At 35.5% G+C, this 144,179-nt stretch overlaps 1 long non-coding RNA gene across 2 annotated transcripts; it reads left to right on the top strand.

The window, feature by feature from the left end:
* Positions 1 to 24,466: 24,466 nt before the first annotated feature.
* LOC118743123 lies at positions 24,467 to 129,282 on the top strand. 2 transcript variants are annotated; one of them, XR_004993429.1, is made up of 4 exons: positions 24,467 to 24,814; positions 25,518 to 25,716; positions 44,313 to 45,177; positions 129,218 to 129,282. It is a non-coding gene; the product is annotated as an uncharacterized LOC118743123 (long non-coding RNA). The 2 variants fall into 2 exon arrangements; XR_004993427.1 differs by lacking the exon at positions 129,218 to 129,282 and adding an exon at positions 80,031 to 80,061.
* The last annotated feature ends 14,897 nt before the right edge of the window (positions 129,283 to 144,179 follow it).

Genomic DNA, 144,179 nt, shown 5'->3' with positions numbered 1-144,179 from the left:
GCAAGCTGAATGGCTGCCTGGCTGGCCGACAGAATGTGTCGTGCCAAAGGAGAAAAGGCTACGCATCTCATTCAGCTTGGCGTGCAGAGGTCACGCCGCGCCGTCGTTTGTGGATATTTGCAATATTTTGCCATTTTGCTAGCTTCAGCTCGATATGCAGTTGACCAGCTGAGCGGCATGAACGACAATCCATATACGTGTGTAAGTATATACATTAGGGTGGTCCAAAATAAGTGAAGTCGGAATTTTAAAGGCTCTCACCCCCTAGGATTGTTCTATATCGAAAATATATTTCCTTATTTTTTTATTTTGAAATTAAAAAATATTTAGAGATCGCTCAAAGCGCTCAAAATTTGATGTGTATTTCATAGGGGGGAAAACAAAAATTTTTTTCAGAAGTGGTATAGGATTCTTGAATCCAATATTTTTCGTTTGAAAAACTCTGTTTCTCTTCAGAAGGCTTCCACTTACAATACTCAATTATTATTTAACAATTTTTTACCACTAAATATTTTTTATTTATCCCCCTATTGCATTTTCTGGGGTTTGGCAGACCTATAAAATACTAGACCGCCATCACCCGCTTCGCTGAGTGTATGAAATTTCTGCGTGCTAAATTAGGTGTTATTTATTTCAATAAATCTCAACATACTTAAACTATGTAAAAACAGGAGATTTTAATTTTTTAACTATCTTCAAAACAAATATTTTCAAACTAAAACTTCTTGAATATAGTTCTAGGTGGTAACCCTCTTCAAATACCTCAGAAGATTCTACATGTTCAAGCTGAACATCTCTGATACTTTAATTTAAGTATAATTACTTTAAATTCGACTTTTAAAACAGGTGGCAACCCTCTCCAGAATATTTTCCAACTAAAATCTTATTGAACCCCTTTGCTCTGACATACATATTGTGATACATATTCCAATTATCTAATTCCCTTAGTTCAAGTAGGTAGAATTTGATTTTTCCAACAGGTGGCAGCCGTCCTTCATGTAGTTTAGAACTTTAACCCTTTTCAAAAAACATTTCGATTGACACCCATATTGCAGCTACTCATTTAAATTAATTTAAGTTAATTTTTAATCGGATGGTAACCCTAGTAAAACACCTCAATAATATTCTTAATGTTCAATCTGTAGGCTTCTTAACAAGCATTCGATTGACACCCATATTTTAATTTTTCAGAAAGCTTGCGAATAATTAATTTAAATTTGACTTTTGAAACGAGTGGCAACCCCTTTCAAAATATTTTCAAATTACAACTTTTTAGGCCTCTTGACACCCATTTTTTAATATAATTTCCGAAAAACTAATTCTCTTAATTCAAGTTGAAATTTATTTTTTAAACAGGTGGCAGCCCTCCCTCATGAGTGTGGAATTAGTTTAATTAATATCTCCATACCTGTGTAGGTGAGTACAGGAACTGGACTCTATCACAAATACGTAGTATGAAATATTCCGTTTGTATGGGAGGTGCCACGCCCCCTTGTATAATCGAGATTATATCGGATTTTTAAGGATAGTTACCAAGAGAATTTTTTTAAAAATTCTATACCATTTCTACGAGAAGTTGTTTTTTTTCATATAAAATATGTGGCAAATTTTGAGCGCCTTGAGCGAGCTCTGAATATTTTTTTTGTTTTCAAAATAAAAAATAGGGGTATATTTTTTTGGTATAGAACAATCCTAGGGGTGAGAGCATACAAATTCCGACTTTACTTTTTCACATGCATTTTTTGACCACCCTAATATATGTACATGGCTGAAATAAGAGTACTAGGCTGAGTAGCATACATCCGTACATACATACATATGTATGTCTGTATTTTTGTGTGCATCAGATTTACCAAATGCACGCCGGTATGCTTCCCATACAAACTGTTGCCACTTGGCTATACATACTCATATGATGCACACATATGAAGGACAAACATATGACAGGCAGCATTTTATGAAATATTCACCAATTTCCAGGTGCTGCATAACATGCTTTTCCCTCTTCGCGCCAGCAATCTGTATTTGCTTCCACATTTCCTGATATCTTTCGCCTTACGCCTTTGGCCACGCTTGTCGTGTCGCTAAAGCTACTTGCAACAAATGGCGTCGATCATAAATCAGCGCTTAAAATGACTGCCAGCTGAATTTGCATGTCTGAATATGTTGCCAACTAACACATACATGGAATTGCATAAAAGTAAAAGAGTGAGTGCACACAGTTGAATATATTTAAATGTTAAAATTAAGACTAAAACTCTTCCTTCGGCAAAAAAAAGAGCTGAGCAGTCTGAAAGTAGTTTATGTTAGTTAGTTAATTTCCACTTTACTTGGCTGCTGAATTGCTTACATAGCTTGTTTTCTACATCTTTCCCCCGTTAATAACTGGCCAAACCTTACCCAAGATCAAACCTTCGCGACCTGTCTCCATCTATTCATCTTTAGCGCTTACATGTCTTCTTTCAGCTCATCAGCCAATATTGATCTTCGTCTGCCCATTGATTTAAGACTTCTCTTTCGAAAATTTGCAGCTTTGTTTTATCCTTCTACCCATTGTCTATGACTCGGATCCCTAGCAAAAGACAGGTCGGACGACGATTTTAGAAAAATGCTTTCTTGCATTGCCTGTTGAAAAGCTTCGATTTGAAGAGTTTCATTAGAGACGCACATGTGCTATTGTGGACATAATTCCCCTCGTCGATTGTGGAGCTTATATTTTACCTGAAGAGATGATGAGAAGATTTGTCTTCCAATGTCTGAGAACGTATTTAACAAGGCTGTTCGCATATGCGAATATTTATTAACAGGGATCTTCACATCGAGCTTGATACATCGAGCGGTAACTCAGTGTTCGTTAATTTTTCAACATGTATTTTATTTGTGTAAAATTATTTTATTATCATAGTGGCAAGCTTGATAATTTTTCTCGAGGTTGGTAAACCGATCTGCTTAAGTCAATATATATCAAATTATAAATCCTCCCGCTGCTGAAAGCCATAATGCGGTAGCTCAATTAGCGCTTAATTGACTCATTTAAATTTCTATCAGAACTTAATATATATAAGTACATCGATTTCATACATAAAAACACTTAAAAATTTTTCAACACCTTTTGTCCTTAACAACAAGGCCTTCACCACATTCTCTTGCTCTTCTAATGGCCTTGACTGCGTGCCTGCATATTCATAAGCTGTCGTCTAACCGACAAATTGTGTTGCAAGTAATCATGCACTTATGAATTTAAGTTTATACGAATTGAAAACTACCAGCTATGAACTACAATACTACCAGCTATGCTATGCTGTCCAACTAAAGCATGAAGCGTTATACTCGTATCTATGCATAAGTGCACATGTAGTATGTGCTTATATGCTTACAAGTAATCCACTTAATTAGTTCGATTTTAAATGGGCTTTCTACCAAGCTCTGAATTATGATCGCATTGCATCGCACTTAAAATGCTGGCTTTAACTAATAGCTGATATTTAGGATAAAAAGTACAAACATACATTACAATATTTCTGTCTATTAGTTTTGCATAGGGCCGCCCAATTTTTTTTCATTTCCCACATGGGCAACAACAATACTTGGCCCAAATTTTCACGCCACTTAATTTTAACTTAATGCATTTCCATGTACACTCGTATCTGATTGGTGGTGTTTGCTTTCAGCATTTGTGCAATGCACATACTTAAAAACGTACTCGAATTCATTAGTAAGTACTTTTCGAAATGTTGTTTTGAGTGCAATACATGTTTTTCAAATGTCGATTGAATATGTGGAATACAAGAATGCTAGTATGATAAATTTAGATCCGTTTTACTTTTTGTTGAATTTACATAAATAAATGGATTTGTACTCAGCATCACCAAAATCTCAATCGCTTTCAGGGTACATCTAAAAAGTTGTGAATTTTACAAATGGTTTTAAATTGAATAGCCAGAGCTTTTTGAGCTTTCAACACGCTTTCGCATAACGTACTGAAGAATATTCTAAGATCAAAAATCGTTTGTCAGCCACTGAGATAAGGTACTCGTACTTTACTCTAACAAAACAATCTATGTGGAGTGAAATATTTGAAACTTGCAATTAATTGCAAAGGCTGGGGGATAGTGGAGAAAGTAAATCGAACAAAGGGATTTTAGAGAATTTCAAAGGACGTACATGCATCTTTAATGTATGCTTCATTTTCATAGAATAGACAAGAAGATCAACATTACTGGACCAATACGGAAGGTAACATACAGGCAAACTCGTTCACGCCGGATATATCAACAAGGTGACCGAAGAACTTCTTCACCTCTGTAGGCATGAAGTAAGAATTGTTACAGGCTTTTTTACTGGCCTCTGTTAAGTAATGAAACAATTGTCAAACATAGGAGTTGTTAGCACGGACCAGAGTAGGTTGTGCAGCGAAGAATAGGAAAGAGCAGAGCATATTATGTGCCACTGTGAAGCCATCACCAAGACCAGACTTCATTTTCTAGGATCACCATATCTAGAAGCACACACTTAAATGGCATTCAGCCAAAGGACCTCGCGAGGTTTCTTAGCAATGAATGCAGTTGAATAGAGGTTTATTACAACAGAACGTCTCGGTCGCGGTAACTAGGTGACCTGCTTCTTCCTCTAAATCTAATTTTACCTAAGGACGGATATTTCTAAGAAAATTTCCATACACTGAGATACGTCTACTCAGCAATTCAAGTACGGCGGCGAGGAGCTGATAAGGTGCACGCATCAATTGTTATGCAGAATATGGTGAGATGCCCGACGACTGGAATTGAAGTGTGCTCTGCCCAATCCCCAAGAAAGGCAACCCCGCCATTCGCGCCAACTACCACGATATTAGCCTTCTAAGCATAGATTACAAGGTCTTATCGATCGTATTGTGCGAAAGACTGACGCTCACCGTCAATGAGCTGATTGATCAGTGTGGTTTTAGGCCTGGCAAATCCACCATAGACCAGGTATTCACAATACGCCCAATCTTGGAAAAGACCCGCGGGAAAAGAATCGACACTCACCATGTATTTGTCGATCTCAAAGCCGCTTTCGACAGCACTAAAAGAAGTTGTCTATATGCCGCTATGTCTGCATTTGATATATCCGCGAACTTGATACGGCGCTGTTTAAAATGGTGTTGAGCAATACTACTGGATTCTTCAGAATTCAGAAAGACCTCTCCGAGCCGTTTTCCACCACACCAGTGTCGGAGAAAATAATAAGAGCTACTTCTTTGTAAAATTTTACAGGCAACAAAATTGTGGTGATAAAATTCAAGTATCTTCCGGAACTCAAGCTTACCAAATATTTAGGTGATTCTTTCGGCCTTAATGCGATTAAAGTTATTCATCTCTTTTGAAAACGGTAATATTAATTTGACGCAAATTTTACGTCATTAGTGACAGCGACAATATCTAGATCTAGAGGATCATAAGATGAGTGCAGAGAAAGATTGGTAAAAATGTAAATGCATTCCCCAGTAGCGAAAATAGTCACCGGTGACATCGTCACTAATGAGGATTCAGTGACATCGTCACACTTGCTGTGAATCCTAAACGACATATAGCTGACAATGACACTGGTGACAATGTCATGCAGATGTACAGTATATTTTGCTTAGCTGCACATCCTTCTTTGCACGAAGAACTTGTGCACTTAACCGAAAAAGGCACTTAAGCTAATTTTCTTTACTACTTCAATGAGGAAGGTATCCAAATCCCTATGAAACCAAATAATTGAGAAGCACTTACCACGTAGAAATTACTGCAAGTGAACAGTATATAATTATCTATATAACTACATAAATTTATAGCCATTTTCGTTGTTCTGCGAGATGAACAAAATCAATAAAAAGTTGTAAAATTAGGTAATTGTAGGGCCAGTGCAGGTAAACGTTATACTTTCTTTGATAATTGATACTAGTCGCACAATTTTTAAGGCAGGTATCGCCAATATGCAGGTATGCTAAATGCATCTATCGGAGCAGTTTCCTTATAAATGTTAAAAATAATGCCTCTGATGCGCATTTTGGGGTAGGTATCTTAAATGTCCACTTAAGCATAGAGGCAGCAAAGCAAAATATACTGTACTCCTATCAAAAACTTATAACAGACAATGTCTTGCTGCGGTCACTTATAAAAAGTCTATTGCAGGACATTGTCGCTTGAATGTCATTAATGATCACTGCATGTCCAAGTCATGCAGATGACATCAACGACAAAATTACCATTTATATGAAAAAGTCATGAACGACTTTCATACAAACGGAGCCCAAAGTCATTTAAGACGTAACTTTTCCGTGCAAGACTCTTAAGTGACTAATGCATGACATTCGCTACGGGGTCATTGCGTGTGTATGTGTATATATATGTGTGTATGTAGAGTTTCTATGGATGTGTATATGTTTCTTTGTTTTTATAATTACATAAGCGAGCGGAAATGAGAGCAGATGTTAAGGATTTTCTGCGTAAATACACGAATATGATTGTGCATCCTTGTTGCCTAGCAATAAAACATTTTTTACAACCGAATAAACAACGAATCAATGATGAAAAACTAAGACCAAGTAAGCAGAAAATTCAGGAATCGAAATGTATGCAAGAACTGCGATGTAAACCATGATAATTGAACGCTTTATGGGTTAAATTAGTTTAGGAAAGGCTGGTTGGAATACTCCTTGAAGCAGGACCAGTTTGCCCCACTATAAGGGCTCTAAAACCAAGCCATTTAAACCTAAAAGAAGATGTTGTCTCGAGGATGCAGAGATATCCATATCTGTATATCCATAGGTTTCATGTCGGCTCAGTCTTATTAAATATTCGAGTTCGATTTTTCCAGCGAGCGGCAATGCCCCGATCGACATTTTCCAACTTCTGTTCGGCTTTGCATCTACGAAAAATGTAATTTGCTATGTAACCCATTTTCAAGTGCAGTAGAGCTTGAATGGATTTCTCGTCGTCGGCCAGATCTGCAGTTGTTCGACCGGTTTTCGCTAGTTCATTGAGCATTGATTTAAGTCGCAGCAGGATAGTTCCGTTCCCGCTGTATGCTATGTTTAGCAGTTATCAGCGGTCATACCTTCGAAGAAGTACTATTGCACTGTGGAGATCTGCAGTGGAATTCTGAAATTCACTACCGTAAATTTTTGTAGCCCAAATTCTCTAAATTAAAAGCAGTGGGCCCAAAAGTATACAACATAAAAAATAACATATGGGCATTTCCAACGGTCGTGCACAGTAAATTCGTAGCTTTTGAAGTTCAAAAAACAAGGAAAACATTAATTTTTTTTCGTGCAAAAGGGATGATCTTTCGATTTTTATATGTATGAATAATGGAAATTGCTTTTGGCAGCAAATTGAAAAATGCGAGATACTGCGAAATGGAACAAGATATTATAAAGCGATTCATTTTATACCAAAATGAAATAAAATAACTTTCTCCTAACTAACTGCGCGTTGAAATATCTCAAATATTTTTTTCGTTTACAAGCTTAAGTACCGGTTGCGAACGTACGATTTTTCCATATTTTTTTTTATACCTTTCATGAACTAAAATGGTATTATAAATTTCAAGTGCCAGTAGAAGAAGATATTTGCCAAATGTTTACACATTCAGACGTTAGATGATCCAAGAACTCAAAGTTTTTTTATATAGAAAAAAATTGGAAAAATTTCAGAAACAATAGTAAGTAATTACTACCGATTTAAAGTGGTTACCGCCCAATACTTGTGAAATGCTTGTGAAAGATTAAAGTATGTACGTTTTTCAATAGGCTGAAGTTCAAGAGCTTAAATACAAGTGGATGGTAGTGATCTTGTCACTAGCTGGTCTCAATTCGCCCTTAGACCATTTAAATTACTCCAAACTGAAATTATTTTCACTTGGATTACGGTATGGCCGAAATTTGCGGAAACCGTGACGCGTAAACCAAGACAAATTCAGAAGTAATACAAATTGCCAAGGAAAACAAATCTAATCAGCTGTTCTAGCAACATTGCTGGTTGATATAGTTTTCGCGATTAGTCCACGGTCATTTTGGAGCTGTTTGGGCTAGTTTGAGACTGGATCGGGACTAGGTGGGGACTCTTTTGAGATCATTTCAAGACTAGTTCAAGATTTTTTCGGCTCCAGGACACAAACGTTTACACATCGAATTTACAGTAAATTGTTGCATCGATTTTTGTTTCAATTCGACCACGCTAACAGGACTATTCCGAATGTTACCAAATATTTTGTAATTGAAAAAATTATAATAATTATTGAAACTAGTTTATCGGTTACAAAATGTTTAATACCAGTCAGAAAAGACCAGTTGGAGTATGTTTTTTATGATGTCACTTTAAAGCTACTTTTTTAGTTTTATGTCCGAAGAAATTTAGTAGCCCTCTGTGTGAACTTGCTGCTGCTCCAATAACTCCTAAAAAGTGCAGGAAAGTCTATTGTACTCCAACGAGGCGCTGCATTATAAACTTCATTCCCAAATTCTTTACTGGGTACGTTGTATACGTACTTGCAAATATACTCTTCATATGTAAATATGCACCTACATATGTATGTATCTGCAAAAGGAAATAAATAAATATGTATCTTTTCTGATTACCGACGCTGATGCATTGACGAATCAACACTGTACATATGTACATATATACAAAGGTGCATATATGCGTGTTTGTCTGGGCAGGTTGGCTTATATGCACATATGTATGTATGTATGTACATGTGTATACACTCGCACGAAGCGTAAGTGTTTCAACATTGTGGCAAAACTCTCGAGAGGAAACAACCGCAAATTGGGGATTGGTGCAATCTTATCAGGAAGAAAACACCAACTCCAACTGTCATGGCAACGTGAATGCCAAAGGTTTGATAATGACGTACATACATACACATCAGCGCGTATTTAGTAGATTGTGTATTTATGTACTTATGCTATGTTGATACACCAATACCGTTAGCTTGCAGCAAGTATTCGAGCGGTTCTGAATTTTCTTGTGCAAATTTGCTCGCCGTGGACTAGTAGAAAGCGCTGGGATAAGCTACACATTGAGATGCTTTCTCGCAGTTGAAATGCGCTCTGCCGATTAGAAAAAAAAAAATCGTTTTTATTCAACAAGAAATTTCAGCTAAAACTCTGCCGCGCGCAGCGCCCGAACATATAGATTTCTGCTTGAAACCATCTCTTGGAATGAAATCCAACACCATTTGTAACAATGGCTGCAGCTTAAATTTTACGACATCCACTGAGAGAAAACTATCACCTCTGTCAGTTATTCAAGCTGTGAGTCCATCTAAACCAACTTGAGCCAGGTATACTCAACTTCCAAATATCTGGGATATCAGGAAAGCCAACCCACTCATAATCTGCCTTTACAACTTAATCAACGAAAACCTTTCTCTCATCCAGTATACGGAGTCTAAGCAGCTACTTTTGTTTAATCTACCTTTTGTTAATCTTGACCACAACGACTAAAAAATTGGCTAAACATTTGCTGGACTAAAAGGAATAAAAGGTCGACTGCCTTATATGAAAAAGGCGTAAGTATTTGAATCAAGATTTCCGAGTTCACAGAGTGCTGACTTTAGGGAGACACTCAGCCAATCAACGGTTATCTCTTGCCGCTCTGAGCCTATGTTCAAATTAAAGATGGGCGCCGGATGTCGGTATTGATTTCAAATTGGCCGGGATGGGCGATATCGGGAAGTTATGTGAAAATTTCGCGGGCGGAAGGGGACCAAAATATTTTACCGACACTCCCGATAAAACCACAACCTTCGCAAATTTAGAAAATCTTCCTTAAAATCGAGGTGTGAAATATTCTCTTTTTTATGTTCTTTTGAAACGAAAACGAACAGCAAAGGAAAACAAAATAATCGGAAGATGCCAGATCTTTATGTTTTTATTATTGAAAATGAATTTTAAAGACATGTGAATTTTTCTGAGTGATTGATTTCGGCACCCACTAGAACCGCAGGAAAATTCTGAAAAAAACTTCGGGATGGACGGTTTCGGGACTTAAAAATAAAATTTTCGGATAGGCGGGATCGGGATTAAATATTTAGTCCCGTGCTCATTTCTAGTTCAAATTCTCACATGCGTGTTTTTTTTAATGTAACCAAAAAAGTGGAACTACACTCTGTGAATAAATGCCAATTATAATATGTAAGTTCTCAAGTGGCCAAAAGATTTAGTTTTGATTTAATATTACTAAAAATTTTTGTCTATATTTCCAATGTCCGAAAAATTATGTCCACATTTCAAACGGCCAAAAATGAGATCTTGCTGTTTAATTACCATATTTTTAAATGCCAAATAATTTATGTTAAATTTTTAAAGGCCCGAAAAATTTATTATTAATTAATGCCGTTTTTAAGTTCAAATAATGTCCACTTCTTAACACGCCAACAATTTTTGTCCAATTCTTAAATATATTTTCTTTATATATGCACACATATAGCTTTTGGCATGCCAAAAACTTATATCCAGTTCACAAATGGCTAAAAATTGATGTACAGTTTTAAAACCGAGAAACATCAATTTATTTATCCAGTTTTCAAAGGACCAAAAATTATTGCCCAGTTTGTAAATTACTCTGTTTTAAGTTACTAAAATGTATGTCCCAGTTAGACATTCACCGCCGTACTCCTCAGATTTAGTACTGGCTTTTTGTAAATCGCAAACCCCACTTAAGTCGTACCAATGGGGTACAAGTGGATTTCCACGATTTCCCTACAGGCATTTTACCGAAACAGCTTTGTGACTATCCAGCAGTACCATAAACTTATCGCATGTTACCCGCTTGCTGCCGCTGCAAATTGGCACTGGTATGCAATCGTTGGTAGTAGCTTTCTAATTGCTGTTGCAGTTTGAGCAGTAATTTTTGCAGCTCATACGCTGGAATGTAGTACAGGATACCCAGCCAGCAGCAGTAATAGTAAAACGATGGCAACAACAACTATGTAGTACCATTACCACGAGAATTGCGTGTGATGATTGCAGACGCGTATACATACATACATACAAACTATAATTTTTAACTGTTATATTTGTATACGCGTAGTATAGTAAGTAGTTGAAAAGTTTGCAATTCACTGAAAGTAACAACCGCAAACAAGCTGACACACAAGCACAAGTTGTTGTCATATATATGTATATATGAACCAGGGATTAAAACTCTATCAATAAAAATTCCTCCTAAATCTTAAAAAAGATCCCCTATTTCAATTGGTTTTCCTCCTAATTTAAGAGGGGATAAAAAAACTTATTCCTTGTTATACAAGGCTTGCAATACATATTGAGTAAGAAAAAATTTCCAACAAAAAACTTTTAGAACAAAATTGTATTACATACATTTCTTCTGCGATTCAACTATAAAGCTCGCAAAGTTCGTCACTTCGTCGTTGTTCATGGACGGAAAATTCAATTTTCAAATTGTACCTAATTTGCTAAGAAAGTTTTACCTTAAAAGCAGACAAATGTATCTTAAGAATTAATAAGTGTTTTTAAACATTGTACAGGTCATAAAATCTGCTTGACCGTGCAAAAATACGAAAGTAGTCTGCCTTTGCAGAGCCAGGTCTAATTTTAGGATTCACATTAAACTAATGCGGCTACGTTGAACTCTGTTCAAATATGTAGAAAGAACCCTTCGAGACCAAAAAAAAAAGTTTTTTACAACGGTATTCATTATCGTACTCCACTTATGTCTTAGGTGTATCACTCACGCTAACTGGGAGCCCTATTGGCGATGCTTTTGCGTATATGGCTAGGTAAAAACCTACAATCGGTATAGTGAATTCGGTGGTGTTTAACATAGTGAACACTGGCTTTTACTCAAGCTTTGAGAAAGAGCAGATTGGATTAGCGTTGTACGAGAAAAAGTCAAACTTCCTCCTAGCAACAAACAACCTTGCTTATTGCGAGAGCACAAGACTGTTGGCATATTTATTTCGAATTTTTAAAGAAGTCAATATAAACATCACTACTACTGTTAGTTTGGGATCGACCGAAGCATAACTCCTTCCAACAAGTTTTTATTTTGACTTATTGGAGAGCAGAGGCCTTCGAGGTCTTTAAATAGAACAAAAATCTACCTTTACAGTTCTCTAATTTGAACAATGTCTGATAAAGAAGAGACATATTTCGGTATTTTCCAGAGAATCCGGCCAATCTCTGGTTTTGGTATAACTGACCGAACTTTTTATGGGGAAAAAAGTCCTGAGAAATTCAATGCGCTCATTGTTAATGTACCGAAAATGGTGTATTTGTACCAAAAATATCTTCAAATTAAAACAAAAGGCTGAAAAAAGTATGATTGTACTTACTTTTCCATCACTGTATGCGTATGGGATGGGCCACGCCCCTTTGATTTATCAAAATTATTTTCGGTCTATGACCATCCTTGGGAAGTCTGATCGAATGAGTCAAAAGTCTGAGTCGAGTTCCCCCAAGACTTTGAGATCATTAGCCAATTCCCTCTCAAAGTTCGAATTCCGCCAAAATGGGGGAAACGTCACCCAGTTGGCATCCCTGATATGAACCCAAAATGTAGACCGCCTGAATTGATGGGTGAGATTATTTGCACTGTCTGCAAACACACACATGTGTATGTACACATATTTGTATGTAAAATGTGGCTGTTGTTGTTGCAGTTTTTAATTACGATGTAGAGCACAGTAATTACTACTCCAATTGAGGTTTATTCTGATGTACGTATGTATGTACTTACATATGTATATATGTATACATTATTATGACACTATTGAATTAAATGAGCGATACGTATGTAAAACTTTAGCCACGTAGACGCACTGCCTCTTTTGACAACTCCATTCCTGCGCTCATCTGCAGTATTATTTTCATAAACTCTCCTCCCTTTTTTAACCGACTTTTCACAAACTTCGTAGTAAACTTCATTGTGTTGGCATTCTTGATCAACCGAATTTCCGGTAAATGAAGAGCAATAAATTATAAGTTCGTCAATTGTCTGCAAGCATACTTGGCCATTGTAAGGAGGAACAAAAGGCTGGCAACTAGTACATACTTACATGGCTGTAACTGCTTGTTTTAGCCTGACTTCAGTTTAACCGTTGATCATAACAAAGAGAGCCTCGTAAATTACAACAGCACAGCAGTCACAGGAAGAGCATTCAGTAAACGAAGTTTGAACTCCACTTTAATTAGTGGTATAAGTTGTTCCCTTGAAAGCTGATACTCGTGTATGATATTCATGTAGTATGAGATAGAAAAAAAACGTTTTAGTCGACTTAGTTAAGGTAAAAATTATTTTTATAAAACCCGTAAAAATATTGAAACTGCCGGCAACCTTTTCATATTTGTTTGAAATTTTTAGTGTTGCTGGTCTTGGAAGATGTTATAGTTTACAGGAAATTAAACCTGTTACGTTATGTAAAATTTAATCCGAATCCGAATATGAAGTCAAAATATAAAAAAATATCTGTTTTAGAGATATAGGCAAATTTTTGAGACCTGAAAAAAAATGCAACCCCTTTTCAAATGCCCATACCCCGAATATGGAAAAAATTTAAATTTTTCACTTTGTTGGTTTTTATAATAATTTCTTTAAAAAATGTTGCTTAACAAACAATTCTAACACCCTGGAAGCTCATGCTTACTTTGAGAATTTTTTCAAAGAAATACTAAACAAATAATGTCAGGTACGGGTATGTTGGTCCAAATAACGAGACCCGTTTTTTTGCTCGAAAAAAAATATTGGCCGACTTTATAAGTCTATTTGTTTTTTTTTTTAGATAAAAATCGATATCTGGAGAATATTTTTTTTTCAAATGCCCATAACTTTGTGTAAAAATGGATGGATTTTAACCATTTTTTCACTCAAATGTTAGTAATTGTTGCCACTTTAAGATATAATGGTAAAATTACCGATTTTTATTTTTATACATTTATTTTTATGAAATTAAAAAAAAAAATTGCAAAAACCTTATATATATTTTTTCATACTTTTTCGCAAGAAAATAGGTACTTTGAACTACAATCGAGCTCAATCCCTAGTAGATAGATTTTTTTCGGAGATGTGATTTTTTTTTGTAAAAATATTTTTTTTAGGGACAATCTAGTCAATAATTTTGACACGAAAGATTCTTATTTATTATTAACTATTAGTTTTCGAGTGGGTACTGATTAGTTAGGGAGATAGATAAATTGGTCCCATACACCTCGCACAATTACATTGTAATATGTACCTCAGAAATGTATTTTTTTAATTATATCTCTGAAAAAAAAATTTAGCTGCTACGGATTCAGCTCGATTGTAGTTCAAAATTGCCTACTTTCTTTTTTCTAAAAGTATGAAAGAAAAAAATTTAGTGTTGCTTCCTTGCAAGTTTCACTTTAACCATCGTTAGTTTCACCACTTTAGACGCCATTCTTGCTGCATCCATCTCAAATAACGGTCTCCGGAGCGTACAGGTTAATTAATAATTTTGCAAATTCAATAAACGTAATTAAGGAGAGCCTCAGATGACAATAGCCAATACGAACAACACAAACAACAACAGCCAAAACAGCCACTCCACACGAACATGATGCTTTAACTACAACCACAACAACAAAGCCTGCACAAACCGCTAAAGGACTGACGAGGCCAGGAGAGACTACGCGCTCGTTGGTCGATTGTTGACCTTCGCCTAACGAATAATTGCACAATTTGTTATTGTAGCTGTTTATTTGTAAAGTTTGTTGCTGCCAAAATTTAGCTATACAAATGAAATGTGTTGCAAATTTGCTGGCAGTTAGGCCCTACAGCGCCTAAAAGCAGACCACGGTTAGAGGCTTATCTGTTTAATAAACTGCTAAAAGAGTAAAATAGCAAATAATTAAGAATATAAATACTAAATACATGGGCCCGATGAAATATTAGATAGTGATACATGGTTTATGGGCCACAAAAACAACGACAACGACAACAACATAAACATCGACCAAAACAATAGCAATGGCGGCGGTAGTGGTAGGAGCATAATGGCGCGGCATTCTAGTAATGTTGCATACAACCAAGCTATGTAAGGCACAACAAGCCGAAATTGCAGCAGCACTGACTAATTAAAACGAAGCAACAAGCAATTTTGTAAGCGAAGCAAAACGATGGCAAATGCCGCTCTAATACATAGCAGCTAAAACGCAATCCCATTCATGGCTTCATTCCCGCTGTAGTGCGTTGGTAAGTCCAATTTTTTTTTTCAAGTAAATCTGATGCTAATTTCGCTTACATCACTTTGATTAGGCAGCAGCGGTTTTGTGTAACTGTTAACTCTACGTTTTGCCACCCAGTGCCGAATTTGGCTCCTTCATTTTCACATACATATACATATGTACATCTATGCTTACATATGTACGGTTAATGACGGCAGGAGGTTTAGGGGGTTTGCTATATAGTATTTATAGAGAACTTTAATAATCATTTATTCTGGTTTTGTAAACAAGCATTTTATTTGGTGTAATGGACTTTATTACCGAAGCTGGAGCTTTCTCTTTTGCATTTTTTCTGTCTATACTAAAAGTGTAATGACTTCTCTACTCCGTTAATCCTATTATATAATTAATAAATGTGAAAGTTTGTGAGTGAGTGTGTTTGGTGCTTCTTCGAGCTAGAGGTATTTCAATAAAATTTTACGCACACAGATTAATTAAAACGTGGGTTATGTTACATATAGCTACGGTGACCAGTTTTTTGTGGACCAAAATTGGGACACTTCTAAAGTATGGAATCCGAATATACAATATAGTTTTTAGAAGAAGAGACATAAAATCTTTTAATACAGTTTTATTTAAGACAAAACAAAGTGAAAAAAACTTGAATAGTGATCTCAAAAATATACACACACAATATATACGGTGGCAAATAAAACGTGGAAGAAACTGCTGCGATCCTTAGGAGACGTCATGTCATTCAGTTTGTTGAAACAGTTGTCAATTATTAAGTCGAGACGAATTAAAATGTTTTTATTGCCGCTGTTCACGAATATAGCATCGCAATTTCGATATTTGAAATGGTGGAACCAATATGGCGGACATTTTTTTTTTAAATGCATCGCATTATCAGCCCACGGGAAACGAATTTTACGAATATGAAGTCAGATTTGAAAAATTCAAAATGGCGGCCCCAATATGGCGAATAAAAAAATTTCAATCAATTGGATTTGCTTAAAACTTTACAATTGGGATTCTTAAGTTGCTCATTATGAGTCTGAAATGAGATTTTAAAAATTCAAAATGGCGGATCCGTATTTGATCTGCCATTTATCACGGAAAATTTAAATCGAACATACGAACGTGTGTGGCGTATGAGTTACCCCGACGAGACGAGAATGTTACTCATACGCCTTGTACGTACGTTTGACATAAAACGACCCATATACATACACGCGCGCATACATACATGTATAAGAAAATCCATCTGATCTTTCAGTTGCTGTCGTTGGGGTCGAACCATAGGAAAAGAGCTGTTAGTTGAGAGGATTTTAGGGGTCTGTGAAGAGGTGGTTAGTGGTCTAAGGCTAACCTTCACTTGCGGAACATAAGTCAATACGTTGGGTACAAGTTTTAATAGTTACGACTTCAAGCTGTTGGTTGCCGAGAGAGGGTTATTTAAAAAACAATTTTTCCGACCCAGTCTAATGTACATATTTTGTTCTGGCATATTTCCCTCATTATTTGGCCTTAAACTCTTCTGAATTTGCTATTAGTTTCTTAAGCACAAACCAACACATACAAAAATGAGTAATAACTGTATACAAATAATGAATTTGTTGTTGGCACAATGGACTCAGCTGCTGAATTGAATTATGCTTAATGAGTTTTAAAATGTATTTACACACATTCACTCGCAAATATCTATATAATCACATTTATGCATCCACCCAACACACATATGTAAATATGTATGTATGTATGTATGTACCTACTCAGATATAAATGGCATTACCATACATTACTTAATTTGCATACAAAATATATAAAAATTTAATGCAGTTCATTTAATGAGTGCAATTAAGAGCGGCAAATGCAAACAAAAACTAGAAAAGTTGAGAATGAATGAAAAGCGATGGGTGAGGCAAAGTGAGTAGGGCAAACGTAGTACATATATTTATTTAGTTATGTGCGCTCATTAAAAAGTGATAAATTAGCTATGGCACATAAAGGCTAAAAATTAAGCAATAAAATCGGTTACTAAATAACAACAATAACATGCGCGACACAATAAGTAAACATAAAATGCATTAATGACAAAAGTTGCATAGATTCACCAAATATTTATGCACAAACATATACATATGTATGTATTTATGTACCTCCATAATTGCATGCTTGCAACTTAAATGTTTAGTGCTACATACATACATTTGTACATACGTTTTTCTACATACATACGTACATATTTGTGACTGGGCTACAAAAGCCGCTTACGTACCTATTTTGAATGCTCATTTGATTTTATGGCATATGGAAATGTTTATTAGTATGTGCTTGTTTGTTTTGAGGGAATATTGCCGAAATGCGCATTTAATGACTTGCAAGTAGAAATATGTATATTGTATCCGTAGATATTCGGTTGTCCAATTACTCGCTTTTTTTCGAAAACCGGTTTTCGACTTATTCAAAAAATGTTAATTAAAAAAAAAAAAAACGGTACGCCACTTTCAGATTAAGAAAAGACCGGTTAAACCGGTACTAATTTACATATTTCTTGTATTGTAAAGTTACAATATTTTACAGCTAAAAATAGGTAGATATGGCTTTAATTTATAGATCATTAAGGCAAAATAAGTTCAAAGTATTTTGGATTATAAGTTAAATAGAGTGAAAAATTCACATTTTACAGTTTATTTTCGACCCGCCCTAATGTGTATACATTGCATATATGTAATTTAGTGAAAATTGTCAGTCATTAATTTGCTATTAAATTTATACAATTTTGTGTATCTTTTCAAAATAATGAGGTTAATTAGTTGATTGGCTGATTTATTGACTCAGTAATTTTTGACGGCTGACTTCCTAATGAAACCATGCTGCTTTCCTGACAATCCCATTGATGAAGTCACAATTCACGGTGAAAATTCACATTCACTGTCTTGCATAAAAGAGAAAACTCTTTCAATATTAAATTTCAATAAACGAGTTATGTTTTCACTTAATTAAAATGGTAAATAAACTTATGCAAATTCCACGTATTTATGTATACATTCCTGATCGCTTCTCCGCCATTAACCAAAACCTAACTTATATACATAGTCGTATGTATGAACAAACACGCATAGGATAAGTCTGCCTATTGACTAACTAATCGCTTGAGTGGTCAACTGATTTAATGACTTTCTAACCAACAAATCGACAGAAGCACACACTCGCCAACGTGCACAATTTGTATTGCATATACTAGCAGTGTTGCCAGTTTTGATATTTTGTAGCTAGATTTAGCTATTATTTGCGTTTAGCTATTAGATTCCTTTTTTTCAATCGAGTTAGCTATTTTAGCTATTTTCTTTTATAATTTTGCCATTTTTAGACAGAGTTTACCATTTTAATGAATATAAAACAGTACCAAAATCAGTATTCTGGCACGCTTAATCCCTTTTTGTTATATCGATATATTCGATATATTTACGAAACTATTGTAAAATTGCCTTTGTAGTTTTTCTCTCTTACGTCAGTTTTTTTTCAAAGGACCTTGTAATTTCGAAGATATGATTACCTCCAAAAATTATTAAAAAAATTTAGTGCAATGTAAAATAATAATATGGGTACCAAATGAAAGAGCAATTTCTGTGGATTTAAAAAAATATTTTTTTTTTTTTTACGAGGACGAGTATTGAAATTGCCTGTTTAACTAATTTTATTTTTTAAATTTGAGGATGTGGCCGAGTGTATATTAGTGCTTAATATCTACATTTTCAATACCTATTTATCCCTAAACACCATCTGCCGTAGTTCTATAGATTTTTCCCTTTAATTTTTATACCCGAGCGCACTTGTGCACAAGGGTATATTAATTTTGTTCACATAACGGTTGTTTGTAACAGCCAAAACGAATCGAGATAGATATAGACAAATGTATACATAAATGATCAGGATGAAAAAAGAAATCGATTAAGCCATGTCTGTCTGTCTGTCTGTCCGTCCGTCTGTCCGTCTGTCCGTGTACACGATAACTCGAGCAAAAATTGAGATATCTCAACGAAATTTGGTATGTAGGTTTCCCTTAATCCAAGGTAGGTGGTATTGAAAATGGGCGAAATCGGACTTTAACCACGCCCACTTCCCATATAACGGTAATTTCCAGAAATACGAAAACTGCGATATTTTAGTAACTACTGAAGATAATTCACTCAAAATTGATATTTACAATAATTTTTAGACGAAAAATAAGAATATTATAAATTTTTGGAAAATGGGCGTAGCCACGCCCACTTATGGTTACATGTGTATACCGCTGCACCAATTTCATCCAAACTTGGCACAGTTGTTGGCCTTCGTACAGCATAAAAAACCGCCGAAACTTTTTAAAATCGGACAATAACCACGCCCACATCCCATATAACGGTAATTTAGAGAAATACAAAATCTTCGATAAATCAGTAAATATTGAAGCTAATTTATTCAAAATTGATGCTTGCAACAATTCTTTACCAAGAAATACGTTTATGGTAAAATTTTGGAAAATGGGCGTGGCACCGCCCACTTATGATCACATATAAGTATATCGGTAACCGTTCTACCAATTTGTACCAAACTCGGTGTGGTTATTGTGCTTGCCACATGTAAGAAAAATGTTAAAAATTATTGAAATCGGACTAAAATAACGGCCGCTTTTCATATAACGGTAAATTTCAGAAATGCTTGAAACTTCAATATTTCGAAATTGAAGGACGCTAATTTACTCAAAATTAATACACCTCGGCTTACCATCTAGCGGAAGGTTTCGGAAGAGTGAAAAAACATATATTTAATACTTGCGCCGGGTATTTAATGTTCGGCTCCGCCCGAACTTAGACTTTCTTACTTGTTTCCTTTACATTGCAATGAGTTTTTTAAATAATTTTTTGAAATAATCAAATGCAATTTTCAAAGTATTTTAAAAAATTCTGACGTTAAAGAGAAAAACTGACGTTATTTAGCTATTTTGAATAAAAATATTTTTAGCTATTTTATTTGGCTATGAAACAAATTTTTTACATATTTTTTCGAAGAATTTAGTTATAAGCCTCAAAATTTTCTGGCAACACTGTATATTAGATTTATATGGTTGCATAGAAATAGCTTCGAAATTTAATCATGCGTTAATATATATATTTTTGAATGAACTAAATGAAGAATTATGATTACTTGCTCACCGCTCCTCTCTGGCTAACAACTTATTATTATTTGCTATATTGAGGATAAATTATAATCTCACTTTATTTTAAAATTGATACAGATTTTGTTACTTCCAAAATTGGGAACTTCTTGAGGATCGTTAGAACAGTTCGCGTGCGATTTTTCTTTGTAAAGATAGATCAAGTCATAATCCAACACATTCTTAATTTCTGTGTCGAGTTCGTCTTCTTCTTAATTTTCTCATTGCCACTTTCTATAAAAATTATTCAATATTTATTTCTTCCTTGTACAATAACTTAGAGGCGTTATCGATTTCACAATCCCGCTGAGTAGTTTGTTTTCCTAACGCAGCCATTATAGCCTTTTAAACTGAAAACCAACAGTTCATTCAACATTAACAACAATAACAAGTGGTGTTAATCAATATGTGGGTAATATTTTTTGAAGTCTCTTGAAGAGAAACAGAGTCTTCCGATCGAAAAATACTCATTTTCAAGAATTCCATACCATTTCTACGAAAAGTTGTTTCTTCCTCATATAAAATACTTTGAGCGCTTTGAGCGACCTTTAATTATTTTTTGATTTCAACATAAAAAATATAGGTATATTTTTTTCGATGGAGAACAATCCTAGGGGGTCGCAGTATTAAAATTCCGACTTTTCTTTTTTTTTGGACCACCCTAAAGCACATACAAGAGATTTGCATTTGCAAATTTACGTCAACTACTCCATGCAAATTTTAATTTCAGTGACAAATATATTTGAACAGGTATCATAATTTTTTATTTTATTGCAACTGCATACGTAGTAAAGGATAGGAATGTTATTTTAGCAGAAATTGTGTTTTTTTACACCAAAAATGCCAAATATGTATGTAACTAACTTCTTTCCCCGACTTGGCTTGATATATCGTACAAATATCAATAGGCTGTAGACCACGCCCAGACAATTTTTTTTTGTAATTCCTTTATTATTTTAGGCAAAACAGTCGTTAGTAAAATATTAATCAAAATAAAATTCTTGATAAGAAACTGATTTGGAACTCGCACTTAGGCAAAACTCTTCGTAAAACCACATCAACCATGTGGACCTATAGACGTATGGATATAGCGCTGTCGCCTACTTAGCAGCCATCAGACGCTTCTGCAAAATGATTGTTCACTCCAAGCTTGTGTATTCATACTCTTCAGCTCTTGAAAGCGAAGAAGAACTTAACACTAAGCTGAGTTCCAGGGTCATGTGGTTTCGATGGGAGCGAATTCGCCAACGAACTGGAAAAAGCACGATCACCGCATTCGTCTGCACACAGAGACAGATTTCCGTGCTTGCTTTAAGGACGGTCTTCGTCGGAACACACCAAGTGCAAATTTACGCTGTTTGGCGGACAAAAATTAGTGAACTCTTATTCAATAAAATTTTCGCCTAAGTAGAAGAAATTCGTTTGTGATTAGGGCAGCTATATCTCCTAGAAATTAGACCCGGATTAAACTCTTTATTGGTTGATTAGCCTTCGATTCAGCCGTTATGCGTTTAAGTTAGTTTCACAAAAAGGAGATCACGAGTAGTATTAGTTGCTAATCATCTTAGTCATCTTAGACTCATCGAAGTCATCTTAGAAAAGTCGAATTTTTTTTTAAAGGTAAGAGGTAAAATTTCACCCAAGACTTCAAAACTAGGTCAGAAAAGGTAATAATAAAATTATTCAAGAAAATAAATCACCTAGAAAATGAAAGCCCTAAAAAATTTAGTACGAACAGGAAGAAATTATAAATGGAAATTTTAAAATAGTAATTGGTAGATGTAATACAACAACAAAAACAACAATTGATCAAATCGACCAACTAAACCAATAAAAGAGAATCAATAAATAACTGAAGAGTCATAAAAGTGAAAAGCGCTATGAAAATTCAAGAAAGTATGTCGGATTATACAAACACAAAAACAAAAAAAGAGAATAGAAAGCAAACAACTTAAAGTGTTGCATGTGTGGGGCATGATATAAAAAAAAAAAAATATCTTTAAAATTGAAAGCGGCTTAAATGCTGGGCGCACGCAACAGTCAACACTTAAGCGAACAACAAAGTAGCAATTAAATAACACACAGAGGGGGAGTTTTAAAGCGAAAAGATGTGTGCCATATAGCCACGAAGTGAAGCGGCGGAGGAGCCCAGCATGCCATGAAAGAAAGGTGTGTTGATTAAGCGAGCAATGCCTTCAAATAAAACAGCCATTAAAAGCTGACAATGAGTGAACAAGAACACTAAGGAAAAAAAGAAGAAAAAAAATCAGCCGCACGAACACACTTATCTGGGAAGTTGATAATTTAATTTTAATATTGAGTGATGAAATAAATATTTGGGATATAGGCGATTATAGGCTGCTGGAGGCATGAACACACATAAAAGTGGCAAGATGAATAGTTTAATAATGAAGCGAAACATTTATGTATAATGAAGAGTAAAAGAATGCTGTGTGAAAAATATTGAACAGAAATTAACAGAGAAAAGGTTTTTGAGAACTTTTTAAATATTTAAATGACCAGAGAAGGTAGTATTCGATCGATAATTTAAAAAAGCATATTATTTTAAATTGCAATTCCGAAATTACTGAAAAAAATATTGAAAAAATTAAATAAAACTTCATTGTTTTAGCATATTTAAAAGCATATTTTTGCAAATTTATTTTTATGGCGTTTATTTTAATTTTTTTTTGGGATATTTTAGGCCGCGGGTTTTTTTCACCCTTTTTAAGATTTCTAACAATTTTTTTTTTTCGAAACCGCTCAAAATTTTTCGGAATACATTGTGTCCTACTTTTCGGAGTATTTTCGAAATTTTTTCAAAATTTTTTGGGATACCTCGTGTTTTATTTTTAGGAATCTTTCGAGATTCTGCCTAGGATTAAAACAAAATTGTGCATTTTATTCTTCGGGAGTTTTCTAGACTTTTTTTGTGACTTGGGCGCGACTTTTGTGGATTTTTCGGGACTTTTCAGGATTTTTTCCCCATTTTGTTATTTGAAGTTTTCGGTGATAATCGGGATTTTTACGACATTTTTCGAGGGTTTCTCGGAGTTTGTCAAAACGTTTCGGGTTTTGGGATTCGTTCGCTATTTTCCGGGACTTAACAAAATTTCGGGGACTTTCTGGGATTTTACCGAATCTTTCAGGTCTATATGCCTGAGAAATAAAAAGGAAAAAAACAGGTTAGAAAAATATTTTTCTAACTTAGTACTTTTTTTGTTATGAAAATAAAAGGCAAAAAACATAGTAATATCAGCTATATAAACAACAACAACAACAACAACAACAACCGCACGCAGATAAACACCAAATAGCAAGCATTTAAATATCAACAACCAAATCTAAAAGGTTTACAAAAGAATACAAAAAAGTAAGTCAATTATAAGAAAGAAAAAGCTCGCAGTAAAAAGAAAACAACAACAATGATCGGCAGAAGACAACAAAAACTTCCGTGCCAGCGCCAACAACTTGACAGCATTTAAATATCAATGCATTGACAACAACAACAACAGCTACAAACCACATTAGTGGAAGTTGCAGCACAACCAGTTCTTATTTTAGAGCAACAACACTCTTCAACAAACATCCAAAATGGCATGCAAGACATAAAACAACAAAAAACAACTGCATGGAGTGATAGCAACAATTGCACTCTTAGACAAGTACACACACACACACACATACATAAGAGCATGCAAGCAACTCCAACGCATGTCGTCCGATGCTCGTATGAAGAGGTGTGCATATTACGTGCCCCCACTAAGCGCCCTCGAAGGTATCACTACATACTATGCTTGCAACATCTTCGCGCAACATGTATGGTGGGCAACATGTTGCGAGTCATTGACTATAGCTTGTGTGCGTGTAATTGTTGTTCAAATCGGCTCGACAGCGCAGGGCAACGATGGCCCCACACATCGCCGTGGAGCCTAGCCATGGCAACCAGGTGGAGTAAATGTGGGACGTTAACGCTGCCGTCGACGCTGACGCTGACGTTGGAGGCGCTCGGTGCTGTGTTGTGTTGACTTGGCTGACTGGTCGGTTGGCTGGCTGTTGCTTCCACAGGCAGTTGGCGTTGCTTTCAGTTTGTTTTTGACCGGTCGCGGTGACGTTGTGTTTTTATAGTATCTCTCGAGTGTTAATCGCGCGTTTCATCGTCGTGCTGAATACTAGTATCTGGCGTTGTATATCCACATTATCGTAGGTGGAAATTTGATTTTGTGAATGCGGAAAAGTGGATTTGGCGACTAAATTTTTATATACATGTGTGCATCTAGAGCTGTGCATACGCGAGTGGAAATTATCTATTTCTAATTTGAATTGGTGAAATGGAAATGTGAAAAAATCTCGGAATTCATACTCACATGTCAGTGATTGCTCATTGCATATTTTGGTCGGCTGGTGTATTGCGTTTGTATTGCTGAGTGCGGTTGTAGGTGTGTTTGGAGAAGAGTGCGCCTGTAGTTGACAAGCGTGACAAGCGTAACCACGCGACAGTGGTGTTCAATGTGTGAACTCTAACTGTTGCTATTTATAGAAAAAAGAAGCGATGATGATGATTTAATATCAGCCTATTTCATGAAGTTCTAAAAGGAAAATTGATTGAATACAATTAGGGAATTATTCAAAAATTGAGCAAAGAAATTAATATTAATAAAAAAACATTAAGAACAAATGTTATACACATACCTAATCTAAGAAAATTCTTATAAAAATCTATAAGAAATTTGAACTTGTAATTTTTTACAAAGTAAAAATATTATTACAAAATACAGCGCGCAAAAGCTCCGGTAAAAGCATTAATAAATTAAAAAAAAAAATTCTTTAAAAAAATTAAGAAATAAATTATAAAATTATTGGTGTGTGTAGAATAAATAAATACAAAAACAAAAAGTATAAGGAAGTGTTTTAAATAATAATTTGCAGAAAAAAATATTTTATTGAAAAATCCTTTTATGCGGTGAAAACCAAAAATATAATGCAAAATATATCCCTGTTTGAAATGTAAAAGTGTACATATGTACAGATAACACTTAAAAATAATTTAATGAAATAAATTGTCTTGAAACTGTTAATTTCAATGCGCAAGATAATTATAAAAAATAAAAATAAAAAAGATAAGTTTTTAACAATTTGAAGTGAAAACGCAGTTAATTAAAAGACATTCTGAAAACGTTTGTGCAAAAAAATAAAAAATAATAAATCAAAATCAGAAAAAGTTTTACAAAATTGGCAAAATCGTAACTTACAAAAAAAAATATTATAAATAAAAACCACTGATTCGATAACAAAGCAGTTACACCATCGCCAACACTTACATATTTTATTCGCTCAGAAGGTAAGCATCGACCAGCAAAACTTTGATACATACCAAATTCAAGTTTGGCTCAAAGCCAGTCTATACGTTAAGAGAGTGTGTGTATGTGGCATAGGCGCATGCAAGGTGTGGTTTTAGGGTTAGAAACCCCACTAAAATGTCTTGAAGGTACAGTTTCTTTTCAATATATGTCTTTTGAGGTCTGAAGTGTCTGTGAAACAATATTTGTTAGATCTCTAACTTATACTTGATCAATTTCCTTTTAATATTAAAAAAAACTGCTAAATCTCTTCCACTCTTTTTTCGCAATATACATTTTAAAACAATATTATGAGCAACACTGTATTATATAATTAATTGCGAATATGCTTTACGGTATTTTTGAAGTTTTTCTTACTATACTCAATATTTTTAATCATTATATTTGCACTCCTGTGCTTTCCAGCACCTTTCGATTTGATTGGGGTCGCATGAACTAATAGGGAGTTTCCACGACGCAAAAGTTGCGCAATGTCTACTCCAATCTCCATTTCGGCTGGAATTGCTTATACAAAAAACTGTCACCCAAAATTGCGTATGAATCTTAATTTCATTGAAATTGAGACAAAATTACCTCAACTTAGTGAATACAACCCTGAAAGTTACTTATTGTGAAGGATTAATAAACAAAGAAAATAAAAAATAAACGTCAATGACAAGCACACTGAACAAAACAACAAAAACAAAACAAGTCATCGAAATAGAAAATAACATTGAGAAGGTCGTGTTAAGAGCTACAATTTCAAAATGAAGTTGCGCAATTTGTGAGTCGTGTAAACACTCTATAAAGCTAGCTTTTGGTTTCATTTACTAACCGACTTCAAAAAAGATGGAAAGTGATCAATTCACTGGAATTTTGTATGTATGTTACCCGATAACTTTGAACTACGTGAACTGTTTCCGATTATTTTTTTTATCGGAAAAGTGGCACCTCAAGTGTGGTCTCGCACTAAGGAACTATTCAAGCAATGTGTAACCACCAATAGGATTATTTTTGATGGCAAGGTGCGGGGGAAGGATCTGAATGATGATTACGCGAGTAGTATTTATCTATTTCCCTTCGTATTTTTTTAAAGATTCCAATTTTAACTAATCAAATTTATGTTCCCACTCACACTGATTCCATGAAAAACTAATAAATAAAAATTTATTAATTGAAAGGCGTGTAGAAACAGGTCAATACAATGTAAAGAGTTACGAAGGAAGTTGAAAGAATACAAAAGTAAACAATATAAATAGATAAAGATAAAGATAAAAGACATAAACGCAGCAAAACATCAACAGTTACAGGAAAAGAACTTCATTTAACTGCGATAAATAAACAGTAGCAATGATATTTATCAGAACAACAAAAAATCATGTCGGCACGCTATGAAAGAAAGAAAAAAAAAATAAACTGAAAAAAGGCAGTAAGACTAAGCAAACGCAAGAATAAGGATAGATAAGGAAAATATCAACAAAGTAACAGCACCGCCGTGTACATTAGGGTGGTAAAAAAAAAGGTTAAGTCGTTAATGCTCTCACCCCTAGTATTCTATACTGAAAAATTTACAACCGTTTTTTTTTTTTGAAATCGAAAAATATTTAGAGATCGATCCCAGCGCCCAAAATTTGCCACGTAATGTGTCGGCATTTTCCGATCAAAAATATTGATTTCCATTTATTCCTTCTTTATTTATTTAAAATTAGTACAATAATACTAAGTATTTTGAAGTACAACAGCAATATAACTAAACAGATTTAGAGGTATGGTAAAATTTCACCAATCCATCAATCAAGAATTCTATACCACTTTCTACGAAAAACAGTTTTTTCCCCATATGAAATACATGGAAAACTTTGAACGCTTTGAGCAACCCCTAAATATTCTTTCGAAATACAAAATAGGGGTATAGTTTTTCGATATAGAACGGTCCCAGCATGCGGAGCATTAAAATTCGGACTTTCCCTTTTTCGAATTTCGGGACCACCCTAATGCACAGCCAAACATATCTATGTATGTAGCAACATAGGTGAAAAGATTTGATATTTTCATATATTTTAAAGAAATATTTACTAAGCAAATATGAACTATTTATTTTATCAATTACAACAATCAACGGATAACAGCAAACATTTTGGAGCCAACGCTACCAATCTGCTTACAGTCTGTGCCGTTGTTGTTACTTACTGCGCTTCAAGCTACGCTTTATTGTGTACATTAATATGTATACATGCACATACATATAGTATGTATTGGCCAGTGCTATTGGAAACTGGTTTTCTGATTTTTGTGATTGCGAAATTCTGGTCTAAACATGCGGCCAAGTTGAGTCGTTTATGCTTGCATGCATCCATAAATATACGTGTATCCATATGTGCATATACTTACTATACCATATAAACTCAAATATAAAGCCACACTTGTAATACACAGCACACAAACCAACAAATTGTACGTAAGCACATACCAAGGGCGCACTCTAAAAATTCTTTTTAAGGGGGTTTTGTATATGAATCAGAAATCGGAATTTACAAGGTACACCCCCGGATTAGTCTCGGAATTTAGATATTCATTACTTTTCAACAAGTTAAATCGAAAAAATTGCTTCAATATTGTTTGAGAAGCTCTCCTACCATAAAATAAATAATAAATGAATGTGTTTGAAACCTACTTTTTATTTAAAGTGTCGTTTTTATTTTTTCTCTCTGACGTCAAGACTTATTTGAAAGGACTTTGTAATTACAAAGATATAATTAATTCCAAAAATTATTTAAAAATTTCAATGGAATGTAGAATAAAAATATGGATAACAAATGCAAGAGGAAATTTCTTTAGAAGTAAAAAAAATATTTTTTTGGATTCACAAGGACGAATTTTTTAAGCTGATAAAGTTAGAAGAACGAAATTCGAGGATGTTATCGAGTTTTTATAAGTCCTTAACATATAATTTTTCCAAAAGCTAATATGTATTGCAAAATTTCAAAGATGAAATTTTAATAGGAAATTTTAATTACTTACCGGTCCTTCGGTACGAAAAGCTTGAATCTGTTTAAATTCTGCAGGATCTTCTCTTTAATTTGATACCGATACGTCATCTCGAAGCACATTTCTCTGACGTCAGAGTAAAAAACTAAAAACCCAATTTTCTATATTTGGCCCATGATTTCGCGAATATACTGATATTATATTTGTGTTTAAAATTGACTATCGCGCGGTGTTATATGTACAACGAGCTAGACATTTGTAAAAAAATATTAATTATTAAATAAAAGAAATAAATATAGCCAACTGGTCAAGATATAATTTCCATCAGTGCAAATTACTGATCCTGAAAATCCCGGGATTATTTGCTAAAACCTTAAAAAAGCCGGGATACCGCGATTAACATTGCTAGTGTCCTTTCAAGTAACCAATGCGAGTTCTAAGACCACCACGGCTAAGTTCAAACGGGCTTAAAACTTGATTTACAACAGACTGAGCAACGATTTGCTTTTATCTCTTTTTGCACTGATTGTCAGTTAGTTGAATTCTGTATAATGTTTTATCAAGACAAGTAATATTTTATTTTCACTAATTATTCGAATAACATAAAATAATTTATCCGTAAATCAAATAATTTTTCTTTGCTTAAATTAAATTATTTTTATTAACGAAAACTAAAATTTTTTTATTTGTTATTCGTCATTCCAATAAATTTTTCCCAACTCTGTATCTAAATGGTCTTAATTTCTACTTGCATTGTTTATAATTTAATAAAGTTTCTTTCTTTGGTTTAAGTAAAAGGGTTCAATGACAGATACATATGTATGTATGCATATGTAACATGGTGGAAGGTTCTTTGCCATCAAGTTTCGTTTTGCGAATCCTATATGTACATACACTTATTAAATATCGCGTTCCTCGTTTATAGTTGTCAGCTATTCCAGCTGTTGGCTTTTGCGGTTAACATTGTAAGGTTTAATCGACAGCATTCGGTTAATTTATACACGTTTGTGACAACGTGCATCTGTAGGTATACTGGGTAGCCATAGACAGCACTTAAGGTGTGGTTCAATGAAGCGCAGCGGGCCACTTTCCGCCAAACGCTAAATAAATAAATATAGAAATGCGCTCTTCACTTACCGTAGGCGTTAGATTTCTATTGAAACCCTACAGAAATGCAGGTTAGCACTCGCTCAGCTCTTTGGTTCGAAATTTTCGTTTGCTAGTTTTTATATACTCTGTATGTAGAAAGTAAAGGGTGATGAGCTCTTTGCGATTTTTCTGTTTGAAAATGGGCAAAATTTTTGGAAAAAATTAAACGAATTTTTTGTTAGGATAATAATAACACTTTGGTTTATGTGGATAAAAGCGATAATGCTGTATCATTATTTACTATAAAAGATAGACCCCGTCTGGAAAAAACCAGTATAACTTGGTCCATATACAAATTTAGAATATTCAGCAGCAGACCTTTAAATTTAAAAGTCTATTTCCGAAACCTTTTTTAATAATGGTTTTAAGAAAAAAATCAGCTGAATAAGCGAACTTAGAATTAAGCTCGAAACATATCTTGCGGGTACTGTGGCCAGATAATGATGTATAGACATCAAAAATGGCCACTGAAGCATTTTTCCTGAATTGATAACTGAGAGTAGAGAGTAATAAGATCCAAATAAAGATCCGCAGGCAGCTGATTGCGCCTCGGAAGTGTTACTCAAAATACGATCCAAGACGTTGAAAGCTTAGCAAAACGAAAGTAGGTTAGCTGAGAAGAAAGTTCTGAAATGATTCCTCCCCATCGTCTTTCAAGCAGAGTTTCCATTAGATAGTGACCTATCAAAAGTCCTGTCAACATGAAGAGTTAGCGCTTGGTGAGGTTAAGAAGCTTCTTTTGCAATCTACGGTTCACCACTGACCAGATGTACCTTGTATTTAATTTTGTATGTCGTGGTTTTCGCTCAAGGCTCGCTGACCCAACTAAATGCCCATTTGTCCAGGAATTGAACGCAGGTTATCAATTCCTCTTTCCTATACCCTCCCTGTAAGGCAGAGAAGCTGTCTTGTCTATGCAAAGTACCAGCTTTGCTGTAAAGATATCCGCCGGGGCCCTAAATTCAGTCTAACTCGGAAGTATCTCGTTTCGACCTAGAGGAAGTTCAGCCATTCTTTGACCAATTTCGATTGTACTATAGGCCATCCAAGAGCCTTGACTGCTGCTTCGTTGGTAGGTTAAAGTTTGCAGTTCTGGTGCGCTGTCTCATTCATATCGTCCACCTATGCTTGAAAAACGCTGCAAAAATTTGTGAGAACACCTCATCTACATTTTTCGATCAATTACGACCGATCTATGTATGAAAATGTTTACTAACAGGACCTCTACTCCGGAAGCTTTATCTCACACACTTACTCCTTGCCTGCATCCATATGCCTCATTAAATTTTTTCAGATATGGGTTAAAGGAGAACCCAGTGCTCCCTTAGCCTCATGGCGGAGTAGACTGCGGCAGTCTTGCCTGAAAAATACTTCCGCTACCTACTCTGCTACTTATGCTTCTCCTTTTAATGACCACAATATGTACTTATATCAACGAAGTTAATTCAGATTTTATAATTTTCATATATTTTTTATCTTCTTTCCTTATGCTGCTTATTTGACTCTTTTTTAATTTCTTTGCCATGAAATATGTACATACATACGTATGTCTGCATATATGTATATATGCACTTTCGTGCTGTTAATAATACCCATTCATTATCCATATTTCTCCGCTTACGTTTTACATCTTTTGTGGCCAATATTAAATTACAATTACAACAAAAGCATCTCAACGCTCTTGACTTGCCAGTTATATGTATGTATGTATGTACATAAACCTTGGCTTAAAAGATCACCAACGTCATTCACTGTTACAATTATAATTCCTCGCGGGACAACTACAACAATAATAGAGAATGTGTGGCACATCAGCGCGAATCGCGGAAACTGCTACTTAACGTAATTGAATTCTACATTAACCGCTACTCTGCAAAAGCGTCCAATGAAATGTTGGAAGCATAAAAAATTGCGAAAATTTTGTAAGCGAAAATTTTTGTAAAAATGTTTTAAAGCTAAAATAAAGGTTGTAAATTGTGGATAATGTAATGAAAATCACAGAGAGAGAGAGAGATTAAGTCAACTTTTTAAGGATTTTATATTACATATGTACGTACTTTCTAGGAAAAAAGTTTGTCTGTGGCAACACTGGTTCGTACATACAAAAAGCCGAGCAGCGCCGAACCAAGCAAGGCAAAGCAAAGGAAAGCTGTTGGTGTTCATACTGAACGAAGCAAAGCGGAGCTTTTTGTAAAGATATCACAAAACTTATCTTCAATGAAAAGCGGCTAAAATATTTGTTCAATTTGCTGCAGTTGCCTTCTCCAAAAATACATTCAAGGGCTGAAAAATCGAAAACAAAATTAAAATTTTTTATTTTTTAAATTGCAAAGTTGCATCTAAATTTTCAACTTTTTAATCAGATTTTTGTAATTTTTCTGATTATGCAGTTTTATAGGCGATTAAGTTCTAGTAAAGTAAAGTGCAAGCTTTAAGTTGCTAAAAAATGGCTTTGATTTTTAATAATTTTTTCCTAATTGTGGTGCATTTTTCCCATACAAAAAACTTGTCGAATATACTTTATATGGAAGGAAACGCATTAAAAAATGGTCAAAAATCAACGCAGTTTTGTAAAAACTTAAAATTTTAACTTTATTTTACTAGAATTTATAGAGCTACAAAACTGCATACTCGAAAAAATTCATAAAAATCTGATTAAAAAGTTGAAAATTTAGATGCAACTTTGCAATTTAAAAAGTGAGCATCTTAAAGATTTTTTAAGTCAACCTTTGACAACAAATTTGAATTCATCGGTTCAAAATCTATAAGAAAAGTGCATAAAACCAAAAACCAAATTTTTTGGACCTAGCCAGCAAATTATACATTCTATTTTCGAAAGTTTATTTTTCAACGAATTTTTTTGGGGGTTGAATATAATGTTTATATAATGGCACTGTTTTTCCCTTATAGGCCATTATGTCAGCTTTCGAACACATGTTTTTTCATAGTTATCTTATTCCTATCGAGAGATTTACGATTTCGTCCATCGACACTCAAAATGGTACACTGTGCGCCGCTCAGTTTTTGAGTGTGTATGTATGTGCACACACTTTATTTTACATATGCAAATACATATTTGTGAGTAATTTTTAAATTAGCAAAAATTTATGTCCAATTTTTAATGATAACAATGTTCATCGATTTTCTTATGACCAATAATTTCTCTTTAAATATTTAGTGGCCAAAAATATATGTAGATTTTAAAGGACATAAAAACTCATGGCCAATTTTCTCGAAACTCCAAAAAATAACGACCAGCTTTACATTTTTAAACTGCCTAAAAGTTTTGCCCCGCTTTTAAATGACAATAATTTGACTTAATGTTTTGGTTCTGTTTGCAGAACCAAAAATTAGCGCCCTGTTTTATGTCCAACTTTTAAATGGCCTAAAATGTATGTACAGTTTTTGAATGACCAAAATATTTTGACTTGTTTTTGAATGACCAAAAATTTATATCCGGCTTTAAAATTACCAAAAATATATCTATGTTAAAATTTTTAGTGGCCAAAAATTTTATGTCTAACTTATGTTCTAACTAAAGAACAAAAAAACGTATGGCCAATTTTTTCGAAACACCAAAAATTAGCTCCTAGTTTTATGTCCACTTTTTAAATGGGATAAAATTTATGTCCATTTTTTAAATCACTAAAATATTTTTCCTAGTTTTTGATTGACCAAAAAACTTATATCCAGCGTTGAAATTATCAAAACTGTATTTTAAAATGTTTAGTGGCCAAAAATTTATGTCTAACTTTTAAGTTTTTTCGAAACACCAAAATTGCCGCCCAGATTTATGTCCAGTTTTTAAGGGGCCTAAAATTTATGTCCATTCTTTAAATGACTAAAATATTTTGCCTAGGTTTTGAATGACCAAAAATGTATTACTAAAAATTTTTGTTAAATGTTTAATGGCCAAAAATTTATATCTAACTTTTGAGGAGCAAAAAAACTTATGGCCAGTTTTATCGAAACATTAAAAAATTTGTGCACAATTTTATGCCCAGTTTTTTAATGGCCTAAAATTTACATAAATTTTTTATTTTACTAAAATATTTTGCTTAGTTTTTGAATGGCCTATAATTTATATCCAGCGTTTATATTACCAAAAATTTATGTTAATATTTATAGTGGAAAAAAATGTATGCCTAACTTTTAAGGAACAAAAAAAAAAACTTATGGCCAGGTTTTTCGAAATACTAAAAATTTATGTCCAGTTTTTAAATGACAAGATGTTAGCTTAAAGTTTTAAAAATTTCGCTACTACATAAACCTTTAGCTTCCCTAATAGACTCATGCATATGCATGTATGCACGTATAAACATGCTTTATATTGTGTATTTAACACACATTTAAAATGCACGAAAATGGGTAGAAAATGAGCCTAAAACAGCGCATAGCATGAAGATTAAATGTACAAAGTAAATGTACATATTTAATGTTAATATGAATAAAGAAGTGTTGTTATAGCGATTTTTGTCACACATAAAAGTGTCTGGATTATGCATGCTTTTGGGCATATGTTCGTACATACAAAAGCACATAAGTAGATATGTATGCTCATATGTGGGCGTGTATAAAATATGCGACATGTTCCAATATGCCCAACAAATCTTCCTGGACCATTCATATTCATTTATGTACAACCATACACACATATGTACCTATGTATGTATGTATGAATATTTATGTATTTACAGAATAGTTTGAATTTTTGCATTTTAGCCAACATATTTCTTTCTCCTACGAGCATTGCTTGCTTCCACCGACCGGCTAACCACAAAAGTAAGGCGTCTGTCTACACGCTGAGATTCTTGTGAATCGTCTGCACTTTTCGCGCCACGCCCACAGTCTCCACCAATTGACCTTATCTGTATGCCCGCGCAGTGAGCTCAAACTCTTTGTTTCCGAGTCTGGTTATTCGTTAAACTGTCATTTCGCATATTTTCAGCTATAAGCCAATATTTTTTCGCCATATTTTTAGTAATGTTTTTTTTTTTTTTTAATTTATTTCGTATCATTCTTTAGCCACACATTCCTTTTACGCTGTCAGTTTGTTTGGTTGAGGGCGATACAGTCAATGTACGACGAGAAAACACCGGTAACAACAAGTTATACATTTACATTAGGGTGCATCACTCTCCTCAAAAAAAAAAATAATAATCGGTACGGGTTTCCCATCGGAATTATAAAAACTGTTATATTTTGTAACTTACGCCAAAATATTTTGGAAAAATATTAAGATTTACGTGAGCGAGACCCAAGTTGTTTTATTAATAAAATTAGTTTTTAAAGTATCTTTTCTAAAAATCTCCTCAGATGATAGAGGAGTGTAAGTACAAATTTTTAAAAACGAGAACGAAAAATGACACTGAAGATGGCACAATGCCGAAACCGGTTTGTCTGCAAACCAAACTTGACAAGGGATGACGGAAATTCGTTCCAAAATAAATAAATTTTTAAAAACTTTATCAAAATAATGAGATTTTTGCAAATATTTTCCAATCGGTCTAGCTCACGAAAATTTTAATATTTTTCCGAAATAATTTCGCGGAAGCCTTAAAATATAAAAAAATTTATAATTCCGGTGGATAAGCTGCAACTTTTGTATAGTGATGGGTGGTCCGAAAATCCAAAAAAAAAAAAAAAACTTTTTGAAATTGGTATAAAATCGTTAAAAAGCTTTGAAATGTTATTGTTTGAGGACTGCTGAAAAGTAATATTTTTTTTGTTACCAAAAAATATTTGTTTTTAGCGATTTTATAGCAGTTCTACAAAAACTCTATTTTTCCCGTGTAAAATTTAAAGAAAACTTCAAAGCTCCGACGGCACGGTTACAGACTCGTGATGATATTCTTCAGTTCTAGGGGTTCACCCGGATGGCTGGAAAAAAAATGTTGACCACCCTAATGCACATATGTACGTATAACGCGTCTGCATACATATGTATAATTGTACATAAATAGATTCCTAAATGGAGATGAGCAATGAGTAAAAAAATACGAAACAAAATCTGTGACTCAGCAAAGTTGCCAAAAACAAAGAGCCAAAAATTAGTCAGCGATAAGCGAGCGAAGAACTTAATACCCATATACACATGTATCTATGTACATATGTATGCATTTTTATATATAATAAAACTATATAGTATGCACATTAGGACGGGTAAATTTGTATGGGGGATTTTTCCGACTATGCGCATATAGGACAGAAGATAGTATTTCAATTATTGAGAGTGGAAATAATAGTTTTCTTTATAGTAAAAATCGAGTCCGATACGTCAAACGTGCTGGAATGACAGTTAAAATCTTGACATAAACCACGGAATGATTCGAAGCAAATTCTAAAAAAATCTTAAGTCTCAAATGAATTTGGAGTTTGCCAAATTGCGAAAATAGGTTTCTTACATTTTGCTGTGGTGTCGTAAAGGATTGCTTAAATTTTCCATGAAAACATTCTATAAGGGATTTTTTGTCCGGGGAACCCATTTCTGCACTTATCGTTTCCTTTAACCTTCCTTAATTTGCTTAGAACTACAATTAGAATCCTCCTATGCTATACGCGCATAGTCAAAATAAAAATAAAAATTGGCACGCCCTAATGTACTTCCATATGTGCATATCCATTAATATACATATGTACATGAAACTGAAATATGCGCCAGCCAGAAGACCTGAAGTGAAACTGAAAAAATTACGCGGAGGCATAAGGCCCTACCACGCACGGTTCTCTAATTTTTTCCTGACGAGAATAAATGACTAAAATGAATGAAAAAGTAATAGCGGAAAAAGTTCAAATTATTATAACAAAAAAAGAAACCAAATTAAAGAAAAATATGCATTTACAAATTTGAATGATAAAAAATTTGACGTTGATGTACAGCAGGCATGTTGACAGCGAGCAACAAATTACATTCGTTAAATAAAGGGAATACAATCATAAATCCACTCATTGCTCACGGAAGCGTGTTTTTAACGCAAATTTTATGAACGCTTATTGCCACTCGTAAAAATGTGATTTTTTGTTGGCTTTTATTTTTATGACTTTGTTAAACAAACCCGCTGGCTTGTGAGAGTATTCGGTTTGTCAACAAATGAAATTTACATAAAATTACATCGAAATATTTAGGTGCAATGTGTCTGGATATTTGTGTATATAAAGCAAAATAAAAATTTGGTCCGCGAATTTTTTATTAGCATTTGGCTTCTTTTGTACATACCTCTGGACTTTGTCACACAAAACGAGACACCAGCAACAGTTTTACGTGGTCTCCGAGCAGCAATGGGTTTTAAGAATAGCTTTTTAATGGCAGAAGTACACTGAGAAAAAAACCATCCTAAAATTTGTTAATATTACAAAATTCATACTTGAAAATGTATCAACGAGATTTTTGGTTAATATTAATAATATCTTAGTTATTATTTTTAACGATGATTTGGTAATATTAACCATAACCATCATTTTATTTACATTAACCAAAATTTTTGTTGGCTTTTTTTGCAGATGCTTTTTTCATAATTTGGAGATACAAACCCAAAATGTTACTAATCATTTTAACACGTTGCCTCTGGCGGGATGTGAAAGTTAGCAAATAACAGCAAGCAACTCTGCACACTCGGCTACAATCGTTTTATACATTTGTCTTCAAATGTTCCAATTAAATAAACTTTCTTCGTCGTTTGAGTTGGCTCTGCACTTCACAGAAGCTTTTTCGTAATTAAGAAAAAAACAAAAACAGAAAAAAAATAAAATTATGCCTTGCCACTGTCGGCATTCGTGCTCGAACCAGCTGGAAGCCAACAGAACTTGAACACACTTCTTACAATCTGTGTATTAACCATGAAAAAGACCAAACAATAACTTGATTGAAAACCTATTGCACTTTTGGCTCAGTGTATGTAGACTCGAAATTTACTGTTATAAAGAAAATTGTCTGTAATTTTCGACTTTTCGTGCTCAAAGATCGAATCGGAGATGAAATCTCTAACTACCCGCTAGACACATATGGGCATTTTATTTTGGAATAATGTTAGCTGTAGAAGTGATGGCTTGGTTATATAGGATACTGGTTTTGAAAAATCATAATAATTTTAAATTTTAACTGATAGCCAGAAGATTATACGCTTAGACACTTTTTACCATGAAAAATATTTGCAAAGTACAATATTTTAGATGGTACTACTTAGCATGGATTGGGGTTAAAGCAGCAAAATGCCGTTACATACTCACAGAAAGAGCTCTCGATCCGAATCTTAACATTCATATTTACTTATTTTAAAAGTCTATGGAGCAGACTATCATGTTGTTATGTTTGGTGATCAGACTATTCGTGTCTCGTTTGTCACTCCTCTTAGTCAATACTTTACGAACTATTTTGCCAGAATTGAAGTTATGGTCAATCCAGCTGTTTTACGGAGATTCTTTTAAATTTTTTTTTAAATTTCGGATTCTATTATTCCAAACTAGTTTATCTTGACTCAAACTAAGTAACGTTAAGTTAGATGAGCAGCTCCAGTCCACAGTACATTATGCGGCGACAAAAATTTATTCCTTTACTTGAAACTAACAAGAGCTTTCTGGCAATCTAGATGGCACCACACTTAAGATGCCCACATTAAGAAGTTTTTAATATTTTAATTATCTCTCATATTCACAGCTTCCACATATGCCAATAGTTTACCGCACTCCGAACCTCACGTCCGTTAAAAGCTTTATGTATGGTTTACAAAGCCTCAGTAAACTTTCGCTCATATACAGATATGTAGACCATCTGCCGCAATACTCTGCTCTTCTTATACTACCTGATTCCCCAAATCTTGCCTCTCGTACGTTTCTGCTTCCTAATGTTAAGAAACACCACTATATTCCGGGATCCCGTATAGATTTACTGCGCTCTTCATACTCGTAAAAGATGGACGGAATGTTAGACTGCCATCTGAAATGCTTAGGTCAAAGTTATACTGTGTATAACGAAGGCGATTTTTGAAGGTTCTTCATGGTTATCCACTTTGTCACCAGCGAATTGCAAAAAGATATGGCGTGAAAAAATACTCCGCTGGTCTGGAAGTCTGTAAACGTACCTCAGAGAAAGTTGCACTTCGAAGATATCACATCCTGCTCCGATACATATTTCGAAGACCTGCATACCCCTCAAGGAAGCTACTGGGAAATAAAGGAAAATTAAAAATTAAACTTCAGTGCCTATTGAAATGTTTAACTAACCAGTGGCTTAGGACCTCCCTGGGACCTAGGAACGTAGAGGTAGCGCCTTGTTACAATAAGCATTTTGTATTTGCCTTAGTGTTCAGCCCAGTACTAATATATTTTTGGATCTAAAAGTATTTAGGGTGGCAAAGAAATCGTATTCCATTTTGACATAGTTATATGCATACATATGTGGGACTCAAGATACTACCTGCCATAAATGTTAATAGCAGGGGTCCCTGCTTGAAAAACGGTGGGATGTCTTTTTTGAAGTTCGACCCAAAATCACGAACACCAGTGCAATGGTTTTCTTTCAATGCGTTTATTAGTGGGCGTGCATCCTCCATTTTGAAATTATCCTGGTCTGGAAATAAACCCATCAGGAACTATTTTCAATTTAAATTCTGGCAGGGGATACGTTTTGGGCTTGACTGCTTTGAGCCCCTTGGCAGAGCAGGCAGCCATCAAAGGAATTCTTTATAGCACCATGTTGTTGCAGAATGGCATTTGTGAATTTTTTTTAGCTCCGCTTTAGGTTAGGTGTTGCCGGATAGCTTTGCTTGAGTATACTAAGCTTCACTGCCCTCAATACTTTCTTGAAAGGTGCCGGAGTGGTGTCAATATTACCATCACAATATGACGAGCCAGGGTTGTCGAGGCTGGAAACTTAGCCTAGCTCAGACTTCAGGGTTCAGCACGTTCTTCTGAGTAGAGCAGATTAAGCTCTTCGAACACTTGCTTATCACATTTTGTATATCTGAAACAAAGCTCACAGTATCATTACCAAAAACACGGATAACACTCAGGGTTACGGGTTTTATCGAGTTGGATTCTTTTTTGACGTAGAATACGTCTTACCTTAAGGTATGGGGGCTATGTTCAAATGTTGTAGTTGTAATTTTTAGAGCTTCACAAAAACGCTTATTGCACGAGAACTAATAAAGCGATTTCAAAGAAAAGTGTGGCGTTTCAAAGATAAAATTCCAAACCTGTCGACAGATTCATTTTTGTAAATAACCAATTCGGTTTCTGTCGTAAAAACAACGGTAAACATTGCCTTATTTTGGGGTCAATTTTGAGCCTTTAAAGTGCTCTAGCAACTTATTGTTAACATATATAACTTTCATTTTCGGGATATAGGTTCTTTGGAGCAGTAGAAATATTATCGGGTACAAATTTTATATAAATTTAACAAATATTGAGCATTTTAAGGCAAAAAATTTTTGAAAAAATTTGCAAATTTTTTTCATTACCAAAATGCTCGAAAACCGCTCGAATGATTTTGTTTTTGTTTTCTTTAATCAAAAATTCAAGAGTTTTCCTTTCGTTTGGTATATGAGAAGTATTGGTTGATATCTTCTATATATGTTTATTTTATTCAAATATATGGGCATAAATGATTTTCCATACAAAATCACCTCGTCATCATTTTGCAAACACGTGCATATGTTGGAAGTGTGGGAAGGGGACAAAAAGTATGTATGCGTATGTAATGCGGCTTTTGATAAACAGAGGCGCGCTATTTATAACCTAATCGCAACGTGTGTACATATGTAAATACATAGATACGTACATATGTTGATTGCAGTTAATGTGGATCTGTTTCTATTTTTAGTAATCTATGTATGTCTATACATACATATGTACATACATATTATATATGTACATACATATATGAACACATGTATGCATAATACGCGAAGACTTTTCGAAGTGAAACAACATTTAGAAAAAGTCCAATCCAAGAATAAAAGTAAAGGCGAGGACGTACATAGATAAAGAAAAGGATAAAGGCCAAGGTAAAAATAAACACAAAAACAAAGTTGAGTAAAGATAAAGGCAAACATGAAGACCAAGGTAAATTTAAACACTTTACTTATATGTATAAGTGCAAAGGTGAAGGGGAATATGTATATGAAGAATATGATAAACATAAAAATAAAAACAAAGATAAATATAAAGAAAAAGATGCGGATGAGGATACCGATAAAAGTATAGATGAAGATAGAGGAAGAAAGATTAAAATAAAGGTAATTGTAGAGAAAAGGATATAGATAAAGGCACAGAGACTCAATCTCGGAACTATTTCGGGATTTTAGGGATTCTCGGGACTTATCGATATAATCGATATTTTGTTGGTTTTTTTATCGATTTTGTTATCGAAATTTTTATCGATATTGTTATTGATTTTTCTATCGATATTTTTGGAACTTATCGATATAATGATCGATATTTTTATCGATTTTGTTATCTCTTTATTATCGATTTTGTTATCGATTTTATTATCGATTTTGTTATCGATATTTTTATCGATTTTGTTATCGATATTTTTATTGGTTTTGTTATCGATATTTTTATCGATTTTGTTATCGATTTTGCTAACGATTTTGTTATCGATATTTTTATAGATTTTGTTATCGATATTTTCAGAACTTATCGATATAATGATCGGTTTTGTTATTTATTTTGCTATCGATATTTTCACTTATCGATATAATGATCGATATTTTTATCGATTTTGTTATCGACGTTTTAATCGATTTTGTCATCGGTTTTGTTATCGATATTTTTATCGATTTTGTTATCGATACTTTCGGAACTTATCGATATAATGATCGATTTTGTTATTTATTTTTCTATCGATATTTTCCGTTTCTTATCGATATAATGATCGATATTTTTATCGATTTTGTTATCGACACTTTAATCGATTTTGTTATCGATTTTATTATAGATTATTCATCGATTTTGTTATCGATATTTTTATCGATTTTGATATCGATATTTTTATCGGTTTTGTTATCGATATTTTTATCGATATTTTTATTGGTTTTGTTACCAATATTTTTATCGATTTTTCTATTGATATTGTTATCAATAACCATACCACGTATTCTACGTTTAAATATAGCGGCTGTATCTCCGATACAGCCTGCAGACCAAGACGAAGGCGCTGGACTGTTCCTTTTTTTTATTTAGTAAAAATTAATAGTATCTAATGCAGAAGGTTAATCTTTTAAATGGTTTACTGAATTCACGGGTGGTAGCTTAGGGGCCCGATGTAATGATATATGGAGCTATCAGTATAGTCTATTTGAAATGGCTTCTTTAGCATACAAACCTTTTTGTAACCGCTGTAAGTTTTGCTAAAATTCTTAAATATTGGTACAAAATCCCTGCAAGTTATTGAAAGAATTGTTTGGCAAGCGTGCGTGTTCTTCTTCCACTTCAATCGGGTCAGTGGCATAAAATGTTTGGAAATCTTCTTTTTCTATGATACTTAAATCACGACATTGATCCGGTGTGTCCATTCGTAATCTCATGGCGTGTAAGCAAAACAGGCAAAGGCCCATAAGAGTACTTATAGGAAGGATCTTTATCTGCTTTTATAGAAAGGGAAATGTTGTTTCAGCGTTCAGCGGCTGTCAGAGTGGTGTGATGTCTAAAAAACTTAAAAGCTTAAAAGTCCTTTCTCGATAGAATGTGACTGGTCGTAACCTTCCTAGCCAATTTGTCGGCTTTTAAATAATCCTGAATATCCCGTTATCCTGGTCCCCAAAGAAGTTGATTTTCTTAATAATGAGCATTTAGCAAAGTATTTCGTGTCTCTATCTGAATCTAAATATTTCTCGGCTATCTGAAGATGAAGACTTGTTTCATCACAGTAGGTCTTTGAGCAAGGCTCCATGCTGGGTTAACGATATTAGAAACCTTGAAAGGGAATTCGGCTTGCTGACAACGAAGCCGCCTTGATTTCGGCACTGCAAATTGATTTAGGTGAGAGCGCTTTAATTAGCCCAGCTTACAAAACTTTTCTTTAGCTGAAGGAACATGGGAGTAATTGTCATGAATTGTAGATTTTTTTTTGAATTTTTTTCTAACAAAAAAAATATTTTAGCGCTCGCTGGATCACTGTGCAGCAATGCCATGCGGCATTGTGTTAAAACACGCCTTGTCTACGCCAAACGTGACACAACAAAAACCAGTTTATCCTTGATCTATGCGCACCTCTGCAACGCAGTGAGTGCATAGGATTATCTCAATACAAACATAAATACGTACGTAACATACATACATACATATGCAGCAGCACGATTGTGGCTTTTTTAGCCCCATACATAGGCGTGCTATCAACAGCACTAAATTCATTGGCTATACGCTTTTTATGTAGCTGTGTATTTTTTGTTTCTATGTGTGTATGTATGCATCAGGGTAGCCAACTCGTGGTGAATTACGCGATTTGCGAGGGATTTGAGTTTGATTGGGGAATCGGGAGATGAACTGCTTTGTTTTGCTTGACTGATTTCATAATGAGGTAAAAAAGTCGAATAAGAAATGCAACTGTAACTAAAAGCACTGATTATGCATTCCTGCAAATTATACAAATTACCATTGAGTAGATTTTTTTGTTGACGCATTTGCGTTCATATAACTAAAAAAAAAAAAATTTGTATGTGAAAGAAAACCGCAACACATTCGGAAAAAAAAATGTTTACGAAAATTTTTAGCCTTATGAAACTTGCACTTACTAGAATTTTGTGTGATACAAAACTGCTTACTTAAAATCTTTCTAGAAAATCTAATTAAAAAGCTCGATATTTTTACGAAGGTTTGTCGAATTTTTTTATTTTAATATTACGCCAAGTTTTAAACTTGGATTCATACGGTTTTTGTTAAAGAATTAACCATACACATTTTTATAAAAAAAAAAAATAAATCAATTTGATAGCAAAAAAAAAATATTTAACTGTGAAAACTTTTTGGACCACTGTATGTGTGTAAACATTATATGTAAATTTTTTTCTTTATTTGTTAACTAACTTTATAAAAGTTTGGTTTGGTCTATGAACACATTATAGCTGAATTACATAAAAAAAAGCAGATAGTCAAAATGCAAAAATTTTTTTTTTTTTTTTGTAAATAAGGAGATATCCATGAGTGGGGAATTTTACGAAATTTCCGGCAAAATCGGGTAATTTCACTGTCGGAATCGGGGAATTCTCAAAAATTAGTTGGCTACCCTGGTTATATCCATACCATATATGTATATCGCGAATGTGTGAGCATGAGTTTTGCATTTTGCGATGCTGCAACATGTCGCTGCGAATGCAATCGTTGCAAAACCATACAACTAACGAGCAAATAGGTGACTAGGCGCGCATGTTGCATGCAACCTTAGAATGCATTGAGAAAAAAGTGCAAACAGAACTTTTTGACTCAATTTTTTATGAGACATTTTCATTCTGCTCTTTCGTTTTAGCCTTTCAGTGATGCTGTAGTGAAAATATAAATAGCAAACAGATATATATGCACCAACCTACACCACAACAACAACAACAGCAAACAAAAAAAAAACGCAGAAAAAACCGCCTGTGGGAAGAACAGGACAGACACCAAACAAAAAAGGGGTTTCATTATCTGGGCAGCGTGTTGAGGCGTAATACAAGTTTCGGTGACGCGACGCGAAATTTTGCGACACACAGCACAGCTACAGCTACAGCTATAGCAACAACAACAACAGCAGCAATAAAAAGCGCATAAACTCAGCTTAAGTTGCAAGTACTCGTACTCACCTGCTTGTGCCGTTGCACGTCTCGCCACTTGAACCCACTTCGCGGCAGACTTTGCGGCGTAGACAAAAGTAATTTGCGTTGCTCGGCCAGTTCTCGTCGCGGTTAAAGAACCCACAGCAATACATACCACCTATACGAGTACTTCAACGCCAGACACGATTTGGTAAGTTGCAAGTTAGTGAAGAATAAAGTGCAATCGCTGTGGTAAAAGACGAAGAAGGCGAAGAGCGTAGTTTAACGCTGGTAAGCTGATAGTCGAGGCTTGAACTAGACAAGTTGCTTTGGTCGCCGCTGGCGTTGCTAGACGACAGGCTGGTAGACAAACAAGCTGATAGGCAGCCAGTAAAGGCGAGTGTAATCGTACTTTGTTTTCAAGCGGTTGGCGTCGCAAACTTGTTGTCCACGGACGCGTAGGTAGGTATCACTACGTGCCGCTGGAGTAATAATATAAAACAGCGACAGCAACAGCGCAACCACAATAATAACAGCCGCAGCTGAAGGAGCAACAAAACAGCAGGAAATTACAGCGTAATTGGTGTACGTGTCGAAGAGGTGAGTTTTATTCAATCTTACTCGTATAGAGTCTTGGCTCTTCTCTGTCGATTGGGCAAAAGTAAATATTCAAACATAATGTGGCATGCTGGTAGGCAAATGCATACATATGCATGTAGAAATGTGTGTACATTGAATAGCAATATTTTTGCTAATGCAAACCCCTGCATAAATACTAGAGATGCCATTTTTAAATCGATTAAATCAAGATCGATTATTCCAGTCCTTTGGATTACGTTTTTGGTAGATTTTTTTTAGTTCCAATTCGCTTCGTCCAACAATTAAAAAAGTCGCAAATCGACATTCGATATTTCCACATTTGATGCTTCAGACAGTATATATAAAATTTTAAGGAAATTGCCATTTGAGGCTTCCCACCCACCTCAATTTGAGAGAGCAAAGACCAAAGAATTCAATGACCGGCTCTCTTACTCCTCCGACTACAAAGCTGCTGAGGGAAGTCTCCTGAAAATAACTCCATATAAAATTATGGGTGTTACTACAACAAAAACTCCAAAAATTGGAGTTCTACACTTTGTGCAAAGTTTCATTAAAATTTTGCAAGCCTTTAATTACTCTTTTAAATAAAAATGTGTGTGCAGTGCAAGTTTCAAATTTCTTTGACTTACTTAAGCAACAACTCAAGCAAACATTCAAGCAAAAACAACAATTCAAGCAAAAAAAAAAAAAACAAAAAAAAGTAAGAAAAAAATGTAATGGGCCACACTGCGTACTAAAATAGTTTCTAAAAAGTGAAATTTAGGCGTGAAATATAGAGTTAGCGAAAACAAAAAAATAGAAAAAAATTTACATATTGCAAAAATAATCTGTGTAGGTAAGCTTTATTGTATTTGCCTATATATAACACATTTTTTTAAATAGCGGTCAATATTGAGGCAAAACATAAAATTTTTTGCTTCTTGATAATTTTTTTATTTTTTTTAATTAACTGTATTCTTAAAAGGGGCTCGAATTTGTGAACCCATATACCATATCTAACATTTTTTTTTTGCAAAAGTTATTACGAACTGTTACATTATGAACAGTGTATATTTTCAAAATTACTTACAATAAATGTTTATGATTTCAGTGTTGGTCAGATGGCATTGTTTTGTTTCTTTGTTAAAATTAAGTAAAATTTATTATTTGACCAAATATACGAATCGATCTTGGGATAGCGATTTATTTTCTTGACAATTTCTTCCTGCATCGATCATTTTTATTTCGATTCGAATCACTTAAAATATCGATTTTTTTTATTTCTATCTGGCATCTCTAATGCATTCATCGTATGGGCGAATACATATAGGATACATATCGTCGCCTGGGTAAAAGATTGTCGTAAGCGCCATTGTGACGATTTTTAGTTCTAGATGCAGTTATATATTTTGAAATAAGGTCTCTCGATTGGGGTTATCAGTTTTTAGATATCTCCTTTAGTTTCCGAGATAATGACTACAAATTTTTCGATAATTTAGTAAAAATTTAGTTGGTGATGCAGTCATATTAAACTAATCAATGTCTTAAAAATGGCATTCTCCATGTTTGGATATCTCCTTTAGCTTCCGAGATATTGAGTAAAAAGCGTCGTTAATTTGGTAGAAATTTTGATCACATTTTTTCGTATTTCATTCAAAGTGACTGCCAAATTGCGGACAGACATGGCATAATCGAATTCTCTATTCATTCTGAACATTTATGTACTATACATTTGTCTATATCTATTTCGTTTCTTTTTGGCTGTTACAAACAACCGTTATGTGAATAAAGTTATAATACCCTTGTGCAAAAGTGCGCTCGGTTATAAAAAATAAAAAATATAAAAAATAAATGGTGATAGCTATTAAACCAGTTTAAGAAAGAATCAGTGTAAACTGAAGAAAAAGGTTTCCAATGCTCAAGTCTGAATCTAAATTTTAAATTATTCATGAGAATCGCAGAGAACAACAAATTGGAAAAAATATTTTCTCAATTAAGCAGCTTTTAATTAAAGCACACAAAATTCTTAGATACAATTATTCTCTGCTATGAAACACTTCTTCCTTTCTTAATGAATTTTTATGAAGCCTTCTACAATTGCAAAACACGTTGCGAAGTAATGAACCGCCATTTCATTTCACAGAAGTGTAAACTACGTATTTTTGACGACGTTTTGTGGGTGACTTTTGTGCTACGAAACTTTCTAGCCAAAAGTGCGTATGAGTGTGTCTTTCACATACGAGCGAGTAGTTGTGTTACTCACACACTTCAGTGAGTTTGGCAACAAACACGTATGAAAACAGGGCAAAGTATATTGCAAACAGTCAAAATGGTAAAGTGGCAAGCAAGTTGAACAGCCAGCTATTCTCTCGCAACTCGAAATTACCAAATTCTCCACCCATTTTCACCATTCAGACACATTGCCAACCCACTGCGAATCTTCGTCTCCAACTTGTTACAGGATAATTGAAAATTTTCGTAAGTGAATGGAAATGTTTGCAACAATTGAATATTGTCGTGTGTTCTCTAAATGCACTTCTGATATTGTATATATATGTATATGTATGTATGTATGTGTGCATGGGTGTGCTGGTGAGTGCATGCAATTGCATATTTTCGAGCTGTTGTTTGCGAAGTGCATGCGAAAACATGAACACATAAATATGTGGACGTGGAGGTGTCAAGGAATGTATGTAGGTATTTGTAATTTCCTTTTTTACATACATATATGCAAATACTTGCGTACGTTACATATGTATGGACCCTGTGGGGAAAATCTCTAGATCTAGAAGGTCGTAAAAAGTTAAAATATTAACAAAAATTTTAGTTTTGTATTACCAAATTATGAAAACGCAACTGCGAAGTGCAGACTGAAAGCGTATTTGAACGAAAAACTAGCCAAGCAAAAATCTACTTAAAGCAAACAAGCAACCCCCCCCCCCCCTGAATCCCTTTTTCGGTAGTTCCGAACTAGTTCTAAATTCGTTATTATAGATATAGATTTCTGGAAATAAAATTGTTTTTAAAATGTACCACATCTCGCTACTTTTGAACTGGTGGCGATCTAGTTACTATCGGACTGGTTCGTTTTTGGCGATAAAGAGCCAGTACGGAACTATAAATTTGGTTCACCAGTTCGGAGTTTCACTACAGGGAAGATGGGAGCTTCTTTATGCAACGTTTATAGACATATGTATGTATGTATGTGTACAGAGTGCATGTGTATGTGTAAATTGGTTGTCCACACAGTGACACTGTAAATATTTTAAATCTCTTATTTTGTCGCAAGCCAGCTGGACAAATGTCCGGGCATGAAAAGAGCAATGCATGTTGTTCCCACTTGTACTACATAATTTGGCCCGCATTACGATGTGTGAAATAAAACTAATGACAAAATATTCTAATCAATTTTTAACTTTAGCCAAAAGAGTATATTTGGAATGTGAAATTTTTTGCTTTCGGCAAGTCGTCAAAAAAAAAGGTGTTTCTCATAAATCTTTTATATGAATACTAAATTGTTCAATGAGACAACAAACTTTTTTCATCGGGCTACGTTCAGTGAGATAACGGTGGTTGTGTAAGATAAGGGATGTACTTGGACATCTAAGAGATTATCCTTTGTGATACGACGTAAATCTAAAACGGCGAGCACTACTCACAAAGTAATTCTGGCTAAAATATTTACAAGCCTTTTGTAAGTCAATTGAAATGCAGTAGACAAGAAACGTTTGAAAGATTTTGTTTGTCTAAAAAAGATCCTTTGCCAACTTTCAGGGTGAAGAGGTCTTTTGCCAGAAAGCTCTTGAGTATGTTCCAAATGGAGATGTGTATCACTTTGCCCGCGCTTTGCAGCGGCATTTTTTAAGTAAAATTTTTGCTTAATTTTTAGATATTATTATTTTTAAAAGAAAATTATGTTTTTCAATTTTTAGAAACTTTTTATGGAGTTTTTCTTTGGTTTGATTTAAATTTTTTTAAATTTAATTTACTTTGAATTTTTGGAATGTATTGTTTAAAAAAAAAAATATTTTTTATTTTCATTAAATTTTTAGATATTTATTTTTTAAATTTTTTAAATTTAATTTTCTTTTAATTTTTAGATTGTAGGGTTTTAAAATGAAAAAAAAAATATATAAAAAAATATCTCATTTAATGTTAAAAACTTATTTACTGTTTTCTTTTCTATTTTTTTTTTTAATTTTTAGATTTTTTTGTTTTGTTTGTTTTATCTAATTTTTAGAAACATATTGTATTTAGTTTTTTTAATTAATTTTGTATTTTATTTAATTTTCTTCTAATTCTTAGATCTTATGGTTTTAAAGAGCAAAAATTATTTTTGCTTTATTTAATTTATTGCTTAGAAAAGTTGTTGCCAAACAAAATATCGCTAAGACCTCCTCGTTAGCAGATTTTTCAATAAGTCTTTCGAAAGACAGAAAATAGCTTTAAAGATAGTTGCCAGAATAGGCAGTTGTCTTACGAAAGGCTTAGCCTTTGGAAAGACTGTGGTGAGTTAAAAGCCCGTTGCCAGAATTTTCCTGCTATTTGACGAACCACCGCAAGCCGATAACAAAATTACGAATGTGGCTAATTTCAATGACTGATAGCTCCTCAGGGCTAGTCAAGAAATGCGAATCAAACTTTTTTAACCTTAGCGTCACAAAGGCTGGGTAGCCTTATAGCAAGTACTGAAGTTTGTACACCTCATCTTCTTCCGGCAACTGCAACGGGAACGATCAGGTAATATTCCCATCCTTACCGCTTCTGAATACCAATGCGACAGTGGCCTGCCAGAACATCCACCACCAGCGGGAGCTATGGCGTTTCAACGAGAAGAGCTCTCTCGACCACCTCCTATCCACCCACGGCCAGACAAATTTTGGAATCACACATACCCGAGTTTTCACCAAGATCTCGCTGAGCTCACATAAGTCCCTTTCGTCAAAGAGTGAACTACGGGAGGACGATATGCAGCCAGATAAAGATTATATGTGATAAAAAAGTACTACCTCGCAGTTGAAAAGGAGTTCAGTTATTCAATTGGCCACTTCCGAGTGGTCCCTAATGGCGTCACACTTTTCAGCAGTGTGTCTTCTCTTCTATTTTCTCTTGAGGCGCTGTAACCGTGTAAGCGAGTCTGGCCAAGTCCAATAAAGCATGCCAGTCATTCACTTTTGTGTCAACTATCGCCAATTCGAAATGCCAAGTGATGCCAAGTCCTTTTACACCTTCTTCTCCATCTGTTACCAGCATCATGATCTGCGTGGTACACTTTCAGAGCTGAAGCGTTTGTGTTCATTCGTAGGTTATGGTCGTCGCAATCTGACACATTTGTCTATTCAAATCCTACAAGCCTTTCTAATCGGAATGCTTTCATTTTGATTATTTGTTTCTCGGCCTTCCAATAGTCCACATGCGATACGCCACCTTATGGGGCCGTTGTTCAACCTTGAATGGTCCTTATCAGTAAAATGCATTGCGCTACAGAGGAAAAGCCCTCCATTCCGTTGCGGCTTGTACAGCAACGCCAAATCGCTTGTCGGGAAGGCCCTTATGGATCGCTGTTTTATTGCACCTGGCTTCTTTCGGCGTATCTCTTATGATTAGAGAGCGCTTTCTCAAATGGTCATGCATCTAACTTATACCGCTTTTTCCGGCTATGGCCGCCAGATTTAGTTACATAGATTGCAGAATCAGCATCCACGTTTAGGCCGGTATACGAAAACCTCCCAATAGAATATATCCTCTAACAGGTTTTATTTATTGCCTTTGTTCTACATATTGACCTTTGCGAAACTCGCAGGGAACGTCCGGCATTCAAATTTTCGGAATAACTACTAGATTTCGAATGCGTCGGACATACTCACTCACTCTCCCATAACCGATGTAAACAATCCAATCCTTACTTCAAACTGCCCCTTTATACCAAGTATGCCTTTGCGGGTTTGCCTTCTGCTGGCAGTTCCTCTCTTGTAACTCCAAACTTCGCATCACAACTACCAAATCTGGGTCTTCGCGGTGACATTTCCACAATTCTTGCTGCAAACTAATCCCAAAACGATTCTAAAGCAGTCCCGAAGTGGTTCTGAAACCGACGTAAACTTGCCCGAAAGGCTCTTGAACAAGTTTTGAAATGGTACCCTTACCATTCCCAAAATTATTCCAAACGAGTACCGAAATTTTCCTAAAATAGTTCTCAACTATTACTCAGAACAAATCCCAAAATGATCCCGAACTAGGCCCGAAATGATCCCAAACAAATCCCGTAATGGTCGTGAAGAGGTCACGAAATAATCCTGAACTAGTCGTGGAATAGCCTTGATTTACAGATCTTTCTCTGGGTTACACGATAAACCACCTTCATGCGAGGATGTGTCGTGAATTCATAGAACTTCAACTTTTCTAAACTTTCCCTATGGCATTTTATTTAACAATTCTACTTCTGTTCCCACTTCTGACCAAATAGCGACCGTCATAATTGGCTAATAATTTGCCAGCCTTATGATACTTATATCTTCAATTCCCACGCTCACCCTAAATACCACCATTGGGTTGAATTATTATCAGAGTTCAATGCCGTAACAGATTTCCCAATCTGTGATAAATTAATTAGTTCTTATTTTATTTTATTATTTTCAAGCCAATCATAACATTTATAGAAAAAAAACAGCACATTCCAACACATACATAGACGATTATTGTACAGCAAAATGAGAAAATTACTGAAAAGCATCGATAACGAAAATTACTAAAACACACACATATACGCACACATCCCACACCCACACATTCATTCACTCGCATTCCGTAACATACGAAATTCCTACAATTCCCTATTTGTATTTAGCTTTAAAAGGAAATCTCATTTGCAGTACCAAATTGCTGTTGGCCCACCCATGTTACATTTTTCTTTTCCTCTCTTGCTGCTTAAGGGCGGAGGGGCAACGCCTGCACACACATGCATGCATATGTACATACATATGTACACATGTATCTTTCCTGGCCGGCCACATGTATGGGAGGTGCGTCCGAATATTCATTCATTCGGATTTAGCCGTCAAAATTCCCATTACTCAACTCAAGAGTCGACTGTACTGTCTTACATGCAGGCAGGGACGGTCCTGATTTTGGGGGGCAAAGAGGATTCGATAGACTTAAGGTAGTCGATTTTTTTTTTGAAATTTAAAGTCTTCTCTTAATATTTTAATGAGGGGGCTGATTCTAGCTAAAGAAAGCTCCAACTCCCAATGGGAAGCTGGAAGCTTTTTCTGGTCGGCGATACTCCGTCGACGTTAAGTAGACCTCTAAACCTACCAAAGAATCAATTATTTCTAATTTCACAACGAAAAAGTTAGAATAGCCACAGAAACTAAGCCAGGATAGATACAATACAGGATATGCACTGCGACTTGAGCTGTACTGTGCCTCACAAATGAATAGTATCTCAACAAAAGTTGATATTGCCCCAATACATTATTTATGGGAAGAGCAACAAAAAACGGAAATATGAAAATCCGACGAAATTATGTGATTGGAAATATAATAGGGGGATCCTCGAAAAAATCTTATTTGTTTTTTTTTTTTTTAATAACTTTGGGAAGTTTTCAAATAGAATGTTCATTTTAGAGGTAATGGACGTTGGCATCAAATAAAACATATCGGTGAATTTTCAAGAGTGTGCCACCAAATTAAAAAAAAATTGCAGCATGCAGAATATGTGTTTCAGCTATTTTGTATTTTTTTTTAATTTTACAGTTTGTTTATTTACAATAATTTAAGCTATGATAGTTTTTATTTATTATGCTCGAGGCGGAGCAAATGTATAAGACTTCAGTTTTAGTTTTATTAATTTTTATTGTCGATATTTCGACTTTAATGTGTTCGGTCGACACAATTAAGAGTTCCTGAGAATGACATCAGATTGTGGTCGAAGTATCGACAGTAAAAATTAATAAGTAACAACACTAGTGTGTCACCAAATGAAAAAAAAAAATACATTGATTAAAAGACGGCCATGATTTGAGAAACTAAGATTCCATTTTTAAAATTTTTATTGGCACACTCGAAATTCATTCTAAAATTGTTATATACAAGAAAAGAGTGATATATATGTGCATAAAGAATACTGTGTCAAAATCTTCCATGTACTTTTAATAAATATGACTTGTAAGTTAAGGCGTGACTGTGTATGTTATAGCAAAACCGGGCTTTACATCGAGAGTATCCCCCTAATCAATTGTTTGATTAGTGATAAAAAATATATTAAATATGTGTACGAACAACACTTTTGGGAACATTTCTAAGAAAACCAAAATAGGAATAAAAGTCTCCGGAACGTTTTGGCAAAGAACGAGACGGAAACAAAAGTCTAAGCAACTTTCTGTCGAACAAAAATATGGAAACTAAAGTCCCAGGAACTTTCTAACAGAGAACGGAACGGGAAGACATCTTCTTCGAACTTTTTGCGAAAAATAGTAGTGAGAAAAAAAAAATTTCTCATAGCATACCATTAGTTTGAAATGTTTAAATTTTAAAATTAATCAAAAAAGTACTGAAATATAATTATGTAAACAAGGAACTTTTCTTGCACAGAGAATGTAAAATTGTTCCATAAATGGACAGTTCACCCTAATGATAAACGATCTGGAAGTTGAAGCGATCTAGCTTTCCTCTGGCTTAGAACTAAAAGTTGTGGTTCTCACTGAAACGATTTTTCATCCCAACACGCCCTTCTCATCCTGATCGTTATGTTCTCAAAACGTTCATCAGACATTTGCTCTTATTTGATCCTCCTTAAAAACGTTCTCGACACTTTCGTTCTCATTGGAAACGTTCCTGAAAGTTTCGTTCTATTCTGTTCTTCTGAAAAACGTTCCCGAGAGTTTTGTTGGCATTTGGTTCCCATTTTGTTTCCGTTCAAACTGTTCTCAATACTTTTGTTCCCGTTTTGATCTCGTGAAGAACTAAACCAAAACTGGAACACGTTCTCGGTCCCTGAGCTTAGCTAATGACAGGCTTAAAAAACTTGCTGTTTCTAAATGGTCGGAGAGGTTTAGGTAAAGGGCGCTTGTGAGTAGTGAAAGATTTAGATTTTTATGAAATTCAGATCGTTATTGTGCCAGAATAACGCAGGTGAAGCTATTTCCTCGCAATACGTAGTGGGAATGTGGTTGACGGACGGTCTGCACAGTCTCCGGACAAGTGGCTGATGTACGTTGCCTCGGAGCTCGTCCTTAAGTTCAAAGCATCTAACAAGTGCCTGTTCAGGTGATTGCGTCGACAGCTGTCGGCCAAGAACTACTTGCTAAGCATAACGCTGTGCTCCCCTTACTAGTGCTTGGGGAAGGTTCGATATGTAAACATTAATTTTATTTTATTTTTTATTTTAATATCAAGACGCATACCATAAATGGTAGAAGAGGTTTGGCTAACCACTTCTCAAAAATGGGAGCTCATATATTTCTTAACTATTTTAACCCTCCTACAATAAGTTTCTGCAAAAATCAGTGTACCCACTTAAACTGAAGCACACATAAGAGCACACTCAAATGTATATGGCAGTAGCAAATAAGGATTCATATGTACATACATATATTTGTATTGGTATATGTACATTAGACCGCTCCAAAAAAAAAAAAACTTCGCCTTGAGTCTAAAGAATTTTTGGAAGGCAATTTCGGAAAGGAAACTTTTTCGACCAAACCTACGGAACGAATTTTCACATTTTTCGTTTTATGCTCACAGTGGGAGCTTAAAGTTTGATGGATTGACTTTCTTAGCTCGAGGAGACAATTTTTTTATGTTGCGAAGTTCCTACCCCCCAGATCTCAGTTTTTATTACCTTAACGTACCACCCTAATTTCAGTAAATTAAAGCTCACCAAAAATTACTAAACTTTTCCAAGGAAGTAATTGTATTATTCTAGTAGAACTATTAAAAACAAAAAATATTTTTTTGCTGCGGTCTAATGTACATCCATACCTACATACATTTACGATGGTTATAAACACTTCATCCACTTCAACGTCGCTGACCAGTACCCAAGCAGCTCAGCCAGCCAAAGGTGGCTTCTTGCAACACACACGCGCACAGCCACACTTATGTACTGGTAAAGCAAAAACAGCAGCCAAAGTTTTTCGAGCCAACAACCAGTTTACTGACCAGTGGCCACTCTACAATCCACATACATTTTTTCGTTTGCTTCCTTTTCTCCACTTACATATGTCTGATTTCTTGCTTTTTTATTTTATTATTCTGTAGTCGTCTTATTTTATTGTTATTTTCCTTGGTTTATTGTTATTTTTTTTTTGCCAGCATTATCTGCGAAGATTGATTTCATCTTATAAGTAAATTGTTTATTTGTTTATTTTTTTATTCTTTCGCTTTTGTTTTTTGCTATCTTCGCAAGCGTACTTGGTGTGCATTTCTGCAGCTATGTTACGGCTTTCGCATATCCTCGCTTTTACTCCCTGCTGCCCTGCCGCCCTGCCGCCCTCAGGTGGTGGGTATCCTTGCCCAATTCTTCATTACCTTTCTTCGCATAACGAGCCATTCTTGCACTTGATTGATCTCAGTTTCAGTAGTTTTTTGTCTCGCTTTAGCTATTCTTTTATATCTTCTTATACTTTCCTGCTTCAATATCAAATCCCTCTTGACAAAGTGGTTTAATAAACGAACAAAAAAAAAAAATCCAAACTAAAAACCAAATATGTTAGTCGCTGTTAACTTGCCCAAATAAAGCTAGGCTGGCTTGTGCGGTGGACACGGTTGTTGGTGGTCCGCAAATATTTTCTTGAAATTAATTAATTGCGTTTTTCAGTTGGCAATTTTTTTTTTTCATTTTCTTTTTGCGTGGCCACACTGTACTGTACCGTTTTTTTTCTCTGGCGGTGTATTAGTTCATTTCATTCTTTAACTTTTTTGCTTGGCACATTTTTTGTAGTCACCACCAGTGTGCGAAATGAAATATCACCTTAATGAAATCGGAATGAGGAACTTGTTTGGCGACCGTTAGATAATTATTTAATTTTATTTTTTTTTGTTGATGCACAACAGTTTTTTAATTGAACGTTTCGGCGAAGAGAAGAGCAACCAGAGCACCCAAACATGTCTACCAGACTGTGCAATAAGGAGAAGGTTTGCCCATAAGGGATTTGAGTAACGAAACGCAAGAGTAGTACTTATTTTGGCTAGACAATTTCAACTGGGCGAAACGACTAAAATGGACATTATTAGAGTATCCGAAGAACATATAGCGATGAACCCAGAAACTAGTGGAGGAGCGAAAGCGCTGATTGTTTTCTTGATAACAGGAGGTTTTTATTTGTTTTTGTTTGCAAATATTTTGAAAAGGGTTGCCACCTGTTTGAAATGTCCTTTTATTTGAAAAGCTAAATGAATTCTTAAACTATGGGTATCTGTAGAAATGGGTTTGAAAAGGCTATATTTTCGCTGTTTGAAGAGGGTTGCCACCTGTTTAAAAATGCTTTTTTATTTAAAAAGCTAAATGAATTCTTAAACTATTGGTATCTGTAGAAAGTGGTTTGAAAAGGCTTTATTTCTGAACCATATTTACGGCGTTGCCGCATGTTTAAAAAATCAAATTCAACTTATTTCATCAGTTAATTGAAATATTATCACAATGTTAGTCGAAAGGGATTTAAGAAGATTTTAGTTTGAAAATACTTTTTAAAAGGATTCCCACCGGTTTAAAAAGTCGAATTTAGTTAACTTATACACAAGTTCTATGAAATCTTAAAATATGAGTGTCAATCTGAAGAGATTTATGAAATCCTTAGTTTGAAGATATCTTTGATTAGGCTTGCCACCTTTTCGAAAAGTCATATCGATCTTACTAAGTATACATACATATATATTATTCGAGAAGGTATTTTGTGTGATGGTCATTAGATTTGCACCGTTATTTGGTTGTAGATTTGCGATGTACATTTGTGAACCGATTTTATTTTTTGATGGTAGATTTTTTTTGATCGGTACATGGCGATTTGAAATTTGATGTTATTAAAAACCAACACTGTGCTGTTCTTTGGACTTTTCTCAGGAGTTTTAGGTAACTTGTCTTTTGAGTTGATGGCCACCATACAAGTGTTCCATACAATAGTATATGTAACGGTGGCCTTCTGTCCTCTATATTAGGTTTCCACGTAAGCTCCTAACCTAACCCAATATAATGCTGCAACCTATGTTTGTATCTATATCACGATTGTCTACACTCTATATCCATTTTGGTGCAAAAGCCTTCCAAAAACTCCTCTACAATTTTCCAAGCGCACCCACGCTGTCTGCATTGCTATTAGCTCTTCCTCTTTACTGCAATATTTACTTGAATTTTGTGCGTTCACAATTAAATAGAATTTTCTGCAAGTTGGACTTGTAAATTCTACTTTTGTATTTGTTCTTACATAGTACTATGTTTATGAAGCTAAAAATGTTGTTAACATCCGTGCTACTACATATACTGCATATGTATATATGTATGTATGGACAAGGGATTGTTGTCAATGGATGCGATAATTGTGGCTACCGTTTTTCGTTTTTCGTTTTCCTTCAGTTAAGTGCTGTTTGCGGCTATTTTCACTAGCTCACAGCTCGAGTTGCTACAAAACACTAGGTTCGTTCGCGTAGCTGTTAATTGTTCATGTTTAACCAAAACTTACAAGTTTTTGCGTTCGCATACGCAAAAAACTTGCAAAGTAGGGGAAATTGAGAGAGCAAAGTGACATTTCATTTTGAGGGGAAGCTGTTAGTTTCTGTTGGAAAAATTTTTGCCAACAGCAATTTGCCAACAGGGAAACAGCTGATCAAAAACAGCTGGTTGGCATTTACGCAAATCACAAAATTTAATTTGATGATTTGGAAGATAAAAATTACAAAATGCGACTAATTAAACTTGTAAGAAATAAGTAGTTATTTGTTTAATCAATAAACTGTGTCAGTATAACACTTTGCGATGACTTTTCGTACGTTTTAAATTTTACACTTTTGTATGTAAACAAAAATTATATCAGCTGTTCGTCTAACTTGCAAGTTTCTGCAAATTTTCTGTTCGCGTACTATTTTGGATATTTATCTCTTGTGAGCGAACAGATGACATTTCGCCGGAATTTGGCAGTTGGTTGGTTTCTGTTGGAGATTTTAAACGAACGCACCTATTGTTGTTATAGTTGCAGTGTTGATTTTAAACTTAGTATTTGCTATTTTTTTTTTTTGGTTTTTCTTCGTTGCTACAATTGGCACAGTGGCTGCTAGGCGAAGTCACCAGCTTCATTTATTCACAACAGTCTGTTTGTCTATTTGTTTGTTTGTTCGGTTTATTTATTTACCGTTTTACCATTTTCAATATTTACGCTTTTGTTCAGCGCAAAAGTAAAGTTAGCGTACATGGAATTGTATCAAAAATACTTGAAATTCCTGTTGTAGGATTACATACAGATAAATAAAAAAGTACTCGTAGCTGCATTGCTAAATGCGTGGTCCTCGCAACAGAAACTGAGAGCGTATGGAATAAGAAGAAGAACGCGCTGAGTAGTAAATTTATAAATCGTCTGCAGCTTAACTCAACTGTATTGTGACTTTAATGGACGCAAAAGGATATGACAAGAACACCGAAGCACCTCTGACTCCCATTTTTTGAGGCAATGCGACTCCCTACACACCTAGGCTGCTGCTGCTCACTGCTCTGCTGTTGCTTCAATTTTTTTGCGCTAGTGCGCTTAGCAACTTGACGAGAGTCAACAAATTTATATACGTACGTGTTAAGCGTTGTAGAGAGTGTGGCCGTTATTTGGCATTTCCTACCAAATTTCGTAGGATTTTTTCCTCTTGGCAGGCTGGTACATAGTTTAAAAGGAAATTTGGACGCCATTTAGAATTTTAAAAATTTGAGTTCACATTCGTAATCAACGACCTCAAAAGGTCCTATATACTCGGTCTTATATAAATATATATTTTTTTTTTTATGCGACAGCCATATTGGATCCGCCGTTTTGGATTTTGAAAATGTAATATAAAATTCGTTTTCACTGACTTCAAGTCAAAAAACTTTGTATACCCACATTAAAGTAAGTTCGTCTATATCTAAAAAATTTTGACGTGATGGGGCCAAACGGGCACACATATAAAACACGTGGACTGAACAAAAGAAGCTTTGATCGATTTTTTTTGCAATTTTTTGAAAAAAAAAAACATTGATTGGTGTCAATGGATGGAGAGGAATCAAACATCGATGCATTCTAGGTGGCAGACCGTTTTATTTTTAGATTATTGCCAAACCGTTACTTTTTAATTTTTTCGTTTGATAAAGAGTAATCCTTAAATTTTTATTTTAAATTTGTTATTTTAAATTTTAATCGTTATTTTGTGATTTTTTTTGTTCGATAAAAATTAACCGTTATCAATATATTACCGTTACTTTTTGATTTTGTCGTTTGATAAAGTAATCTTTAAAATTTTTATTTAAAACTGCGTTTTTATGACCGTTTTAAATCTTCTTTGATCTAAAATATTAAATATGAAAATAATGATTATTCTTGATCGAAAAAATCATAAAATAACTATTAGATTTTGTCAGAAAATAAAAACTCTACAACCACAAATTGTTTACGAAGCCATTTTAACGCACAGGGTGAAAGTGCATACCATCGATATAAAGTAGTAAGGATTCCTTTAGTAGGTCTTAAAGATTGGACATGTATTAGACGAGGATTAGAGACAGGGTTTTGTTCTTGTTGAATTTGCAGAGCACCATACGAAACTTTACTTCTGATAGGTTTTGAAGTATTTTGGTAGAAAAAATACATGTCCGAGTGGCAACACTGGTTGTAGTTGCCTTAGCAGCTTGTCAGCATTGGTTCAACAATCTGCTCAGCACAACACTTAGCCGTACATGCATACATACATCCATGTAAACTATTTTCGTGTGTGTGTTTCTTTGTAAATTTACTATGTTTTTGTTAGAATTTGTGGCAATTTAGCTGTTTTTGTTATCCCACAGTGAGTTAGAAAAATGCTAGACTAACATTGTTAACATTGTTAAGCGGACATTGCGCTGCAAACATCCATACAAATACATACATACATATATGCATTTATATACCTACTGTTGGTATATTTGTTCAACGTAAAAGCTTCCATGAAATATTTCGTATATTCCGCTTTCCTGTTTCAACAATTTTCAATTAATTGCTGAAAAACACTTAAAGTAAACAGCGGAAATCCAGTTTACCGACTGAGCTGCGAGCAATTTAAGGGAATGTGAGACACACATACATATATATATGTATAGTGTACACACGCACCACATAGCGAAAATTCATAGATTTGAAGTAGAACTTCATATCTCTTTAAGACTACTAGTTTCGGTTGCGTTAAAAGCGAAGAAAGATTTAAGTCTCAGTTAAGGTACTAAGTATGTATAGTTGAATATCTTTTAGAAGCAACTTTTTATAGCGCTCTTACACGATATGTATTTGCATATGTAAATCCTACTTTATTACAGCAAAAGTCAGATCAAAAACTTTTAGAATTATTGTCTGTTTTCACCCGTGTATTGCTAGAGGTCTAACTTAAATTATACAAAGAAAAAAATTTCAGAGTTGCCACCTGTTTGAAAATTGCAGTTTAAGTAAATTGATAAGATGAAGTGAATATTGTAATATGGATGTCAAAAGAAAGAGGCTGAAGAAGGCTTACAACCGAACATATTTTTGCTGAAGGTTGCCACCTTTTTGAAAATTTTAATTTAATTTATTTGATACGGTAAATTGAATATTTCAATATGGATATCAAACTGAAGAGGTTTTGGAAAATTTACTGCCCAAAACATTTTTTGAGGAGGCTTGCCACCTGTTTGGAAAATTGTATCAAATATCGCACAAATTCGTTTAAGACGCAGTGAAACACGGCGGTCATTTGCTAGTAGATAAATAAATATATGACATAAAGTCGGGATTTATCGAATTAATTTACAAATTTTCTAAATTTCTTCAGATCTAGCTAGCTCTTACTAAGAAAACCCTGAACTAAAAGCAACAAATGTTGACCAATTTCTTTGTTGCATTTTTATTTCTCTTCACTCCCAAAGTTCTGGTACAAACCAACTATGGAAGCATAATTAAAAGTATGTATTTCAAGGTTTTTGCATTCATTAAGCAGCACTTCAGGCAAAATTTCAGCAAATCGTCTCCTTTATTTCCTCTTTAATGCAAAACTCTCTTTATGTTTGAATATCTTGTTAGCTAATAGCTTGTCGTGGTGAAAGCAGATTATACGACCACATAAAAGCTACCTAAGTCGCTAGGAAAGTCACGCTGCTGCTGACAGCACTCTCCACGGGAAAATATTCTCCATCACGCCTTGGAAAGCAGATGAGATGTTTCAACACAAATCGATAGTAGCGCATTTCCCCCCTTGTTTTTTTTTGAGCCACTTCAGCTACTGTTGAAAGAAAACCAAAAAGATGTGAAAAGTAAGCAAATTATGAATAAAAGTGCCGGAAAAGAGATAAGATAGCAAAATCAAAAAAAAAAAATGAAAATTGCAACCTTTTGTGCCAAAATGCTTCACCTTCAAACACTCGCAAGCAGATTGCTTTTAAACAATCGTTTAGCATATTTTTCATGAACTTCAACCCAAAAAGTCAACGAGGTGGAGAAACAGATTCATTTAACGGCTGATTCGTACTTCAACTCAAAATATATGTAGGTATTTTTTATGGCATTTTCCTTTCATTCATTTTGCCAAACTTTTAGCATAAAATAGCTGCTTCGGCGAGTAAATTTGTCCCAAGCGGCGATTTGCTTAGTTGAGAATTGTTTAAGAAGCAATGCGCCATGAATCAAGTTGGGAAGTCAGGAAGGAAGGTGAAAGGAGTTGGTGAATTTGAAGTCATAACTTTCGAGCAGATTTCTTGCCTCCAAAAGCAACGGAAGCAAAATGTGCTTCACGTTTCCGGTGTCCTGAACATGCGCGCACACGCACACACTTGCACACACATGCATGCAATGATAGACGCCTTCCGTCTTCCGCTCACTCAAGCGAGGCAAATGAACTTCCCGCAATGGCATTGGTGTCTCCTTCAGCGGTCTCCACTTCAGTGGTGAGGCTTTTGAATAACCCATCAATGACCTTAACGCAAAGGTTACCCATTTCTTTAAATTTTATTCGAAGCAGAAGAAAAAAAAATTTAGTCCGGAAGCCCATTTGCCCAAGCGCAATGCCAACCGCAAATTTTGCTCATTCACTCAGTGCATTTGGCAGAAATCAGAATTTCTTTTCACATTTGTGGTCGGACACACACAAAAGGCAGACAAATATTGGCTTGTTACTACACGCAAAACTTTGCATCAGCGAAATATTACAAAAAAAAATATGGCAGAGAGAAAAAGTAGCGGTAGGAGGGCGTTACTCGAGTCATGTAAATGGCATCAGTGAAGCAGTTATTTAAGGCCAACATTGAAATATGGTTTATAGGCGGTCAATGCGAAAAACGATAAAGTTGTCGAACACGATGCGCGCACACACACACACACACACACACACACACACAGACGCGTACGCCTACGATATATGTAGAAGATACCGCTGCAGTGGCATGGCGAAGATAAGGCAAAAGAAAAAAATAGAAACTTTAAAGCTAAAAATCGAGTAAAAAAAAATAAAACGAAGGGCATGTAGAGGAAAAAAGAAGTAAAAAAAGCAAATAAAAAAAATTCCAAAAAAGATATATAAAATTGTTTGAAGCACAAAACTGCCAATGCAATCACCGAAAAGGAATCTCTGCCGGCGAAATATTTAGTACAAAGCAACGTAGAACAAATGTACGGCGAACCGCTTCAGCGCCAACAAAGTAAATAATAAGTATGCCAAGCTGCATGGTTTGGTTTAATAAATTTGCAGCGCAAAAGTTCTTAAAATTTCAAATCTTAAGTTTTAACTTTATATTTTTCAAAAAAAAAATTCAGTTTGCATAAGTTTTTAGTCGCAAAAATCGAAAAGTACCCGAATCGTTTTTGCGACCCGCCGGCGAAGTGTGAACGTCGTTACGAAGTCGTTTGGCAAATTCAGGATGAATTCAAGTGTTTCGGTATAACTCTGTCAACGCTGGGCAAGCACACAGAATGCCATCTGTAGATGGTTATCACGCGCTATATACCCTAAGGCCAATCTGATATAGGCGCTATTCATAAGATGTACATATACGTATGTCCTATCCAGCGAGCGGATGACTGTCTATTTAAAAAATTACGCAAAATTGTTCTGGTCTCACAAGAACAAAATATTTGTCTTCCCTTAGCCAGTTCGTCGGCGTCCTTGTTTCTTGCGAAGCTGGAGTGACTTCGTACGTAAAATGGTGTCATCTTGTTTATCGCTTTCAAGAGTTTAAGAACGTCAAAACACTACCCGACTAACTTGGAGCGGATCATCCTTGTGGAAATGGGCCTGTTGGTTGCTTGGCTGCCTGAAAACAAAACTAAAAATATGCCCTTCGGACCCTTTTCAATGCCTTATCTGACATATTTAGTAATAACCCACTCATATATTGGATCAAAGTGCAGGGATCCGTTTGTTCAGATCTTTCGGTGTGATAGTTTGGTATGGAATTTTATAGCAAAACAGAGTCAGGGATATCCGCATTTTCCCAGGCACCTAAAATACTCCTCTTTCTCTCTCGACGCTGCTGGTGCTCGAATAAAAAATAGAGTGGAGTTGATACCAAAAGCAACTCTAGGGCCGCGGTTGAACAAGTCCTGATGGATCTAACGATCGAGGGTGAATACAATTTTTTAAATATCATTTTTCTTAATAGTTTAGCCACTAGATCACAGAAATAACACAGAGTCGGAAACAACGATTGGACGGGTTATCGTATGGTACAGCCAATCGACTAACTTAGAGTTTAGACCCATGTTCAACCACAAAGTGCAAACCGGGCAAAGTGTAAGGTAGTTGGAAGTCTAAGCTTGTTCTAATGTCAAAGGTTTACCAACCTTTGAACCGGCTCAAGATGAAGGAACTTAAACCAATAGGCCTAGATGATGCTGTTGAGTCAGAGAATTGATTGTCCGGTATAGGAATGAACAAGACAGATATCTTTACGGTGACTATCCGTTCTATTTTTTGCAGGACCGTACTGTTATTTAAAGGTCTGTCCTGCGTAGTTTTTCAAAACAGAAAACCCCCAAAATGTACTAATTTTTTCCAAGTGTCCTGCCTTTGTCCCGCATTTTCTTCGATCCTTTAAAAAAAAACCTATCCTAATCGAAATAAAAGCAGTGTCGATAACTAATTGATAACTACATAAGGGTAAGCTGGTTTTGAAGGTTCAACTAGTCAATGCGTTCTAAATATTGTACGGTTATGGACAATGGATGACGAGAAATTGAAGACCAGCATCAAATATATCGATAACACTGTTCTACAAATTTTGTGGTGATCGCTTAAGAAAAAAATATTCTCCAAGCCAATTTTCCTTTCAAACAAGCGTTTCCGTGTTTTTGGTACATTTCGAACCTATTCGTCAATATCTCATGAAAAAATTATTCAATCAACATAAGCGACCTACAGTCCTCTTACAAAAATATATTCTTTGCCGATTTCGATGAAAATTATTAGTGTTACAAGCGACCAAAATCTAAAAGTTAAAATTTCAATCATTTTCTTTTTACAGTAAACAAAAATCTGATGAGAAATGTAGATGTTACGGAACACAATCTGCACAAAAAATATATATTTTTGCAAAGAGCCCATCAATACCTTTCGAACCGTTGGTCGTTTAATGAGATATTGAGGAATAACTGAAAAAGTACTAAAAATAGGTTTTTCGAACAAATCTCGAAAACACTTCTTTGAAACCATGGGTATTTTTTTCGTGTTCAACGACCCAAAGTTTGCCTAAAAAAATTGCTTTACAGAGGTTCATATTTCGTGTAAAGTAATATGCCTTATTATAATTTTGTAAATTTTCATTACTAAAAGATTAATACCAATGAAGCATATGTGATATATGTTTAAAGTTTAAAATTGCATTAATAATTAAGAAATATACACTCCTCATTATTTGAAAGCGCACCCTTTTAATACTTACTAGTCACAGTTTTCCTTTTGTTTGTTTAATATTCATTAACTTTTTATAAAAATATAGCATATTCTACGTCTACATCCCATCTTAAAAATTTTTGAAAATTAAAAAAAAATAAACATATGGCCGACAATTTTTTTTGTTCACGGTGCTGCGCAATTTCTTCCATTTAAAAATTTTGTCGAGCATACTTTATATGGTAGAAAATCAAAAAAAGGGCGCGCTATTCAAATGACGAGGAATGTATATATGTAGTATATTTTTGTTATTTTTAAACTACGCAATTATATGTAGGTAAATTTTTTGAAAAATTGTCCTGCATTTTCAATATATATTTATGGTCACCGTAGATATCTTCCTAAAAGTACACCGTATATATTCCCAAATAAAATTAGTCTTATCATAAATTTATCTCTTAATAAGAATATCACCAACTGCAGCTTTGCATGGTGCAGAGGCCTCTACCGCCCACCAACCCCTGTCCTTGTCAAAGGTTTAGCCAGATCTGATCTGATGTCTCACTAAGGGGAGCAAATTGTCCACGTAGACAGGAAGAGAAACCGTTCTTGTTTCAACGAAGAACCCGAAGAATGCTCTTGCAGCATGTAAATTGTAATAAAAATTTGTTTAGAGAAAATTTGTTTTTGAAAAGTTAGAACTTTAATTGACTTGGGCGGACTTAAGATTATTGACCGCAAATTTTAACTTTTCGTACAGATTTTTTTTTTTTTTTAGTATTATGAACCTTTTTGCTATTACCAATGAAAAGTCTAAAAAATCGGATTTTCGGCTCACCCGAATGTACATACTTATTTAAGAGTCTCACAGTTGATTTTATTTAAGGTGACATCTTACGTGATTGGGCATCTTATTCCATTCTCAAGACTTCTTCTATAGAATTTTAAGCGGACGGGAGGCACCAGGCAGAGTTTCTATAGACTCAAATTAGTGCGACCTCTATTCTCACTCAGGGCATCTAAAAAATTTATTGTAGAACGACTCTCTCCCTTTATAATTAACTCATCATAATTTCCAAGCGCCGTCATGGAAAATCTTCGTTCTGTAAGTGTAGTAGTCAAGGTGAAATTAAAAGAAAATCTCAAAGGGCAGGATTCTTTAACTTTAATTTAAAAACTCTATGAGAAACCCAAATATTCAACCCATTACGCTACATAATTACAACCTGTATTCAAGCAGTGTTAAAGTAATATTAGCTATGGGACAAATGCAAATGCTATTGCCAAAAACAAGCGAAATATGTATGTAGGTACTTACATAACATAATAATAATAACAATAACATCAATTATTCCATTATGCAAATTACAAGCAAATTGTATGCCAACACTCGATTGTGTGTCTAAATATGCTTAAACTGTGACCATTACATATAATTTATGTAAATATGTATGTAAATAATGCAAGAGTGCTTAAATTAAGCTTTTACCTAAAGTTGGTTTACTGCGTAGGTGTGTTGTGGACTCTGGCGTAAGTAGTTAGTATTACTCTGCGGGATTCCAAATGAACGGAGCCTTACATTTTCAAATTTTATTCATTTGCTTATTAAGTACGAGCACCGCTTGCTTATTTTCTTATAAAAAACTTAAGGGCAAAGCTGCTGCAGCATACGATGCAGCTGGGCTAAGTGGTGTGGGCTTTAAATTCACTTCCAGATATGGGCTCTCCGGGGAGTTATGAGTCCAAGTGTGCCCTTCTACACCCATACTCCCTCCAGAGAGAATCGGGCGGAGTTTAGTATCTAGAACCCTATCATGCCCTCTTGAATATTTCAGATGGCTCAAATCTGGGTGAAAAGGTGTGTGCAGGTATATTCTGCTACGAACTCTCCATGAACCTCAAACTTAAGCTCCCGGATCACTGCACTGTTTTCAAATTGGGGGGAGCAGCAATAAAGCAACCAGCGAAATGGTTATTTACAAATCCATATAATACCTTTTAGCGAGGTAATTGTATATTCTGATAACCAGGCGGCAATCGGGGCCTTTAGCTTAGTGATGCGATCGACTATTTCGCTATGCAGCTTTTTTGGGTTCTAGGCCATCGATTTCGCAGGCATGGCTAACGAACTGAAAAGAAAGGGCACTTTTTAAGAGCTGTCCCCGTGTAAATAAATGGCAGGAAGTCCATGTGATCCGCTTCGGGAAAGAAGGGTTAATAGTCAGCTCAGCGAACGCTAAACGAAAATTTGGAATGCAAGGTGGCTAGGTTCTTTGGGCCTCGTGTTGACTGGTGACTGTGAGCTCTTAAAATCCAACAAGTCTCCTCTCTCTTTGCTTTTGGAAGGTCGTACAGATCGTTGTCCTATCGGAATTCATCTCAAGCTCCTAACTGCATCAGCTGTATGTTGATGGATGATGAGTGGGAATCACTTCAATTTCTGCCAATCAGCTGTCGCATCATCCGCGAGCTTTATTTCTCACTTCTCTATCAACCCCCGAGGAGCTTTTGAAATAAAGATAAGCCGCATGCGGAACCAAGATAGCTGTCTTGATCACCCACGGTTGACTATCGGCTGAAAGGACTTTAAAACTTTGCATATCGGTTGTCATAGAAACTACTCTTCGTCAGAAAACGGAGCAGTTAGCTATATTCTTCGAAGCGACCATCTTTGCTTAAAAACTTCTCCTTGCGATGTAACTGATTAAGAGATTTTGACGAGTTCAACAAGGTAAGCCAGTTGTTCGTCTTTTTCACTAGCTGTAAGCAATTAGAAACACCAAGTGAATCTAAGTACCTCTCTGCCTGATTTTTCCCACGCAGGCCATTAACGGAGTGTTTCTGTAAGAGCATCCCTCCCTCAACCCCGCCATCCGTCTTCTAACCGTCCGTCCATCTTCTAACAGCTGACAAACAGCTTCATTCATGTTAAGACTGCTTGAAGTAGAATAAATATGATGCGGGCTTCGATAAAGACGCTAAAAGGCATCTGAAATTTTGCCAAAGGCAAAGCAGTGTTCATTAACATTAGCGCTTTCCCTATCCGGCATGATGTTAGGTGTTGGGTTTCCACTGGATTGGTAACAACATGGACATATTCGAGCTATGTGATGCCTCTCAATGCTGTCAGCTTGAAAGTATCGAGGGCTTATATTCAATACGCTCTATCTGCACTTTTCACTTTCAAAAATGAGATTCTGATATAAAAATCCACCTAAGATTTAATTGGCATCGGTTATATTACTGCTGATCTTGTATAGTGCTTGACAAAAGAATTTACAATAAAATTGCAAAGTCAGAATTAACATCAGTAATGGCAGGTAAGTCCCAGATGGGTTCCAACATCACAAAGTAGTTTTTGTGAAAATGGCGGATAGAGGGTGTTGAATACACCGTGCGACCAAAAAAAAAAATTTCAGAAAACTTGAAGCAATCAATATAGTCACGACACCGTGGGCCAAATATAGTAAAACTGCGCTTTAAGTTTTTCTCTCTGACGTCACGATTTTTTTAAAAGGACTTTGTAGTTTCAAAGATATTTATGATTAATTCCAAAAATTATCTAAAAAAAATCATTCCACTGTAGAAAAACAATATGGGTACCAAATGAAATAGAAAATTCTATGGAATTAAAAACCATTAAAGTCTTTTGGTTCACAAGGACGAATAGGTATGTAGTTTTTTTTTAAGCGAAGAAAATTAGAGGACGAAATTTGAGAATGTGGTCGAGTGTATATTAGTCCTTAACATATAATTTTTTTGAAAATAATTTTAGGAAAATTTCAAGGATATTTAATGATAAAATGTTAAAAGTACATTTTCAATACCTAATCGTCCTTATGCAACACAAAATTTAATCGTAGTGATAGTCGTACTGTTTTTCTACATTGCACTGAATTATTAAATATTTTTTTTTAAGTAGATAATTATATTATATTTTTAAAATCTCAAAGTCGTTTAAAAAAGTCCTGAAATCAGAGTGAAAAACTAAAAACGTAGTTTTACTATATTTGGCCCATGGTTTCGCGAATATATAAAATTTTTTGAGTGAATAATTTACTGTCGCAGGGTGATATAAGCCCCCTGTAAGCAACTTACATGAGAGCCTCCAAAAGTTCTAAAGTATTTCACTGCTGCAATATTTTAAAGTTACATATTTAATTATGGAAGACATACATCAAATTTCCCATCAGAATTCAGAGAATATGAAAAGTAATTAAATTAACCGTTCCAGCTAATGGACCACGTAGCACAAACACGCCTATGTTAAAGTTAATATTTAAACCGTAATATATTTTGAAAATTTAATTGCATATGGCAGCGCTTAGCACACACCCACACACATAAATAATTTTCCACCTTTGCCCTTGCAAGCGTGTACACTACTGTACAGTGGCGTGCGTTGACAAGGCCGCACGCTAAATTCACTCAAAGGCAAACATGAACGCATTTCTACATACATACATACTAACATAAACAGTCAACCGTGCATATCCTTGTGTGTACGCGACCACACTTTAACGCAGATTCATTTAAATATTTAATATTTGTATCTTGTGAGTGAAGTGTGAATGTTTGGGGGATTTTTATTTGAATTAAATTTCATGCCGCAACACATCACGCAATGAGGCCCCGAGTAGCTCTCTCAGTTTCGTAGACCACATTGACACGCACATACATACATAGGTCAATTCACACCCCCATACTCATGGAAATTCTCGCAAACCTTCATCGCTTAAACATATTTGTGGCAATAGAATTTACTGTGCGGTACGACCCAAAAGGTATTAGTATCATCAAGAAAAACATGAGCATATTCGCATGCAGAGAATATACGTTCATGCACATACATACATATGTACAAACCTGGTATGTATGTATGTATGTACGTATCTAGTAGTTATGAGTTTCCATTTTGGTTTGGAAATATTTCCCATTCGTCTAGGGAAAATGCATATTTTTGATACTGTTGGAAGACCTAATATTCTGATGAAACACACAATCTCGCACACAGAGATTCAAACGAAATTGGAGTTTATTAAGTTGCATAGGAACTACTGAAAAATGTGGAAAACAAATTTTTGAATACAAGAACCTCAGTTTCTTGATTAAACTAACAATCGCATAGTTTTGGATGAAATTTTACGTTGTTATGTTTGTTGCTCTTCCACGCTAAAATGGTTGAAACTATTTCAGTAAAAGTTGCCACACTGATAGGCTATAACCTGGATATTGTTAGACGAGAGGTGCCACCTTTTTTTCAAAGGTTAATATCAATTAGTTAATAAGTTCATTAAAATATTACAATAGCGTAGATGTCAAACGAAAGGGGTTACAAAACGATTTATTTCTAAAATATTTGTAAGGCTGCCACCTGCTTAACAAGATAAAATATCTTAATTATTAAGTCAAATAGAGCATATCAAAAAAAAGCAGCTCAAAACCCATTTATTTCGATTTTTTTTTAAAGGGTTTCCACCTGTTCAAAAAATTAACATAAATTTTATCAGCAAGTTAAACTAAATATCTTTATATGGGCAGCAAGCGAAAAAGGTTAAAGACAGCTTTATTTCAAAAATATTATTAAAGGGAGATGCCATATGTTTGGAAATCCATACAAAAATTTTTTAATTAATAAGTTTTAAGTTGAATCAAATATTTTAATGTCGGTATCTAACGAGAGAGGTTTCACGAAAGTTGTATATATTTTGAAAATATTTTTGACGAGTGTTGCCACTAGTTTAGAAGTTTAAATGACAAGCTAACTGCAATGCTACTAATATTATAAATGGCAAAGTTTGTAAGTGAGTGTGTGAGTATGCTTTACGGTCTTTCCTTGTAAACAATTTGACACACAGATAGCGTAAGACCTTGAGTGAGGTAAAGCATATTTTTTTTTAAGGGATGCCACCTGCTTACAAACCTGAATTCTCTTTTAGACCATAAGTTCATCGACATTTTACAATATGGATGCCAAACGAACGGAATTTAAAAAACTTTATTACGAAATCATTTTTAAGAAGATTGCCACCCATTTAAAAAATGTTATTCAATATTATTAATAAGTTGAGTGAAATATTACAGTGGGAGTGGCAAACGAATATGGTTTAAGTTGGCTTTATTTTGAAAGTATTTTGAAGAGAGTTGCCACCTGTTTAGAAGCCAAATCACATAAGTTCAATAAGGTATTAAAATATTGTTTTGAAAATATTTTTTAATAGGATTGCCACCTGCTAAAAAGTCAAATTAGATGTACCTAATCAATAAGTAAAATGAAATATTAAAAAAAAATATCAAACCCAAACAAGAGAAGAAGGCCTTATTTCGAAAATATTTTTAAAAGTGGTTTCCACCTTTTTGTAAAGTCTAAAGAAATTCAATCAATTAGTTTAATGCAATATTACGATATGGATGTCAAACGAAACAAGATAAAAAAGCCTCATTACAGTTTTATAGAGGGTATCTTCCGGTTTAAAAAGTCAAATTCAATTAAAATTTTTTTTTAACATTTGCAAAAAGTATGTTCTTTCTCTTACTCTAAATTGGGACATAAAAAAATAGCTAGAGCTTTTCTCTTTAACAAGGTGAGAAATGTTGTTAGCTAAGGGGATATTTACAGACAACATTATTTGAGAGAGGCTCGAAGAACAACAACTACAACCACTACAAAGACTTTTGTAAAAGCGGTCTTGATGAAGAAAAGCCTGAAGCTTATGTATCTATTGTGAATATCCTTTATTAAAAAGAAGCTGGCAAAAATAACTGCTCAGATTTTTTGACTCCACGAACTGTTTGAGAGAGGATTAGGGGTTTCGAGATATCTATGGGACCACAATGGGCCCAATTGCAGACCTGTGGCTGCAGATAGCTACATATATCAGCGGCCACTTCAATCCAAACTATCGCTGAGTATTCAGTGGAACCACTGCCGATTGTTCGCACTTTTTCACTTAGTACAATGCTTATTAAAACGTCCGTAAATTCGCTGGGCACGTACGCCGTTCACTAGGTAGTTAACTGGATATGACATCAAAACTTTAACGTTTCGGAAGATAATTGTTCACAAGTATAATCAAAGTTTTGTTTGGTTTAAATCATTAAACATTGTAATCGACCTAGGATTCTTCGAACTTTTTTTAAACAAAAAATTCTATATTGGCTTCGGAGTTAGCTAAGCTAGTAGGATGGATGAAATTGATTCAGGAATAGAGATACTGGTATTCAAAAAAGAGATGATTACATTCTTAGCTATACCTGAAATGTCCAGAGGCAAGACGAATGTCATGAGCTGTCTCTTTGAGCAAACATGTACATATCTACATACATATATATGTATGCAGTCAGTACACAAACTCATAAACACTTTACGAGTATGAGTTACAGACATACCACCACACACAGAAATGTAAGCTCTGAACAATGTACTTCACTTGGCACAGTCAACAGCCATATACGACAGCAAACATGTCTCACGAACGGATATGCCACAGCAAAAACGTCGTTGGTGAGCCAACAAATAAGAGAACAAACCCGGCCAAGCTATGAAGCTGCTAAATAGCGTGACACTCGGTTGGCGCTGCACATAAGGCGTACAGGGTGATACAGCGAAAGGAACAAGCATATGCACCATACCCGGCATACTTGAGGACAATGCCCACTCTTGAGGGGCCTTAAGGTCTATTTGTCGGAGATGATAAGCACTATTTACGTCGGGTTTTGCTAGCTAGGTCCACTTCTCACAAAATTTTGAGATAAAGCTGACAAAAGACTTAGCTGCAGCTGTATGATCTAGGAGTAAGTAAAGAACTTATTTTCATGGCAAAAAAATATTTGAACATTAGGTGTCCCGGCTTTAGGCCTCAGAGCAGTTTAGACTCAGAACGTATGGTCACAGTAGAAAGTATAGCCGGCATACTTAACTTAGCAAATAGACTACAAGATCCGGCGTCTTAGTTTCGAAAAGGTCTCTAGAAGCTACAACAGAGGTTGCACATTTACACAGATGGTTCTTAAATGGTCGACAGCGTAGGAGCTGCAGTATATTGCATCGGACCGGAAATTTATTGATTGCAGTATCCTTCAAGCCGAGCAATAGAGAAAGAAGCTGATAACTACATTAAATCAACCAGACAAGTGAGCAGATAAACATTTAGGTACATAGATAGTAAGTCGGCCACTAAGTCTTCACTGTACTATAATACTAATTCGATCACCGTCTCTGACTGTAAGGAGGCTACGATAAGGCTAGCTGTGGCTAAAACCGTCCACCTATATTGGGTCCCGGGAGACAAGCGTGTGTAAGCCAATTAATGAGCTGACAAGCTAGCAAGTATCTGATGATATACCGCCAGACGGGTAAAGTTTGGAAAACAATTCAGGGCTGTAGACATGCAAAGATTATGTGGAGCTCCCACGAGCGATTTTCTACTATCAACTAAAAGGACAGACTCGAGACTTCTAGTAAGGTTGCTAACAGGGCATGGTTCGCTAGCAGCACATGCGTTTAACGGTAGCAGTCCCCTCGTTGCTCTAGGCGGCGTTAGATACACTCCTGGCAGAAATTTCCCACAGAAGAATCTGGGCATATGACAAAGTTTCAAGCATCGACGAGACGAGATTAAAATCGCCACAAATAGATCCGAAATAAACATAAGAAAGTGGTTTGACTTATAGACTTCCAAAATATTCAAAACTCATCTTTGCTATAGGCAGTCAGGCCTATTTTAGACAACAGAACGTCACTCTTTACCAAGCCCACAGCATAGAGGTGCTTTAGGAAACCAAGAAGCGGACGAATGATTCCTTATCTCAATCCGAGTAGCAACCCAAACTATAAACGAAGAGAAGTTAGTCGAAGCTAGGCACATGCAGAATCACGATCGCTCTGACAATTACTCGTTGAGACGAACACCGGCCTATTGGCAACATAATTGTTATGTATCATAGAGCGATTTGTGTAGAATCTGTAAAGGAAAAGATATGATACCAGGTATCGTATGTACATAAAGAAAGTTTTTAAACCTCTTTCTTTCGACAGCCATACTGCAATTTTTACTTTTTCTTATCAATTTACTTAAACTGTAGTTTTCAAACAGGTGGCAACTCTATAATTTTCTATTTTTTTTTCTCTATTTTTTTTATTACATATATTTGTATAGCCGGTTTGGTTCAGCAGGCAGTGTATTCTCATTCCAAAGATATTCGGTTCCTACAGGCCCGAGTTTTCCCCGACAAAGGATTTTTGCCTTAGTGATCAAAACTTACTAAGATCGGTAACTCCCATTAAGTGCGAATTTTCATGCAGTCATATTTTAATTTTGGTTTTCAGTTCTGAGTGACTGAAAAATCCGGCTTTTTTTCTCAACTTGAAAATAAGCAACCATTTATTTTTTTTCAAATTGCCATTTCCCGATTAACCCGTCGAAAACCGGTTTTCAGAAAAAGAGACGTGGGAATAACACGAAGAGTACAACTAAAAAAATTTCCAACAAAAAATCGCCTTCATATTCTGAGATAATATGCGCACAGCTTTCACGACACCCTGTTTCACATAAATACATAGTATGCTTTGGCCTTTGGGCTCACGTAATTCCGATTCGCCGCTGCCAGCTCATTTAGCATGCAAGTCATATACAAAAACGACATTTGAATATGCGTCGACAGCAATGGCTTACATAGTTCGCCAACCAGCTAAGTATTCTCTTCTCCTGGCCACCCCTCAACGACCAAGCACCTAATAATTGTGCTATGAAGAACCTCACCGTCAGCCTACACCTACAGCTTTGCCAACTTCATTCCGTGCAGTACAGTTTCATTTTCCACTGCTCAATTATTCAGTAATCATTCAGTGCCATGCATAGCAAAGTTTTCGCAAGTAAACTAAATATATGAAAAGAAGAAAAAAAAAAAACAAAAAAAAAAAGAAGAGGCAAAGGAGTTTAGAACCTAACTGCCTGTCAGGTTTGGTTAACAGTTACAACTTTCCCATTCAATTGGAGAGTATGCTCAGTGGCCCAGTACCCCGTAACTTCTTTTGTCTACACAACTTCTAATAGTCATAGTATTTTTCATCTAGAAGCGGTCGAAAAATATTACAAGTATTTTTATTGTCTTTTTGTGTCGCTTCATCCTTATTTGGCAAACGCGTGCGTGCTTTTTGCCAAAAATTTTTTTTCACACGAAAATTCCTTCAATTTACTCACTCTCCAACATCCGCTTTTACGTGTCAGACTAATTTCATAGCTGTCATTTGTGGCGAAAACTTTTAGTGTCTGCCTAGAAAGAATGCTTTTGTAATGTGTAGAAGAAAGTTGATGAGTTGTGGTGACAATGAGAAATTGGCAGACTGCTACATACAAAAAAATGTTTAGTGTTCCTTTGGGTTCGTTGTTTTATTTTTATTTTATTTTTTTTTCTTTTTTGCAAGATTGATTGTGTGGCATGTTGATAATTAAGTATCTTTTAGACATTATTAATTGCCTAGCCTTGCATGAACATATATCAACGTTGAGTGGCTAAACCACAAAAATTCTTTAATAGCTTTTTTTTTACTTGCTTTACATAATATTGCGTAAAGCTTTCAAATGCTAGATGAAGCGCTTAAAGTGAAAAATAATACTCCATCAAAATTATACATCAATTTCCCTTTCTCTAGTCTCTTTTTATGTACTACTAAGTACTCACATTAATGAAGATGATCCATATTCTTTTCGTTTTGTTACCGGGATTCGGCCATTATTAGACACTAACAGGTCTATTCTGCGCTGGTAATAAAAAGTTTGTAACCGGTAAATAAGTTTCCTGTCAATTTTTAAACCCATTTCGCATTCTGTGTACTCTTGTAACCGGTAAATTTTGTTACCATCTCGTAAGCTGGTAACAAATTATTGCCCTGTGAAATATGCAATGCCAGGATTTTCACAATTCTTTATAGCTGAATTGCTGAATATTTTAACTGCATTACCAGCGTACCTAGAATCGCGGTGACAATAACTGGTAACATTTTTTGGTAATGCAATTTTCCGGTTACAAAATCTTTGGTAACGTGCAGAATAGACCTGTAAGTAAAAAAGTGCTGAAAGATATAGGCACAAGAACGCATGTGAAGAAGTTTAGCGCTAAGTGCCAGTTATTCTTACCTCTCATGTTGCAAGATCCTCGGACGAGAGTCCATTTGTTTTTTTTTTGTCATGTAAAGTAGCGTCAATTTAGTGTTGGATTTGTGGTGGACGAGAGACTTAGTCGCCCCAAGTACTATCGTTCGCCCCGGTAGATGAGCCTCTAGCCACAATCCGCATCAAAGCGAGATTCTGCATTTTACTAGTCATTTGCGCCCACTCTCCGATGGAACAAAAGGACGAGGCAACCAAAATCTAATCTATGAGCGCTTGGAAGGCACTTAGAGCTCTGCCTCCGAGTTATAAGTTCGAAAAAGTAGACGAATTATTTGATTTATTAATCAGAATTGACACCAGTAATAACGCCGGCTTTAAAATCCAAAGGAAAATAACTTTTGTCGCTCATCAATCAAGAAGAAAATGAAGAAGAGAAGTGATGGCACTTTGCCTTTCGCTTACTTCACCGTTATCTGTTCTATGGCCCATAGATTACATCTGCATTTAGATTTTTAATGAACTTACGAAGCACTCTAGTGATTTTACAACGCCTTAACTTTTATGCAACAAAAAATTCTAACACATAAAACAGTTCTAGATCTCGGTATCTTTATCGGTAACTTTAAGGCCACATTTGAAGCTCTCCACAACAACTGTGCTTCAATTTAAAATACCAAATCCAACAAGAAACTAAAGAATTGTGCATCTATTTTAGAGGAAAATCAAAATTTATGATCCTGTAATTCAAAAATGTCAAAGTTAAATTAATGCCACATTTCAGTTGTAAATTTCTTAGAAGATGACAGCCATGCGAAATTATCTTCTTTCACAATTGCAAGTTTACATCTACTACAAGTGTGCAAGTGGGGGGAAAGATTCACTAATAACAACAAAAAAAAAGTGTCTAACTTCAAGTAAGTAATTAAAACGCAGTAAAATTCATTACTATATTGCGCTTCAGTAATGTCTTGATGACTCGTCTTGAATTTCGAGAATTGTCGTTAGCACCTGTTTGTCATACTAATGCCACCCACACTTGATAAATGCAGCACGCAGCTCCGTAGCTCCGTATGGGTGTGCCATTCAATGGAAGACGACGGATACGCAATGCATTTTGTATGAGTGTGTAGATATTTAATATCTATGTATGTATGTATGTATGCGCACAGCAGTCTGAGTTCCATATGTTTAGTATAAATAGATATGTATATTAGGGTGGTTCAAAAATACACAGGAAAATCAACTTTTTGGGAATTTTCTTGCAGACTTTGTGGAATATAGTATTTTTATTTTGAGATCGGCTTTGAGTTTTCATTATATTTTATGTGGGGAAAATAAATTGTTTTTGTAAAGTTTTCATTATATTTTATGTAGGGAAAATAAATTGTTTTTGTAAAGCATTGCTATAAAATCTTTAAAAGTAAATATTTTTAAGATCGAATAAAAATTTATCGTTTACAAATCTTATGATGCAATCTTATGATGCAAATTTTACTCTAAATTTTAACTAATTATTTTCTTACATCTTCTGCGTGATGTTGTTACAAAAACAAATAAAATAATTAATTTTTATAAATAAGAGATAAAATTGTTGGTTATGAAAAAGTTGTTAGTAAAAATTTAAAGTTAAATATCGATCATAATTTTATTGTTTGGAGATCTACAGGGACGTTTTTTTATTCAATTAATAAATATTTGTTTATGTTATTTTACGGCCTTATAACAATTATATTCAACAATTTTTATTGAGCTTGAGGCCGTTTTTATTGAAAAACTTATTGTGGACAAGCAACGATAATTTGAAAAAATGGGTTTCACAATAAGTTTTTCATTAAAAACGGCCTCAAGCTCAATAAAAGTTTTTGAATACAATTAAGAAATATTTATTTTTAACGATTTTATAGCAATTCTACAAAAAAAAATGTATTTCCCCATATAAAATATAAAGAGAAATCCACGGCGGCACGGTTAAATGTCAACCGATTTCAAAATAAAAAAACACGGGTCTCCTTATTTTAAATATTCTTCAGTTCTGAAGCTTAAAAAAAAGTTGGAACACCCTAATGTATATCAAAACTTTGATATGTATCTACGTTAAACTGCAATATTTTGTCATAAATTCTACTTTACAACAATTTTTATAATTTTTTTTTTTTTTACTCATTCAAGTGCCGCTACACGTGCAGAATTGTAAATTATTGCGCTCATTGCGTAAGTTATGTGGAATGCAAGAGTGAGGGGAGCGCATTCTTTAATACGGGTAAAGTGGCACTGACACTAATGCAAACTATAACAACAATAAGAACAAAGGTATTTTCTAAGGAGAACGCATTGACATGTAACTCACAGTATCAGTGCAATCATGGAATTTCTTAAATGGCAAACGAAGTTAATTAAAATTATTTTTAATATTTTCATAATGTGTTTTGTTGCTGTTGTCTTGGGTTGTGTTCGCATTCCCGCTAGGGAGTAAATAAACCGACAATATTATAAAATTAATTATTGTGCAAACAAATCGAATGAAATCACGCATCGCTTGAAGCGACTAAAAGGTGATTACGAATTGGAATTGTTATTGTAGTTGTTGCTGTTTTCGTTGCTCGGGCGCTGAATGGATTTGCATATTACACATTAATGTGTGTAAACATCTATTTTATTATACGTATATATTAATTTTGTGCGAATTTCGCTAAGGACAAATATTTTCAAAATTAACTGTCGATTTCCATTACAAAAATTTTACGTAACAAGTAATATTTAAGCAAAAAACTAAGCCGACTTCAATTCTCATTATTGTAAGAAATTAGAAGTACCACTTCTTTATGATCTAATGATCGGATCTAAACCATATTAGTATGGGACCATCTCTTAGGTCGACTTCAGAAAATGGAGGACGGTTTAAATTCGTCGGAATATTTTAAGGAAAATAATTCCTTTTCTAACAGAAAGGTGCTACCTCAAGAAAGAGGGTACCTCAAGAAAGGTGCTCCCATACAACTTTGGTTTAGTTCCGATTATTGGATTATGAGAAGCTAACGTTCTTCCTAAATTGTGTGTTAGCATCGGTTCTATTGTTTGCTTAAAAACTATTTGTTTCTTTTTGCGTAACAACCTGTCAAAACGATCATTTACTGATTTCCTTTGCGGTCGTACAAGTATGGCGGAAGTTGCCATATCAGAAATTATATTTAAAATCTATGGAATGAGAATGGATTACCGGAAAATTAAAGTCCTGGAGATGGCTGAGGCTATTCAACTGAGCGGGTATTTCACATTTTATAAGAATATTTGGTCCTTAGAAACGTATTTGCAATATAAATTCCGCAAGCTTTTACACTCGACTTCAAAGGGGTGTTTGGCATTGCTCGACGGCAATACGGAAAATTTTCGCGACGTTTCATTACCGTGGACGAAACATGGATTAGTGGACTCCTCCGACGTGCACCAAAGGAAGTTGGGGTGGGTCCGTCCGCCAACAAGGACATGGTGAAATTTAATTAGCTAGGGAAAATTCGACATTAACTTGAAACAAAAGCGACCGGATTTGCGAAGTTTTTAAATAATATTTGTTTGAATTGTAATGTACATCAATATACGTACTTATGTATATGTCGAATTAATTAAATTTTCTGTTTTTTTTTTTACCTTTAGTTGTAAGCTATACTATTCCATTGTGCTTAATTTGCTTTTCTTTATTTCTTACAGTTTATTGCGGTCTCTTCAAACTCCTATTGGTGAGTACTACTTACTTATATATAGAAATGTATCAGAAAATATTTTTAAGGAAATAAGTTTTTATTGAAATATCCCTCCCTAGTATCGCCCCTGAGTGGCTATAACTCCGAAACACTTTTATCGACATTCGTCTATCCTTATACATATGTATATACAGTGGCGGTCAAAAATGGATGAATGGTGTTTCGTTTCTAATATTTATAATATTTTTCAAAGTCAAATTTTGTTGATATTTTTTTATAAAAATATGTATCATGCTTTAACAAAAGCTATATAAATCACACTTTCAAATTCCACAAATTTTTATCTAAATGTCGATCTTTTTAACCAAAATTTTTAGAAATCTATTTGGGTATGCAGTTAACCGGCTTATAAAATTTTAATAAAACAAACGCAAGTTTTGAACTCCTAAAAAATGGCATTGACTTTTAATATATTTTTTTTTGCTGACGGCTTTTGCGTTTTTTTTTCATATAAATAGCGAAATTTAGGAAAAATGGCGACTTTTTTTAATTAATTTTTTTCAAATGGTCTTGCGCATATTCTTCCACAATAAATTAGGTCTATATGGAAAAAGGTGCAAAAAGCCGTCAACAAAAACAAAAGAAAAAAATATTAGAAATAAATGCGATTTTTAAGCTACTCAAAACTATAAGATACCTACTGGTATATGCACATTAGACTGCATCACCAAAAAAAGTTTCGGTTTTTCCGCCGAGATTACAAAATTTATTATACTACAGTTCATTCTTTGATGCGAAACTGTATGCGTTTGAGCGAAAGTGCGAAAATCGGCAGTTTTTTCAACAAACATATGGCACCGTTATGGCGTCTTTTCGCACAAATGCACAGCAAAGCAACAAAACAAATGCTAATTTTTGCCTTTCGAATTTTGGCATCAAAGAGTGAACTCTAGTTATATTTGAAGGCTTTTAACAAAATCTTTCGCAAAAATTTTAAGATTTACACCTCCAAAAGTAAATTTTTTTATGAATAAAAACAGTTTCGTAAAGGATTTTTTTTTAATTCCCCAGATGGCAAAATAGTTTTATCTTGAAAATATCTACACAAAAATATTAAAATTTTTTTTTAACGGAATAATAATAATGACATTTATGATGCTGTTTTTAACTTTTTTCAAAGATCGGTTTTAGAAAAACTTTATGAGCTTGGCTAAAACTATACCGCTTAAACTTATGAGGTATTATTGAAAAGGTATTTTCTCACCCTTTATATTTCTTTGCAAAAAAAACTAATTCACGTTCTGTTTTTTTCTTTTTCAATTATCAAAACATCAAGCACAGAACAACACAACAACACAGAAGCAACACAACAGAACAGGATGAGAAAATACCTTTCCAAGGATACCTCTTAAGTCTAAATTGGTAAAGTTTTGGCTCAGTTATTCGAGTTTTTCTTAAACCAATCTTTGAAAATTGTTCAAAAACATCATCAAATATGTCATTATGATTCCGTTGAAATTTTCGTTTTATATTTTTATGCAAATTCTTTAAGTTTAATTTGATTTTTTCCCTGCGGTGTTTTTTTATGCAAAAAATACTTTAAAAAATTATTTTTATTCGTAAAACCTCAATTTTTGGATGTATTTTCAAATCGGTCCAGCTTACGTAAATCTTAAAAATTTTCGAAATATTTTGGAACAAGTCTTAAAATATAATAGATTGTATAATTCCAGTGGAAAAACAGTGCCGATTTATTTTTTTGTATTGGGAAGTGATGCAGTCTAATGTACATAGTTACCAACAAGTAGTATGTATACATTCATAATACCATGTTCTGACTGACAACGAAACACTTTGAAAAAAAGTGTTGGGATTGTGGGCTCAAGGCTGTTCACACCGGCTGTTAGTGTTTTCGCTGACATTCCTCACATCCTTTGTTTACAGTTTTGCTACAAAAAAAAAAAAAAAAAATACTTTTCTTGCATTAAGAACCTTTTTCTTTTATTCTTATTTTAATTTGGCCAACCAATAAAAAAAATAAATCCGAGTATTCAAGTAGTTTTCAGCGGAAACTGGATTTCGTTTGACAGATTTTACATGGACGAAAACACAAGGTCGAAAACCACTTTTAGCAATGAAAACATGTTTTCGATGTCGGTCAGAACATGGTATAAGGTGTCAGAAAGAGTCTCATCTTCGGAATGTCATCAATATACTCACTCGCTTATAGTTTCTGGTAACGTGTCTAGTTCAAGAACACATCGCCTCTCTAGTAGGGCTGATATTTGAAAATGGTGATTATGGTGCTGTTTTATAAGTTGAATAGCTGTGGTTTCCGAAAATGAATGCAAATACAAATAAATAAGAGAGAGTTCTGGCTAGGCAGCATTACAAAAAAATTTCAAAATAATTTGCAGTTAAATGGCAAAGTGGTTGTTTCTCAAGCCAACTAAATTTTATGTCGATAGAAGTACATGGCGTATGAGTGACTTTTTATGAAAAATTTAACTGCAGAAGACTGCAGTTCTCTGATATTTTCTTAATATTTTTTACATACCCTTAGGAACTTTATTTAGGAGTTATAGCATTTTTAAGCTTTTCAGATTTTTTTCGGCAGCCTTTAGGATTATTTTGGATTTGTTTTAGAACTTTTTGTTGTTTGTAGTTACCCTTCGGAATTTATTCAGATTTTTTTTGGCTAGCTTGGATATGTCCTGCGAATAGACACCGACGCTCCAGCTCTGAAAGTATTCAGCTCCGAATCCACTGGTGGTAGGAGAGGAAGAGGGGGCCTCCCTGCTGCGATGGAAACACCAAGTGGGAAAGGACTTGTCTTCACTTGGCATTTACAATTGGCGTTAGCTGGTACAGAAAATTCGACCAAAATCGTTTAGGCGGTTACACCGCCAAATAAGAACCCAATCTTTTACTGAAATATTTAGTTGGTGGGAACTATAAAGTAAGAGAAACCGTTTCCTTCTTCAAATTTGGCTTGGCAAACGATTTTATTTTTCCGCATAATAAAATATGAATTAAAATTGTAATTTTCGAGCTCTGAAAATTACTATCTGCAAATAATAATAATTTTCCAATCAAAAATATATACCGCGGGTATATTAACACTTTCATATACACACATACATATAAATACATACATATGTATAACAAATTACTTGCCAAAAACGATACAGCATACATGACTTTATTTAAATTTCGGCAATTTGTACGTTTTTGCCGTACAGCCTTACTCAATTTGTTTGCTTACTTGCCTATTTGTTTGGGGTTTTTGCTTCGTCACGTTTTCCTAATTTCCGATAATCCTTCGATTTGGAATTTAAAGCATTCCATTAAGTGTAAAATCAAACAAAAATAACTTAAACTATAATTAAATCATAATAAAATACACAAGCAATAACAACACAATTATTTGCTGTTTTCAAAGCTGATGGCTCAAAACAGCTGCTGCGCGTTAGCGCATACATATTAAATTGATGAGTTTACACCTGTATTCACATGTGCAAACATTAATATTGATGTATAAATGTATATGCAAATTTGTATAACAATGTAATAAAATGTACGTGCAATATATAATATCGTTTAATATTTCATAATTAATTGCATTCGATTTGTGCCCACATTTTCGTTGCCTTGTATAGTTGCATACATACATATTTTTTCACCTGTTTTCAAATAGGGTGCTTCGACTTTTCATAATTTGTTGAACATTTTTTGAATATAGGCTTTACCACCCGTAGAACTTAGGTTAACTTGTTGGTCCCAGCAGCATCCAAAAGCTTGTCTTCTAATAAGTAGCGGCCGCAACTCGCGTGGTAGAAGTAAACCTTCAAGTGCATCTCTCCCATGAAAAAAGGTTCTCATAAAATCCATTTTCCGTTCGGAGTCGGCATAAAACTGAGTATTTGTGTAGTAATATTAAGGCGCAAGCCTCAAATTGGAAAAAAGTTCATCCGAGCACTAAGCAAAAGTGTAAGAGATTTTTTTAAGTTTTTTTTTTTATTTTTTAAGCGTATTCCTATAGCAAAAGTTCGTCAACTACTTAAAATCAAGTTTCACGAATGCTTCTGCAACGTAAACAAAGGGATCAAAAATAATTAGAACTATGTATGGGTCAATTTGATCAATTCTCCGAATTTCGCAAGCTTAGTTTTTAATTGCATACTCATAAACAATTATTATTTCTAAAAATAAAAAATAGAAATGAAGTTTTTCAGGAAGATGGTTTTTCAGATATGAATTTTTGAACTTTGAAAAAAAAATATTAAAAAATAATTTTAAGTTAAATAAAAATTGTTTAAGATAACTTTATTTAGATTCAAGTTCAAAAATTCATACCTTTAAAAAACACCTTGGAAATTTTAGGATTTTTAGGATCAGTTGGATTTGTTATATAAAAAACGTTTACCCAAAAATGTTATACGTTTTTGCTTCTGGGCCATTCCATTCTGACTGGTGGGACATTTTACTTCTGATCAATTGTGAATTGTAACTATGTCGTCGGAACTTATAAAACAGCCAAAGATATTTTTTAGCATAGAACGAAAACTAATGTATAAAATTGTTTTACAAAGAATGAAAATAACTCTATTTTACCCTTGTGCACTCAAAAATGAATTTTAGCAAGAAAAGTATTCACGAACCATGTTTCTTTTGTTGTAAAATGTGAACTATACGTTTTCGTTTTCAATAAAAATTAAGTTTATATAACCTTCATAGAAATATTAAAAAATATTTAAAGTTGTGACTGGTGGGACATCTTCTTGTTACTAGTATAAAGTAATTATGCATGAAATAAAAATTTTCATAGACAAAGGTTACAACTTCTTTTTATTTATTTTTTTAATAATCTCTAACAGATTAATGAAATCTAGTCATTTAAAAAGAGGTTACTACTAAAATAGAGGTAATTAGGGCATATTAAATTTATGTCGTTTCCCCTCTATGATTTTTTTATTCCAAAAATTCTGTAATTTTTTTATCCTTTTTTTATATTTTTTCTTTATACATCTAAATATCACCTTTAAAACCAGACCGAAGCCAGTTGTAACCACATTTTGTAACTATATCTAACAGTTTCCAAGATATTCAAAAAGTAAACTTGCTAAATCCCAGAAACTGTGAAATTCAGATTACTGCATAACTTTCGAAAAAAAATACATTTATTTATATTTTCCTTTGGCAAACTTTGTTATACATATAGCATAAGAAAGGTTCTGACAACAATTCATAGAAATAAAAAATGGTCAGATTGACCTGTATGTGCATATGTATGTATATAAAAAAACAGTGAAGAAAGCACATATAACCTCAACGAGATACTTCTGCGGTAGTGTAGAGTCGGCGTCGGATGAAATTAGATTAAGAATAGTAGATACTATCTGGGTCGTCATGTTCTTAGCAGGAGCGAGAACCGAATGAAAAAATTTTGTCGGTTAGGTTCAGCGGCTCGAGCCGGTTTTGCATCTCTGAACTCGCACATCACAATAGTTTTATTTTTGGGATTTCAACCGGGGTCTTGGTTTGGTTCAACGGTTCTGGAAAAAAAGTATTTGTGTTATTTTTATTCAATAACAATCCAACAATCCATGTATATTGTATATAAAAACATATACGTACATATATAATTTATATCATACGCTATATGTAGTAAAAATGTATCGGATGGTAAACAAACGTATATCTAAAAAAAAACTTACCAAACTTACGAAAATTAGGCTCTTAAAAATTGGTCATGTAGAATAACAATATATGTAGGTATCGCATAAAAGGAAAATTCTGTAGAATAAAAAGAAAATTATTGGCGCATAAAGACGAATGAGTACTGGAAAGTCCTTTAAAAATTTTATTTATGAATACCCTTGTAAATTTGTAATATGTCTTTTTGAAACACGACCACGTCCTCGAATTCCGCAATCTAACTTTATAAGTTAAAACAAAAAAAATTAAATTATTTAAAAGGACATTTTCAATATCTATTCATCCTTGTGAAACAAAAAAACGTATTTTATTTTTTAATTCTACACCAAAAAAAAAAACTTCTCTTAATTGAAGAAAAAAAGGCAATAAAAATTAAGAAAAATGGGATCGAAACAGCACTAAAGGAGTTTTATTCTCTTTTCATATCCAACATTTCTTCAAAATGATAGATTACATCCACGGTTCCATATTTTCGTGAACGTTTTTACACTTTCCAAAGAAAAATTACGCATTCGGGAAAATTTTTTACTCATTCGGAAGAATTTTCTACCTTAAAGTAAGGAAAGTTTTTCTTTGTTCCAGAGATGGATTTTTGGTTCAGTGTACCAAATTTTCTCTTTCGGCTAGTACCCATATAATTATTTTACATTGCACTGAATTTACAAAAAATCGGTTAACCCGTTACAAAACCAGTTCACTACCGTGGCTCTTAGTGCTTAGAATTAACGATATACATATAATAGGAAGTCTACTCATAACATACATACATAAGCCCTTCCCTCTATATCTCCCGCTCTAAAGATAAGGCACATTAAACAGATAAATAGTAGCAGCAAAGCCATGCAAAGCTCTGATGGACATCATCTTCATTTGCTCTAGGGTCCAGAGTTGTTTCCATTTTCCAGCACACCATTTCAATGTCTTCTTACAGAGCTCTTCTGAACGTTACAGAAAATTTTATTATCGAATATAAATTAATCGAAATCAGTTGACATTTGAGAAGTAGGCAGGTCTTTTGCACCCAACGGAATTTTTCCCCACTGTGCACTGGCGAAAATGCCGGATTATATAGAGTACTGGTAATAATCGCAGTTCCTCTGTCTAGGTTTTCTGAACACCCAACTTCCCTTTGGATTAATATCGGTCTGCTGTTGAATATTGGGACTTGGCGCTACTCCACACAGCTTGGATCTATAACAAATCTTATATTTATTTGTAAATATTTATTACTTGATATGTTTTTTGTGTATTGATGTTAAACAGTAAATACTTTGGTTGCCCAAAAATCCATATCGTGCAGTGCCTGAGTGAACTAAGTGCGAACAAATACTTCGATTAAAGTGAGACAGCCTGTATGTAAATAAATTAAAAACTAAAAACCGCTTATGCACTTAAACGCTACATTATTTTGTAATCGTTAATAGCGCAATAAAAGTAATGGTTGCTTTACAAAAAAAAAAAAAATTGTAAATGGCGACGATTACTCAACACAACTATTTGTGCACAGGTGTATTTAAAAGAATGTCGTATGTATGTATGTTTGTTTTTGTTTGTCAAATTGAGCTGCAGCATACGATTGAACACATAAATTTTAATACGAGTATCGCACAATCGGATTATTTTTTAGTTTTTTTTTATGGAAAAAATAGTCGCTTAATTAAGTGTTAATCTCTCTTTAATGCATAGTTTTTACTTATTTAAAAGCAATTTTTAGTTTGAAATTACTACAAAATAAATTTAAATTATAACATGGCACTCTAAATTACCGTTGGCCGGCTATGAAAAAAATCACACGGCGTCTTTAGGAATATTTGACAGTAACCTTTAAAGTCTTAAAGCCATTTTACCTTATTCAAGCATACCACATCACTACACAAACATACATAATAATATATTAAATATACCAAAATATTCCGAACGGGGGAAAAAATCGAAACTCTCCATTGTGCAAGTATTTGCGACAACTTTTCCACAGCAACTTTGTCTGCATAAAAATGTAACAATTGAAATACTACATAAATATGTAGGTACTCATTACCTGCAACATAACCTCAGCTAATAAGTTCTAACAGATTTGACAATAGCAGCAGGTATGTATATCTATAAATCTGCCATGTCTAAACTTTACCTAATCAAATTCGTGTTGCTAAATTATTGTAATTATCAACAATTAGTAGCGAAAACAATTAGAGCGTGACCTTGTTCATTGAATGGAAATATTTACTTGGATTTTCACTTAACGTACACACATACATACGTACATACGTACATGCACATTAGAGCGAGTCGAAAATCTATTTTTCTCGCAGCCCTTTAACTTATCGTTAATCTCAAACTTATCTTTTTTCAGTAAAAATTTTAATTGTTCTCTTAATAATTGCACTGGCCTATAGTCAAAAGTTGTAAAGTACAGCATTGATATAGTTAGAAACACTAACTAGTTTACTTATGTTTATGCATATAATAAAAAAAATTACAAATATTTTTAGGAAGCTGACAAAAATATTCGTTCTATTTTTTATTTTTATTTTTTTAAATAATTTGTTTGTAATGTGAACGATTTTTATCATATTAATATCATAAATCAGTAAGTTTCGCATTTAATTTGGTAATTATTACGTACCCATCGAGTAATATTTACCAAATTTATATCGAAAAACTTAGATGGATTTCTAGTTTTTTTTTTTTTCTACAAAACTTTCTTTCTTTGAAACCATTCCGCTCCAATTTTCAATACTGCAAAAATGCACTTTAAATGGATGTTTCTCACCCTAATTGCATTTTGTAAACTTATGTGCTTGAATTTAGTATTAACTTATCAAACGATTCCTAATCTTGGACAACACATGTTTGAATTCATTCAGCAGGATTTTGAAAACTGAACAAATCTGCCTGACCAAGTCCATGCTCCTGTTAATATTATATAAACATTCGGAAACATAAAAACGTTTGAAATAAATCTAGTCCACTTTTTTTACATTTTTCACTTGGTTGCTGAAGTAATGAAGAATTGAAAATTCATCAGGGAAAATTATCGTTCTCGTAAGCCTTATCTTGCTATCTTAAAAACTTGTAGTCTTATTGAAAAATGATATATGAACGTGAGATGCTAAATTTTATAACCTTTCATTTTAGAAGTCGTGCTTTTATAACAAAAAACGCACTCCATAGATATTACCGGCCAAAGTTTCATTTTTAAAATTCATACTCTTTGAATCAACTGCGCGGGCAAAAGATAATTCTAAATTCGTTCTTTCGTGGCCAATAACAATTGGCATTGACCTAAGACAACATAATATTACTATTACAATACCGCCAAATGCCTTTTATTTTTGCCCCTATAAAATCGACCCAGCCTAATGCACATACTGCACAGACTAACGTATTTATATGTGAATCAAAATAATTATCTTTACTATACAAAATTGTTACAAACTCTTTTGACAGGTAGATACAATTATTTATGTGTATTAGGGTGTCTCCCCAAAAGAAGTCGAAGTTCTTCCAACGGAATTATAAAATCTATTATGTTTAATGACTTCAGAAAAACTATTTCGGAAAATTTTAAGATTTGCGAGAGCTTTGAAAAATCATTTTTTTATAAATAAAATTTGTTATAAAAAAAATTTTTCATTTTTCTTTTTTGTGCAGACCTTTTCAACGTAAAATGATAATATGATAAGGCAGCTCAGGTCTAAATTGAATGAGTTAACCACTTGCAAAACTGCAAAAATTATGTGCGAAAACGGTGAAAACTCGTTTTTTGTTACGGCTACCAAAGGAAGACTGCAGAGTAGTTACCGGTTTGCGTACGGGGCATATCGTGGTGGCTGCTCATGCATTAAAAATGGGTATCACTAGCGAGGACAGGGACCAGGGAAACCTTGGAGCATCTTTTCTGCCGATGTCCTGCACTGTCAAAAAAAGGAAATCTTAATATTTTTTCCGAAATATTTTTTGGTTGAAGTCTTAGAACATAATATAATTTATAATTCGCGTTGGAAGAACCGTATCGATTTTTTTTCTTTTTGGTGTGGAGAGTGTTGCGCCATAATGTAGATAATACATAGTTACACTACAAACCTTGCGCGAGCTTAGTGGGCATATATATAGAATATATATATAGTATATCTACCCGTAAACGTAGATACCTATGTAAATGCATATTTTTACCTCTCAGAATGATCTAATAGTTTATTCATTGTCTACATGTACACATATGAAAGTATGTACAAGTATACACATTCATCACAATGGGTCTAACTGGCCTGATTGTGCCTCTCTGCCAGAATGCGCGGAGTGGCAACCACCGTAGCCTAACCTACCTATGTATGTACATATGTACGTATATAGATTTATCGACTACTTACTATCGTAATAGCGATTATAACACATACATACATACATATATACATACTTATAGATATTAGTTGGAATGAAATCATTTGAATCTTAGAATTAATGAGTGTCTAGTTGTCTTTGAAGCTTTGAATGTAAACTGGATACATTAATGAGCATGCATTTATCCTGCAACTATGTACATGAATGTGCACATCCTTACATTACTAGCTAACCTTTAATTTTTCGAGGCTTTTAGCGTCTACAAGTATTTAGGTGGTTGCAATTACACATACTTGGACTACCAGCTCGGAGCCAGTCGGTCTTTTACCACGCTCGAAGCTATGAACAAAAATCGTGTCAATGACATTTAAAGCTTGTTTAATACCACGTTGGAAAATTTTGCTAAATCTATTGAAATACATACATACATATGTATGGAAACGGTGTAATATTTGGTCTCACTACGTAAATACGAATCGGACGGCGTCCTTTAAATACAACCAACAGCATTGAAATATGGGCTTTTTTTTAGCCTGGGAAATTTGCTAGTCCGCCTCCGGGCTATCTTTAGCCTGAAAATCCTTGCAAACGCGTTATCAACTAAACCATACCAAGAGAAATGAAATGCTTCCTAATATTAGTTCCTTGAGTGGGAATGAGAAAATGTGGTAGATTGGATTAGTTGGAATTAATGAAAGTCTAATCTGCTACAATATTCAGAACGATTTTGTAAAAGAGTAAAGGGACGCCGCAAGGCAAGCAGTTCTACCAGATAACGCGGGCCTTAAGAGCAACCAAAGCTCTTCGGCTGCGCTAGGAAAGAAGTTTATCTCTGTTGGCAGAATTTATGCAGAAAGTATTAGCAAAGTTATTAATTGGGTCCATTAAATTCATTTTAAGCCTCTCTTAAGTCCGTCTAGTTCAGCAGATAGCAAACGTAAGGCTGAATCTGGCTTTTGGTAGTCATAAAATTGCTTCTGATGAACCAGGACGGATGTTTGACTTCAACGTGTTTTTAGGTGCGGCATTCCAGCATTTACTTAGGCTTCGAAGATCAAACGACATAATAATTTACCCCGTGGCCGTCGTAAGGGCATAGCTCTGAAAGATTTCTAGATTCGTCCATTGCGGTCTCCTGGTATCGGGTGGCCACACAGGCGCAATATCTGGCCAATCTCACCGAACACATTTCACATTTGGTACAATTAAATACGGAAGTACTTAAAAGAGCCTTGATGGGGTTTCAAAAATATTATTTTTCTGCTCCCCACTAACCTCCTTTTCAAAAAATTCGCGGCTCTTTTTGATATATGGCATAGTATGCAGTACATACATATGTACGTGCTTAGAGTCATAAGATCCCTATAGGGCATTCCCATAACTGGATATGTATGCACTTAGATGCATTGACATACATATATCCGCAGGTATGTATGTATGTATGCCAGTACTTTTCTATGCTCACCAAACCATTACACACCACGTCAACTGCAAAATGCGTGTTCCATGCATAATGATCAAAAGTTCCACACATATTCTATTTCTTTTTTTTTTATTGTTTTCCAAGCGCCATTCGGGGAAAAGTGCGGGGGACCGAGTTTAATGTGACGAGGTGTAAAATGCGTGGCGCGACGTGTTGCTGTTAGTACTTGTGTTGTGTCGAATAATGAGTTGTAGCCCGCAGCTGTGCTTTGTTGCTGCAGCTTGTTTTTTTTACAATGCTTTTTTTGTTGGTTATTTTTTTGTCAACCATCAACGCTGTTGCGGTTTATTTGCCGGCGCACGTATGTAGTTGCAGTCAGTCATCATTATCGCTTGTAGCCATCCATGCCTGCCTCGCCAGAAATCCAACGCACTGACTGACTGACTCACGCTTTTTGTAGTCAACTCTTTTGGCTTTTCAGGTATTTTCATTTTCCTCGTCGCATAGTTTTTCAGTTGCATTATTTTGTTGTTGAATTTTATTTTATGTACGACTACATTCGGCGCTTTGTTTGCTTTCGGTCTGCTGCTTCCTGCCTCGCGTTTTTTCCTGTCCACTTACTTTGCCCTTTTTGCCACATCTCGTTATTGGTTAATGGTTTTATTTTTAATTTTACATTAGTACTCTTTTAATATAGGCACATTTCGGCGCGACTGTTGATTTACTCGCTCATAAGCGACACAAATAGCTCTTTAAAAATATGCTTACTTTTCCCTCATGCAAATATTTTTACCATCTGAAAATCAATAGTTTTTGATGAATCGATACTTCTTCCTCGTTTTCCTTGGCCGGCAATCAGCTCGCCTTACTTAAGTAGCAGTAATCGTGTATTTTTGAGTATTTTTTCGATGGATTACATTATTATCTTATGGGAACCCCACAAGCCGAACGAAGTGAACTCAAGAGTTTTAGTGTCACTTCCTTCTATCGCCAGAAAAAAGGAACAGTCCAGCGCCTTCGTCTTGGTCTGCAGGCTGTATCGGAGATACAGCCGCTATATTTAAACGTAGAATACGTGGTATGGTTATTGATTGAATATCAATAGAAAAATCGATAAAAATATTGGTAACAAAACCAATAAAAATATCGACAACAAAATCGATAAAAATATCGGTAACAAAGTCGATTATAATATCGATAGCAAAAACGATAAAAATATCGATAGCAAAACCGATAAAAATATCGATATCAAAATCGATAAAAATATCGATAACAAAATCGATAAATAATCTATAATAAAATCGATAACAAAATCGATTAAAGTGTCGATAACAAAATCGATAAAAATATCGATCATTATATCGATAAGTTCCGAAAATATCGATAACAAAATCGATAAAAATATCGATAACAAAACCGATGACAAAATCGATTAAAATGTCGATAACAAAATCGAAAAAAATATCGATCATTATATCGATAAGTGAAAATATCGATAGCAAAATAAATAACAAAATCGATCATTATATCGATAAGTTCTGAAAATATCGATAACAAAATCTATAAAAATATCGATAACAAAATCGTTAGCAAAATCGATAACAAAATCGATAAAAATATCGATAACAAAACCAATAAAAATATCGATAACAAAATCGATAAAAATATCGATAACAAAACCGATAATAAAATCGATAACAAAATCGATAATAAAGAGATAACAAAATCGATAAAAATATCGATCATTATATCGATAAGTTCCAAAAATATCGATAGCAAACTCAATAACAATATCGACAAAAATTTCGATAAAAAACCAACAAAATATCGATTATATCGATAAGTCCCGAGAATCCCTAAAATCCCGAAATAGTTCCGAGATTGAGTCTCTGTGCCTTTATCTATATCCTTTTCTCTACAACTACCTTTATTTTAATCTTTCTTCCTCTATCTTCATCTATACTTTTATCGGTATCCTCATCCGCATCTTTTTCTTTATATTTATACCCGAGCGCACTTGTGCACAAGGGTATATTAATTTTGTTCACATAACGGTTGTTTGTAACAGCCAAAACGAATCGAGATAGATATAGACAAATGCATACATAAATGATCAGGATGAAAAAAGAAATCGATTAAGCCATGTCTGTCTGTCCGTCCGTCTGTCCGTCTGTCCGTCTGTCCGTCTGTCCGTCTGTCCGTGTACACGATAACTCGAGCAAAAATTGAGATATCTCAACGAAATTTGGTATGTAGGTTTCCCTTAATCCAAGGTAGGTTGGTATTGAAAATGGGCGAAATCGGACTTTAACCACGCCCACTTCCCATATAACGGTAATTTCCAGAAATACGAAAACTGCGATATTTTAGTAACTACTGAAGATAATTCACTCAAAATTGATATTTACAATAATTTTTAGACGAAAAATAAGAATATTATAAATTTTTGGAAAATGGGCGTAGCCACGCCCACTTATGGTTACATGTGTATATCTTAGTAACCGCTGCACCAATTTCTTCCAAACTTGGCACAGTTGTTGGCCTTCGCATAAAATACCAAATGGCCGAAAATTTTTAAAATCGCTCAATAACCACGCCTACTTCCCATATAACGGTAATTTTCAGAAATACGAAAACTGCAATATTTTAGTAACTACTGGAGATTATTCACTCAAAATTGATATTTATAATAATTTTTAGACGAAAAATAAGAATATTATAAATTTTTGGAAAATGGGCGTTGCCACGCCCACTTATGGTTACATGTGTATATCTTGGTAACCGCTATACCAATTTCTTCCAAACTTGGCACAGTTGTTGGCCTTGGTACAGCATAAAAAACCGCCGAAACTTTTTAAAATCGGACAATAACCACGCCTACCTCCCATATAACGGTAATTTGGAGAAATACGAAATCTTCGATAAATCAGTAAATATTAGAGCTAATTTACTCAAAATGGATGCTTGCAACAATTCTTTACCAAGAAATACGTTTATGGTAAAATTTTGGAAAATGGGAGTGGCACCGCCCACTTATGATCACATATAAGTATACCGGTAACCGTTCTACCAATTTGTACCAAACTCGGTATGGTTATTGTACTTGCCACGTGTAAGCAAAACGTTGAAAATTATTGAAATCGGACTAATATAACGGCCGATTCTCATATAACGGTAAATTTAAGAAATGCTTGAAACTTCAATATTTCGAAATTGAAGGACGCTAATTTACTAAAAATTGTTACAACTCGGCTCGGCTGTCAAAAAGGAGGGTAAATATATATACTGATAGCCAGGCGGCAATCAGGGCGCTGGGATCGCTAATGGTGTGCTCAAAACTGGTTGGGGAATGCCTGACCTCTCTCTCAACTGCCTCGGAGTACTTCCAGATCAAGCTGATTTGGGTCCCGGGGCACAGTGATATCGCGGGAAATTGCAGGGCTGATGAACTGGCCAGGCAAGGCACCCTTGAGGTCATCACCTCGGATAGGGAGGGCATTGGAGTTCCGTTGGCAACCTGCGGCCTGCTTTTGGACAGATGGGCTCATGGTCGGCTCAGCGAGCGCTGGGAAAAAACCCCGACTTGCAGAGTTGCAAGGTCCTTCTGGCCGGTTGTGGACCGCGGGCGGTCAAGGGAACTACTGCAGCTGGCTAAGCGTCAGCTCTCGATTTTCACAGGTGTACTGACCGGACACTGTCCAATGGGAACCCACGCGGTGCGACTCAATATCGTCACGGATCCCTACTGCCGCAGTTGCCTGGAAGACGAGGTGGAATCATCTCAGCACTTCCTACTTAACTGCCCGGCATTCGCTAGATTACGGTTTAAGCATCTCGGTGCGCATTTCATCGACACTCCCGAGGGACTCTCCGGAGTGGACATCAGCTGTTTGAAGAACTTCATTATGAGCACCCAGCGCTTCTCGTAATTTTTTACGCAGTTACCGTTCCTATGTAATGTGGTATCACAATGGACAATCAAATGTCTAAGTGAGTCCCCTTTGCGGGTCTGCCACCTTAACCTAACCTAACCTACAACTCGGCTTACCATCTAGCGGAAGGTTTCGGAAGGGTGAAAAAACATATATTTAATACTTGCGCCGGGTATTTAATGTTCGGCTCCGCCCGAACTTAGCCTTTCTTACTTGTTATCTTTGTTTTTATTTTTATGTTTATCATATTCTTCATATACATATTCCCCTTCACCTTTGCACTTATACATATAAGTAAAGTGTTTAAATTTACCTTGGTCTTCATGTTTGCCTTTATCTTTACTCAACTTTGTTTTTGTGTTTATTTTTACCTTGGCCTTTATCCTTTTCTTTATCTATGTACGTCCTCACCTTTACTTTTATTCTTGGATTTGGACTGTGTTCATATATGTATGTATAGACATACATAGATTACTAAAAATAGAAACAGATCCACATTAACTGCAATCAACATATGTACGTATGTATGTATTTACATATGTACACACGCTGCGATTAGGTTATAAATAGCGCGCCTCTGTTTATCAAAAGCCGCATTACATACGCATACATACTTTTTGTCTCCTTCCCACACTTCCAACATATGCACGTGTTTGCAAAATGATGACGAGGTGATTTTGTATGGAAAATCATTTATGCCCATATACATATTTGAATAAAATAAACATATATAGAAGATATCAACCAATACTTCCCATATACCAAACGAAAGGAAAACTCTTGAATTTTTGATTAAAGAAAACAAAAACAAAATAATTCGAGCGGTTTTCGAGCATTTTGGTAATGAAAAAAATTTGCAAATTTTTTCAACAATTTTTTGCCTTAAAATGCTCAATATTTGTTAAATTTATATAAAATTTGTACCCGATAATATTTCTACTGCTCCAAAGAACCTATATCCCGAAAATGAAAGTTATATATGCCAACAATAAGTTGCTAGAGCACTTTAAAGGCTCAAAATTGACCCCAAAATAAGGCAATGTTTACCGTTGTTTTTACGACAGAAACCGAATTGGTTATTTACAAAAATGAATCTGTCGACAGGTTTGGAATTTTATCTTTGAAACGCCACACTTTCCTTTGAAATCGCTTTATTAGTTCTCGTGCAATAAGCGTTTTTTGTGAAGCTCTAAAAATTACAACTACAACATTTGAACATAGCCCCCATACCTTAAGGTAAGACGTATTCTACGTCAAAAAACGCTAAAGCATTCTTCTTGCATATATTTCAATAAATGGAGTCTCAGAAATAAGCACAATAAAAAAAAATCAAGTATTTGAAAAAGTTTGGTCTTAAACTGTTTATGTAGGCGATAAAGTACCGAAATTACTAATTTTTTCATTGTCGCTCAAAATAATAATAATTGTGTTTTTTAATATCTTTGGGAAGTTTTCATATAGAATACCATGATTTAATCTTTTGTTTCCTGGATGTTGCCCTTAATCGTCCAAAAGTTGATGTAAAATTTACGTATCGTGATCTGAAGTCTTTGAATCCTAGCGCTTTGTACTATGATTTGTGTAATGTGTGTTGGAATGATGTGCGATTTCTTCAAAGTGTCGATGATAAACTTGATTTTTTAAAATAATAATTTGGATTTTTTTGTTCGACCTACATGTACCTCTACGTACTGTTTGTGCTGTCAACTCCTCATGCCCCTGGTAAACCAAGGATGTCCGTTCGGCTATAAGAAAACGAAACAAACTGCATGCAAAATGGAGACGAAATATGACTGACTTCTACTGGGCCCAATACAAAATGGCCCGGAACGAAGCTACACGTACTATTAGAAAGGCGAAAAGCTTGTACTTCAATAATAAATTATATCCTTCGCTTACCTCCAAAGATCTTTGGCGTAATATTAAAAACCTTTATGTGCATGGAAAAATTAAATCGAAATGTACCATTGATCCCGAGACACTAAATGATTTCTTTGTTAGTGCCTGCAATACCGTTACCCTACCTCAAATGAGGGATGTTAATCTGGGACATTCTAGTGTTGTAAAGGAATTTCAGTTTGAAGGAGTTAGTTAACTGAATGTGGTGAACGCAATTATGAATATTAAGTCGAACGCTGTGGAAGATGATGGAATATCTCTCAAATATCACATTTATCTCACATTTTTGGTCAATACCCTAGGCTCGCCCAAGTCTATCATTACAAATTTTACACAGTTTTTTACAAAAACTTAATTCACCATAAAAAAGCGGATTTTTGGCCCACGCCAATAAGTATTCATTTTAGAGGCAATGGACGTTGGCGTCAAATACAACATATCTATGAAGTTTCAAGAGTGTGCCACCAAATATAAATAAATGGCAGCACGCAGAATATCTGTCGCAGCTATTTTGAAATTTTACGATTTTTTTTTTTAATTTTAATAATGTAAGTAACTTTAAAAGTGTTAAAATTAAACGGTGAAAACATATTTAGCGGCTTCTCGGAATGTCAAGTGGTTTCATGAATATTCATTGTTCCGTGGCGTGGCGCAGTCGGCCAGACCCACTCTGCTGTCTGAGATATTACAGTGAAAGCTAAATGAATCAAGTTAGTCCATATTTCTCCTCACAAAAGAGCTGGTCTGAAAAATGTGTCTGAATGGATTGGTTCCTGCTATCATTAACACTCGTATTGACTAAGAAAATGAGGCGCTATAGCCTACCAGTTTCATTCGCTTTCATTTTAGCAACAAAAACTCCTCCTATAAAGAAAATGACACTCAATATTGGAACAATAACCTAGTTGAATGCAATTCTTAATTAGCTGTGCACAACTGTGGCATGAATTCCTTGCATTTATTGTAGACTTCATCTTTTCCTTTAGTTAATAATTTTCCGTTTTCAATTTATATTATTTACCATTTTTTGCATGCACTCATTTCAAAAAACAATACTGCAAGCCTAACTACAACGCATGAATGGGGCGATTACATAATTATAACAACAGCAAAGTAACAGTTTTGTTAACATCAACAACAATGAATGTAATGCTAGAGTAGACACAATGAATGCGTTAATAAACAAAAGCAAGAAAAATCAGGAAAATATTAAAAAAAAGGACAAAAGAAGCAACGCTAAAAGTGAAACCAGGAATTCGAAAAAAGCAATATTTGCGACAGGAGAATAAAAACAAAAAGAAGTTTAGCGTTGTTGTCGACAGCAGCAACAAATAAAAAAGTTGCAAATGAAGTCATAAAAAATTATGTCAACACCAAAAATATAGAAAGTTTTGCAAAACTCTTCCTCATTTGCAAATTTGTGGTGAGTTTTTTCCAGTTGTTTTCGATGCAGGTTTTGTCGCAGTTTTTGCTGGTTTTATAAATTTTTTGGCGCTGCTATTTGCAATTTGTACATGGCGAATATATGAAGTTTTCACTGCATTCCCAATTTTTGCTCTCATGCGAATAAGTGTCGTTTAAATGCGAACAAAAAAAGATGATTTTTTACAAATACAGTGAAACCTGGATATAAAGAAGTGGATGGGGTTAAACAAATGCCTCGTTATAGAGTGTATAGAGTGTCCTAGACCACCCGTCCACCCCCTTTAAACTGACCGGAAGTTCATTGTTTTAAGCGAAAGTCCGTTCCAGAAAAAGGTTTCTGACAAAATTTTTGTATTTGTAAGCGCAAATTTCGAATCTGTGTGTAAAAAAATGTACATATATCCCATTAAAAAAAAAAAACAAATGGGCTTCCTTACGGCCTGTTTAACCCACTTCTTTTTCGAATAAAAAATATTTTCGCTCATTTCAGAAGTCCAGGATGATTTGAAGTTCAAAGGTCATTTAGAGGTTGAAAAGGGCACTTCCGAAAAAAAAATTTCGAACAAAAGTTAGGTATTTCTCTCTTCAAAATCCGAATCTGTAGTCGATAATACCAACAAAAGCTGGAGCATCCCCGATTTGTTAGGTCACATTTTTGCGCTTTTCAGTGAGGAACATTTCACTCCACTTCAGAGGCGGTGTACCGCTGGTTTCGATAGAAAAAATAGTTTGATTTGTTTTTTTTTTTTTTAACTGGTCGCTAACCTTCAACATATTCAAAATTCGTTGTGTAGCGGCTTCGTTATATAGAGACTTTAGCTGACAAAACTTGCAATTTATTCCGCAGGTCTAATTTCTTAGTCGTATCTATGGAGCATATTCGTATTGAACATTTCGCAACAACGAGGGGTTTTTCAGGTGACTTTGCTTTAAATTTTTTTTGTTTTATCAATATAGGTTACATATATCGAGGTTTCACTGTATATGCAACTGTGGTTTTTTATTTACGATATTCTCGCTGCGCCGAAGTTCACTTTACGCGTTAAGCTATCGGTCTGCTGCTAATTGCAACTTAAATAAAAAACCAAAAAAAAAATCGCAAACGTTTTTTATGGTAAAATATGCTACACTTTCCAGTTTTTTTTACTATCCCCACATTTCATTTTAAACTTAATACTAATTGCTATTTGCTTATTGTCTGCTAATTATGAAATATTCATTCGCTGAATTAATCACAAATTTTTAATGGCATTTTTTTTTTTTTAAGAAAATTGCATTTTAATTTGATGAACTTTTTCTAATAAAATGTGGTCACGGACATGCAAATATGAGATATTGCATTGTATATAATTATATATATTACCAACTGCTAATGGTAAATAATGTTGACTAAAATATTTAATTAATCCGAAGTCCATCACTAATACTAAAGCAAAAAGAAATACAAAATTTACTTGCAAAAAATTTAAAATTTTTTCACTAAATATATTTAAATGATATTGATTAGATATTAATTTAATTTTTTTAGTTCTGTATGTAGGTAAGGTTAGGTAAGCTGGCTATGTATTAAGGTCCATAGCGTCCCCACATTAGACAGCTAATCACTGAGTACCAGGTGAGATGTTGAAGAGCACTGCAGTCCTCTTGGCAAACTGGAGCAACTTACGGCTTCCAGATTGCGTGAAAATACTGCTTTCAGGAGACGAATCCACAGTCCTCTTTCGTTCCGCATATCCTACAGTTGCCATCATTGGTCCGAGCCAGTTTAAAAGCATGCGATCTCAGCAGACAATGACCCGATAAAACATTAGCAAGTAGTCCAGCGTCCTGGCTGCGATGCTTGAAACCTCTATAAATTTGTTAATGAACATCTTCATGACCTGTTTTAAGCTAAATTACATACTGGCGGTGTAGAGATCCGTTGTCCGTTGTCTTTATTCCTAAAGTCAGTAAGCCTTCACGTAAAAATTCAAAGGTTCTCAGACCTATTATTCTTTCTTCCTTTGTGCTTAAAACCGTTTCTTTCACCATTGATAGTCCACTACTGTCTAACAATCAATATGTCTATCTAAAGGGCAAGTCCACGGTGACCACACTGCATAGCGTGGTCAGTTTTATTGAAAAGTCAGTCCATCAGTCACAAGGTCTAATGTCTAGTATCCTTTCTAGACATTGAGGGGCTTTCAACAGTATAAATTCAGAGACCATAATACAGACCTTAAGGGAACTAGAGGTGGACAATTCTCTGGTGGAGATTATAAGGCAAATGCTCTTGTGCAGACTGATCACGGAAAACGTCGGTGAGAACTCGGATTCATGATATATGTCAAGAAGCACACCACTCTTAAACTTTATGAATAAAGCAAAATTCCTAGAGGTCATTCTCGACAGGAAACTAAGCTGGAAGGAGAACATACTCCAGCGTTATGAGAATGCGTCTGTGGCCTTATATTCGTGTGGGTTCATCCCGAGTATATGACGCTGTATTTACACAGCCTTGGTTGGACCGATTCTCCTCTATGGAATTTCAGTATGGTGGACTGCCTTTGCCACAGCCTCAAATTTCAAGAGGAATTTCATAGAGGATTAGTATGATCCGCATCAGCGCAGTAATTCGGACAATGCCAAATGATGCTTTAAATGTCTTTTTGGATCTTCTGCCACTAGATCTAGTGGGTCACCAGATAGCATCTCTTGCTGCATTCCGATTAAGGGAGATAAGACATAGGGAATTCGGGTTTGATGGGTCACTCCAGCGTTCTAGAAAAATATAGCTTTCTTCCGGATTATACAGACCGTTGTGTTGAAACTGTGGTTCCGTATAGAAACTTCGTCATGAAAATCCCAAGAAGGGCGGAATGGGTTGAAAACTACTAAAATCTACCCGGTACTTCAGTATTCACAGTTTCACAGATGGTTCAAAAATGAACGGAGGAGGGTACTTCTCCCGCAGCCCTGCCCTGAGCCGTTAATTTCGACTGCCGGACTACTGTAGTGTCTTCCAGACTGAGTGTCTCAATTATAATAGAGGCTTTAAACTAACTTCGTGCTCACGTGCGTCTCGTTTTTTGGACGCCAGTGACTAAATCGATATTATTCTCAGAATAAATGTCAAGAGCCTTGGCAGGGTTGTTTAACAAACTCAATAAAGACCTTAATATTTGCTCTCATCTCGCATCAAAAAGAAAGAATTTTTAACTAAAATTACAGATTTCCTTGATATTAAAAACTTATTAATTAAAGTTTCGTAGGTGCATATGTATGTTTGTATGTAAAATCGCACTATGCTTAGTTTTTACATATGTTAATTGTAGCAATTACTTGCATGTACGCACACATGCGTTGATACATATATGTACATAAATGTAGATGATTTTTTTTTTTATTATTTACTAACAAAAATGAATATGCATCCACATGCATAGAATTGGAAAAAAAAATGTGAAACCACTTGGAAAGTGTCAGACAACAGCAACAGAAAAATTGTGGGTTGGCACCAACATGTCGCGCCAATGTCACGTTTCATGTCATTTGTCGCTGCAACAGCATCATTTATAATATTTTTTGCAAGTTTTTTTTCTGCAACATTTTTTTTTATAATTTTGTTGCAACAACATATTGCACATCTCACAGGTCACTAATTTGTTGCACATGCATACATATGTAGATATATGAATATTTTTATGCAACTCGAGAGTTTGCTGTTGACTTTATGACCTTTCAGCGCGGCATTTATTGGTGATTCTCATTTAGGAGGTGAGCAGAGGTGTTGGAATTGGTTATAGATTAATGTAATTTGATGAAATATAAATTTTGCAAACATTTTATTCACCTTCATAGCGAACGTCATAACTTAATCTCGACAGATCGGCTTTTATTTTCCCCGATCAGATTTTATCATTTTTCATGATTTTTTTCGATTACAAATCATTGTTTTTTTTTTTAAATATATAGATGGCCGTTGTGAGATATCAATATTTTTGGGCAAAAGAAAACAAATAAAAAAATAAAAAATTTTCATTAACGCACATAGAAACCTTCCAAATAAGGATACCAATACCCAAAAAATTTTAAGTTTTTTTTGTTCCTGTTTTATTTTGTTTTCAACGATTTTATTTGTATGAATTTACTTTATTTTAATGTATATCCCGATCAGTTCTTGATTTATTTAATTTGTATACTAATAGGCTCGTCTGATCTGAGTTTTAATTTATTTTAATTGATTGAGTTTAGTTTAGTTTCATTAGTCGATAAATATCAACAGTGACTAAACGGACACCGATATCGATAAATTTATCGAGTTCAATATCAGCAAAAACGTCGATTAATATGTGGATCAATTTATCGGTTCGATAAACTTACCGATAAATTTATCGATTCGATAAATATGCCGATAAACTTATTGATTACAAAATTCGTAATCTTTAAAAAACGGGAATTTTTCGAATTTTTGGTATTTTTTTGAGGTATTCGATATTTTATCGGGAACTTTTAAAGTTTTTTCTCAATTTTCCAGGACTTTTTGGAACTTTTTCGTAAACTTTCGAAATTTTGTTGATACATCTCGGCGTTTTCCATAACGGTTTTGAACAACTTTTGGTATTTTCGTTCATTTTCATGTTCCTAGTCCAAATAAATAAAAAAAAAAATTCTGATCATTATCTGTAAAAATATTAAGGGCAAAATATTGCTGGCAATTATCGCTTCTATTATAGGTGCAACAAGTTTTTGGGGACGTTCATAGAGTATATTTAATGCTCCGGTTCTACATATCTGCTTCTGCAAACCTCACACTGCTTGCTGGTTTTGTTGTTGATAGTTTATGTTTATTTTGCCATTCGTTGATTTTTCCTGCTTATATTTATTTTTCTGCTTTGTTTTTGTTTTAGTTGCAATTTTCAGTTTAGTCGCAAAAAATTGCCAACTCAGCGTTGAACATTGTTGGTGAGGGCCAAATAATGCTGTTGCTGTTATTGCAACTGCATGTCCATACGAGTACGAGTACGAGTAGGTGTTGTTGTCACAAGTGTTTATTGTTGTTAAAGTTTGTTGATTTTTTTCCTATTTTCTGTTGTGTTTCGCTATTTCTCTTGTCAAGTTGAGTTTTTCTTTTTTCAATGTATTTATGTAGTTGTTGTTTTTGCCCTGTCAAGTGATAATTGTTATTTGCTGTTGTTGTTTTTTTGTTTTTTTGTTTTGTTTGGTATTTTTTCCTTTTTTTTTTTGCGCCAGACATCGCTTTCGACTTTAACACCAATTAACGTTGATTGACATTCGTCAGTGTTGGCTTTCCCTTTCCGTCTCCTGCATTTTTGCTTCTGCGTTTTTAATTTTTAATCTTGTTTTGTTTTTGTTCTCTGTTAATTCCTTGCGCAGAGTCAATGTGCGTTCTTAGACCTCTAGTATATGTACTTATATTTGTAGATATGTATGTATTTAAATGTAAGTAGCTTTTTTCCGTTTTTTAAATGAGTCACGTTCTAGGTAAACACTTCAGTCATTGCCATCCCCACGCATGCACTTTTCATCCTACTTAGTCCTCTTTGTTTACTGTTTGTATGTAAACTTTTTTGTTGAACGAGCGCAGCGCATAAAGAAGTCAACAGCGCAGGAAAAGAGAGATATACAAAATAAGCAAATCGTTCGTAGAAAAAAGTTCGCACAATTTCTTAATAGTCCTTAATAAGCTGTTCCCAAGATACCCTTAATAACACGATGACATTTAATTTTTCTTATACTTTGAGAATTTTTAAAAGTTGTATGGGCACTATGTGGCTTGTCAGGTTAGGTTGAAGGGCTGATATACAGAGGAGGATCTTTCCAAACCCAGCCCTTACAAATAGACCAATATTTAGAGTTGACGAATTTGTAAAACCGCCTTATCCTTATTCCCCTACACAAAAGTTCAAGCACCCCTGCACCTCAGCTTCCTCGTCCAAAGAGCGCAGCATTCGCGCAGTAAGTTCCTTACGTATTCAAGATCTTTCTCATGCAATGAGGTGTTCCCTGCGACCTAATTGTCTTTTATGCCCTCTCCTCTTCACGGCACCTCTTCTAAGCCTATATCCCTAAGTAAGTTCATCAGCGCCTTGGGGCTGCTTCGATTTAACATTTCCCAACTCCTGCTTGTTCAATGACATTGATTCTAACCAAGCGCAATTTGACGTGACGAGCCCGTTTGGTAAACCCAGCTAGTTCAGTGGCTGCCTCCATTTATGTGATTCAAATTTCAAATCGGTAGAAAGAATCCATGCAATTTTCAGGAGTAGATTTAGCAGGCGCTTGTGGAAATTTCTCTAGTTTCATTTCCCCACCCGCAGATTTGGTTACTAAGAACTTTATCTCTGAGAGAATCATAATTTTTCAATTGTGTAATCTTTTTAGACCACACTATGGAATTGCTACTGCCTGAGTTTCGCGTTCTGCTCCCAACCCGGGATACTATGTATGTATGAAGAAGGTACCATTCTTATCTTCATGCCATTACCGTATACTTCTAGTGGCGCATTAGAAAATTTGTTACATACTTCTTAAACGACATTATTGATCTCAGAACTACGACGAAATTTGTCAGTGGTTGGTAGTTAGTAGTATCTATAGCTGTAAATGACCCCATATATATAACCTAATCTTGTTTGTCTCCAGTCAATAGAAAGAGTAAGGGATCCGATAAAATCTCTTCAAAGTGCCGATAGGTCCGCGGAAAAAAATAGAACTTTTTGAAAAGTATTTGCTTAGCAGGCAACTGTCTTTCTACTCACCACAGTCTTTCGAAAGAAAGTCTTTCGTGAGATAGCTGTCAACTCTGGCAAGCTTGTCTTTCGAGAGACTAATTAAAAGATTTCCACGACGCTTTACCTGTACTGTTTTGGTCTTTGACGAAAATCTTCCTAAACATTAAATGAACTTCAAAAATATATATTTTTCTTGTTAAACTAAAAAATAAAAAACGTTAATTGAGCAAAATAAATAAATTAAAAAACATATTAAAATGATATTAAATAATTTTATTTCTTTTTAAAATAATAAAATTTTAAAATTAAAAGAAACTTAAATTAACAAGAAGAAGAAAAAAATAATCAGAAAAGCTCCTATAATTCAAATGAAATAAATAAATTTCAATAACAACTTAAAGATTAAATTAATATTAAACTAAAAAAAATAATAATCTAATAAAAAATAAAAAAATTAAATAAGTTTCCTAGTATTAAATTAAATAATAAGAAACAAATATTTTTCTTTCCAGAACAATAAAAACTAAAAATTAAATTTAAAAAAGAGAAAATTATAAGGCTCTTAAAATAAAATAAAATTAAAAAAATATATTTTCTTGTTAAAACAACTAATTCTAAAGGTTAAACTAAAAAATAAAATATAATAAATTTAAAAAATAATAATAATTAAAGAAAGAAAAACATCATTTAAATATGGGAAAAAAATTTAGTTAAAAAAATTCAAGTAACCAAATTTATCAGGACGAAAAAAATCCTTTAATTAGTTTCCGAAAATTAAATTATATAAAAAACTTATGTTTCTTTTAAAATAATAAGATCTAAAAATTAAAGGAAAATTAAGTAAATTAAAAAAGCAAAAAATAAAAAAGCTCCTTAAATTCAAATGAAATTAAAAAAGTATTTTTTATATGACATTATCTACCCGAAAATGAAAAGAAAATTAAATTAAGAAAAGAAAAATTATATAATTAAAAAAGAAAAAATAAAATAAATTCCGAAAAATTAAATGAAAGATAACAAGAAACCTATATTTTTCTTTTCAACAATAAATTTTAAAAATTTAATAAAAATAATAGAAAGATATGAATTTTTAAAAATTAAATGAAATTAAAAATATACATTTTTTCATTTTACAGCCATTTAAGTCTAAAAATTTTATTTAGAAAACTAAATAAATTTAGGAAATATTTAATTAAAGAAATAAAAAAGTAATTAAAAAAAGAAAACTTTAATTAAAAAGTGAAAAAAAAAATGAAAAATTCCGCTCCCCGAGGACTCGAACCTGGGAACTCACGTAATTGTTATCAATTGTCTTTCTGTTAAAAGAGCTTTTGAACATAAAATTTGGCAAGGGACGTTTTTTGTAAAACTTTCGGTTCAGAATAAACAAAATCTTTCAAATGTCTTACAAAAAACTTTCAACTATATACATATGTCATGATTTTCCTGTTAGTCCAGGAAAAAACACAACTTTTGTACGTAATCCTTAATATCCAATAACGTAGAGGGTATAAATCAGGCAAACAACGCACGTCCCCCTATCGTTTCGTGAGCTTCTCAAGCATTTACAAGTTACACATCAACACTGGCAACTGCACTCTTCGTCTGCTGGCAATTAGTAGTGTTGTCAACTTCTTATACATTCTCACTCCTCACTTCAGTTTTTTACCCTACACTTTAGCCTTGCTTGCTTTACAAATTGTAAGAGTATCAAGCACTTCAAGTAGGTACAAGTATCAGCATGCGGAGGAAGGAGTCGCACAGCTCATAAACAAACAAAATGAAAATTGGATGCACGCATTCTTTTTCTCGCTTCGTTTCCTGGCATTGTTTTGCTTAATTTCCGTACCCTACTCCTCCTCCGCAGGGAAACTACATAAATTTTCTTTTTAATTTTTATTTTTTTTATTTACACAAATTTGCAATTCTCTCATTAAGATTGGGGGGGGGAAAGAGGAAGAAGAAAGAGTGAGCAGTTTGCTCTTGTGATTGCTCCTGATTTCTGCCACTTGCGCCTATGCGTGCTTTCGTGTGTTTATTTTTATATTAAGCACTGTTGCAATTTTTGTGTGATTTTCTTATTTTTTTTTATAATCTCACATCTAAATGTTCTGTGATTTCATTATTACGCCACTTTACTTTTCATTCGCTTCGTTTGCTTTCAAATATTTACATAAATATTTCATCAGTCCTTCTTGCTTTCCATTTTCTCTTCTTGCAATATTTAGCTCGACCTTTTAGCCATGTTGCTGGTACTTGATTCTAATAAAATACATTTTTGCTATTTCCCCTAAAAAGTAATTTCATTCAAGTACTTAGAAGATTTTCATTTTTGTCGTTTAATTTTTGTAGGTGCTTTTGATGGTATTTTCCATAAAAATTTAAACTTTGATTTTATATCATGAATGTATTTATTTATGTATTTACATGTACGAGTATGTATGTAGGTGTTTATGGACATATTGGCTGGTATTTATATACATTAGTGTGCATCACTCTCCATACAAAAAAAAAATAAAAATATCGGTACCGTCTTTTCATCGGAAATATAAAATCAATTATATTTTAAGACTTTCGCCAAAATATTTCGGAAACATTTTTGACAATACCTCTAAAAATTGAGTTTTTTATTTATGACAAAATAGAGTGGTGCTCCTGATATTGATATTTTAAAGTCCACCCTATCAGACATCCATGGTAGAATTGGGTACAAGGCTGTGATCGATAAAAAAAAGCCTAAATATTTGCCGGAACTGCCACTGTGGTTGAGTGGTTAAAAGTGCGCACTACCACCTTATAGGCCCAAGATTCGAGCAGCATAAAAGAAATCTTTTTTTTATAGTTGCTGCCGCTCCTTGGCAGGCAATATCAAGCCGCCGAGTGAATTTTTGCGATTAAACCGCTTCTCATTAAAATCATTTACCCTTCGGAGATGACGTAAAACACAGGGAGGGGCCCTGTGTGACAATGCACAAAACAAATCGGACGAGAAACTCGCTAAATAATGTTTTTTTGTTTGTTTTTTTATTTTTATTTTATATTCACGAGCTCGTCTGAAAGTTATTGAAACCCGAGATATGCCATAATGTACCAGGCGAGAACTTGGATTCTGGTCACACCATCCAGCGGCTTTGAGGTGGACTAATCTATTATTTAAGTTATACAACTTGTCTCCTCTTACGCAAATGTACTCGAAATTGTATTTTTGCAGCCTTTTGAAAAAAACTGAAACCCAATAAATAAAGTACAGCGACAAAAGAGAGACAATTTTATTTAACATATTATGTTCTACTCGACAAATCGACTGCAATTATTTAGGCAGTTGCGTGAAATATGATGCCACACAATGGCACTACAACTTTCCTTACGAATTTACGAATTTCTCCGCCAACAGTGAAAGTATGAATTGCTTGGCAACTGAAGGAAAAAGAAGATATTTCAAAATCAGAAAGCCAACTTAAGAGAGAGATGTGAATGCAAGTGGCCCGCAGTTGAGATGTGGTGGGCGGGTAAGCGAATGAGTGACCATAAAAATTCTGAACATATGAGTGCCAAAGGCCCACACACTCGCTGCAATACAAATGTAATTGCGTATATACATATGTATGTATGTATGAATATGGCTACTTGTATGTAGTAAATAGTTAAGAGCGATATTTCTTGCGCTGCCATATGTCAACTGCACGTGCAATGTTTTGTAGTACCAACGCGGTGGTGCAACGGATAAAAACTGAATTAAGAAAGCGATGAAAAAGGAAGGAAAGAATACACATATGCTTATACACAAATGTTTACATATTTATGTATGTCAGCACGTGAATGTATTTTCAAAAATCGAAAATAGACCACGACTTTTTTCAAAGCAAAAAAATATAATTATTTACGTACATACGTCCCTGCTAAGACTGCTACACATAAACTCAGCGGGGTATACATACTTAGTTTAGCTTCATTTCGAAACATGAAATACTCTTAGCTAGCAGGCATTTCGATAACGTGGCCATATGTCAACCGCCGCAACATTGCACTGCCGCAAGACAAATTAAAACTGTTTTGAGCAAATAGAAGGAGCAACAACTCATCACTGAAGCAGGCAGCGTGTGACAGTTGACAAGAGGCCGAAAATGACACTTCAAAGCAAACCAAAAGTGTTATGGCAAAAGAAATATTTATGAGCGTCATCTCAAACATGTAGAAAATAAATAGCGGCAATAAAACAATAAGAATAAGATTGATGCAAGCCAAAAGCGAAACAGTTAAAGCAAAAGCGCATTTGAGTAGACCACAATCAGTGTTGCCACTGTGCGACTAAAGGGCAATTTGACTCCTTTTAAGCGCCAATACCATTTGACACGGCTTTTTAAAACTTTTGATATTTTGCCATGCCTTTAACAAATATTTCCTCCTAAAAGTACTAAAAAATGCATCACTTAAAACGTTTAAAGGAAATAGAACTCTTCTCCTAGCAGATTTTTGTTTATGTTTGCAAGCCAGTTTTATGCACCGCTTGTACCGCTATTTTCTTTTCAAATTCAACAGATTTACCGCCCAATTCTTAATACTCCCGGGGAGTTTGTTTTCCGGGAATTCGTTTCTCTCCAGAAAGATATCCTCAAATAGAAGGTAATTCGAACTTTGAAAAAGCTGTTTGACACTTTTTTGAGAACTCAACTCTGTGATTTAATATAAAAAATCCTCAGAAAATTTTTATTCATGATAGGAGGAAAGGGAAAAGAGAGAAAACTCCCAGAGAGTTTCTATTCAGAATCGGCCTGTTATTCTTTTGCTAGTAACGAAAAGCAAAACTAATATGGTGATTTTTTTTTGTCAATGAACGCTTTTTTTACGACTTTCTGAAAATTATCAATGGCAACACTGCCCACAATGACAATTCAAGCATTTGTTGGTGGGACAGTGAGCAAATGGTCGCTTAGAGTGAAATAAATAGCACTTTCTAAGAGAGTATGTATGTAGAAATGTATGAGTATAAGTACATATGTGTGGGTGTGATGTCGTCTTGCGACATTATAAAAGACAACCCTGTTGGACAATTTTTTTTATTTGAATCGGTATGGCAATCATTGCTAAGTACTATCGTTGAGTCGAGTGAGAAAAATGTGGGTTAAGAATTTTCTATCTAATTTGTTACCCGCATTGTCATCTGAATTGCCCCGAAAATTATTAATATATTTTTAAGTAATAATTTTTTCTGAAATTTCAAAGTCCTTTAAAAATCCTACTAGAAATTTTATCCTAAGTGGATTGGGCTCATATTCGACTCCAAATGTTATGATGCGGATTTAAGAGAAGTTGAAGGTTGTGCTCTACGTCACTCTACATAGCCGAGATCCAAAAATTTAGACATGCCGTTGTACAGGGAGCTGCCCTTAATTCTATGAAAATAGGCCTTCTCTACGATTTGCCGTGCTGTGAAAATCTAGTCATTGCTGGACTTACCAGGTATAAAACCAAACTAATCAGGTGCATTCAGTTAGTACTTGAAATGTTTCAGTATTTTACACATTACCTTCACAAGACGCTGTAAGCAATATCAATAAAGCGCAAGCGTCTACACTGAGATTCCAGTCATCTGACATCTATTGAACAACTCAGCCGGTATTCCATCAGCCTCGGGGGCATTGTGGGTTTTAAGCCGCTTTATTGCTGTTCTCATCTCGCCTAACTCCCTATACATTGGTCTGGGTTCTTCGCCATTAAAGCCGCCACCGGCGTCGTTGAGAACTGTGCATGGAGGGCATCTTTAGTTTACTCTGGGCATCTGCTACCTAATATCTATATTCGTCACTAAAGGATCCAGCCCTAATCTTGGAACCATTTGATTGCCTCCTTTTGAGTAGACGTCTCTCGTCCCTCCTCTTCTCCCGGCATCCCTCAACGGTCGCTCGTGTTGCTGTTGGCTGCAGGGTGGCTTTGTATGCTGCGTATTTCTATGCAGCAGCGAGACGGCACCCTCGTCATAAAAGTTGTTTCTGCTGGGGTGGCAGAAGCCTACTACCTCTCTAGCAGCTTCCGCATTTATATCCAGTCGATTAGGAGTTTCTTGTCTAAGAATAATCGAAAGTCGATTGCGAAATTTCTCGGCTATCCGCTGTGACTGCAGTTTCTCGACGTCGGACTTTTGTCGCACTATCTGAGGCGCATGCGGACCTTAGGTACAACAAGGTAGTGATCCGTGTCGACAACACCTTTCGGGCTTACACACAAGGGTAGATATATGTACATGTGGATGTTTATGCCATTAATTTTCGTCGAGGCATAAGATCAGATATAATATATTTCATTGCTAGGGCACATTAGCATATGTACTCCCACGGAAAATTTAAGATAAGAGGACATTTTGCTTATGAGGATCCCTGACCCATTCGCTTTCTACTTAAATTTTTTCACAGAAACTGCTTACTTTTTTGATTCTTTTCAACCATTTAATTTTCCTGCCGGCCATCAGAAGTTTTCCATCTTCTGCACTTACTTTAAGCTTCTTAGCTCACCTTCTAAGTTTCATTATCTTTTGAGCCTTCCATTTACCAGATATATTCAACGCGTTTTTCTTTCTCTCTTGTTGTTGTTTATAGCTGCTTCTGTCACAGCCACTGGACAGGTTGCGTCTGCGATGCGACGGAAATTCTTGTTTTCCCACTTAACACCCTGCCTGCACTTTTTCACCGCCATCAAGTGGTTATACCATTATTATTGCGCCAATGTTTGCTTTTACCTTTTATTTTCTTGCTGCAATCAGTATTGTGTTTTGTTGTTCCATACTCGTATATATATATGTAGGTATGTTTGTACGTGGTTTGCTCTTTGGCGGCATTTGCTGGCGCTGACAATTGCATTTTATCGGCTTTTGTTTGTAAGTCGTTACCAAGGCTATGGACCAGAAGATGAAGAAATATCAAAGTTGTGTTTACACTGAAAAGAGAAACTAAGAAACAGTAAAGCAAGCACAAACAATGTCCATACATATACACAAAATTGTTTAAGGAAACACTGTACATACATAGTATGTTAATACTTCCGCACTGAAAGGTTTACAAGGTCTCCAAATGTGTGACATTTTCCAGATAACTTTATAGCGGAATTTGGCAGAAGACGTGGGAAGGTCTAAACATCTGTGTACGAAACGGCAAAGCATCAGACGATTCAGTTACATATGTATAGATATATGTAAATAGATTAGATTAGAAATAGAACATTTGTCGTTATCAATACACTATTTTTGATAAAGAATTATGGAATAATACGGGACTATTTCAGGAAAATTTCGTGACTAATTTTGAACTACCCCAAAATGATTCCGAACTAGTCCCAAAATTGTCCTAAACTAATCTTTAAGTAGTTCTGCAAAAGTCGTTAGCTTGTCCCCACACCATCTCGAACAAGTCTTGAAACGATCCCGAAATGGTTCCTTGGTGGTGCCCAAAGTAGACCCAAAATGGTCCTAAAATAGTCCTAACCAAGTCCCGGATTGGTCCTCAGCTACTCTCTAAATGATCGCAAACCTTTCCCCCATATTTTCCTGAAATAGTCCTGAGCTATTCTTGAAATAGTCCTGAAACAGGTCCTCAGATAGCCATAAACTTGTCTTAAAATGATCTCGAACATGTATTGACACAGTGCCGGAATGGTTCCTTACTAAGCCGAAATTGGTCCATAAATAGTTCTAAAAAAGTCATGTGTGGCTCCCGGGATGATCCCGTAATGCTTCTAAAATAGCCCTGAACTCGTTCCGATGTGATCATGAAATAGCCTTAAAGTAGGGAAGAAATATTCATTTGTACAGACAATTACAGATTTTCTGCTGGGTTAGATAAGAAGTGGTAACTCATTTTCAAAAAAAATTTATTTATATTATTTTGATTGCTTTTAGTTTTGGCTTTTATTTTTTAGCTATGGATAATAAAATTAAACGCTTTTGATTTTTCCAGTTTTTTTTAAGTATTTCTAGATTTTTTACGCATATGAGCTTTTTGGGACGTTTCGGCATTCATCGTGAACTAGCTTTCTGACAATTTTACGATACCTTTCGCATTTTACGATGCGCGAAGGCACACATACCCTGCAGGAAATGTATCTAACTGTAAGCTAACTTTAAGTTGATTAGGAAGGAGCTAAAAGTCACTTATTATCTGTATATTTTCATTAATGAAAACTAACTATATTTCTATGGCGATGGCCGCGAAATAATCAAGGGTGGTTTACCTCTGCATTCGATTTAACTAACTTGTAACTAACTACTTTTGGACATAAAATATCAATAGGAAAACAATATATTTTTTTTATTTCTTTTTTTTATTTTTATTTTTTATTTACTTCATTTATTTTATTACATTTCATATTTGTTTCCATATTCTGCTGTAGGTAGTCCCATGATACAAAAAACAAGGTAGTTCCATTGTCACTTTTTCGTCGCCATATTAACAACCTGACAATTAAGCAGATTGTGACATTTTGTGCTACCATACCCAGTATCTAAAATCCTTCAAATTTTCTTATTAATTTTTTGTCGATTTAAAAATATTTGTTCTTAAGCATAGTATTTAATTCCTGTTTCACGCGAAAAAGCTGCTAAAGTGCATATAAAATTTGTTTCTGTGAAATAAATGTGAAATTCCATAACATTTCCTCTGCAAAGTAGTATTCTGTTCACGCTGTGAAAAAGCTTGCAACATTTTTGCAACATGAAGCTAGCAACACAATTTTCATGGCATTTTTAAAAACACGTGTACATTTTAAATTGTGTGAAAGCTGACATTTTATAGAATTCAGTAGCAGCGAAAACAAAAGGGGGTTAAGTGATTAAACCTTACCCAAGCCGATCGTAAAACTTGCAACGCGACTTCAGCTTATGCCTGTCGGTATTGGCAAGAATTTCATCCCTCAAGGTTTAGCTTAACATAGTTCTAGGGATACACCCTGTGATCATGTTACTTTCCAGAAGGTGTCGCGCCCGTTTTTCTCATCTCTCATCTTCATCTCTTTCTGCGTCACCAGAATTTTAGTTTATATGGCTTATACCGCTAGCTCTCGTAGCCGGATACGAGATCGTTTTCATATACCCCCATTTTTCGTAGATTTGGGATTGATTTCATTTACCTCTATTCCAGTTCTACGGTGGCACGCTGTATTTTCCAATAAACCCATATTTTTCCATGAGCTTGAGATTGACATATATACATACTAAGTTCCAGGACTCTACCCTAAATACTTTCAGAGATATGCACTATGAAAAATTCGATTTGTATGGGAGGTTCCACACCCCCTTTAGATATCGGTTTTGTTTTAGCCTATAATCATTCTTGGAAAATTTGTGTCCGAAATTTCAAAAAAATCGGTATAGCCGGTATGGGCATTGTGACTCCTCAAGGGAAATGAACTAATGATTGCAAAAAATGAAATCAAACGTCATAGTTGACCAAAAAAGAACATTAGACTTCATTCTCTCAACTTCTCAGAATGTAGAAAAGCTAAGAAATATATAATAAGATAGTATATAATAGATATAGTATAGTAGTGGAGTGCAATGGGGTATAGTCATTGCGCTGGGTATGCAGCTACAGTTGCATGGCTATACTCAATCCCGACTCTTGCGTCCTCGTTCGCGCACTCTGGGCAACGTGAGCAACCCATGTGCGAGATGCGGTAACCAATCCGAGTGGAGCCTTGGGTCACGGCAGAAAGAGAGGGAGCTTCGGTGGGGCCACTCTGACTTATTCGGTTTAAGGGCTCACTGAAGTCTGCAGCGTCTGTTCACCAGTAGGTGCGGCTGCAAGCGGGTGTCTGCTTGGAGCAAGCGGCTCGCTATATAAACGTGTATTTGGTTGCGAAACCACCCCCGTCCCAGCAATGGGTTGTGCGCTGGGCTTGGGACCCGCCACGTAAAAACCACTTCCAGTGAAGAAGCAAGGCAAAGCCTCGGATGAGACCCCCCCTTATGATGACGACCACGGCAAATGTTTAAAGGACTACGATTTGAGGGCATGCACCTGGAATGTCCGGACCCTTAATGGGGAAGGTGCCTCTGCCCGGCTGGTTGATGTCCTCGTAAGGACAAAAGCTGACATCACCGCCATCCAAGAAATGCGTTGGACGGGGCAAGGCAAAGAATGTCTGGGGCCTTGCGACGTCTACTACAGCTGCCATGTAAAGGAGCGCAAATTCGGAGTTGGATTTGTGGTGGGAGAGAGACTCCGTCGCCGAGTACTGTCGTTCACCCCGGTGGACGAGCGTCTAGCCACAATCCGCATCAAAGCGAGATTCTTCAACATCTCGCTCATCTGCGCCCATGCCCCGACGGAAGAGAAGGATGAGGCATCCAAGGATCTCTTCTATGAGCGCTTGGAGCGCACGTACGAGCGCTGCCCCCGTCATGATATCAAAATCGTGCTTGGCGACTTCAATGCCAGGGTGGGCAAAGAAGGGATCTTTGGAACCACCGTCGGAAAATTCAGCCTCCACGACGAAACGTCCGACAACGGATTGAGGCTGATCGACTTCGCCGGGGCCCGAAACATGGTAGTATGCAGTACTAGGTTCAAGCATAAAAAGATCCATCAAGCTACCTGGCTGTCTCCGGATCGAAAAACGAGAAACCAAATCGATCATGTTGTGATAGACGGAAGGCACGCTTCCAGTGTTTTAGACGTACGCACACTCCGAGGCCCAAACATCGACTCGGACCACTATCTTGTTGCAGCCAAGATACGCACCCGCCTATGTGTAGCAAAAAATGTGCGCCCAAATATGCAAGGAAAGCTTAACGTCGAAAAGCTGCAATCACAACAGACAGCCAGCGCTTTCGCTACTCGACTCTCACACCTGCTCTCAGAGAGCACTCTTCAACAAACCGACATATGCGAGCAGTGGAACCACATTTCCCGCTCATTAAGTACCGCCGCCGAAGAAGTAGTCGGATTTCAGCGAGCCCGAAAGAACAACTGGTACGATGAGGAGTGTCAGGAAGCTGCAGAGAAAAAAGATGCCGCCTACAGGGCCACGCTGCGATCGGGCGCAACGCGCGCTATGTGGGACCGCTATAGGGATCTGAAGAGGGAAGCGAAACGTATTTGCCGCAACAAGAAGAGAGAGGCAGAAATACGTGAGTGCGAAGAGCTTGAAATGCTGGCCGACAGGAGGAATGCCCGAAAATTTTACCAGAGAGTTAGGCGACTTACGGAAGGTTTAAAGACCGGGGCGCACTCCTGTAAGAACAATAATGGCGACCTAGTAACTGATGTCCAGAGCGTACTTAAATTATGGAGGGAACACTTTTCCGCCCTACTAAATGGCAGCAGCACAGAAAGTTGTGGAGAAGAAGAACCCGAGCCCGCAGTCGATGATGACGGAGTCGACGTTCCACCGCCTGACTATGACGAGGTACGTATAGCAATAACGCGGCTGAAAAACAACAAAGCCGCTGGAGCTGACAGCCTGCCAGCTGAGCTATTCAAGTACGGCGGCGAGGAGTTGATAAGGTGCATGCATCAACTCTTGTGCAGAATATGGTCAGATGAACGCATGCCCGACGACTGGAATTTAAGTGTGCTCTGCCCAATCCACAAGAAAGGTGACCCCGCCATTCGCGCCAACTACCGCGGGATCAGCCTTCTAAGCATAGGTTACAAGGTTTTATCGAGCGTATTGTGCGAAAGACTGAAGCCCACCGTCAATGAACTGATTGGGCCTTATCAGTGTGGCTTTAGACCTGGCAAATCCACCATAGACCAGGTATTCACAATACGCCAAATCTTGGAAAAGACCCGCGAGAAAAGGATCGACACTCACCACCTATTTGTCGACTTTAAAGCCGCTTTTGACAGCACTAAAAGGAGTTGCATATACGCCGCTATGTCTGAATTTGGCATCCCCTCAAAACTCATACGGCTGTGTAAAATGACGTTGAGCAATACCACCAGCTCCGTCAGAATTGGAAAAGACCTCTCCGAGCCGTTCGCCACAAAACGGGGTTTCAGACAGGGTGACTCCTTTTCATGTGACTTCTTTAATCTGATGTTGGAGAAGATAATAAGAGCTGCAGAACTGAACCGCTCAGGAACAATTTACTACAAGAGCGTGCAATTGCTGGCTTATGCCGATGACATCGACATCATCGGTAACAAAAACCGCGAAGTCTGTTCTGCCTTTTCCAAGTTGGATAGGGAAGCAAAGCGCATGGGTCTGGTGGTAAACGAGGACAAGACGAAGTATCTCCTGTCATCAAACAAACAGTCAGCACATTCGCGCCTTGGCACCCACGTCACTGTTGACAGTTACAATTTCGAGAAAGTAGAGAATTTCGTTTACTTGGGAACCAGCATTAACACCGATAATAATGTCAGCATTGAAATCCAACGTAGAATCACTCTTGCCAACAAGTGCTACTTTGGACTGAGTAGGCAATTCAGGAGTAAAGTCCTCTCTCGACGTACGAAAACCACGCTCTATAAGTCACTCATCATGCCCGTGCTGGTATATGGCGCAGAAGCATGGACAATGACAACATCCGATGAGGCGGCTCTTGGGGTGTTTGAGAGAAAGATTTTGCGGAAGATTTACGGTCCTTTACGCGTTGGCGACGGCGAGTACCGCAGACGATGGAACGATGAGCTGTATGAGCTTTACAACGACATAGACATAGTGCAGCGAATTAAAATACAGCGGCTCCGCTGGCTTGGCCATGTCGTTCGAATGGACACCGACGCTCCAGCTCTGAAAGTATTCAACTCGGAACCCGCTGGTGGTAGCAGAGGAAGAGGGAGGCCCCCACTGTGATGGAAAGATCAGGTGGAGAAGGACTTGGCTTCACTTGGCGTTTCCAATTGGCGTCAGTTGGCACAGAGGAGAAACGACTGGCGTGCTTTGCTGAACTCGGCCAAAATCGCTTAGGCGGTTACAGCGCCAAAAAAGAAGAAGAAGAAGAAGTATATATTAAAATAGCCTCCAGAACATTTACCAAAGCGCCCCTGAACTACACAAATCAGGTTGGTTGAAAATTTGTTTTTATCTATTTATTTTATACTTCACTTTTGGGTGTGTAAAAATTTCATGTGAAAACAATATGTGTTGCTTGAAAAATTTCACGGCCCATGGGTTCCAAAGTAAATTCCATTTGCTGTTAAATGGACAAAGACAATATGTATTAAATAACACATCGAAATGTATAATTTCAGTGTCTGAATTATATCAGAATCATCGTATCCGATATAGAAAACTACATTGTGAAATAATCAGATAACATGAGGACACTAAAAAAATTTTAAAATATGTTCATGATAATGATTTGGCAAGTTGTTATCGAATTTAATGTAAAATTTAAACATTTTTAAGATAGGATATTAATTATTTTTAAAGGGTAAATATTAACACAACTATTTTATTTATAACCCCAAATTTAGGATAAAAAATCTCCCACACCAAAAAACTTACAATTGGGTAACGCCACTTCGAATTTTTCACAATTGAGCAATTGTCAAAAATCTGCTTTTTAATCAAAAAGTTGTTTATTGAAACTACCTTCTTTTTTGTATCATGGGTAGTCCCATATTCGAACTCCGTCAGACATAACTTCAAAATGATAATATGAAATTTCGATCTTTATTTTATTTTTCCTCAATCCTCAAAATTATTTGCGAAGTGCAGGATATTTAAATAGAAACACGTTTAAAGCAAACAATCTTCTTCATTACTACTGCATTACTTGTCAACTAGTTTCAAGTCAGCTTTTCGTAGCTAACTACAATTTATATATTTTATAGAAATCCCGCAAAAAAGCTAACTACAAGTAGATTATTTTTATCAATTGATAATTTTTTTTCTGCAGGGTAATAGATGCCCTATATCCCGCTTGGAAGTAAATGAAAGGAAAAATAAGTAGAAATTGTAACCAAAACATGTACAGATGTATGCACTCGATGACTTAAAGAGCGACGCCTGTGAAAGAGCGCCTATTTTGCAGGTCAGGCTAAAAAGTAGTTTGTGGGCAGTCAACGGGCACTTTTTAGTAAATTTTCTATAACAAAGAAATAAGTACAGGTCCGGTGAACCAATGATACCAGGAGAAATTTTGACTTTGACCAATGGAAGAGCGCATTGAAAGGATATGAGTTGTTTAAAGAAACTCTGCCACAGGTGTCACAAGACAGTGACCAGGAAAAATCTTATTTAGTTTTTGTGCTAGGCTCAATGTCAAATTTGTTATAGAGCTCTGCCGCTGGGATTTTGTACATCGTTCTTACTTTGTGGTATTTCCTGCATCTTCCGCACGCTTACAGCAGTCTGTTCTTAGGTTTTGCGTGTGGAATCATGTTTGTATTGCCGGACTGCATGAATGCATTTTTGAGGTAAAAAAAAAAAGATTTTAATAACTAAATTCGATTATAAATCATCTTTATATTATTATGATAAAAATTAAGATAAAAAAGTGAAGGAAATATTTAAGCTAAGGACGAAAATGAAAACAATTAGAAATACATAAGAATTGAGGTAAGAAAATGTATGTAATTTTTCGACAGGAATCGAAGTAAATTCGGTCATAAAAAATTTAGTTATCGAAAGTTTTCAAGTTAACGAAATTTATCGAATCATCGAAGTTTATAGTTATCGAAATTTATTAAGTTGTGCATTTTATTGAGTTGTCGCAACGAATTATTCAAATCGATTAATTTGTTTATTGAGTTGTTGAAATTGATAGACATAGAAAATTTTCGGTAGTTATCGAGCTATAAAAATTTATGGGATCATCGAAATATGTCAAGTAAATGAAATTCATCAAATTATCGTTATTTATTGAATTATCATTATTTATAGAGTTAACGAAATTTGTCGAGCTATCGAAATTTCAAGATTATATAAGTTTATCGAGTTATCACTGCTTATCGAATTTTATCGTATCATCAAAATGTAACGAGTTATCAGAGTTTGTCGATAGCATTCGAAAAATATGTAGCTATCAAAACTAACCAAGTTATCTTAATTTATATAGGTATCCAGAGTTTATCGAGTTATCGATTTTTAAACTATCGAAATTTATGGAGCTCTCGAAACGAACAGTTATCGAAAATTATCGAAAATAGGTTTGTTATCGAATTTTGTTGAGGTATCCGATTTTAAAGTTTTTGAAATTCATCGAATTATCGATAAATACGTATAATATAGTCCAAATTTATAGACAAACTGGAATGTATGAGGTCAACTCCAAGTGCTGTCAAAGGCCTTCAAAAATGTTAAAAATTGTAGTAGTTCCATCTTAGTTAGAAAGCAGGAAATTTTTCGATAAGTAATTTTAAACGACCTGCTAAGTTAGAAAATCCCTCCAAGGGCCTTATAAAATTAGAAAAATGGGCCGAATTTCGACAGTAACTGGCCTAGTTTATTTTAGAACGTAATTAACTTGCAGCAGCCCAGCAATTTTGCAAAGCTACGACTATTTTAAACTAAAGAGTTGCAGTACAGTTAAATGACTGAAATTTAAATATCTCCATTTTGCGTCACGAAACAATTGCAGCCATACGATTTCAAACTATTTCTATTAACTGACATATGTCTATCCACATAGATATGTATGTAGTATTAACATGCAAGCATTTTCACTTTCCATTTCAAGTACTATGGCATAGTTTCTTCTTTAACCAACATTTTCCGCATTTAAAACCTTTGGGATATTTTTCGAAATTTTACGCTCCAAGGCATCTATTGATGGAAAGGATGTCAGCAACTTTCCAACCAAGTGGAAAACTTCATAATCAAGCGGAGGCATTCGATTTAGGTATGCAACAGAGATGAAATACATACATCCACAAATCTTTATATACGAACATATGAAATGATAGTCCCTTTACTCCCGCTCACATGTAAATTGTTGTTGGCATGACGGAAAGCCTATGGGAAGCAATGAAAAACGAAATGCGATAAGTAATGGAAACAAAAGTCAGGGAATAGATACAAGAGTATTAGGAAGAGTGGAATTTCATGTAGTTAAGAGACATATGAACATAAATATGTATGTGTGCAGGTATGTGGTGAAGTTAACCTTAATGATAAATGTAAGCCGCAAAGCAAGGGATTTAACCACAAACCGAACACAAAGTTGAGCCTATTCGGTGAAGTCATTGGAATTTGAATCAACCATTTTCAAAGTAGCTTTTGTATGTAAGCTAATTGTGCAGTTGCTCTAATAGCTACTGGAGTAGTACAAGAGAGACTATATTTATGTACATATATATATAGATAACAAACAGAATGAGTGCACAGAAATTTAATACGAAAGGCAAAAGCATGGAATTAAGGTTAGTTAAAAAAAGTAAAAGAGTTTCACATAATTCAGAAATGGAATATTAGGGCACATTTCTCATCAGGCGGCCGCTGTAGCTGAGTGATAAGAGGTGCGTTCCACCACACCGCAGGACCTGGCCCCGATGCCTGGTACGAGCAGCATCTAAATTAAAGACAGTTGTTTCTAACAGTGGTCGCCCCTCGGCAGGCAATGTCAAACCCCCGAGTGTATTTCTGCCATCAAAAGGCGTGCCATAAAAATTTTTTGCCGTTCGTAGGCGGCGTAAAACTGTAGGTCCCTCCATTTATGTAGGACACACACCACTGAGTAATTCAGTAGTTCGTAAAATTCGAAAACTGCCCTTTGGTTGGTTGATGTAAGCGTCGCCTGAGTACATCCCCAAAACCTGAATTAGCACGATTTTGATACGCTTACTCTGGGATCCTTGTTTACATCTCCTTTCATGATTCGTCGGGTTCGTCAAACCATTTGGATTTTCCAATGAATCTATTTAGGTTAGTAGTGGAGAATTTGGAGATCTCCCTAAGATTTTGGATGGGAAAACTCCCGAGTGCATTCTGCCCTATTCGTGCCAATGCTGACCACTCGCAGAGGTAGGGTAGAACTGTTACTTTACTTCCCTCAAGATTACAGCTACGGCACCGAGGATTGTATGGAAGGCCCATTTTAGCTGCATGTTCACTAATGGGTCAATGTCCGGCTATCGTGGCTGTTAATTTGACTATATCTTTGCTTGACCTCTTGATAAGCTCTTCTGTCTTTGGCTGGGCATAACGCGGCCACATGTTACTTGCAGTTTTGCAGGTTTGAAGGTTGTTCCAGCGTGTATGCACCCAACCAAGAGTCGAAAGCATCCAGAGGAATCAAACCCCGGATGGGTATTCGCCGGGTTATCGAAGGCGTAATCCATAACGAGGCCCGATAGCATAACGTCCATCTCAATCCAGTGCTTCTGCGTGGATACCGGCATCTTCAAGTTTTCGTCAACAATGGCCATCAACAGACTATCTTCGGCAACGTCACTAAAATGGCATTGCAGCGGGTCGAGCTTAGATGAATTAGCCTGTTTAGGCTTCTTGCTTTCTCTGCCGGTAGTTGGTGGAACGATTTTTTTTTTGAAATTCGCCCTTTTGATTTAGGTCAGGTGGATTGGGGAGCCACTTGGAGCCGAATGGAAGGATATTTTGTCCAACATGTAGACCGCCCTCTGGTAGCGGCTTTTCCTGCTTTGATTCAGGACTTTTTATGCTTTTAAGCCGCTCTGACTCCGCCGTCGTTGTACTGCGGTTGGTACTGCCGGCATATTTGGAGGAAGATGGTTGATAGGGATGCCTGATTTGGCGTCAATATTCACCCGCTGACCATTCAACCTTCGGTACCTCAACACCTTGGCTAAGGGTGTTGCTGGTGCGGCTATCTCCATCTCCACACTCTTTCCAACCGGGACATTTTCTCACATACCAGTTTGATTTGTTAGCTTCCCTCCCGATGGCAATGGATATGAAGCTTTCTTCTTAGTTCATCACGGTCTGTGAGCTCCCTTTGGGAATTTCCATGTCGTAATTTAATCCCCTTCGCCATGGCAAGACGACCAGCATTGAAGGACTAAAAAAACCAGTGTAAGAGTGTTCATAAAGAGCATTTTACGGAATACTTACATATGTTAAAATTGCAAATGCAAATATCAGACCTGAAATATTTGTATGAGTCAATAGGCACTAACTTAGTTAGGCGAAAAATATTTGGAAAAATCAGCGCACAGATGATGAAAAAATTTGCGGTTTTTCCAATCGGTTTTGCTACTCGTTTCACATTTCCAAACACAAATCTTTCATTTTCATGTATATCGCAACGCAGCCTACGATTTTGAGCAGTAACACTGCCACACTTATTGGCTTGTAGTACAGCTCAAGCAATCGCTGTGTCGAAACGCGCACAAAAAGACAAAACGCAAATAAATGCCACTATTGACAGCATTGAACTTTTGAACATTTTGCGCTGCCAACTAAAGTAGTTATATATGTATGTATGTTGCAGTGTTTGCGTGGCGCCATCCATGCAACGAAATCAATGCTTGTCAATGCGAAATTAGAAAATTTCATGAGTAGACCAGCGCTTAAAATGGCGTCGAAGTGCAGAGGCGCACGAGCGCGAACAAAATAAAGTTAATGGCTACCCATTGCCGCGCCACTATGCGCAGCCATGCGTGATGACTAAATTTCAGTCGACGTGCACGGCTTGCCGAGAAACCGCATTCGCATAAAAGTCGTGCCCATTCATAAGACATACAAACGGGTGAAGCTTCCCTGTAGTGAAAAGTCAAAACAGTCAGTGAATATTTTAGAAGAGCTACCGATATGTTCTTTAAATGGTATGAAATGATCAGAAAGCTTACCAGACCTACAATTTCGCAAAGCCTAAACTAATACCCAATTAAAAGCTCTGCAAGCAAATTTAGTCAAAAGTACTGGTTTTAGCTCTGAGGTTGGAGGTTCTAGTCTGCGTGGAGACTTTTTCCCGCTACTCAATGACTCATGCGCGGATCTTTTACATAAAGCAGACCTTAACTAGTACGACGCTACTACACTATTTCTACTCCTTGGTGCTGATGCATAGCGTGGAAATTGATACTTTGTAGCGCATTGCCTGGTTAAAAATCTAGCTAATGAGATGGATTTGGTCGACAGATGAAGCGGTGCTTATCGGACATAAGTACGAACACAGGTTTTCAAGCGGACTGAGCAACGATGATTGATATTGGAATCAGTCGAGCTCTCGGTGACCTTCGGTGAGAGCCGACAGATACCCTAGTGGAGCGTCCGCAGGCTCTACGAAAAGTTCTTTGGCGTAGGCGAATTCCGATCAGTATTCTCACACCGTGACGATAAGTGCTAGATCAGGCGGCAACAGGCGTCAGCCCAATGGTTACGAAACAGTGGGTCGTGCTCAAAGCAATCTCTTCGGATGATGCGCGCTATGCCGTGAAGGAAACTTCCGTCGAGCTGAAAGTAAATCGAGCTCTGAACGTTATCTGACAGCGTCGGAGACTACTTAGTAAGATGTAGAATCAGAGTCCGGTTATGGCTGCTGTAGAATGGTGGCTTAGGACCACGGTCAAAACCATGAGCTTTGATGGAATGTGTATAGGCATGACGGGCGCCATGAGTATAACGGCATGAGCACATATTAATGCTCTTAGAATAACTATTCCTAGATTTAGCGATCCAAGAGTGTAAATCAATAAATTGACAATACTATTTTGGATTCTGATACGACGATCGGAGTTCCAGGCATAGCGAATTATTTAGAAAGTTTTCACAGCAATGTCCTTTGTTTTTAGTAATAATCTTCTGAAACCAAGTAACACTATCTTGGGGAAATTGGCAAAAACTTTCTATACTGATGGCTATAGGACTGAAAATGTAACTTACAGGAAAATTGAGGTATATTGGTTGCGAACTCTATAAATAGGGAAAGGTGAACATCAAATCAGCGTCAGGAATGTAAGTTAAGGCTGAACTCAGTTGGGGCATTGTGTGATTCAAGGCAACGAACTAGCTGAAGTATTAGCTAACTGCGATTCTTCGAAAAGTACAAGCATAGCCGGAACTGCCATATACATCAGGGATCCCACAAATAAGGCTCATGAGAATCGTTGGAGCAATACTGGTACCTTCACACAGCCAAGTATTTGCAGAAAGGGCTAGACAGAGTGGTGGTGAAATTCCTTCTTAAACCGAGAAGTGGGGAGCTACGAGTCCCTGTAGGACTAATTACAGGATACAATTTATGGGAACGGCATACATAGCCAACATCGACGTCCCACTTTATGCATTTTATTTGGTAAACGAGGACAGTACGGGCCATTTTCTCCTGTCCTAGACAGACTGACGTGGTCTATTTTTGGGTCGGAAGTATTGAGTGTGGAGAGGAGCTACATTTTTTCCACGGTACAAACGAAACGCGATTGGCTAGCTATGTAGGCTGATATATAGTGGTAGTAGAAGTGTGGTGGATGGCGCCACTCATGTGAAAAGCGTTACTTGGGGCGTAGCGGATGTCATAGCTTTCCCCACGGGGTTGTGTTCCTAAATCACAAATACGTATACAACTTAGCTGAAATAGTTGAGTGACTGCCAGCCAAGCTGACTGCGCGCCAAACAATTGCCTAAATAAAACTAGCAGGCAAAGTTTTTGCAGTCAGAAGAACGCATACCTATGTACATTAGGTTGATCCAAAAATGCATGTGAAAAGCAAAGTCGCAACTTTTATGCGCTCAGCCCCAAGGATTCTTCTAGTTTTCGTAGAAATGGATTGATGTTCTTGAAAATGAATATTTTTTGATCGGAAAACATCGTTTCTCTTCAGGGGACTTCCAATAACAATCCCCAATTGCTCGTTTAACCATGTTAAAAAAGAATTAATTACCAGTTGAAAAAAGAAAAGTTGTTTTTACGTATAAAATACATGGAAACTTTTGAGCGACCGACTTTATTTTTTTTTTTACCACCCTAATATCCAAATGTCAAATACTCGTCCATATATCATCCAAATGCAAGCTGGCATGCATTACTGACTTACTAATACTCAAACAAACACACACACCCACTTGGGATTCGAGTATCAGCTCACTTACATATGTATGCAACACAACGGCTCTTGCCACAGTTTGCCCGCACTGCGGCCCCAATGCGGCGTGCGGTAAACATTGGTAATTTGCCTGTTTATCGGCGAGTGGTTGTCAGTCATTGCGCTTAGGCGCAGCTGAGCGTGTTAATTTGCCACAATGCATCTCCACCTTCAGTTGGGCCCGAATGTCGGAGATGTCTGCTCTGCAGCGGTTGCCTATTGCGCTGCCCCTGGTTTGACTGGCCCTTCGATTCTGATCACCTCCCAGTGGAATTACAAATACAAACACAAGCATATCCCACCAAAAACTTTTCATTCTTCCTACATACATATAAGTACTTGGCATGTGGTAAGTGGCAAATTGCATGCCTGTCGTTACGCTTCCTAGTTATCGTCCTCATTGACTAGATCTATGAATAAGTGAACACATACCCGCAGGAATATATGTATGTATGTACCTATGTGCCAGCGCGGTTGCAACTCTCTGTTGTTAGTTGGCTGTCGAGCTCATGAAAAATGTGCTAATCCATGATATGGCTAATTTTGCAACTACTATCTCCCCATGGCAGCCGCACAAACGGAAATTAAAATGCTGTTTAGTGGACAATCAGTCAGTCGGGTCACATGCAGATGGCAGAAATAGTTAGTTAGTTATTGTATGTGCAAATAAGCGCCACATGTGCATTCATCATGCCTAGATATCGATTAGGGAGAACTATAAATTTCTATATATGTGTATATACACACAAACTTATGCAAATTCAGCAGCTAAGTACATAGTGCTTTAGTCTTACCTGCAGTATAATTCAATTATTCATTTTTTGCCCGGATAGGTGCGGTACAACTGCAGGCAAATAAAAGAAAGTGCAAAAATTTCATTGTGTGACTAGGTTAGTGATTTTAAAGTGGGGTTGGAGAAGTTCGGTTATCCACCTAGCACTCTTTAGCGAGCAAGTACCTCAAAACATAATTTTTCAGTAAGAGCGATTCAGTAACGTAGGACCAGCTGTGACGAAATTACATAGCTACCACTTCTAATGACTATCTTTATATTCTGGGTGTTAAGGTCGCTTTCAATGTGAGCTCGCAGCGTTCTTGAGCAAGGCAGTTGAAGCTCTGTCACGTCAAAGGTTGACGGTTGTTCTCGTGAGATAAACTCCCTGTGAATGCCGTTAATGGCATGTCTGTAATGAGTCGGGTTCCCTCAGGGGGATTCCGCATTTGTGGAATCACGGATATGACAGCCCCGAGGTCCCTAGTCAAAGGTTGTCAGTCCTCGAGTGGAGTGGAGGCTCATTTGGTAGAAGTTTCGGCTTTTAGCAGAGACTTAACTCTGTTACCACGTGGAAGACTCCGGGGGCTGTACGCTGGCGAGACGGGCAAGGCAAGCAAGATTAGCACGAGCAAGACGTCCAAGATGGGTAGAGATGAGGAGAAGATGTTTTAGGTAAGAGAAACAACACAGGAAGAATAGAAGTGGAGTGTGCATGTTAAGGAGAAGGTATCTCTGGTAAGGGAGACAGCACAGGAAGAAAGGAAAATAAGTGTGCAAATTGAGCAACTCGAAGCAAGTTGAGCAAGTCGCGTAAGTGCAGGTCGATCCAGTTGGCCATTACTCCGGTCTATTCTTGGGTCCGGAGCCTCGGGGAGTTTTCGTGCTGGCTGTGGTTTACACCCAATTACTGGTATAACTGACATTGGTTGGTTAGATGTGGAGCTGCATTCCCTCCGGTTGCCGGAACCCAAAGAACGGCAGAGGCTTTAGATAGGCTTCGAGTCCTACCAAGGTGGTTAGAGTGTGTCCACCCCACACTGCCAATTGGTACTGAAGTGCTTGCAATTCAGGGCGCTGATCAACGCATTGAAATTGATCCATTGTGCTTTTGAGCGTCATGGGGTTAGGCCGGCCTGGCACCGTACCCACGTTAAACACTGACACATCTGTACAGAGTCGGGTGCAGTGGTTGATCTATGTACGTCTGATATGCCTTCTGACGTGCGTTGCCGAAAGAAGGTGTCTAGGAACTGCTGGCATAGGATAGATAGTGTTGTGCTCCCTGACAGGGAGCATTTGGGCCTCGCTTGGGAGATGGTGTTCTGGCAACATCAAAAGGCATACCATCGCTGTGCAGAGTGTTGTATACTGACAGCTCTGTTGTTTGCTCCACTGCGTCCTGCTATTCGCCGGCGACCACACGTGCGCTTTCAAAAGATAATATTTGCCATAGGGGAAGGTACTTGTCTTATAGAGAATACTAAATATCTATTAGAGAAATTCGCTGTGGTCGTTGTCAGCCCATCGTCATTGAAAGCGTGAACATCCAAATTAGTGAATTTAAGAATTGTTCGCAAATACATACTACGTATTGCTCTCTCTACTGGCTCGCTGGACATATCCGTAATGAAGTAAGAGAAGTTACCGATGAGATGTCTAAAAGTGGCAATACCTGGTACGGAAATGTAAATCTACTGAGGAAATTGACTACTTTATGTATTATACTCTCGTATGTGAAGTCCCAAAGTATTAATGGCTGGGGCAAACCCATAGTAGGAATGTTTCCAGTGTCCCACAACTTTAGGCTTGGAACGTATCACGAAGTATGGGCCAAATGAAATTCAATTTCTTCTAAGCGTATGAAGACTTCATAAACACCATAAAAATACCAAAGTAAATATTCACTTAAATATTACAACGTTGTTTTCTTTTTAATTCAGATGATGTAATTTGCAGCTAATTTTTATTATAATATTTATTTAAGTACTTTTATTTTTTTTCATTTCAGGAATACAAAGCCACCACACATATACAAAGGCAACATAATTGAACTAAAATCGAAGGTCTTCCATGAGCCATCTTTGCAGAAGCACTTTAGGAATTTAATTTTTGGTAAGTTATAAAACAAAAATTTTCGTTTGAAAATGAGTTTATTTTCAGATAAAAATTTTTTTTTTATCAAATAAGATCATCCTAAATATATTTCAGAAATAAGCGCTTTCACACCCATTTACATTGATACCACCCTTTAGATAATTTATCAAACTTATTAAATAATTTGAAAGACACTTTTTAAACACGTGGCAACCCCCTTTTAACATTCTTAATATTCAAACTAAAAATTTTTAACACTCTTTCGCTCGACACACATATTTTCATATTTGAAATAGTTTGCGCATAAGTTAATTAAATTCGACTTTTGAAACAGTAGGCAACCCTCTTACCAAGTAATTTCAAGCTAAACTCTTCTTAAATGAACTAATTGTGTATAAGTTAACTGAATTGGACTTTTCACACCCGTGGCAACCCTTTTCAAAATATTTACAAACTTTTACTTTCTTCCCTTTCGTCTGCCGCACTTAACTCAAATTGAATTTAGTTTTTTTAAACAGGTGGCACCTCCAACTGTAAAGTTAAGAAACAAAGCTGTCTAAAACAATTTCGATTGAAACCCATTTTGCAATAATTGGCTTAACTTGTTAAATAATTTAAACTTAATTTTTTAAAAGGTGGCAACTCTTTTCGGAAAAGTAAAACCTTATTACACATCTACAGCCCAAGCCCTTTCGTTTTACACAACATTTTCGAAAAGCTAATTAAATTTTCCATAACCGTATATACATCACTTTTCGACAGCCCTAATAGTTTCTGAGAAATTAATTAATCATTTCTGACACCTCTTGCTTTCGATGCAAACACTCTACCTACTCAGGTGTACGTGGCGTTTGCGTAACACTCTTTTCTGCTAACACAAAAAATCCTTGCGCATTTTTATTTCACCAATCATTACTTTCTTATTTATCCATCGATTTTCTTCATTGGTAGCTTAATTTTTTCTAAAGGAACAGAATTTAACACAAGTGCGAACTATTTACTCAGAAAATTTAATTTTTTAATTTTTTCCCTGTTAAACTATGAATTTTTTCCATTTTTCCATAAAAAAAAACAAAAAATCTGGAATGATTAATTAATTTCCCCAGAAACTATCAGAGCTATCGAAAAGTGATGTATATATGGTTTATAGAATTTTTTTTTTTTTACCACCCTAATGCATATGTACTCAACTACTGCACTACTTAGGTCCGAGTTGCATATACATATCTACCATCGAAGGTGGCATTGTCAAAAGCTCTCTAAACACATATGTATGTATGTATGTAGCTTAGACTATAAACTACATAGATTCTGTAGAGCGGTTTCCCAAGATTTCCTCAACCTGAAGATATTCGTCGTAAAGCGAAAATAGGTTTAAAAGGAAATATGTAAACAATTTCGATTATCCTTTCTCATTTGTTATGTGGATAAGATAAACAAATATTAAAGCCGATTTGCTTGCAAGTATGCACATATGTATATATGTATGTATGTATTATAGGCTAACCACCACTGACAATAACTTTTCTCTCGCTGCCAAATATTTATGTACCCGTAATACAAACACCCAACAACTTTTGCTTATACGAAGCTACTAAATTTTCACCCTGAACTAAAGGCAGGCACTACTTCCTTGCGTCCTTTTTGTTTACATTTTTCTTAAAGGAAGCCAGCCCAACTCGACATTCAGCTGACTGGCAAGTGACATCGCCTGTCAACCTTGTCTTCTGCGATAGTGCCACTTTACACGGCTGCAAGTCGGTAAAAACATACAAACACACTTGAATGTTTAATATGCAAGTATATTTATGAATATAAACATTTGTATGTAAGTACATATATGTATTTTTTTCCTACAACAACTTAAGCCATCACTGTTTACAAACACACTACAGTTGTATACACATGTAAAAGAGTTATAATGAATGCATGAAACTGATATCGAAATGTCAGACCGAAAGAAGGCCATTTATAAATTTTTATAACAATGAGTGGCATAAATACATACATACTAGATACATATGTACTTACATAAAGTAAGTTACAGTAGGAAGGCGACAAAATTTTAGGCAAAAGGGAACGAAAACAGCTATGTGCGGAAAGTAAATATTCTTCAAATTAAAAGGCATAAATAAAAGAGTTTATGTGCAGTTATACTTATGTTTATATGTACATATATACATATATATATATATTACCTAATATATATCTACATACATACATACATATACCGCATGAGATATTTATGTATGGCTTCGTATGTGTTGTTTGTGGCATAAAATGTCAACGCAACGATTGAAATACTGATTAAATGGCAAACCACAATGGCAATAAAATTGGAAGAAATGCAATAGGAAAATATTTTAATAAAGGAGACACAGAAACTCTTGCCTCTTGGTTACAAACATATACATATGTATATATGTACATTAGCGTGGGCCGAAAATCTGCTTTTTTAGAATTTTGAAATATGGTTCATTATGCTTTAAAGCAATCTGTGTAAAAGATGAAAATGTTTGGTCAATATGGTCCATCAAAGTTCAATGTGCTAAAAAAAATAAAAATTAATAAATATCTACTAATTTTAATTAATAAATTTTTTTACTAAAATTTCAATTATCTTCGAAAGTATTTATTAGTCCTACATAATTTGGTATATGGACCTTTTTTTGTATAGAAACGAAGTAAGCTAAGAAAAAAAAAGTTTAGCACTTGAACTTTGATGGACTTGGGCGAGCCTAAGATATTGACCGAAACTTTTCATCTTTTACACATATTGTTTTTAGAGCATAATGAACTGTATTTTTGCTGTTACAAATCGACATTCTAAAAAAGTGGATTTTCGGCTCACACTAATGTACATTAAGGCGAGTCAATTTGTATGGGAGATTTTTTCGACTATTTGCCATAAAACCATAAGTCTAACATCAATTTGGGGTTTGCCAAATTAGCGAAAATAGGCTTCCTAGAATTTTAGTGTCGTAAAGAAGTGCTTCAATTTTTTATAAAACATGCTATTAGAACTTTTTTGGTATGAATAATCCATTTATCCACTTATCTTTGTCTTAAAACTTCCACCAGAGGGCGCAACAGTGAACATGTAACCATTTTCTACGAAACCTATTTTCGCAATTTGGCAAACTCCAAATTTATTTTAGAGCCGCTCTGATGTGTGTATGTATATATATATATATGTATTTTTTACATATTTACCTACATATTCATAATGATAAAAGTTTTCTAGGAAGAAAATAAGCGATTAAATGTTACAGTAGGACTGTTCACGATCTTAAGCATATGATCTTGCATATGCATATTTCGGTGCATTTGATAATTGACAACAATAAAATGCCCTGGACAACCAAGTGATGCGGGTATCACGATGGTAGCTGAAGCTCTGCGTCCGCTTCGTTTTTTTTTTTGCATCTCTGTACTTTGATTGCGACTGCGGTTTTCTATGATGAGATTTTCCAGGTTCTAGTGGACGCAATTATAGCTCCACCAAAGTTAATACCTGTTGCTTTTAGTAGCTCTTAGGCTAGGTTAGGTAAGCTGGCTAGCCACTACGTGGCTTTGCAGAGATCATTATGTCCATAGCGTTACCATATAAACTACGACCACATTAGACAGCTAATCACTGAGTACCAGGAGCAGTGTTGAAGAATATCGCAGTCCTCTAGGCAAACTGGTACGCCTTGTTCCTTTATTCTAGATTCGGCAAAATGGCTACTCCGAGGAGACTAGTTAGCACGCAATCTGTTAAGAGCATGACACTGGCAGAGTATATGCTCCACCGTCTCATGTCCCGTTGGATATCCTAGCAACCTTGCGTTTTGTTGCACACTCTCTGCGCCTTCCGAATTATGAAGAGGTCGACCTCCTGTTTAATCGCTTGGAAGGAAATTAACAACTCTTCTATCAGCATGGTTTCCGACAAAGCGTGTTCTTTGGCAGGGAAATACTCTATCTCCCGTAGTGTTGGCTCATAAGTGAGCCGAGTGTGCACATACACTTTACGTTTGCTATGATAGCAATATCACCCGCATATGCCGCAAGTTCCGCAGTTCCTTCTTGCATTTTCTTTAGTAGCACTGTACTTTGATAACCGGTTTGGTGGTCTCATGCCTACCCACTGTACCGAAACACTTCCCCCACCACATACGGCTTATGCTGTTCGAAATTACGGTATTAACCCCCAACGTCCTCATTCCGTCTAAAATGGCTGGGTTTGAGGCATTGTTGTAGGCCGCCGCTATGTCCAGGAAGACCCCCAACACAAACTCTCCGTTCTCCAGCTCCACTTCTATTCGTCTTACAACAGCATGCGTCCCACTGGATTGTGCTTAATGTATCTGCCTATTTACCTCGCCAGGGTATTTTGAAGAAACGATGTTAACCCCATGGGCATATAGTCCTTGGGGTAAGTGTGGCCTCTTTGCCTTATTTTGGTAGGACGACCACACTCGCAATCCTTCCAGACGTAAAAACGTAAAAGTCAGCTTAGGCACCCTTGCTCTCTATCATAAGAATTTTGAAGCCTGAAATTTATCTTAGCGACCTTCAGTGTCCCACTGCAGGTCGATGGAATGAACTCTTCATGGATGTTGAGAATCTCGCCATTTAATCACTACTTCTCGAACTAATGTTCACTTGCTTGAACTTTGATGCGATCCACGCTCTATCTTAAACGGAAAGTCTTCGAAGTCGGTAACGTCGATAACAATGTTTAATCGAAGATTTATGTTAACCAGACATTGAGTAACAGGCCCTTAGTGGTACTCTTAACGGACTTATTACAAATATTTTTAACATCACTGATTTATGTGAGAGTTAATTGCAAAACTTTCAAAGTAATCTCCGAATTTCCACTTTTTGCACTTTTTAAAATTTTCACCCTTACAGATTTTTGTGCTCCCTGCAATTTGAAGCCATTTATCTTAATGCTCTCTTTAAAGTGTTGGCGCTGGTTATGGGATGTGCGAACATAATCGATTACTCTCATGTGTCCAAATACTATTTTTAATAAATATGTATGTGAATTCCAATGACTATACCCACATGCCTACCCTTCTATTATATTTGAAAAGCTTCAAGGCTTGTATACCTATTCAACTAAGCTAACTAAAAGTGATTTCAGACGTTTTACGTTGGCCAGAAAGCCAGATTGTGGATGTCGATAAACACGCAAATTGCTATTCGTAGCAAGCAAAGGTGTACAGATATATATCTACATACATAGATATATACCTACGATTTGTATGTACATATGTATATTTCTTAGCACTTAATATATTTCTACGAGTAATAAGCATTAGAGCAACAATAGAAACTCCCAAGATGCGTTGCATCCGGTCGACCGCCTTCGAGCTCCATCCATTCATATATACTTACACACATTCATACAAATATTAGCATGTATGGTACATTCCAACCTTCTTGCACCTCAACAATACATACATACATAGCAACTGCAGCAGCCGTCCGTAGCGGCCGTCAAGCGTCGAATGCCAGCAGCTAAGGGCCAAGGTAGTGTGGTAACCTCGAAATCTGAAACTGCAAAATTTGTGCTTTATTCTTCTAGTTGTTTGTTTTTTTTTGTTTACATTTTCCTTTAGTTTTTCTTCTTTTTTTTTTTTTGTTTTATTCACCGAAGTAACTTTGCGCACAACTTGGGAGTACCTAAGTACCGTCACATGGTGGCAGCAAACTACAAACTACAAACTTACATTAATAAAGTATGTGCCCATACAATTTATGGAAATGCTGCCATATATTTTGTAAAATAGTAGTTACCCAAGTTTACGGCCTTTTGTGTTCGTTTTGCCGGATATACGTACCATATGTGAAGCCACTGTCGCCATATTGGTTAACCGCAAGTAAGTAAGCGAGACTATGGCGGTACAGTGGTTTAGTGTTGATAAAAGTTGTGATTTTGAAAATATTTTAAATAAATATAAAATCCAATCTTTGTTTTAATAATAGATTAGCGCTTACACACACACGTATGTATGTATGTTAGTGTTTGGCCGAGCTTATCCTCCGAAAAATACAGTCGCAGGTTTGCCATTGCCTGCCGAGGAAAAAAAAACGTTTAATTCGTATTTTGTTAATTAAAACCTAAAAGAATAAGTAGAATAAAACAATCGAAAATTATTTTGAAGGTATTGAAAAAGAGCAAAGTTAAAAAATAAATATCGATGGCTCCGGGCTACTTCATCTCAACTGTTAAGCTATGGAGTTAAGACACAAAAATAAGCATGTTTGAGTTAGTATACCTTGTCTGAGACAACTGAATTAGTTGTTTGTCAGAATAGTTCATTGAGTAAAGATAGTCTTTCGCTCGGCTTTTACGATAGGATAGATAGACGACTATCGACCAGTTGAGTTGAAGCAGCCTGGGCCCATCGATATATCATCGAATCTAAAACATCCCTGAATGTGCCGTTAATGTTCCGAAGGCTTCAGAAAGAATCCCTAGCCCCCGGAGAATTCACAATGAAAATATTGGTCATCACTGATTCCGCAACATCTGAATGAGAAAAAGTTTTTTCTACAGCGCACAGTGGTTCAAAACTGGAATTTCCTATTCATAATTGACTGGAGGCTTCATTCCCAAACAATTTGATTAGTTTTTTTTTTAATGAAAGCTTATCAAATTTGCAAGCGACCAGATGAGCAGGATTTTTAAATTTATTTTAATAAAAAATTTTTTTAGTACAAAATGCAGAAAAAGTAGCAGATTTAATGAAAATCGATTCTCTTGTTCCAGTTAATAAATATTACATAATAAAAACTAATTGAAAACAGTTTTAGGGTACCCCAAAACAAAAAAAAAACTAATAATAATAATAATAATCAAAAGAAATTTTGAAAAAAAAAATTTTGTTTTTAGAAACAGTTTGGGTATGAAGTTCTATAGATCATTATGCTGACTATATACGAGGCAACCGTTGAAGCAACCAGGGCATGTTTCTTCGACCGTTGCCTCGTGTGTAGCCCTGTTACCCATACAAATTCGCCCGAAAATTACATTTTTTGATATTTTGTGTTGGTTGCCGAGTCGGTGTGTATGGTTGTGTATTGATTTTATTGACTTAGTTCGTTGAAAATAAGTGAGCTGAAAAGGTGTTTTTTATAGAAAACAAATTTTTCTTCCGCTTGTTCATTTCATAACCTAGCATACACTGGGCAGCGGCTGCCCCTCGCCAGTCATTGGCAAACCCCCGAGTGTATTTCTGCCGTGAAAAGGGCTCTCATAAAATCAATTTTCCATGCGGGGTGGCCAAAATATTATTCATTATTTCATTTGCTAAAACATGAATTTAATTTTTAATAGACTAAATAAAATTTTTGTTTTTCAAATTAATTTATACATATCTACATGCAATCAGGTGCTCAAATATATATGTACGACGTATGTTAGATAAATTTGGCCTTTGCATAAATGAATGCAAATAGTATCCAACACATTTAAACCCTCTCCTGGCGGCATGTTACATGTGTACCTTTGTGTTTGTTTGTCACTTTCCTGGCATTTGCGTGTCGGTAAGTGATTTTATGTAAATTGTAAAGTTAAAGCGTCACTGTCGGAAGCGGAAATGAATGCAGTTTCCGTTTTATTTCCTTTTACCACAAGCACACTTACACAGCAATACCAAATGTTTGCACTCACACATAAGTACATACTACATACATATGTACATATGTAGAATGAAATTTCAAAGACTGCACTTTGTATGCATTACAGTAGGGGCTTTCTAAACTGCACAATGGCATTGGCCTTTTGTTAGTCAGTTGAATGGCGGGGAGCGTGCAAACACACATACATACATATGTACAATGCCTAAGTGTAAGTGCATATTCAAAGGTAGACAAAACTTACACTGCACATACACTTCTAAATATTTCCAACCATGTCTGTCTGCTAGTCGTCTGCGTATGTGTAATGTAAGTTTGTAAGCGTTACATACATACATATGTAAGTTGTCTGTGTTCAACGCTCCTTTTACTCCCTTTTGACTTTCCCAGTATTTCAAGCTTAATGCAAATTTTGGCTTAGCATTTGGCCACGATGCAATCAAAGGCCCTTTTGCCTAACACCGTCCACCCTACTTAGTTAGTGTTTATCCAGCTCATGCCCCTCTTGTCGCTTGCCCATGATTGCTATGTTGTTTTTTTTTTCGTTTTAACTTTTTGGGCGGCTAAAGAATGAGCTTGTGTGATTTACGATAAGTGAGTGTGTGGGTAACTGCAGTTTAAAAGACCCGCACACATCCACACTGCCACATACACAAACATACAAATATAAATCGTTCCTACATTTCACTCTCGCATACACGTTTTATCCGCTCATAATTCAAGTTGTTCCTTGCAATCGCACACATATGCATACAGCCACACACACTCGTACGCACACCCTCGCAATTTGCTAGGCAGCTCTCCACAAACACTTAGGCAGCCACTTTAGTAGTATACTTCGTTGTTGTTTTAATGTAGTGGCTTTTAATGTTGTTATTGTAACTGCTTTCTAAGGCATACCTCCTGGTTTTGTTGTCAAAATTGTATACCCAACGTTTGGCCGAGTGAAAGAGGTCTAAGAGAGAATTAGTGAAAGCATACAGCCTCTCCAGCGATTGCTCTGTTTCAAGAGGTTGGGGCATGGCTAGAGCAGCTACCAACAGTAGCCATACCATATTCACTGTAGCGCGCTCAATTTAGCCCCTTTTCGATGAACAAAGAATGCGAAGTTTGCCAAGTTTTTTTTTTTTTGAAAATAGGACTGCTGAAGTGCTCAAAAAAATTATTCGTCGAAAAATTTTAGGGAGTCCTTGAACAAATCAAAGCATCAAAAATTAAGAATAAAATGTGTTTGATGACAACGATATACCTTCTAAGTCAAATGAAATCAAAAACTTAGTAGGCCAATATCTCAAAAAATCACGTGATAGAACAAAACTGAGAATGCATTATATCTACATTTGAATACTATTTCATGGCCTTATAAATCTATTTTTTAGAAAATTTCAAAAGTTAAAAAGTCACAAACATATCTACGTACGGTGTAATTGGAAGACAATCCCTCTTTGGCCTCTTCTATTTAAAGAAAGTGTAGTATTTTTTAGCGAAAAATGTGTTTGAAGGCCACATAAATTTTAAAACCTACTTGAAAAAAACGGCCGTAAGACAACTTTTTGAGTTCAGATACTGCAGTAAGTGCTCCTTATTATTTGAAGCCCGAAACCGAAAAAAACCGAAGTAGATCGTGGGTAAAGCGGAGTAGCGTAGTCAATTTCTAATTTTCGTCAAAAATCTTAGCAAATCTACTACAGAGCTGAAGAATCTATACGGATTTGTATAGAAAAAAATAGCGGTATACTTTTTTCGATATAGAACAATCCTAGGGGGTGAGAGCATTAAAATTCCGACTTTACTTATTTTGGACCAGCCTAATATACATATGTAAGTTCGAAGGTAAGTCAGTTAAGTAGTCAGAAGATGCGACCACTGCTTCTCGAAAGCTCGAAATATATTTAGACTGACTGGCCCATTCTGTGGAAGGGCCTTGAACGGCCTAGCAATTGCCCTCGAATTACCAATAGCGCTACAGAATTATGCCCATGCAACCCGTATTCCATTTGTAACTAAGAAAACATGCTGTGGGTAAAGAATTTTCCGAATAGCCGAGATTAGAGGTCTGCAGCATTGTTTTATATGCTTATCTAAGAAAGAAAGTATAGCTGCTGCTTCAATTACTTAACCTTCCTCATCATTTTTCTTCCCTCTGCTCTCTCTTCTCAAACGAATATATTAAAGTTCATTCGTCCTCCACGCCAATCTCTGACAAGGTTAGCAAAAAAAAAAGCCAGAAAACGAAACCAACTATCTGTGTGGTAAGTAAATCTGCAGCAACAGCGTATAAATGTGGGCAACAAAAAAACCCCTCTACCACCAGCAGCAATAACAACTACAATCGCACTGTACAACTTCACCAGTTGCAATTTCCATATGCGAGAGTGCATTTGGTATTATTCACTCGTGAAAATGAATGGAAATGTTGCAGTGCGTTTTGGCCATTTTTCTTGTGCTTCCTCTACATTAACTTGCAACTACATACACATATAGAAAAAAAAGAAAAACAATAGCAACAACTCACATTAACACATAACAAATTCAGCAACTCCAACTCTCGCCTCTTCTATAGCTACCAAAAACTTCCACACAATGCCATTGTAAAGCAGAGGCTTGGCAATTTCATTGCCTTTTCCAGTTGGAAGCATTTTCTTGTTCGACGAAGTGTGGGTGGACGACAGGCGTCACCACACTGAGACTAATTGCAGGACATTTTTTTGCGTTAACTTAATTAAATTGCCAGATTATGCCACGAGAACAACGGCAATAGACGACTACTTATGCTTAGAAGCATAGAGAGCAGTGCGGCGAACAGCAGCCGGAGCCGCAAAACTGATGGCATCTCATTTGTATATTGAGGCTTATGCATTAACGAACAAGTATTACCAAGTGCTTAACGTGCATAAATACATACATACATACATACACACATACATACAGAGGTATGCACGTAAGCACATTTATGTGGTAGTAGTACCTTTGTAACCACTGATAAGTAGTTGTGTAGGAGAGTGGCCACACAGTGGCTGGCGGCTGGGCGGCTGGGCGGCTGGCTGGCTGGCTGGAAAAACGCATTTGCATTGTTGCTAAATTTGCATATTTGCAAGGATTTTAGTGTGGCCAAGCGCCGCCGATGGGCCATTTGTTGGGTGGCTAAAGCTCATTTGCCTTCAGTAAATGGGTGGAATTTATTTGGAAAGTTGGACTATTGGCTAAATGGAAAATTGTTCAAAGAAAAGTTCAGATAATAAAAAATTAAATATGTATCTGTTTAAGTGCAGCTACGGTAATAAAAAATGTTGTTTCGGGAAAAAGCGTAGCGAGATAGTGAAGCTAAAGCAGACGAATAAAAATTGTTAATTGACTTTCTGGCTGCTTTAATGTAATTACTAGAAAGCTTACAATGGAAATTTTTTAAATGTAAAAAAGGTAGTCAGATTATTCGTAACATAGAGTAATCTAATCCCACTGCACTGATTTCAATTGGATTTTTAATGCCCTTAACATTTATTTGACTGAAACATAAATCGTCATTGCTTCATTACTCTGCTTGACCTAAAATATGCTCCGATTTATGTTTTTATACCCGAGCGCACTTGTGCACAAGGGTATTATAACTTTGTTCACATAACGGTTGTTTGTAACAGGCAAAACGAATAAAGATAGATATAGACAAATGTATACATAAATGATCAGAATGAAAAGAGAAATCGATTAAGCGGTGACTGTCTGTCCGTCCGTCCGTCCGTCTGTGCACACGATAACTCGAGTAAAAATTGAGATATCTTAACGAATCTTTGTATGTGCACTTCTTTCGGGCGTAGGACGGATGGTATTGAAAATAGGCCAAATCGGACAATAACCACGCCTACCTCCCATATAACGGTAATTTTCCGAAATACGAAAACTGCAATATTTTAGTAACAACTGAAGATAATTCAATCAAAATTGATATTTACAATAATTTTTAGACGAAAAATAAGAATATTATAAATTTTTGGAAAATGGGCGTAGCCACGCCCACTTATGGATACATGTGTATATCTTGGTAACCGCTGCCCCAATTTCTCCCAAACTTGGCACAGTTGTTAGTCTTGCTCCAGCACACGAAATCGCCGAAAATTTTTAAAATCGGACAATAACCACGCCTACCACCCATATAACGGTAATTTGGAGAAATACGAAATCTTCGATAAATCAGTAAATATTAGAGCTAATTTACTCAAAATTGATGCTTGCAACAATTCTTTACCAAGAAATACGTTTATGATAAAATTTTGGAAAATGGGCGTGGCACCGCCCACTTATGATCACATATATGTATCTCGGTAACCGTGCTACCAATTTGTACCAAACTCGGTATGATTATTGTGCTTGCCACATAGAACGTTGAAAATTATTGGAATCAGATTAAAATTACGACCACTTTTCATAAAACGGAAAATTTCAGAAATGCTTAAAACTTCAATATTTCGAAATTTAAGGACGCTAATTTACTCAAAATTGATACACACCGGCTTACCATGTAGCGGTACCTGCGCCGGGTATTTAGTGTTCGGCTCCGCTCGAACTTAGACTTTCTTACTTGTTTTCGATTCATATTAATAATTTATTAAAATTATTTGGTAACATCTTATTTTTCTGCTCCATAACTTCTGTGGCCGAAGTTGTCTCTTTACTCCTTAGCATTCCTTGCGGAATCACTTTTTATTTCCAAAAACCAGGGATTGATTAAGGACCAGAAAATTTTTTTGGAAAGGTGTATGTTTAGCTACTAGGCAGTATAGGTATATGCTGACATTAGCTATTTTACCACACAGTAGTGCTGCTGCCGAAAGAAAATTTTCAGAGATGAAGCTCGTTGAAAATAAATACAGGAACAGGCTTAATATCGTAACAGTTGAAAGTTAAACCAAAGGTCAGAAATTTATACGCCGTCTGATTATTTACTTAATTTTTGTTTAATTATAAGTTTATTGATGGAAGGTTTGTTTTGAATACAATTTAGAGATTAAGTAAGCTGATTTACAAGTATTCCGTGCCAATGCTTTACAATTACAATGTAAACACAATGTGATGAGCTCAAAAATTAACTGTAATATTTATTTAGTATAGAAAAAAAATTATAAATTCAAAAAGTAACTAAAGATGTAAAAATTTTTCATTTTACCATTTAATAAAAAATTGTTAATCTGCTCCGAAAATTTAATTCTTGCTCCGATTTTTTGGGTCATTTACTCCCGAATCGAGTTTGAGTAGTCCGAACACTGATCTTTACTCACTTCCGAAACAGTTCCGAAAATTCCGAAGTAGTCCCAATGACCTGAAATAGTACCGAAAAACTCGAAATCCTTTATTTTTATGTTAAGTAGCAAGTATTTAGTTTTTAATCAAGTCTTAAGTAGATACTTATTAAGTACTGAATAATGCTGTGTCCAGCATTTATTGAAGCCAAAATGTGTGTTAAATGCGTTTGATGTGTACCAGTTATTTTCGTATCAGATTTTCCGTATCCGGAAACGAATAGAAAGCAATTACAATTTTCATTAAATTACATATCCGGTAAACGTTCGAAAAATATGATGTTATTTGAATGCGTATTCGGCAGTGGCTGAGCGTGCAGAGGAGCGTGCCGCTATTTGTTAGCTTCCAGAATGTGTCGGGTTCGAATTCCGACAGGCGCAACCTTAATTTTAATTTATTATTTCTTTTTTTAATTATGAAAAAGTATCTGTGAAGTGCATAAGGTAAGCGTGTTGAATGCAAAATGCAAAGATAAACCGCTTTTTATTACGAAAATATTTTTGAAGAGGGGTGCCACCTGTTTAGAAACAACAATGTAATGAAACACGTGGTAATTGATTTGAGTCGCTGTATATGCATCTATAAAACTTTTTTTTTTTTTGCATTACTCATTCATTACATTAAATATATGCATGTATGTGTATGTAAGTATATAGTGCATACACCAAACCAATTTTACTGCTTTCAAACTCAAGCTACTATAATCGGATTTTAATAGCCCAGAGTGGCAGCGCTCAAATTACTTAGTTGTGGTTTCCTCTAACAAATACCATTGAAATAACAGGAGAATTTAACATTAACTTGCATGCAACCGAAATTTGTTTAATAAATATTCTATTTATGTAGTTTCGAAGGATACTTTAGCAATTCATTAGGTACAAGCCATTTATCATTTTGTTTGAAATGAATGAAAAATTAAATAGATACATAGGTCAGTCGTCGAGCGCAGTAGAGAAGCATCGGAGAATTTATTTACGTTTACACGCAAATGGGTTGGAATAATTCATTTTGTATGCAAAATTGTATTTTAATGAATGAGTGAGTAACTAAGATGCCAATGTGAATTATATAAAGGGTCATAACTTACTACTTACATATGTATCCAGAGGGGAGTAGAATGAAACGTAAAGTTTTGCTTAGATGATAGGTACGGCTTAGCTATGAATGGAGAAAGCATTGAAAAGAGAAGGGTTGCTAGCGTCCTATCAATATCCTGGAAATTGAGGATTTCATAGCAAAGTATAAATAATCGTGAATGCGGTCGATTAAGTAGGTGATTTATATATTTATGTGCATATATTTCCGTATATATTTAAGCATGAGTGTATGTATATGAATACATACTCATGCGCCACATGGAAATCCCATCAATCCGTTTGTCTCATAACATTTGCGGCCGTATCCTTTAACATTTCCATTAACTAGTTTGAAGTAGTGTTATTCTAAACATACATAAGCTATCACTCTGCCACAAGCCAATAATATCCACTTAGATTTTCTAAGAGACTACATTTTAAGTAGATAGATATTATTATCCTTCTTCAACTTGCTTCCTCCCTCCATCATACTTCACCAATGGCACGCACAACTACAACTCATTCGGTTTTGTCACACTGTTTATTTGCCAGTAATTGCAACAACTGCTATGGCAATTTTGTAAATATAAATGCTTATTGAAATTCAATAAAATATATTGCCAAGAAGTTGCTGCAGGGGAAATTGGCTTCGTTTGTGGCAAAAACTTCTTAGCAAATTGCAGCAACTGAGCATGCGAGGTGCAGTGTCACAGAATTTTCTTATGCTGTTATTGATCAATCTGTATCGAATCTGTCTTCTTTTGATGCTGATTTCCATGCCAACATTAATGCTTATGCCCAGGAGGCGAATGTAGCAATCGCGCGGCGAGCGCAGTATGAAGAGAATGTATGTACGAGTAGTTGATT

Source organism: Rhagoletis pomonella, unplaced genomic scaffold (assembly GCF_013731165.1).
Source record: "Rhagoletis pomonella isolate Grant_MI unplaced genomic scaffold, Rhpom_1.0 Rhpom_scaffold_00001, whole genome shotgun sequence".
NCBI classification, from domain to species: Eukaryota; Metazoa; Arthropoda; class Insecta; order Diptera; family Tephritidae; genus Rhagoletis; species Rhagoletis pomonella.
Note: the sequence above shows the minus strand (reverse complement) of the source record. Positions and strands in the feature narration are given on the sequence as shown.